This window comes from Salvia hispanica, chromosome 5, assembly GCF_023119035.1.
Source record: "Salvia hispanica cultivar TCC Black 2014 chromosome 5, UniMelb_Shisp_WGS_1.0, whole genome shotgun sequence".
In the NCBI taxonomy this organism is placed as follows: Eukaryota; Viridiplantae; Streptophyta; class Magnoliopsida; order Lamiales; family Lamiaceae; genus Salvia; species Salvia hispanica.
Genome location: NC_062969.1, coordinates 25,931,353 through 26,061,740, shown reverse-complemented (window position 1 = coordinate 26,061,740; position 130,388 = coordinate 25,931,353). Strand labels below are relative to the sequence as shown.

Sequence of the window (130,388 nt, the reverse complement as noted above, 5' to 3'; positions counted from 1 at the left end):
TTAGACTTTGTTTACTTCTTTATGCAATTAAATGTTTGTAAAACATCTTGTCAAATGCACAAGCAAACACAATGCAATAATAGTGATTCTATTCATATGAAACTGTTCGAATAATACTTGAATCGAGTTTAATAGTGGATCTTTGAGAGTTTACGTATACAAACAAGATTCTATTCATGCGAAACTTTGCTCGAAACATGCTTTTCGGTATACCAAACCTAACACTTCTACCCAACATCACCACCAATCGGGCCCCTCTTGATGAGCTGCTTCAGGCTCCCCTGTGCAGGGTGTCCAAGTCTTAGATGCCATAGGCTCAATTGTGGCAAATTCACCACATTTGCTTCCCCAACAATGACAGTAGCATCAAGATAATAAAGGCTTCTGACCCTCTTAGCAATCATCTTCTCTTCAGAGCCCTTGAGAACTACCATCTTTCCATTTGAAGAAGTAAATGAGTATCCCTTAAGCTCCAATGTCCCAAGTGAAATGAGATTTCTCTTGACTTGAGGAATTAACCTCACATCACTGAGGATTTTGACAGATCCATCATGCATCCTCATCTTTATTCTGCCAATACCTCTTATTTGGCAGACTTGGTCATTTCCAAGAAGAACAGATCCAGAGGTCTCCACCAAATCTTGAAACCACTCCAGATTAGCACTCATGTGAAAAGAACAGCCCGAGTCCATAATCCATGAACTCTTATCATTTATCTCTATCACATTCATAACCTTAGCCGTGTCACCCCATCACTACTCACCACATTGCTATTCCCTTGATTTTTAGTGGCTTGCTTGCTTTTCCAAGCATAGCAATCTTTCTTAAGATGGCCAGGCTTTTTACATCAATGGCATGAACGAGTTTCCTTGGCTCCATTGGTCTTAGATTTCGGCTCCTCAAACTTCTTCTTGAATTTCTTCTTACTGAACTTCTTGATGTTGAGAGACTCTGCTTGAGGTTCTGATCGCCTTGTTGCTCCTTTCTGAAATTCTTTGGCCATGAGAGCCGCATGAACCTCTGATAGCGTGATCGGTTTGTCCCTTCCATATAGGATAGCATCCCTCATTTGATCATAGGAATTTGGTAGAGCGTTGAGGACAATAATTGCTTTATCTTCGTCACTAATTTTGACATCCACGGCTTCAAGATCATTGATCGATTTGGTGAAGTCCTCCAATTGTTCAATAATGGACTTCTCTTCTATAAAACTGTATGAGTAAAGCCTTCTCTTCATATAAAGTCGATTGGCCAGAGATTTAGCCAAATAAACTTCATCAAGCTTGGCCAAGATTGCAGCCGTCGTCTTCTCTGACTGGACTTCCCTTGGTACCTTATCACCAAGACACAAAATCACAGTGCTGTGCGCCTTGAGCTGCTTTTGCTTTTTCTTCGGAATCTATCGGAGCTAAAGCCGCCGCGAGCCCTTGCTGGATAAGAATGGCACGCATCTTAATTTTCCATAGACCGTAGTCATTCTTTCCAGTAAATTTCTCCGCATCAAGTCGCGTCGCCGTCTTCAACTCTTGATCGTGGATTCGATTCCCACCGGACGGTGCCAATTGTTAGAGAATGGAGCTGAATTTGTGTGTTGAAGAAGGAGTGTAAACTTGAGGGAGAAGAAGAGATGTTTGACAGAAAGTGAGACTCTATTATTGAACTCAATTACAACTCTAGATACAAGCAATGCTCTTATATGAATGAGCACAAAACAAGAAGCAAGAAACTTCTCCGCCTAATCCAAAAGAAACTAACTCAAACCCTTACTATTCCAATGGCTAGTTTCTAACAACTTTCTAACTTTCCAACTAACTCCATTTGCAAGCCTAAGCTGAATATTAATCCACCTCACAACAAAAACCGTCCTATACATTACATATATAGTAAAATTTTATTTTCAAAAAGAAAAATATCCCTATAATTTAGCTCTCGGAAGTCGGAACCACCTACAACATTATATAAGCAGCCCTTCTCTTATTTCTCTTTATTATTCTTTGTTAGTGAAAATCTTTGACTCTCTTTCTAGTTTGTCCGCCCGATATATTACACAAACACAAACCCTTAGGAATATCTTCCGTTCGGTAGAGGATTTGTGTGGTTAAGAAGCTCACTCTTCGCGTTCGAAAGATCTTTCTTAAGATACGACCCTCTCCAATGGCGGATCCAGGATCCGGAAACGGAGGGGGCGGAATATATAGTATTAGCTTGATTTAGTGCGGACATGGCTATTTTTTTCGTTGTTCGGGGTGACGGCGGAGGCAAACGGAGGGGGCGAACATGGTAATTTTACGTCCCGATAAAGGAAAAATAGTTGCGCGGAGGGGGCGACCCCCCCCTAGATCTGCCACTGACCCCCTCTCTTGCAAGAACTCGAGCAACTGGAACATCAGACGCCTATCCATGAAAAATAAAGTAGTGAGTGAATGAATTTTTGGATACCAAATATCAATATATATAGTTCCTACGAAATGGAGAGTTTCTATTCATACAAACCTATGTGAGACATGGTGAGTGAGTGAATTTCATTGTTCCAGATGGTCATTTTTATAGAAATTTAGTAGTTCTTTGGCATTCTTCTCGGTTGGAATGACTCTTTGAATACAATATCATTTTTATAAATTAAATGAATAGTAAATATTTTGTGGAGTAAATCTTCAACCTTTCAGATTAGGGTCTATTAATGAAAAACAGTTTTAGAGATATTTAAATAAATAATAAACGTTATGCACAGTAATTCTGTGACCGTTCAAATTATGGTCTATTAAATCAGGTCATTTACAACAATGATTTTTATTAATAAATAATTTTTTATTAAAAATGGCATTTTTGTAAAAATCTTCAAAACTCCCATTCTATATATGTATAGATAGATAGATAGATAACCTCGGCCCTCTCCTTACCCTCTATTCTCTTCTACTCCTATGTAAAAAAACATAAAATCACATTTGGCTTTTGAGTTTTTCACGACGAAACAGGCCGGGAGCGCCGGAGCTGCCATGGTGAGTATTGGGTCCGGCACCGGCCAAGCCCTTATTGGAGCGACGGCTTGGCCCATGCCTAGGTCCGTCCCTGTGCAGCGCTGAAAACGCGGCATTTGTTATCGTTTTTTATGACTAGAAATGTGGAAGGATACCATATGAACAACAACTTTAGACAGATGTATTTATCTATATCTATCTATATATGTTTACATGAATGTTATTTTAATTAAAAAATTACTACTATTTATTAGTTAAAATTATTTTTGATTAATTAACCGTTACAGTTTATTATTGTTATTTAGCAATATGATTTGAAAGTTTTAAAAATTGTAAGTCATTTATTCTTGATTTAATTTATAATTAATGGTATTGAGGACGTTCAACAAAAATATATATGAGCTCATTCTTTGTATCACATACTTTATCATTTCACAATCATTTGCGATTTATTAATGACCTTATTTTTATAGCTAAACTCTCTGACGCTCAACATATATCAGTAGAACATATATCGGTATGAATTCTCGTGAAAATGATCAATACAAAAATGCATCTCAATATAAAATCCAGACCAAATCCTGACCATGAGATTTTTCAATCTAATGGTCAATAATTAAAGAAAAACACGGTGGGTCATCATAAAGAAGCTTTAGGTCATATTATAAAATTCGGGTTTTAGGTCATGTTAAGATCATTTTATGTCATCCTTATTAAAATGACGTAAAAATAAGCTTACGATGACCTAAAAATGACCTCTGTATGCTTGGTTCTGTATTTTTGTATTAAGAATGGGTTTTACATAGATCAAAACTCTGAATTCTCATTTTTAACTCTCAACATATATCGGTATGAATTCTCATTTTTAAAATTTTCATGAAACTAAAATTGGTAACTAGTGTCTATTCTAAAAAAAGTTACTAAAAGTTATTTCTGTTGGAATATAAGATACTATATGTTGAAGAAGTATTTTAGTTTGGAGAAAATACTATTGAAGAGGACAATGAATGGAATATACGGGAAATGCTAACATGGAAACCAACAAATCTTTATTCCCAAGCTTCTCTCTACCACATTCGACCCGTTTTTGCTCATCGACAAAGGCACAAAGCTCCTACGAAGCTGTGCGATGATGTCCGTTGTCGCCTGCAGTATTTTCAGCCCCAGTATGTACTGAACCACGTAGTTGCTGCATGGAATTATTTAATTAATTAGTTATAGTTAGAGAGAGATAAGATAGAAGTTAATGAGTGAGATTAAGGTTGAGATTAACATGAACTAACCGTAGAGATGTTCAGAGAGTATGATGGCGTTATTGTTGATTTCACTAATTAGGCGGTCGCGTGTGTCGCCAGCAGAGTGCTCCACGAGGTGGAGAACGCATCAACCGTTCTTGTGCTATCTCCATTGATCGGCTACCACGTTCAATATATGCTGCACGAATGTGTTCAATTAATCATATAGTATATTAATTCACACATCTTCTATGTATTCAATACCCATTCCTACTTTTCACTTGCTTTAATGAATGTGTAATGTCTAGAATAAGTATGTGAGTTGAAACTCCACTTAGTTTCATCATTTTGACTTGTAACATGAGTGAGATTAAGTACGTGAGTGAACAAGCTAATAGAGTATGAGGTCCATTAGTAACATCAATAATAAAAGTAAAACTTAGTAAGTTGGAATAAAGTGGTGAGAATTGCAATATAATCTCTCATTTCTAAATCATTTGTGATTTATTAATGACTTTATTTTTATAGCTATATCGGTATGAATTCTCATTTTTTAACTCTCAACATATATTGGTATGAATTCTCATTTTTTAAATCTGCATGAAGCTAAAATTTGTGACCTCTTAACATATATTGGTATGAATTCTCATTTTCTAAATTTGCATGAAGCTAAAATTTGTGACCTCTCAACATATATTAGTATGAATTCTCATTTTTTTAAATCTGCATGAAGCTAAAATTTGTGACCTCTCAACATATATTGGTATGAATTCTCATTTTTTTAAAGAACTAGGAATTGTATTTCATTGTTTTGTATTAATTATTTTAGAGTACAAAATACACTCCTATATATAGGAGAAGACTACTTAAATGTACCTAGGAAATAGATACTTGGAAACATACTCTACTAATGACATATTCCCTAGAGAAGATAAAAGTATCCTTCCAATGTCTTGGAACGTATAAACTACTAATTCCAACACTCCCTCTCAAGTTAAGTGACGGGATTCCCGATACTTAACTTGCGGAGCACATTCGCAAAATTCTTCGCTCCAACTGCCTTGGTAAGAATATCTGCAAGTTGATCTCCAGATCGGACGAAGGGAAAAGCAATAATCCCAGCTTCAATGTTTTCTTTGATGAAATGTCGGTCGACTTCGACATGCTTGGTCCTGTCATGTTGGACTGGATTCTCAGAAATGCTAATTGCAGCCTTGTTGTCACAAAAAAGTTGGCAAGTTTTAGGGGATAACAAGCCTAATTCGTTCATAACAATCCTTAGCCACAATATTTCCATGAGACCACTTCTGATTCCCCTGAACTCCGCTTCTGCACTTGACAATGCTACGACTTTCTGTTTCTTACTCCTCCAAGATACAAGGTTTCCTCCAACAAACGTGAAATATCCTGCAGTTGATCTTCTGTCGACTGGATTCCCTGCCCAATCTGCATCTGTGTAACCATGGATCTCCAAGTGGTCGTTTCTTTTGAATAGGACTCCATGATCAAAGGTACCCTTTAGATACCTAACAATTCTAACCGCTGCTTCCATGTGATCGATCTGAGGGTGGTGCATAAATTGGCTAACAACACTCACTGCATAGGCTATATCTGGCCTTGTATGAGATAAGTAGATTAGCTTCCCTACCAGTCGTTGATACCTCCCACGATCTGCCAATGCTGATTCTTCATTTATTTTCAAGTTGTGATTTGTAGCCATAGGTGTTTCGGCCGGCTTGCAGTCCACCATTCCAGTTTCTGCCAAGAGATCCAAAATGTACTTCTTCTGGTTAATGAAAATCCCTTGCGGTGACCTCATTACTTCAACTCCCAAGAAATACTTTAGATACCCCAAATCTTTCATTTCAAATTCAGATCCCAAGTTTTTCTTCAACACCTCTATCTCTTCTGAATCATTTCCGGTGATGATCATATCATCCACATAAATCAACAAGCATGTGATCTTTTCTCCTTTTCTTTTGATGAACAGAGTATGATCCGCATTACTCTGAGAATAGTCATATTTCTTCATTGCTTCAGTGAACCTCCCAAACCAGGCTTTCGGGGATTGCTTCAACCCATATAGAGTTCTTTTCAGTTTGCATACTTCTCCATTTTCAAATTCTTCGCCAAATCCAGGAGGGACTTCCATATATACTTCCTTCGTCAGTTCTCCATGGAGGAAGGCATTGGTTACATCCAGTTGATGCAGAGGCCAGTCTTTGTTTGCTGCGATTGACAGTAACACCCGAACAGTGTTCATCTTGGCTACTGGTGAGAAAGTTTCTGAATAATCAACACCGTAGGTCTGTGTGTACCCCTTGGCCACCAGGCGAGCTTTATATCGTTCAATCGTCCCATCCGGTCTCCTTTTGATTGTAAACACCCATCTACATCCCACGGGCCTTTTTCCTTCAGGAAGCGTACACTTTTCCCATGTATTATTTCGTGCAAGTGCACCCATTTCCAGCTTCATGGCTTCTCTCCAGTTCTTGCTTTTCCATGCTTCCTCAATTGTTTGGGGAATCTCTTCTTCTTCGTATAGAGCGTCTTCAAATGCCCGGGCCATTTTGGAAAGATTGGCCTTGGCAAAATTTCCAATTGCATATCTTGCCCTGGACCTGTCCTTCTCGGGGGAGTATCGTTTTGGTGGTACTCCCCTGTTGATCCGATCCGGCAAGATGTACCTCCCGGTATCCCCATCTATAGCGTTCGTCTCTGTATCATCATTGTTAGAAGAAGAAGAACTTTCTTGATTACTAGGAATGTTTACCTCAGATTTCGGAGGGATAGTGGGTGTGTCACTGAGCCCCACGGTTTGCATTGGAGTGTGCGAGGCCTGCTCGGCAGCAGGAACAGTTGACTCGGGTGGAGCTGCAGTAGGAATGTTGACATTTGGCATAGGCAACCAACTTAGCGGGTCACTAGATTTCTCCCCCTGACTGGTAAGTTGGGTATGGTAAAAAAATTCGGATTCCAAAAAATCACAATTCATTGTAGTAAAAATCTGTCTTTTCTTTGGATCGAAGCATCTATAGCCTTTTTGATTTATCCCATATCCTATGAAGACACATTTAACTGCACAAGGAGAAAGTTTGGATCGTTCATGTTTTGGAATGTGGACAAAGACAGAGCTCCCAAAAATACGAGGTGGAAGGGATAAGGGTGCGGGCACAGTGGTAAGTTTGGATAACTCAAAGATCGGGGTTTGGAGCTTCAGGATTTTTGTGGGAAGTCTATTAAGAAGATAGACTGAAGTGGCAACAGCTTCTGGCCAAAAAAACTTTGGTACTTTAGAATCAAGCATAATTGATCGCGTCATTTCTAGAATGATCCTATTTTTCCTTTCAGCGACACCATTTTGTTCTGGGGTATATGCACAGGAAGTTTGGTGAATGAGACCTTTTTCGGCAAAAAACTGTTTCATTTGAGTGTTGACAAATTCCCCCCCATTGTCAGATCTAAGAATCTTAATGTTCTTTTGAAACTGAGTTTGGATCATTTTGTAAAATTCTGTGAATTTTGAGAAAACATCAGACTTCTTTTTCAGGAAATAAACCCATGTCATCCTTGTGCAATCATCAATAAATAAGACAAAGTATTTTAACCCATTTCCCCCAATAACAGGTGAAGGTCCCCAAACATCAGAGTGAATCAAGGAAAAAACAGAGTCAACCCTCGTATTTCTGGATTGAAAAGAATGTCTATGACTTTTTGCCAACACACATGTTTCACAATTAAGATGCTCAAGTTTAGAAAATGAGGGAAATAAAGTGTGCAGATAGCTAAATGACGGGTGTCCTAACCGCCTATGCCACAGCCATGCATCCCGTTCTGTAGCTCCGTGAGTCAACATCACCCTGCCAGTTTGAGCTTCCTCGTCCACGTAGTACAACCCGTGACGTTCAGTGCCACGCCCAATAATCGTCCCGGTCCGAATATCCTGAAGAACACAAAATTTAGACTGGATTAGGAGAGCACAGTTTAGTTCTTTCGTAACTTGACTGACAGACATTAGTTTTTGAGTCAAAGATGGAACATATAAGCAATTTGAGATTTTCAAATTTGGGGATATTTGGACCGTGCCAGCTCCTTCGACTGGTGAGATTTCTCCATTAGCTGTTTCAACATGTGTCCTTCGGGATTTATGAAAAGACTCAAAATCGGACTTGTCAAATGTCATAGTGTCAGTAGCTCCACAATCAAAAATCCATCTCCTATCTTTATGTCTACTGATTTCTCTTACTTGACACGAAATCGCAATGGTAGGGTCATTTTCAAGTACAGATCCTTTCGCTGTTTGATGTTGGGCGAATTGCATCACTAATTTTGGCTCCATATTTTGAATAAGCCAAGAGTATACTGTGTAATCGTCGGTCTGCCATTGCTTGAATTTCAGGTCGTCGGGAGGCGGCTGTGAGTCCCCCTCGATGTGTTCCAGCTTCTCCCGGCTTCCTATGGCTGCTTTCATAAGCCGAGACCAAACTGGGAAGTTTCTCCCATCGAGTTTGATCCCTATGTTTACTGTTTCGATTGTTTTGGACATTTTTTGATGCTCACTTGATTTTGGCTGACTGTTTTTGGCTGTAGGAGAGGCTGAATTTGATCGGACTTTTGCCGGATTTTGGTTGAAAGGTTTGAGAAGGGTAGAACGATGATGATTTCAAAAATCTGAGTTCAAAAGAAAATTTTGGATTGTTTGGATCGAAAAGCTGCTCTGATACCATGTTGAACTAGGAATTGTATTTCATTGTTTTGTATTAATTATTTTAGAGTACAAAATACACTCCTATATATAGGAGAAGACTACTTAAATGTACCTAGGAAATAGATACTTGGAAACATACTCTACTAATGACATATTCCCTAGAGAAGATAAAAGTATCCTTCCAATGTCTTGGAACGTATAAACTACTAATTCCAACATATGATTTTATCATAATCGATAAACATAGGAGTATATTATAAATAAAATATTATTCTTAATTAATTACATAAAATAGGGATTTTATTCTCTCGTATCATAATAATACGAATATACAGGCATTAAAATAGATTGGAGTTAATCTGAATCCTAGTTCTGGGTAGTATATATGGTAAAATTCTAATTAGCACTGCATATCCATCTCCAAAAGGTAATTAGAAGCCATACATGGTAAACATTGATAGCCTCCTCTCCTCTATATATATCGATAACTCTTTTGATTAATTCCAAGCCTAAACAAACATCAAAACAAGAGAATCATCGATCCACATTGATACAATTACTCGAATCGAATGGATTCCTCGATCGCCGACGAAACGCCCCGCCCCTGCGCCGGCGGTTGCGGTTTTTTCGGCACCGCCGAGAACAAAGGCCTCTGCTCGCTGTGCTACAAACGCCACCTCCTCAAAGCCGCAACTGCGCATAAAGAGACGATAACTGAAATTGGCGGTTCTCTGACATCGCTAAAGATTGATGAAAGCGAACCAGCAGCAGCAGCAGCCTCGACGACGACGCAGCGGAGTAGATGCAGTGTGTGCAAGAAGAGACTTGGAGTGTTAGGGTTTACGTGCCGGTGTGGGGCCGGTTTCTGCGGCGTGCATCGGCTGCCGGAGGCGCATGGCTGCGGCGTTGATTTCAAGGAAGAAGGAAAGATTGCTATCCAGAAACAAAACCCTCTTTGCAAATCGGACAAGATGATAAATAGGATTTGATTTGATTTTAACACTTTACAATTGATTATAGCGCTCTACATATTTTGTGATTTTATAAAACTATTTGTTTCTGATATTATTTGTTAATGGATCGGTGTTTATATTTCATCTCTTCTGAAATCAATTCCAAATTTAATCCATGGATTTAATAACCCTAGTTTCGTTGCAGTACTGTATCCCAAATCATCCCTACACATGAATGATTAGTAAAAATTAATACTCCATATTTTTCTTGAAAGCAATAAATAAATAGATCAAGTAATTTTATATAAATTCTTCGGGGACATTCAAAACGCTTTTGCGTTAATTAATTAAAGAGTAAACATCAATTTTGGTCATAAATATATAAACAAAATACGAATTTGAATTACTGTATGAAAAACGGGTCCATAACAAATAAAAATGTCTACGAAGTAGTCCTTTTTATGATGGTTCCGTCAAACACTAACGGTCAACACTAATTGCATAGTGGCATTGCCGTTAGTTTTTTGACGGACGGATACATCAAAGAAGGACCGTTCCGACAAGAATTTTGTTTGTTATAGACATGTCTTTCAAAAAGTGACTGTTTTGGATTAAATTCGTATTTTGTTCATATGTTTAGATCAAAATTGATATTTACTCTTAATAAAATAAAGGTGAAAGGGCTATAAATAAATCACCTTTTCCATACACGAAATCTAACTAGATCTATATAAAACGAGAAAAGATGATTATGGTGTATGGAGTATGGTGTTGTGCACACGAACAAAAACAAAGGAAATTGACATTTATATCTTATTTTTCATGTTCTTTTTATTTTATCATTTTTTAAATATTGGTGCACATCACCGTACAGTGCCAAATTACGGGATCCTTTTTCATAAAAAAAAGGTGATAAAGTAAATTGGGGATGGTTGAGGGGCAAATCATAAGGAATATTCATACGAAATTAAATTAGCAAATGGACTAGTACTATAATTGAGTTATCCGTGTGAAAAAGGTATAATTGAATACGCAGGATCGGGCAAAACAGAAAAGAAAAGGTGTTGACCTTTTTCAGTTTCTACGATTAATCCTTTCATATCTAAACTGACAAATTATGAAGGCCCATTGCCCTCATATCACGAGAGTCCAATTTCGCCCCTTCCATCAGTTGCACCATGAATCAAGCCCAACAAGACCAGCCCATGCTCGACAAGGCACAGCGATGGAGCGCCCTAAACGGACGAGAACCAAACCTTCCATACATAATCAAAATCATTAGCCTAAAAATTTAGTATTTTCATATATTTAAAACTGGGCCAAAAATTACCATAAATTTAAATTTTTAGTAGTAAATTTTCTACGAATTTAGTTTTTTCTAAAATTGAAATTGAATTTGTAGGAAATTAACTACAAACTCATAATTTTTGCAATTTGAATCCGTGAAAATACCAAAATTTTGACATTTTTTTGATATAACGGATCAATAGCTCAGTAATTAAACATAAATTTAAATAAATTTGGTCATATCGAGATTATGTTAATTAATGTAACGGGACGGGATTATAATATTACACGTATATCATGTGTAGTGTTTGAAAATGAAAAACGTGACAGTGAGACAGTGACAACTCCTCATTAATACACTATTATTGTTGCTTTGTTAAAAATATGATAGTACTACTAGTATTTAAATTGTAGGTGAGGAGGCAACATATTCCGGAAGAAGGTTAGAAAGATGAGACAGGCGGCTTCTATTCCTCAATTTGTGGTGGGTGTTTTTGCAACTTTACTTATTCTCATCTTGCTCATTGTTTACGCTTTCAACGGATTCTTGACCACCTCTGATATTCTCTTCCTCATTTTCTTAGGTAATTCCTCTCTCTACTGCGTTTTTCTCTTCAATTTTATGTTGAACTGGAATTCATCCTTCATCTTTGAAATTTGTTGATTAATTTAATCTGTTTTGTGCAGTGGGTGGGTTTTCGTTTACGACAGTGGAAATTGGATTATCGTTATGTTGGAAAGGGGAAGAGAGCAGCCCTTTATTAGGTGAGGTACCACCATCTTATGCCGTGGACATCCCTATTGGATCACAAGATTCACACACCCAATCATTACCGTAGATCTTATCATTAAATCTCCCTTGTAATTATTGCTCAAATTCTCCCGTTAGAGGATGTCTCATTTTCACAAATTTAATTGTTAAAACTCTAATTTTTCCATCTCAATTTAGTTGAGTTTATTCTGTTCTACAAAGTTAAATGACCATTTCCTTTTGACAAAAATACTCCCCCCTTCTTCTATAAAATATAGTCTTATTTGTGGACGAGACGGATTTTAATGTGAAATTAGTGAAGTAAGAGAGAATGAGAAAAAATAGGTAAAGTAAAATAAAGAAAAAGTGGATAAACATGATAAAGCTAGGGAGTAAAAGTAGGTAAAATAAGAAAGATAAACATTTTGGACATTGAAACTATTTTTTATAGCAAAATGAGAATTTTTTATGAAAGTATTAACGTTTATTTTTCTATAGTACATTATTCTCTTATATTTCATTCTTTCTTATCTCATTACTTTATTTTATCTTAATCTCTACATTTTATTCTTTTTCAACTTTATTCTCTCTTATCTATACTTTATGATCATCCCATTTAATTCACTAAATAACTTTTATTTATTTATTTTCTTGTGCCAAATAAAACATTTTGATTAAGATGGGACAAAAGGAGTAATGGATTTAGAAAATTATCAAAGCTAGAATACGGAGAACACTCAAACAGTCTACGTTCATTCAGTTCGAAAGCAAGCATCATCCAAGCAATAGCCATTAGTATATTTCAAAAACAAGAAACTAAGAGATCATATAGCTATTTGGCAACTAACAAATTAATTCACATGCACCATTGTGAAGGGTAATGAATGTCATTCTCATCTAATTTTCATGTATACAATGGGGAAGAAAGGTTACAAGACACTTAAACTAGCAACAAACAGTTGATGAATGAATTGAACGATGCCTTCATTTATACCTGAATAAAATGTTAATCTTTTCAGCTTCCTATAGCAAAATACACCCACCAAAGCGAAAACATGACTATCCGTCATACAGCTACAGATACAAATTCATATTGCAGACGGGTCTATCAATGGTGACATCTAATGTTTGCAAGTGTCTATTGGGAAAATCAAAATTCATAAGCACTATTCCTGTTTAAATTAGCCGATAAATCGATGTCATTCAGCTAAGAACCATATCCCTTTCAAATTTACCTGAATGAATGTTTCAAGATTCTCAGACGAATTAAAGAGGTCACTTGGAGCTCGAAATTGTATCCTTATCCATCTGCATGCATGTAAATGAGATCAGCTTTAGTGAACGAAACTGAAGTGACGGGGAGTTATTTTGTGATATTCAAATATTACTCTTAGCCTACATTTTTAGCTAGTTCTGCAGCCTTCGTATCATCAAAACCAAATCCAGCCAATATCTTATAGCCTGCAGACTCTTTTTGTGACCAAATTCCCAGAAGTATATGTGTCACTGTTATTTCACCGCTTTCGCCTGCATATTCAACTAATTTTAGTTATAACCAATGAATATAGCAAAAGTGAAAGTTAACTATACCGCATTGCCTTCTCATAGCATTTGCACGAACTATTCAAGATTGAGATTGGGTTTTAATCAATACTTGGCATAATTGATACACATAAGAGCAAGGTTGGAATCAGCATAACCTTAGAGGCCATTTTTTTGAGTAATATGATAGATTATGTAACAAATGATTGAGTATTGAAGGATAAGATGGCCAAACAAGTTCAAAATTAATCAATCTATAAAAGTAAATGGTACATTAGCATGGATTATTTTTATCCATCCATATTATAACCCAAAGTAAACATGTTTGCTTTGAATGATAGGATAGATTGATAAAATATAGGATTAAGTATTCAAATGATATAATAGTCAAACAAGCTTAAGACTAATCAATCCATCAAAGTAAACAGTGGATTGGAATGGATGAGTTTTATCAATTGATCTTGTCACTAAAAGTAAATGCGCCCTTAGTGTCTAACATTAATATTATCAAGACAACAAATTATTAAACCAAGCCAATTTCAATTATACAAACATGTGTTTATGTAGTAAACATTGAACAGAGAAAACATGGGAGGGGGGAGAGAGAGAGAGAGAAACAAGTTTCTCACCCCTAAGTGTGAAAGAGTTGTATATATTTTCAAACCAGGAAATGCAGCTAAACTCGAAAAATACTGGATTGCAAATTACTCCACTATGTCTTTAAAACAAAATCCATAAATCAACAGTAGTACATTTCAACTACTGACTCCAAGTCTACACGAGGCTTCTATGACATCTAAACAACCCCTATTTAATTCCATGTGTAACCCAAACTTAGTACCTGAGGGATGAATATGGGTCAGGATTGATAAATCAGCAGCTCTGGATCGAGAGAATTGGGTGATATTATTTTATAATGAATATGAAAAAGAGCTAAGCTAGTTGGGTATCTGCATCCTGATGGAATAAATTTCTAATGAGTCTATCCTGTAGAGGTACTCTAATTAGACAACTAATAACCTTTTCTAGGTTTTGTTGTAAATCTAACTAGAAGTAAAAGAGAAATCATTATATAATATAAATAGTGCCTTTTGAGCCAAGTAGCACCCACATAAATTGCTTCCACAAATATTTAATGAGATGGCCTTGTTCTTCTAGATCAATGGGGAGGAGGAGTTTTTATAGTCAGTGGATTACAGCACTCCAATTCAAGCTGGACCAATGCTGTGTTGAAGGCCCAAATTCATCAGTTTCCATATCACCTTCCTCTTACTTGGCATGTGATTGAAAAAATGCAGCCATTTTCAGGCTCTCTTTTAGTTCCACAAAATGAGGGGAAACGATTAGTTCCAGTTTTGGTTTCAATGAATTCAGGATATGTACTAATCAAATGACAGAATATCAAAATTTGCCAAAACATTCTCTCAAAGTTTCTGTCTAAAAACTATCCCCAATCCAAGCTCCAATTCATCAACCTTTCTTCTTCTGTGATTCTCCATCGTAAGGAGATGCCTAACTTGTGCTTTATATTTATTTTTTACCTCAGGTAGAAGTTTCTTCTTTCTTCTTGTGCGAGTCAGTTTCATGTGTGACATAAACAGATATCAGGTTTTTAGGGTTCATTTAGCCGATTCTGGGTTACATCCAAATCCAAATTCTTCATCAAATTTGCAGACCTAAGAGCAATTTGGATATCAGGTCATCTGCTCCTTTTGGAATTGTGAGAGGATTTACTCAGAAAATTTCAAAGGTTATTATATTCATTTCATTTGCTAATGTTTTCCTCTTCTAGTGCTGTGGGAGGATTTCTCTCTTCGTAAAAGAAAACTCTATGCACTAAGATATACTTACAGTTCGATGCATTTTTTTTTGGTTTTTGCAATTTCTTCTTTTCAACAAAAAAAAGTTACTTTTTCTTTCTCTTTTTGGTTTTTATAGGAAGACAAAAAACCAAAACCCTGTAGGCCTTGGCTTCTCAAAGGACAACAAAATATAAAATTATACTAGTATACAGTATTTCCTTTTATTTAAAGAGAAGAAAATAAATTCAGACAATAATACACAGCAGAGAAATGGTAGTATATATGAATTTCTACAATGATGTGATAAAAAAAGAAAGCATGAATACGACAGCATTATGAACGAAGACTATGCATTGCATAACACGTATGACATTATTTTGACAAGCACATACAATTAAATACAGATTCAATGTTGATTAGTTGGTAGGAATACTAGGAACCATTTTTAGTGATCAAATAAAGACTCAAATGAACTATTGGTTGTTGTTGTCAACAGTACTTCAAGTTAGAGGATGCTCTTTTAACATTCAACTTGGTATAGTTCACTAACATTTCATCTAATTGATGATCAAAGTGAGCTTGCACCACAAACCCTTTCCCATGCCTCAAGATATTCACTAATAAGAGGCCAAATACTCCATTGCAGCACTACGTTACAAAATGAGCCAAATGTGGAAACGATAAATTATTATGTAAGCCACCATGCAGAGTTTTTCCACTTAAACACATTAAGGGGTGATTGGTTGATGGGTTTGGGACCGAACTGGGATTCAATCACATATAGATGCTTGGTAAACCTGACAAGTACTTTGAATCATTACTATCAGGTACAGTATTTGTTTATTCCCCTAAAAAAACTCCAAATTTCGAGCACTAGTATTCAAAAAGTACATCAATAAGAAAGATAAGAAGATCAATATATAATATCTTCTACTCAAGTTTCTGTGGAAAAATAGCCCTACATAAATGTGGTGAAGAACAAATCAGGAATGAAATTGAAAAAACATAGATATTTGACTGCGACGATGAGATAAGGATATGAAAGAAGTCCACTATTCAAAGACAAACTTATAAATGATACAGTCCATGAAGAAAATTGGTACTAGTACCTGACTTCAGCTTCTCCTCAACTGCCCAGTCAAGAGCCTTTTGGGCTGGTTCAGGCAACGGGGGATGCTCAGGACTGAAAAAATACATGTCTGATTTCCCTATCAATCGTACAATTTCGTCTCGCACCTTAAAGAGTGTAATACCATTCTCCCTCAAAAACTTTGCTGCCAAACTGGTCCCTGCAGGATCAAACTTGAGCATCATGATCTACATTCAGCACATATGTTAATTTGGCTCTAAACTAATAAAAGGCTTTGTTGAGTGAGCAGTTCTCAAGGATTCAAACAGTTACCAGCTTTATAAACAAAATAAGATTCTTTTCCATATCCGCATTCCTGAGAAAATTTATAGTATTTGGTATGAATATGAAACAACCTAAGAGCAAAGCATATTTTAGCAACAAAAATTCAGATTTGAACACAAATATAAGCTTTAAAGAACTGGAATAGAGCTGCAATATGTTTATTTCATTTCATCCTAAACAATAGCAGGCAGACCTTCAACCAGAATGCCCATGAGTAGAGCCTCCGTCCCAGTATTCGGATATTTAAGTTTCCGCGCCTCCAATTCCCCCATAGCAAACGATTTAATCGACCTTGCTGACCATCTGCAATCACCATTGTTGGGGGAGGGCAACAGAATCACAAGAATGCCCACAGCCACATTAAAATATACTAATTCGCACAAGTTATTTTATTGCAACAAGAAAAGGGGAATCTAACAAAAAAGAAACATAAAAAAAATCTTACTTGGCCTTCTTATCAGTATTAAGCCCCTCTGTCTTTCTGCAAAAACCAAAATAACACATCAAATTTGCTTTTAATACGGAACAGAATAATGGTTTTTCATACGATAAACTGAGTATTACGTGTTGGGCAAACTGAAGGAGATGGTGGCGACAGCGTAACTACGTCGTTTCGAAGCAACGAGACTTAAATTTGACAGCTGAGTCGATAGCTTGGCGCCCAAAAAGGTATTCGGTGGATTGAAATTCAACCCCTGTTCTTCAAAGTGTTTTGCAGCTGAAGAAATGGGCGTGATCAACAACACTGAAAGCCCTTGAATAGCCATTAATTAACTTGGAGATTATTCTTCAGAATTATGGTAATGGAAATTTATGCGGAATTTCACTTGAAATACGATAAACCGAGGGATTTTTAAATTTTGTGTTTCTGCTGGAGAAGATTGATTGTTGGGCTGAATTGGGCTGGGCGGACCAGCTCAATACGGTCCAAGACTCGATAGTCCACGCGCTAATCCACTATTATAGATGCTCTAAGGACGGTGTATAAAGTTGACCCATTAGCTCATTTTCAGGTGTTTTGGCTTCCTCTTAAATTTTTAACATTACTCGACGAGTAAGTTTACAATTTAATAAATTTTAATAAATATATTAAAAAAATTTAGGGCAAAATGTCAGTTTACAATTTAATATATCAAATAATCTAATATACCAAATCATTCATTGTTTTTATTTTATTTAATTTTTTTTATGCACCAAACAGTAATGTACAAATTAATCATCTTTTTATCTATTGGCCTCATAGCCCCATACTAATTAGCTAATCTTGAAGTATTGGTTCTAATCCATTAGGGCAACCTATTGAGTCCTATATTTTGAAAGAAAAAAAATGTAAACCCTATTGGGGTATATCCCTAAAAACATCATATCGAAATAAAATTGAGCGGGAATAAAAAGTGAGACGAAGAATTCGAAATATTCTAGATTAGCTTTGGAGTATACATTATCAAAGACAAAACAGGGAAAGGTCTTAAGTTTGGAATTCATTAACTATTTTTATCTTGATTATATATATTGCGACTAACTATTCAATTGTGTTTTGTCTATTCGATATGGTTTTGACTTTTGAAGCTATTACAAATTACAATAAACAAAATTTACGTTGGATGTTTCTCTTGTCTTACATTTAATGAGAGCGAATGTAACAAAAAAATAGAGCATATAATTTCAGAATAAAAAAGAGAATTTGTGATACCCCAACACATTGCATCTTCTCAAGTTAAAGACGTGGTCCCCTCACAGAATAATTAATAAATCCACTTCAACCCCCTTGACCTTACACTTAATATTTATTAAATCAATAAACAAACATTCCTTCACATTATAACACGAGAGCACCACTTCCCCTTTAAAAAATGGTGCCTCGCACGTAATATAACTCTCCGCGTTCTTCAATGCCAAAATTGTTCAAGTGAAGTGTATATATAATAAACATTGGCTTCAACCATTCATTCATTCCCATAAAAACAAAAAAAAAAAGAAAAAAGAAAAACAAAGCATGGCCAGCCTCAACCCCTACGGCAAGCTGAACGAGGCCGAGCAAGAAAGGCTGGTGGCGCGTCGCAAAACGCGGCGACGCATCACCATCATCGCCCTATCCAGCATGGTCCTCGTGGCCGTCGTGGTGGCCACCGCCGTCAGCGTCACTCAAACCCGAGACAACGGAAGCAAGAAGTCCCCCACCGTGTCCACCTCCCTCAAGGCCTCCTGCGCCACCACACTCTACCCAGACTCCTGCTACACCAGCCTCTCCCCTCTCGTGAAATCCCGCAACGTCACCCCTCAAGACCTCTACAAACTCTCCCTCCAAGTCTCCATCGACGAGCTCTCCAAAGCCTCCACCGCCTTCCTCGACGACGCGGTGAAGTCCCTCAACATCACCGACAAAAAAACCCTCGCCGCCGTCGACTGCTGCCACGAGCTCTTCGTCCTGGCGCTCGACCACCTCAACGACTCCATCTCCGCCGCCGCCGGGCTCCACGACCTCCGCACGTGGCTGAGCTCCGCGGGGACGTATCAGCAGACGTGCATAGACGAGCTCAGCGCCTCCTCCGATGTGCTCAGCTCCCTCGCGGAGAAGCATCTCAGGAACTCCACGGAGTTCACCAGCAACACCCTGGCCTTCCTCACCGCCGCCGAGGAATCCATCGACGCGCTCGGCGGCATAGGGAGGCGCCGCCTCATGAGCGCCTCCCCCGGGGAGTGGCTGTCTTTTAGGGACCGGAGGCTGCTTCAGACGCCAAGCGCGAAATTGAAGTTCGACGCGGTGGTGGCTAAAGACGGGAGCGGGGACCACAAGACGATCGCGGCGGCGCTGAAGAAGGTGCCGGAGAAGAGTAAGAAGAGGTTTGTTATATACGTGAAGAAGGGTGTTTATGTTGAGAATGTGAAGATCGAGAAGAAGATGTGGAATGTTATGATGGTTGGTGATGGCAAGGATGCTACTATTGTCTCCGGCGGCCTCAATTTTATCGATGGAACTCCTACTTTTCAGACGGCCACCTTTGGTACTGCACACGCACGGCTTTTAAATTTATATTCATTCATCTATTAAAAATAGGTCTGGTTCGTTTTAAACTAATTAATTAATATTTTTTATATAGCTGTGACCGGGAAAGGATTCATCGCACGAGACATGGGGTTCGTGAACACGGCCGGGGCAAACAAGCATCAAGCCGTGGCCCTGATGTCGACGGCCGACCAATCGGTCTTCTATCGCTGCAAAATGGATGCGTTCCAAGACACGCTCTACCCGCACTCGAACCGCCAATTCTACCGCGAATGCGACATCTACGGCACTGTGGACTTCATATTCGGAAACTCCGCGGTTGTGATTCAAAACTGCAACATTATGCCAAAGTTACCCATGCAAGGCCAACAAAACACCATCACCGCGCAGGGCAAGATCGACCCCAACCAAAACACGGGCATATCCATCCAAAACTGCATCATTAGGCCCGCGGCCAACCTCTCTGGGGTCAACAACTTCTTAGGCCGGCCGTGGAAAAATTATTCCACGACCGTTTTCTTGCAGAATAAGATGGAAGGCTTCATCGACCCGAAAGGGTGGCTCCCGTGGGTTGGCACCTCGGCCCCCGATACCATCTTCTATGCCGAGTACGGAAACTGGGGGCCGGGAGCCGTCACCAAGAAGAGGGTTAATTGGAAGGGTTTGAAGCTCAACCTTGATGCAAAACAAGTGAACAAGTTTACGGTTGATAAATTTGTCAATAAGGACAAATGGATTAAAGACACAGGTGTTACCTACAAATCGGGACTTTGAGTTTACTAATAATTCATTCTCAACTACATCTTTCTTTGCTCATCATTCTTACACGTGGATTTCTTTTCTTTAATTTCCTGTTAACATCTACTCCATATGTTTTTTGTTTTTCTCTCCTTTTTGATCATTGTACGTTTTTCTATCATCGTCAATATACAGAAACTAAAGTGGAAATATTTCTTCTTCTTTAGTTTGAGAAAAGTTCACTAAATAACCCATATTATATGGGCCATATATTTCTATTGCCATTTGCTTTTCACTACTACTCGTATATATAATGAATTATTTGGTTGAATGCATTAACGTTTTCTATGAAATTGTAATGCCTAATACTCCTATACATATCTTTTAATTTTATTCGTTCGCTACTCTCTTGAGAAAGTTAACTATTCTATTTTGTATATGCGGATTAAAATATATATTAGTACTTAGCGTAGGGTTAAAATAATCCTAATTAGATTAAATTAATGATAATTATGAATCCTTAGATAAAAAAATGGATTGTGGAGCTCTAGAGTTTTCGCTTGGCCGTAATACAATGTAAATAGGGCATTAAGTGGTAAAATAGTTCAATTGATAATTGTAATAAAAATTCGCAAATTTTATTGGCATTGCATACAATGTACTTAGGTCATTACATGTACTGGACTTAGGATATTAAAATAAAACTGCTTGCAAATTCAAAAAACACACTTAAACATTGCAATTTTTCGCCATTAAAACATTGACTAAGGGCATCAAAGTAATGCAACGAAGAAAATTATTGAAGTCGATATATAAATATTGAAAATATATTTTTGGGCCATTTTTTCATCAAAACGTTTGCAATTGAGATTTTTTAGAATCCACGTAAAATTTTCTTTAATTTGCTATATGATTGTAAAAAAATCATTTAAATTGAGAAAATTATATAAAATTTAAGTTGTAGGATTTTATTTTTTATTTTTAAGGGCTTTCATTGATTTCCTAATTTAACCTTACTTACTATATATATACAATAAATTCTATAAATATGAGACATAATGTAGGCTCCCAATCTAATTATATTACTCTAGTTTAGCCTTAGTTTTTATATAATAAAAGTTTTAATATGTAATTAATTTTAACCATATTTGGTCAAGAGAAGTTTGGCTGATTCAAACGTACGTGCTGCATCATAATTTTGAGAAAGAAAACTTAAATTTGTGTAGCCGAATTCGACTAGAGGGATATAATCAATTTGAAAAGCCACTCATATTACAGAAAACGAGATTTTTTGGAATGATGAAGATGAAAAAGTGCAAGATTAAGAATTGTGAGTTTAGAGAAATGATTGTGATTAAAATGACAAAAGTGAAAATTGAGAGTTAGATTTCGAAACTAATTTTTGTGGAAAAATGGCCACAAATAGTAACATTTGATAAAAGAAAATTGAATAACGGTAATAAATTAGTACTAGTAGACATGAAAATTAAAAAGGGAAAAGAAAATACAAAGGATAGAAATAAAAGAAAGAGAAAAAAGGAATTTGGTGAATGGGGTTAGACTTAGTGTGTCCCCAGTCTATTGGGAATTTGATGTAGTTTTTTGCCCGAATATGTTATTCAAACCAATTTAATTTAAACAATTTTGGCCAATTATTCCAATTTTAGGAAAATCATAAATTTGATCTAAACTAGGTAACTTATTTAAAATTAAATATTAGTACAAAATTTACCAATTACTTAAGTTAAATTCTACTACTACTATATTTTGTTTAGAAATAACCTCTACCTAAAATACTCTTCACTCAATATGTATTATTCATGTTTCGTCGAATAAATTGACCAAATACTAAAAACATAATTTAGTTTATAAATGACTAAGTTTGCTTGGAGATTGATTTCACAAGGGCTAAGACAATCTGATCGAGTTAACTACACAGTAGTATTGAAATTATAAAATAAATTATATCGAAATATATAACAACACAATGATTAATCATTGGGGTAAAAAATTCATGGAATCAACATGCAATAACATTAGGCAGCCTAAATGTCGGATCACAAGCAGGGGTCAACACGTGTCCCATGATGAACCCGCCTGTCACTTACTCTTGGTCACAGTCAGTGGCTCAATACCCGAACTATTTAACTCACATAATCTTTATTAATTTCGAAATTTGAAAAAATGTGCTCTGTCATCGTTCATATCATTTCCTCTCACACATTCAACGGTCGAAATTTTCAATACCCAATTCCCCATCTTTTATTTTTCTCTGGCTTTCACTCTTCACTCCCTGAATTTTAAATACATCACCATCTTCTCAGGATTAAGTCCTAGATCTTCACCACTGCAACAGAATTGTTGCGATTGGAAGTATTCTCATCGATTTTGGGTTATTTTTCCTGGTACGCTCTCAGATTTAACTTAAACCTCCTTCCATCTCCTTTGTGTGCTTTCTTCTGTTGATTGATTCACTAAAATTCGGTGCTGGAATTTGTTTTTTTCTTCGTATGAAATGAGTTTCTGGGGAGTTATGATGAACTGAGCTTCTCAATTCATTTCGGAAATCTGTTGCTTGGTTAATTAGGATAATTCTATGTTACTTCGTTATCACTCGTAATGAACGTCGATACTGGTGGCATGAGAATTGTAGGTTGGTAGCTCAATCGATTCATAGACATTGACATAATTTGATTTGGCATTAGGTATTAGTAGAAGTTTGTTTGTAGTTTGTTGGAACCGCTGTGTATCCTTTTTTTGAATTATTCTCTTTCCTTTTGACCTATGTAAGCTGGGCTGGCGTTGGAGGTTCGACAACTACTCAAAATGTGATAGTTAGATAGAATGATTTCATTTTGCCAGTGTTTTACTGGTTGGCTACTATCTGCAGGTGCAGTTTGATTCAAATGTCAGAAGGTGAAAACAAGATGCTTACCCTAACGGAAACAACATGTGGTACTCTTCTGAATGAATTGCAGGTAGATAAACTTATGGTACTTTACCGATTACATTTTCGACAATCTTCTTTTTTCCATCTATTCTTTGCCATATTATTTTCTTGTTCATATAATAGAAATCAATTGTTACTATTGTTCATGTGCCAACTTCCTTATTTCTGTCAGATAATATGGGAGGAGGTTGGGGAATCTAATACTGAAAAAGACAGAATGTTGCTTGAGATAGAACGAGAATGTTTAGAGGTGTACAGGAGAAAAGTAGATCAGGCAAACAAGTGTAGGGCTCAACTGAGGCAAGCAATTGCTGATGCTGAGGCCGAGCTTGCTGCCATCTGCTCTTCCATAGGTGAGCCTCCCGTACACATAAGACAGGTAAGCTTATAGATGTGTTTGTTTTCTTATTAAATAGTGATGTGTTTCTTATTTAGTGTACCAACTCAAAATTGATTTCGTATACAAGTGACGAGACTAATCATTGTTCAGTGATGATAATTTCTTAATCCATATGAAAGTTTTAAAAAGTTGGAAGGCGTTTATATAAGTTGTTGTGGTATACAAACACATTGTTCAGTGACGAGACTAATCATTGATTTCATATACAAACGCACATCGCATTTGAAGCAAAGTTGTTGTGGTAGGGAGGTCATATAATGCTGAAAACTCATAAGGACAATGGGGTCAAATATGATTTGACAAATTAGCTGCTAAAGAAAGATCTTTAATTCATCAAAAGAGTTCAATTTTCTTTTTTTACCTTAATGGATGATCTTTCTTCATATAGTCTGATAAAAGCACTGGAAGCTTGAAAGCTGAGCTGAGAGCAATACTTCCACAAATAGAAGAGATGAGAAAGAGGAAATCTGATAGGAAAAACCAATTTATAGAGGTGAATGGTGAGATACAGAGTATCAAGAATGAAATATATGGTGGAGGTTATGCTTCGAAGGATGTGGCAGTGAATGAAACTGATTTATCATTGAGAAAGCTTGAAGAGTTGCATATTGAACTGCAGGAACTCCAAAATGAAAAGGTAGACTCATGAAACTAATTTTAAAAGATTTTTTCATGTTTCCTGACATTCTCCCTAGATGCAATGAGAATATCTGAAGCAGGTTCTAGAGCACCTAAATTTTATTTACACTGGTTGCACGGTGCTTGGTTTGGATTTTCTCAAGATATCATATCCTTATCTTGCCATTGTTTTGTGACGCCCTGGATTGCTTGCAGTGTGAACGTCTGAAGCATGTTCATGAACGCCTGAATTATTTGTACCTGGGCTGCTCAGTGCTTGGTTTGGATTTTAAGCAAACTGTCAGTGAGATTCATCCAAGTCTAGGGGAACCTGAAGGTTCAAAAGACATCAGCAATGGTACCATTGAACAATTGAGGACTGCTATGCAAAGAATGCAGGAGGTTAAAATACAGAGAATGCAGCAGGTATATCATGATCTATTAGGATTTTCTTTAGTACTATAATTTCCCTGTAAGTTAGCGAGTTGTTAACTGCAAAATGCTATTCAGTTACGAGATCTAGCATCTTCGTTACTCGAGCTTTGGAACTTGATGGATACACCAATTGAAGAGCAACAGATTTTTCAGAAAGTTACCTGTAATATTGCTGCTTCAGAAGATGAAATAACAGAGCCTGGCATGCTTTCTGCCGACTTTATCAACTATGTGAGTTAAAGATTTTTGTTTGTGAGATATGTTCTTTCATACTATGTGTTACATCTTGCTTGAATTTGGAAGTTGAAGTTTCCAACATGCAAACTGGTTTTAAAATCTCCACAAAAATCTATCATTCAGGTCAAGGCTGAAGTTTCACGACTGGAGGAGCTAAAAGTAAGCAAAATGAAGGAGCTTGTTTTTAAAAAGAGGGGAGAGCTTGAAGATATTTGTAGGAAAACACATTTAATTCCAGACTCAGATAATCCAGTAGATTTGGCTATAGAAGCTGTTGAATCTGGTACTATGTCTTAAACTTAACAATCATTTTTTTCCTTCAGTTCTTCTTTCTCATTAGGAGGAGCTGTTGAATCTATCTTTTCTGATCAATAACAGGAGCCATTGATGCCTCTTGTGTTCTGGAACAAATTGAGCTCCAAATATCTAAAGTTAGAGAAGAGGCTCTAAACAGGAAAGACATTCTTGAAAGGGTTGAGAAGTGGATGGCTGCATGTGATGAGGAGAGCTGGCTTGAGGAGTATAATAGGGTTAGACTCCTGTAGAACATCCTACTGATTACTTCTTGAGTTCTAATGCTTGATTGCTTATAATGCCACCCCTTATTTTTTGTAGGATGACAATCGCTATAGTGCTGTGAGAGGTGCCCATCTTATTCTGAAACGTGCTGAAAAAGCTCGTGTTCTAGTCAACAAACTACCTGGTATGGTGGGAATTTTGTTGGGGACTATTATAGTTGATTGGTGAATCACTTTGAAATATATTCATGTATGAGACTTTGACATTTCTTTGATCGTTTATATAGCAATGGTGGAGACATTGGCTTCAAAGATTACTGCATGGGAAAAAGAGAACGGAGTCTATTTTACCTATGATGGTGTAAGTGCTAGCATAGCAAACATTATTTTCATTAATACTTTGAGATTAAGCATACATTATTTTCATTCATCTCTTCTATGTCTAGGTTCGCCTGCTTTCTATGCTTGAAGATTACATGACTTTGCGGCAAGAAAAAGAATTAGAGCGCAAAAGGCAGAGGGTATAGAGCTTTTCTATTGATAATAACTAAAACTGTGATTGTGGTTATGATTCGTTCTCTTTCTCTAGCCCTTGTTACATCTCTGTATATGTATTATTTGCTATAACAACAGGAACAGAAGAAACTTCACGGGCAGTTACTTACTGAGCAGGAGGCTCTTTATGGTTCCAAACCAAGTCCTATGAAGAACCAGAGTGCAAAGAAAGGCGCTAGATTGTCATGTGGTGGTGCTGCGACGAGCAGAAGACTTTCTCTTGGTGGAAATATGCTGCAGACTCCTAGGCATGATATGCCTCCTCCAGCAAAGGCTACTCCTGTTACTCGCAATGCCAAAAAGAGTGAACGTGTAACTAATGACTCTCTTAAGGAGGACGGATTTCAAACTCTCTCTACTGGTAAATTTTTTTCCGATATCCTGGTTATTTGTTTCTCTGCTATTCAAGTGTTTAGCCACAAGTTGCCATGGTTTGGTATAGTCACAGAAAAGATTTTATTTGACTCTTGTTACTACTACTGAATACAGAATAGCAAAATTTATATTTAGTTTGAGACAATTTGAGACAATTTGAGACATGGTGTCAGAATATACTAGTTTGAGACATCTCTGTCTATGTATTATTTGCTTATAACCACATGTTTTGCTTCAAATTTCTTATTGAGTTTACCGTGTCTTGATTTCAGGGAGGAGAGGTTTGGACTTGGCTGGTCTTCCTGCAAGCCAGCACTCTCTCAACTTGCTAAATGGTCGAGAAATAGAGTCATCCATGACTCGAAAGCCTTTCTCTCCCATTTCTTCCACAGACTCATCAAGGTCGAATGCCACAAATATTTTAGGTGACCTGAACCAGAAACACAATGACATGAGGCCAAAGATGCTCACAAGTAACAACAGCACACCATTCAGCACTCCTTCTAAGATGATTTCAGCAGCCGAAGTAGAGAACAGAATGCCTCAAGCGATGGCAACCCCAGTACCCTCGACACCCTCAACATTGTCCATCCCAATGCATCTGGCTATGACGCCAATGCAGAAGCCCCTACCATCGGCAACACTGCAAATGGCCATCACACCGGCTAAGTCAGTCAATGAGGAGATAGAGTACTCGTTTGAGGAGAAGAGAGCCGGATTTGTGCTGCCTAGATCACATCTAGTGAACTTGATGCAAGTATTGTAAGTTTGAGCTTTTGCAAAGTGCTACCATTCTGTATTCATTTTTTTTATATCTTACTATGATAACATTCAATTCCATCTCTGTTCTCTTGTACATAGTCTGCGAACAAGTAGACATGAACTAAGATCCTTAAATGCTCTTCCCCTCGGAGCGATCCAACGTTCTAAACTTCTATGGTAAATGGTTTGTTGAATCTCATTATGCTTTTTCCATCCTATAAGGCTGCATGAATCATTCCTAATTCATTTCTTTAGTAACTTTTTTGTTTTGACAGTTTCCAGTTTCCAGTTTCCTATATCTTTTAATATTATCTTCAAACATGTGAGAGATTTGCATTTGACTAAGCAGATGAGAGATACTTTTGGTGTATAATAGTGTATCTATGGACTATGATACTATTGTAAGTAGTATCTTGTCTGGTAAAAAACAAGCCGCAGATATTATAGTGATTTGTGGAACTATGCATATCACCTTTTTAGGTGGGTATAATTAATATAAATCATATTTATAGCATGCTCTATATAGGATACACTTTTGAAAAAGATTTTTAAAGTACTCCTAACAAACAAGCAAGTTTGGCACAATTCTAAATTTGTGATTGGGTTCGGTATAATTGGATAATAAGTAGTTAAATTCATATGAAGTTATACTTGTAATCGAGAAAGTCAAACTGGGTGTCTGGTAATTTCATGAAAATATGAACACTGATCTACTTTGTTTTCCTGTTATTTTTGTATTAGTTCAGAAGGAGTGATTTTGGTGAAAAATACACTAAACATGAGCTGGGAACTAATATGGCGTAATAAAGCAAAAAATACAGTGACATTAAAAGTTAATTATCCCTAAAATCAAGGGTAGGAATTTCGTAATAAGTTGGTCGACTTTTATTTACCTAAAAAGACAAAGAACAGGTCAGAGTTGAAAGTTGAATGGCTCCAACGTTAACTTTACAGCTTTAAATAATTAAACACTCATTTTTAAATTCAAAATAATTATCATTTTCCCAAAATTACCTTTATTATTATATTCAAATTCATTAACTTTGTTATTTTTTTAAATGTCACTTATTAAATTTCCAAGACGGACCTGAAACCATTTTCTCAACCATAATTAATACTTTGAATTTTGCAATTTAAATATTGCTTCCTACCTAATTAATTTTTCAATATATTAAAATTGATTCCCTTTTATTTCTTAATTTTCTCCAACTTTATTTTCTTCATCTACTTTTTCTTGCAAAAACCCTAATTTTTTTCAGTCACAATTTTCCTTTTTTCTGACATCAAAATTTAATTTTTCCATTTCATCTCTGTAACTCTGTTCTAGCTCTGCAATGGCTTGTATTATGCATACGTAATTTTACAAAAAAACGCACAGTAAAACAGATTCTTCTTGCAGTAGAGTTCTGCTGTACTGTGTTGATCTCTGAATTTTAAGACAACCTAATTTTTGTTTCTAGACTCACAGAGTGTCTCAGCAGACTGCGTCATGTTTGTGTTTGTACAATTCTTCACTCTTCAAAGAATTTTGTGTTTGAATGTGATTTTCTCTGTTGGTACATGTGTTTGAGGTGAAAAAGATTTGATCTTTATTAGTCTTGTGATTAGGGGCTAAGCATTTTGGAATTGTTTTTCAAGGGTTTAAGTTTGTTAGTATATGAATGGAGGAAAAAGAAGGGATGAATGGTTCAGGCATCACAGTAAGAGGTGATGAAGCTCCTCAAAGCTACAGTGTTGAGCCAAGAGTTGAAAATTCCAGCAACTTTGTTGGATCAGCGCCAACTGCGGCTGCATCCACTGGGGATGGGAAGAAGAAGAGAGGGAGGCCAAGGAAGTACGCGCCAGATGGCTCTATTGTGGCATTGTCTCCTATGCCGATATCGGCCTCGATTCCGCTCACCGGAGATTATCCGGGTTGGAAGCAGAGCGGAGGCCGGCCGGTTGACTCTTTCAAGAAGAAGCATAAGCTGGATTTTGCAAATGCAGGTACTTTTTTCTATTGGTGACTGAGATTGTTGTTGGTTAAAGTGTTGAGTAGTTAGATCTAGTGGTGTTTGCTTTTTCCATATGTTTTCTTTGGGGGGATTAAAGTTGAAGAGCATATTTAAAGAATCCAAATTTAGAATTGGGACCCCTTTCAGGATGTGGATTGCGGCAGTTTTGGTTGATGCTCTGGGCAAATTGGAATGGAATATTGTTGAGAATCATCCTTGTTACTGGTGTTGTCTTTTTATATCTGATGTGACATGACAGAGGTTGTGTCTTTTACTCAATAATTGCTGTGTGCACAAATGGAAAGAAATAATAAATGATAATGATGAGGAGATGATGTAACATATGTGGATCTAAACTGAGATTCTGATCTGTATATACTGTCTAAGAAGAGTTAGGATTTTTGCAAGCGGAGAAGTCTAACTACAAAACACATCTCAATATGATTCATTCCCATCGTTTCTTGTTTATTTTCTAAGTTGGTCCCTACTGCAAAATGAGCTAATATTGAACAAGGCTGCATTATATAACTCCAAAATTTGTTCTTACTTGTTCTTGAATAAAAATATGGATACTACTGCTTTCATGCCATCTACACTTTTCAGATTCAATTGGAAGGAGACAGTGTTTGGGACATCCCTTGAGCTAATAAATATGATGCATGATCAGCAGTTTCTTGGGATTCTGTGATATTTCCGAAATTGGGCTCATAAACTATTGAACCATATTGATCACCAATAATTTTTGTGCATTTTACTCAAGTAAATTCTTTTTTATTTATTGTAGGTAGTACTATGGCATACCCTGTTGGTGGATGTTTTACTCCCCACATGATAACTGTAAACTCTGGCGAGGTACTTCTAATTGTTTCTGTATTTTCTTTTGAATGGTTGCTGTACTAATTGTTGTTATTGAACATATACTTCTGCTAAATTGGCAAATTTCTGTTACTTAGAGTTCCATATAATATCCATGTAAATTAAAACTAAATGGCATTGTCACTTCTGATGCACAGAATTAGCTATCTGTGGTATTTAGAACTGGAGAAAGGGTATTCTAGCAATTAAATTTAGTTTTGAGAAATCAGGTGAAGATTCTAAGGAATTTACTGATATTTATGTTCGGATGTTATATGTTTCTCTTAACTTACTCAAAGCACATATCTTCTTTTGATATGTGTCTATTTCCATTTTAGGTCAACATTAGCCATCTAAATATGTTTTTGGACAGTAGGTATATCCTGTTATATTGTCATGTTTTTTTGTGCTTAACAGCTGTGCCCCTCTAAGAGAAGCATATGACACTATAAATGTTTGATCTCGTCTATTGTTTCATTATTTAAATGCTGTATTTGAAACATTTTTTAATGGAACGAGTGTATTCTACATACTCCAAATAAGCAAAAACCACAGATACATTTGAGTGTGAATTTGTACTCACCCCTTTATTAGATGTTTTGAGAGTTGAGGTATCCTTTATCAAACGTCTTTTCAGCAACTGTCCTGTGCCTATGAAGAAACACGTTAAACATTGATATTAAGCTATTAGCACTATTTTGGTTGATAGAGTAGAGTAACTGTATCATCTACCAAAAGATATTTGAAGCAGCTGTACAACAATCTTCAATTATGTATGTGATTGAAAGATTCTACCTCTGATATATTGCTGTGTTGAAAGATTCTAACTTTTAGTTTTTCATATCGTTTCAGGATATCATGATGAAGATAATATCCTTTTCCCAACAAGTATCCCGAGCCATTTGCCTTCTGGCTGCAAATGGTGCGATCTCAAATGTCACCCTACGTCAACCAAATTCTTCTGGTGGTACTTTAACTTATGAGGTGAGAGCCTTCTGAGCAGTTGTACATTTTGCCTTCGATTAAACTTCATAAAAACACGTGAAGTGATACAGTTTGAAGGACGGCCTAAATTCATTTGGTTACTTACATCTGAGTTGTGAGGATTACTGAATTATAGTTTCGTACTTTCTACAGGGTCGTTTTGAAATCCTCTCTTTGACGGGATCATTTATACCTAGTGATAACGGAGTGACAAAAAGCAGATCAGGTGGATTGAGCGTCTCTCTGGCAGGCCCTGATGGGCGCGTATTGGGTGGAGGACTAGCTGGCATGCTCGTCGCAGCCAGCCCAGTTCAGGTAAGTTAACGAGCTACAATTGAGTGCGAAGACACATCCTTTTTCTTACAATTTGGATGCAAGTCCAGAACTGGCATTGTTTTCTAAAGCTATCAATGTTCCAAACAGATTGTGATTGGCAGCTTTGTTCCTGGTGGATCCCACGCGCAGCCAGAGCAAAAGCCTAAGAAACCGAAATACGAGCAAACAATATCATTTGGGGCTATCCCCGCTAACCCTATTTCTGAAGCCTCCTACGGTGGGCCAAAGGCGAATCTGACTACGTCCGTTTCCTTCCATGGCGACAACCTGTCGTCAGTGAACTCCATACATGGTTCGAAGATCGCTGACCCTGGTAATAATGTATCTTTTACCGGTGACGAATCTAGAGAGCAGAACCATGACTTAACGTGCTGATGGCGTATGCGTTTTTACTGTATTTGAATCTTTGGCTTTTGAATATGGTGTAGAAGTTTTATAGGCTCACCTGTCCTGACCCCCGTTACAAAGTAGAGCATGATTTGTCTGTTAAATTTTTCATAGGAAGTTAGGATTAGAAGGGTTCTGTTGTAGGGTTGATCACCTTTGTTGTGTGTAACTTTGATCAGTTGATGTATTATTATTATTATTATTATTAAACTGGAATCATCACTTGTAGTCAAGACTTGAATTATCTTGTCACATTTATTATTATTACTGTTAAATGCAATATAAGCTTAAATTTGTTGAGAATTGAAACATTGGCAAGAAAAGTAGTAGAATATTGTGTGGTCATTGCATTGCACATGCTTAAGTGTAAAAAATGAGTTGCTTTGCTTTATTATGCACGCGCAACACTTATGATTAAAAATTGTGTGGGTAAATTTACTATTTTTATTTTATTTTTTTAAATAATTTTCACCAAGAATAAGAGCTAAATGAAAAATATGGCATTATCTTCGTAGAAGTTGAAATATACAATTGTCAAAAACTAATTATTTAAACAGAACACTACTTCTAATTGGAAAGAGCAGAACTAATAACTAAGTTTAGAGAAGAAGATAAGATTTGGGATAGAAAAGCAGAACTAGTGGTGAGGTGGAGTAGGATAAACAATATTTGCAAGAGATTACTTTAAAGATTTGATATGAGACTCATTAATAAATATGTGTGCAACTGCAACTTTTTTGTGTGGTCCATGTTAATCCAATCCCCAAATTGATTAAAGCTAATCCTTCGACTATGCATTCTTACTAATAATCTCTAATTCTTTCCTCCTATGAAACTAATCCTGTTTTAGATTGCTTCAAATTTGTGTTCGTTTTCTTAATTGAGATCGTGATAATTTAGGTGAAATTATATGAAATGTGACATCCGAAAAATTGTATGATGACAAGGCCATTCTTAAAATCATTTGATTTGTTGATGCAAAAACAGAGGAATAGAAGAATTGTTGATGTCATTGAATCAAAGAAGTTGTATATCTCATCATCTTTTCTGCCTCCCAACCTCTGTTGGTTTTCTCGATGAACTCTTCCACTCTTTTTCTCAACTCATCTTCTGCTTCCTCTTCTTCCGCTTCTTCATCCATGTCAATGCTCACAGACGATTCTTTCGCATCTGAGCTTTGGTTGTGGCAAACAATGGCAGGGCTTGGCCTCGCAATTTCATCAGACTCGGAGCTTGTTTTCGAGGCGCCAACAACAAGAATCGCGATTAACACATTGCAAAAACAGAAAACAGCAAGGGAATTCGATGCAGCTAGGCTTATCAACTCAATCATCCAAACCACCATCTTTTTATTCTAAATGGAAAAATCAAGAATGATTTAATAATTGGTGTATTTGAATAGAGAAGGTGACTGTGATGTTTTGGTGGGAGAGAGGGGGGATGGTTTTGGGGTTTATAAAGGCTTTTGGTTTGAACAAAAATGTGTTGAGGAAGCTGCTTTTTTTGCAAAGGTTTAGATGAATAGATGAGGTGTAGTGTGAAAGCTATCCAATTTTATTAATTATTGACCAATTTGGAGCTTCCCCTCTAACTATATTTGATTGATTATGTAATAGATTAATCAAAGTGTGCTTAACAACCCACATGCTCATTTTCTCGATGCCTATGCAGAATTTCAAATTCTTACTAGTAAAGTTAGTTTTTGACTTAGTCAAGTAAATCTATCAAAGTACGTGGAGTCTTAGATCTATATATGAACACCGTTGATGCAACATTCATTAATCATTATTGAAACATGGTAATGTGGGAAGAAATCACAAAATTGCTAGCCCAAGTTCAATCAAAACTTTAGATGGACACTAAAGTTTATGGATTAATTTGAATTATAATGTTAGGTACTTAGGTTATCTGATTATTGGTTCAAGTGATTTTTCAATATTTGGATAGTACAGTTGACATTTGGGAGTCAATGAGATAATAAAAATAAAGAAAAAATCATAAGGAAACAACTCATCGTTAGGTGGCGCAAAAATTGAATGGATGCGTGATGGCCATAAAACATAAAAATTGGCATAAATTAGCAGTAGGTGATGGTTTAGCTAATGAAAAGAATATCTATTATTGCCTGACAAAAAAATTGAAGTTTTCCGAAAATTCTTGCAACTTTAAGTTAAAAGAATGGATAGCTGTATAACTTCTTAATAATGCACGAGATATGAATGCGAAATAAATGCAAGTGACACTGAAGATCTACTCATGATTCCCTTCCAATGCAAGTGACACCATTTTTGTCCGTCCATAAAAAATAGAGCATATTTATTTATAAAAAATTTTCAATAAATAATAACCCTACACATCATTTCACTAACACTATTTCTCACTTACTTTTTCTCCTCTCTCTTACTTTTTCTCTCATCTCTTACTTTACTAATTTTACATTAAAATCCATGTCATACACCAATTGCCGAAAGGAGTATTATTCAAAATTAATCTCTTCGTTCATTGAAATAGAGGAGCAGAATTCAATATTTTCAGTCTTTTTCATTACTCCATCATAGGCTAATAATGTGATTATATTTCTCATCTTTTCTTTTGCCATCCGTGTAATCTTTTCTTAGTAGGAGTATATTTTCTAGCCATCTAATTCCTTATTACTGATTTACTGGTGACATGAAATGCATTAAATTTAAACCCTAAATTCAAAATATCATTCGCAAACTTGGGATACACCATAAATACAAGACATAGGTGAAAGAACAAAATTTAATGATACAAGGTAGAGTTGCTTAGTTGGCATCTACCAGCTCCACATCAAACACCAGCCATGAGTTGGGAGGTATTGCTGGAGGACATCCTTTGGGACCATAGCTGCATATTACAACAAATATTAATTAAAGATTCTATTGTTATGCAACAAATAACCTCCTAATTCTATAACTGTGCATCACTCAGACTTCTTTCTTATACTATTTCATTATCTAGATGTTCAAGTTTGGTGGCACTATGAATACAAGCACATTCACGCATTCATCCTGTTTCTATTCTCATAAATTTAATTTTGCACTTTTAGGCCACCTTACAGTGGTGGGGAAGGGCTAAAGTTTGGGTTTTCAGTCACCAAACCTTCCATTTTTAGTACTACATCATTCAATATAAATATGGAAGAAGATATCATACCCCATAGCTGGAGGGATTGTAAGTCTTCTTTTGTCCCCAACGCGCATGCCTGCTCATTCAAATAAATTTAATTCATTACATAATAGAAACAGGTAAATATTTCCAACATCGTGCATTCATTAACTTAGCAATAGTTACCATTTACACCAACATCCCATCCCTTAATAACTTGGCCAATACCTGCACCATGATGAACATACTTAAAATGGAAAAGGTAAATATCAAAATGTTGTATAGATAACAAATTTTCTTAAGAGATGGTGTACCTAGGCGAAACTTAAAGGGTGCTTTTCTGATGTTTGAGTCAAAGATTTTTCCATTTTTCTGCAGCTTCCCAATGTAATGGACACTAACCTGCACACAACAACAGATCAGAGTGTCGTGAAACACAGAACAATTGGCACTCCCAACGAACAGCATTTGCATATTTAGGTGCAAACTCATTTTCAAAAAGATCAGAAAAAAAGTTGTCAATTCACCTTTTTCCCTGGAGAAGCTCTTTTTCCATCAGGCCTACCCATTGCCAACTCCTCAATTACCAGACCATTCGGGAATGTCCTCACTTGTAGTGATTTCGATGCTCCTCCATTCACTTGTTTCTCCAAGTCAGTTTCATTTTTATCCACTACTTTTCCTGCACTCGGAGTCTGTGCATTTTCTTGGACTTTGTTTTGTTTGTTCTTTTTCTTTTCTTTTTTCCTGTGACATTAATATCGGAGATACCATCAGGATTTAAGACCAAGTAAATGCATCAAACCAAAAACTGGCCAGTGATGAAAGATGAATTGCCCAGTAAAAAGCACAAAGTCTTTCATCTCCGAAACTCAAAACACAAGTACAGGCTTTCAGCAGCTAAAGTTGGAAACTATGTGTCTAGTGATGCATGTTTCTGTTGTATAGTATTAATCCATGAATCGAATACAGAAAGCAATTTTGATAAACTTCAAAAGTACTTTAGACAAATAATCTGTCATCTGCACATGTATCACAAACAATCAATGCAACTTGCTATGGAACATTATGAGTTAATGAGGAGAATCTCACTTTTCAGAAGATGGTTTGAGATCACTTCCCAATTCAGGTACTGGAGACTTTGCCATAACTTCAGAATCTGATTTTCTATTTTCCATGGAACTGTCTAATTTCTCTACTACCTTTTTCTTCTTGTTCTTGTTTAGTTTTTTAGTTTTGGTGGTGTCAGGTTCGGCAGAAGAACTGTGTGGTTCAATTTCGCTGCAAATAGCAAAAGCAGATAAACTTATAAAAATAACTTTTAAAAATGTCCTCAAATGAAAACCTTCTGAATCCTAATCAGCAGTAGATTCACAAGTTCAGCTAATGCAGTCGCTTGAAGTATACCCTACCTTGCAGGTTGTTCATCTTGATCTACAGCACCACTCTTTCTTTTCAAGTTCCTCTCAGAAGCAGCATCTGCTTTATCACTCTTGTTCTGGGATTTTTTAGGAATACTTTCATGTGCAGTTTTATCTAGGCTTGCTTCAGATTTTTTATCACATGCATGTACAGGAAAACCATCTTCATCTTCACTTTCAAGGACGGAAACACTAGTTCCAGCCTTAGGAACAATCTGGCTGTTGACGTTTTCATTTATACCAGTTTTCTTCTTCTTCGCTTTTTTAGATATGCCATTATCCTCACTCGGCTTTCCTTCATCCACTATCTCTTCAATTTTCACTGTCAAGATTAACGGAAAACAGAAGAAAAATCAGTAAAGCGTAAACTGAGGTAATCTTACATAGAAAACTAAGATCAGCATTATCTATGAAACAAGATCAGGACTTCCAGACTTAAGTAGCAATTTCAAAACATATGCATTTGGCTGTCAAAGGCAAAACTTCTTCCCTTAAAAGTTAAACCCCTAGGGTGAACTTTTAAGATCAAACAGTATGAAAAACTCAGTTGTGTATGGAGCACCTTCAACATGAAAATGTTAAATGACCCTTGAAATTCTCATGCAAATAATAAAAGCCGCCTTTAACATTTCTCTTAATATATCAACCATCTTGTTTCACAAGGGGGAATCAATTAACTTGGTCCAACATCCCCACCCCCCACGTGCACTTGACTCTACAACTAGGTAGGGAGCTGGGGCGAGCTCAAGCAGCCATCCTAGCACAAAATTCTTTTGTATTACCAACCTTATAGTTACGGTCGAATTTTTTCAACTTTAACTCATTCGAGCTATATACAACAGCTCGAGACTGCAACATCATTAAACTCTAAGCAGTTTGACGACCTATCTAAAATACTATTGCTATGTAAACATCCTTGCTCAGAAACGCAATTCAGCCGCTAGGTGCAAACGTGCAGGTGTATGTCTGATTATTAAGAACAAATAACCCATCTTAATTGTCAAACTAAATATAATCTGACCAAGAGCATATTAAGTTGAATATTCTATAAAAAAAATACCTCCACTGTTGCGAACAGGTGAATGGGGGTACTCGCAGCAGAGGTCATCCTCAGAATAGTCCTCATCTTCTTCATCTTCAGAATCATAGTCAAAACCTTCCTCATCTTCAGAACCAATCCCCACTGCATCATCCTCATAGAGATTGCTTCACAAGTTAAAGAAAACAGGAAAAAAAAAACACACACAAAAACAAAAAAGAATGCAAAAGTAGACCAAATAATGCTACTTCCTTTTCTTCGGACAACCCATCTAGCTTGTTTCATTGCAAAGCAAGAAAGGGGCCAAATACAATATTATAGTCATACCACCAAATATATGGAGTCCAATTAATTTAGCTACAACACTAAAAGGATACCATCCATAACCATCTTCATCAGATTCATCCTCGTCATCAGATTCATCACCATAAAAGAAACCAGAGAGATGCACACTCTGAGGACCAATGATCGAGAAGGTAACTTCTTCGTCTTCCTCAAACTCGAGGTTCAACGGGCATGTCTCGAGTTTATCGGGCAACAAGGAGCACAGGTAAATTGGCTTTTTATCTCCCACTTCACACTGTAAAATGCTCTTCTTAGTCGATGCCCCTGATCCTAATGTGGCCTGGAAACAAATCAAACAATGATTAAACTCACAGTTTTAAACTGAATACTCTTCAATTTGAACATATGAAACTAAACAGTAAAATAATAAACACGTTTTCTGCAAAAACAAATACAGTAGATAGGTAAAAGTAATGCCAAATTCAAACTCGACAAACCTGAGTCACATGAAGCCTTCCTCTCTCCTCATCAGACAAAACGTACGGTTCTCCTGGTTTTACTTCAATCCCTGATTGTCCAAAAAAGACAAATCTGTCAAGTGTGAAGAATAGTAGATTGTCTATAACGCTCTAATTAAACGATGAAACTAAAAAGATAAAGAATTGATTGAGTGTATACCCCAAAAAGCCATTGTTGTGGCGCAATTCAAATGCCGACTGCGGTTTTGCGTAAGACCTCAGGGATGGCAACAAGGTAGTGTTAAACCCTACCACGGAATTTCTTTTTTTTTATTATTATTATTATTTGTCTTTTTTTTTTTACTCCGTATATATTAAGTGGGCCGCTCCTGCTCTGGGTTGAGCTTGCCGCAGATCCATTTGGACTTTTTTTGTACTTCATCTAATTTATTTTGATTACTCCATTTAAATTAGTCTCATTTTATTTATGAAAATTTAATTTTTCATTCCAATTTTGTTTATTTATTTTTATTTTTCTCTCATACTTAAAACATGTGGAGTATCATCTACAAATAAAATTATTTTTCATAAATGAATATGAGTATATATTTAAGCTCAGCTTAGCCGGACCTACTTGGTAAACAGGTTGGCTAGGTTAGAATATAAATGCCGTTATATAATTTGATCAAAAATTATAGGCTCATTGGTTATTTGAAGATCAGAAGTTCATTCACAAATTGAATCATCTTGAAGGTTATAAGTTTACAAAATGATGGTAGTGGTGATTAGGGATGTCAATCGGGCTAATCCGTTCGGGTTAGGGCCAGCCTACACAGGTCGTCGGGTTATTTGGGTGTGGGCCATTCGGGTTATAGATTTTTCGGGTCATGAATTTTCAACCCTAACCCTAACCCGTCGGGTTTTGGGCTAACCCATCGGGCTATTCGGGCCTAAAAGCTTTCGAAAATAATCTCTTGTATCAAAATTTTCTTCTATAAATTATTTTAATTTTAGATACTTTTTTCCTTTTAGTTTAAAATCATATAAAATCTTCAAATTTTCATAGTTTTCTTCAATAATACTCCCTCCGTCCCCCATTAAGAGTCACACCTTTCCATTTCGGTCCGTCCCCAATTAAGAGTCACGCATCATTTTTACCATAAATAGTAAATAGGTCTCACATTCCACTAACTTAATTCACTCACATTTTATTATAAAACCAATATAAAAAAATGGGTCTCACATTCCACTAACTTTTTCAACCAACTTTTCTTTACATTTCTTAAAATCCGTGTCCGGTCAAAGAGTGACTCCTAATAGGGGACGGAGGGAGTACTTGAAAAGAAGTCTTTCATCTTGATCAACTACAATATAAATTAAAGCTTGTGTTCGTGTCATTATTATGGCATTGTTCGTAACTAATTCTTTACGAAAATTAAAAATCATATCTTACATGAATCATTATTAAAATGATAAATATATTAAGATTTTAATGGGTTAGTTCTTAATTTTATCTTGGCTTTGGTAGTGGTAAGACACTAGTGGCGGATGATAGAACGGTGCAATAATGAGTTGAGATGGAACTTGAAAGTTGATATTGTGGGATCGGTGCAATAATGAGTTGAAATGAAACTTGAAAGCTGATATTGTGGGATCGAGTGAAAAAACTAATGATTGTGTAGAATGAAAATTGAGGATTCAAAAATATAAAAAAACCCCTAAAACTTAATATTTTATAATTAAAACTCACAACCCATTGGGCCGACTCGTTTAACCCGTCAACCCATTCGGGCCAACCAGTTTAGCCCGTTTTGTATTCGGGTAATAAAATTATGGCCCTAACCCACTCATATTACCGGGTTGTTCGGGCCGGCCCACGGGTTTTGAGTTGAATTGACATCCCTAGTGGTGATTATCAATACACTTTATATTTATGGAATATTTCATCCGTCTGCCATTATAATTCTAATTTCACTTTTACTAGTTTTAGCAATTGAACCATATATTCCACTAACCCACACTGCATTCACATTTTATTATAAAATCAATATAAAAGTAGGAATCCATCTTCCATTAATTATTTCTACCACTTTATTTTATTAAGTCAGACAATTTTTTAAAACTCGAGGAGGTAAAAGATGTTACATTTATTTACGTGGGAGTAAATTTTAATTGAATACTTTTATTATTTATAGTATTATACTCATATAATTCCATAAGTACCATTTTCGCTATTTGAGTTGTCTTATAATAAGAGCAACTTCTAATTTCTCAACTAGTATATTTTAATCACTTTTTAATCTATTTCTTTTTTATTTTATTAATTATGTATTAAAATCCATGCAAAACAGTGGTTTATTTGTATGGAACATAGGAGTATAATTTTTTAAAATGGATGATAATTAAAAAATAAAATAAAAAACTAAAATAAAATTTAGTATAGGTTTATAAAGTTATAGATACAAATTAAAGGAATCAGTGATGAGTGATGTAATAATATTAGAAACATGAAAAATTTGAAGCCATTGTAAAATAGATGACATGTCAGTAAACGAGTGCTAGAGTTGACTAGTAAGTGAATCTAATTGGCTTGTTGTATTGGGCCCCCACCTTTTTGACAAATCTTAAAGCTCTGATTCGTGGATTCCTCACACGCGCCTTTATCAGCAAATAAAATACCCACCTTCTATAAACATTAATTAAATACTCTAATTTACATTCACAGACACCCACTCCTCCATCATCATCTCCCATTTCTCCAATCTCTCTCTCTACATGATTCTGCACACCGTATCTTCTCCTTCCTTCCTTCCTTCCCCTTGTCCCATTTTCCCGTACACTTGTTCCCTTCTCTCTCTGCGGCTAAAATGACGGCCGCCGCCCCCCCCAATCCCACGTCAATGATGAACTCATCCCACTAAAGCCTGCTTCAAAATGTCTAATGCTTCAAATTCAATCCCAATCGAAGACGCGGCGGCGAAGGCGGTTTTCAAGCGCTATGAAGGCCTCGCAGCCGTCCGTACAAAGGCGGTGAAGGGCAAAGGCGCTTGGTACTGGGCCCATCTCGAGCCAATTCTCATACGGGAGAGTGATATGAAACCGCCCAAAGCCGTGAAGCTGAAATGCACTCTCTGCAACGCCGCCTTCTCCGCATCAAACCCGTCAAGAACTGCCACCGAGCATCTCAAGAAGGGGACTTGTCCCAATTTCAACTCAATGCTGCAGCTTCCCCCTCTGGCCTCGCCCACCGCTCGCAAGAGTAGTAATCGCAAGCGATGCTTGCAGTCTCAAGAATCCGTTGATGCTTCCCTAGATGTGTGCCCGCTTAACATGGTTGATCCCTCGCGTTTCCTTACCAATGAGGTGAGCTTTCTCCCTGCTCCGCCTCTCTATCTGAAGCCGCTCCAGTTGTCCGGCGGGAAGGAGGATTACGGGCCGTTGGCGCGGCTGGAGAGCAGTGTGAAGAAGCTCAAGAGCCCCGGGGGCTCCTCGCCTAGCCCGGCCTTGAGCACGAGTCAAGTGAAGAGATCGTTTGATGCTTTGGGAGACTGGTTTTACGACTCATGTGGGGTGGTCTCCTTTTCAAGCCTTGAACATCCCAAGTTCAGGGCTTTCCTTAACCAGCTTGGGTTTCCTGCGGCCTTGAACATGGACTTCTTGAGCTCGAGGCTCGAATCCAAGTTTGACCATGCTAGGATGGACTCAGAAGCTAGGATTTCTGATGCAGCATTCTTTCAGCTTGCTTGTGATGGGTGGAAGGCCGGTGTTGGGAGCCAGCGTTTGGTTAAGTTCACGGTGAACCTTCCCAACAGGACAGCCATTTTCCGGAAGGCCATGAGCGTTGATGGTGCAGCCGTGCCATCACAGTATGCGGAGGAGGTTCTGTGGGAGACTATCCAAGGGGTTTGTGGTGGCAATGTGCAGAGATGTGTTGGGGTCGTTTCAGATAAGTATAAAGCTAAAGCATTGAGGAATTTAGAACTCCAGAATCATTGGATGATCAATTTATCTTGTCAGGTTCAAGGATTCTTTAGTTTGATAAAGGACTTGTATAGAGAGCTTCCATTGTTTAAGACTGTAAGTGATAATTGTACAAAAATTGCTAGCCTCATCAATTCCACTCCGCAGATTAGGAATAGTTTCCACAGGTTTAGGCTGCAAGGGTATGACATTGCTGGATTTATTAGAGTGCCTCATCCTAAATGTGAAATCTCAAAGATTTGGTCTCCTTTTATTGCAATGCTGGATGATTTATTGAGCTGCTCTAGAATTCTGAACCTAATTGTATCGGATGATTCGTGTAAAGTTGCCTTATTGGATGTTTGTGGTGGGGAGGTTGCAGCTGTGATTCAGGATGTTGGATTCTGGAGACACGTTGAGGCTGCTCATTCGCTAGTGAAAATGATCGTGGCGATGGCTGAAGAAATTGAGGCTGAGAGGCCGTCAGTTGGGCAGTGTCTCCCTCTTTGGGAGGAACTGAGGGCTAAAATAAAGGAGTGGTGCACAAAAAATGACATTGCTGAAGGACCTGTGGAGAAGATTCTCGAAAGGCGATTCAGAAAGGTGTATCATCCAGCGTGGTCGGCTGCATTTATTCTTGATCCTTTGTATTTGGTCAGAGATGCTAGTGGGAAGTATCTTCCGCCTTTTAAGTGCTTGACACACGAGCAAGAGAAGGACGTTGACAAGCTTGTGACGCGGCTGGTTTCAAGGGAGGAAGCTCATATTGCTTTAATGGAACTAATGAAGTGGAGATCAGATGGTTTGGACCCACTATATGCTCAGGCAGTTCAGGTAAGACAGCATGATGCTGTGACGGGGAAACTGAAAGTTGCCAATCCCCAGGGCAGTAGGCTTGTCTGGGAAACATACCTCAAAGATTTTAAGATATTGAGTAAAGTTGCAGTCAGGCTTCTTTTCCTTCAAGCGACCTCGTGTGGAATCAAACATGATTCATCGTTCACAAGGTGGTTTTGTAGACAAGGAAATTCGAGATCGGGTTCGGATAGGGCTCAGAAGCTAATATTTGTCGCAGCTCATGCAAAGCTCGAGAGACAGGACTACTCCAGTCCTGAAGAAAAGGATGCAGAGCTTTTTGGCTCCATATATGGCGATGACGTCATGCTGAACGAGGTTCTAGCAGATACACCTTCTACCTAGTGTCTCTGTTGGTTAACTTTGTAGAATTGTTGTTGTAGGATTTAATTGATATTTATTGTTTCCTTTCTTTCAGTTTTCTTTGGTTTGTTGAATCTGGAGTTAGGTCCATATGAAGGATATATAGGTTTGGGAGGGAGGAGGGTTATCATTTATGGTATTATTGTTGTGTAGATAGCAAATGCATTCTTGTTTGTAGTTACTAATATGAATTTTAAAACATGATATTGTTGAATGTTAGAGGCTTTGCTATGTTAATAAGATGAGTGTTTTCATATAGTTGATGAAGCCATGCACACTGTTATGGTCCACTGATATCTCAAAATTAAGCTTTCACAACTTTCTTAAGCTCACTGTGATGTAAAATATTATTGTAAAAGATGAAGAAACAGAAATTCAGTTGTAAAGAAGCATTTTCATTCTTGTCTAAGTCATAGCCCCACCAAAGATGGTGGAGGTCTATCACAAAAGTATAGCTTTAAGCTGTCAATGGTGAAAGAGAAGGTTTGAGCTACTCTCTTCTTTGTGGTCAAGGTAAGGTGCACACTTTTTCTTGATCAATTACTTGTACATGATTGCAACACAAGTTTTTTGAAGCAATAGTGAGATGCAAAATCACCCCATTTTATGCTTTGAAATGGATGCAGCAACGAACTCGAAAGCTGTTCTACTCAGACATGGAGGAGATGTGGTCGGGCTGGGGTTGTGCAGGCATCACGGCACCAGTCACGTAAAAGGTTGCAATCAAGTAAAAGTAAGTGTATGATTATTCCTTTCCATGATGGAAAATAGTAGTAGCAAAAGTTGGGAAAATACAAGTAAGAGCTCATAGTCATAGTGATATGGGGATGGGGTCATAATAGCTATGGGGATGGGGTCATAATAGCTACACTTTGTGTGTTTCTTCTTTTGGTGCTCTTTATTCTACCACCACCTGCAATGTCTGGTTAGGACAGGGGGTGTTTTCATTTGGCCTTGTTTTGGCGTATCCAACTGTTTTTGAGTGTCAAAATTAATGAGGTTTTTTACTCCAAATTTGCTTTCACTGTGCACAACAGATGATTGCAGCATGAACCTTAATGATGGTTGTATCCTTCTCTACCTACGGCAGTTGCTAACTAATGTGTCGGCAAGCGATGACTGCTCACCAAACAAGAGAGAGAAGAATAGAATGATGGTGCAAAAAGAACTATTTTAGATGCTATTGGTTTAGTAGGCTAATACCAGCGTTGCTCAACTTCTTTTGTTAAAGTGAAACTAGCTTCAATCATTTTGCATTCTACTACTCCCTACATAATATCTCATATCCCACTTGTGTGTGAATTATAGTACTAGACTTCATGCTTTCTGTGATTCAAATTAGTGAAATCTCAAATCAATCATTAAGTCCAGTGTTTTTCGTCTCTCAACACTGTCAATAAACGCGTATTCTACGTTTCTTCTTAACAGAAACACTGCTATTAAATCGTGCATATAAATTTTCACTATTTTATATTTTATTCTAGTATTATAGTAGTAGTTGGTAATTAAAAATATATAGAGCACCGTCAATTAAGGTGAAGCAATCATTATTCTAAAAGAATAGTTGATTTGCAGTAAATAGAGTATTTGTTAGGTGAATGAGTATTTGGATTTATTGAAATAGAGCAGACCGGAGAAGCAGTAAATTAAGTATTAATTGCAAATTGATTAACGACTTCTTAATCCAACAAATCAAATTTTAAAATAAAACTAAGATAAAGTTTGGCATTCTTAATTTAATAATTCTGATATCGTGTGATATAAAATACTTAACACTAAAATAAATTGAAGCTTATCATTCTACTATAGCATCTCAAAAAAAAAAAAAGTAAATGAAGAGGTAAAGAGAAATAACTATCATATTTATTTTTTCTTCATAAAATTTCATATTCCAATGAAAATAGTATTTCAGGAGTTCTTGCATCATATTTATTTTTTTTTTATAAAATTTCATGCTCCAATGAAAATAGTATTTCAGGAGTTCTTTCATTTTGAGAATGTATTAAAAAATCTACTAAACTGTTATTGCTAACCAAACATGTTATTGCTAACCAAACAAAAGAACAGATTAAATAACAAACTGACTAAATCTCACGAATCATTTTTGAGAGGATCGGACGTGTACTAATATTGTACAGTGATGGCAAATGTACTAATAGGAGGAGTCTTGTTTTTCTATTTTAATCCGTTTGCGAATAAGAGTCTCGGTTCATTTTTATAATAAATGATAATAGGGTCACGCTTTCCATTAGCTCATTCCACTTATATTTTATTCAACTTAATATATACAAGTGGGACCTCTATTCCATTAACTTTTTTTCCACCCACTTCTCTTAACGTTTCTTAAAACCCGTGCCGCTCACAAATAAGACTCCTAATGGCGGACGGAGAGAGTATTTCATATTTTAATATTGATCTTCAAATCCAATTAGGACATTCACAACGGTGTCTCTTATCCGTCTCTTAACCCCTCATCTCTTCACTATTCATGGGCCCCACTGTACTTTTTCACTCCATCTCTTAACTAAGAGACAGCACATACATCCATCCATCTCTTAACCATCTCATCTCTTAACTATCTATTCAATTTCATTTTTTATTTTTATTTTCAAAAAATCCAATTAATAAAAAACACACTTCATTAAATAAAATAAAATTACAATTTAAAATCCTAAAAATATAAAAAATACATAATTAAAACCCTAAAAAAATAAAAACACATGATTAAAATCATAAAAAAAAACAAAAAAAAACTCACCACTAAAAAAATTGAGTGAGAATAGAGAGTTTTTTTTATGGTGGATAATATGTGGGAATGATTTGGTATTTATAGAAGTGATTGAAGGCTTTAAAAAATTGAAAAAAAATTACAAATTTGAAAAAAAATGGCTAGTATAGTTTTTAGATTTTTTTTATATATATTTTTTAATTTTTGAATTTTTTCTGATTTAAAAAAAATAAAAAAAATCAATTTTAATGGATATAAACGACACCCACTCGCCGGCCGGCGAGTGGGCGTCACGCCTAGCGCCAGCGCGCCACGTGGTGCTGGCACGTGGCGAGACAGCTCGTCGCGATGCCCTTCCGCGCGCGACGCGGAACGGGATGGCTCATCCTGACGAGACGAGATGGTGTTTGCAACTGCGTCTCATCGCCGTCTCGTCTCTGCGGGACGAGATAGGAATGGCAACGAGACGCGTTGCTGATGCTCTTATATATCTAGCGAGACATTTACCATTGTACAGTGGTATCATAATAAACTCAAATTCAAAATTTATAAACATTAATTATTTTATTATTAGACCAATACACCCACAACATGAGTGAGACCTAGTACTTTTTTACACTATATGTAGCTTTAAGTATATTTTCATCATATTTGTATCATTGTATGACCACATACATTTTTTTTAATTTGCAGCATTTAAATATAGATAAAATTGTTTGTATCATTGTATGACTACATACTCTTTTTTTTTTAATTTGCAGCATTTAAATAAATACTACTATATTGTGTTTCTCAAAAATCACACATTATAGTTAGTACTTTCATTTTCTTGTCCGGTCTCGTTGTACAATAAATGTGTTTACAACCTAAACAAAAAGTACATAAACATAAATAAAAAGGAATAGAAAAAGTCTAAAAATTGCACGACTATCGGTATAATGTTTCCATAATTTCTTGGCCGATCACCATTAATTGTGTAATTTAATCTATTAGCGATATAGGTGCATCGAAATTAATAGAGCTAGTTATAAGGAGCTGATAAAGAAATGAGTAGAAAAAAAATCAAAGATTCTCCATTTCCTTGCAACACTAATGTACAATATAATTGCATAAAAGTAGTGGCATGATACTATACAGTCATACAGAAGTGGTAAGCATAATTGGATTCAATTGAATCATATCAAATCATTTTCTGATTTTATTTAATATAATATTTTAGTGATTATATTGAACTAATCTATGGTAATATATACTGCAAGTATGTTTTATTGTGATTGGAAGTTTTTCGTGAAAATTGAAAACTTTACAATTGGTGCTTAGTAGTTAGTAGGGCCTTTACTAATAATCGTGGTGCTTGGTATATATTATGCCTTGTCTAAAAATCAAATAACTTCGTGGGGCTATTAATGTCGAAAGATCCAAATTATCAGATATTAGAAATTTAACTTATATATTATTTTAATGTTTTGTCGTTTTATTTTTTCAATTTCGTTCTTCAATACATTTTATGTGTCGTTGAATCATATTCTTCACTAACAATACTTCAATCATTTTTTCTTTATACGTCTCTTTTACTATACCAATTGTACATTAAAACTTATTTGATCTCAAAAATTTCTATTTTTATGGGACGGAGGGAGTAATAAGTAGCAAATGACCATTTTCAATGGGATATTAGATTCTTATAACTTTAGCCCAATTTCAGTATTTTCCACGAATTTTAAAATTGACAAAAACAAATTTCATATTTTGTGTGTTATGTTTGAACTCGACCTAAATATGATATTTTCGGTGAAAACTTAGTTGAAGTTGGCAACCGTGAGATCGAGCGCCTTATCTCGACACAAATGAAATGAATTTTAGAGTAAAGGCCAAATGTGGTCCCTAACATAAGGTCGTTTTATCAATTTGGTCCATAACATTATCTTTTTGATTATTTGGTTCCTCACAAATAAACTCGGACCCGAATCGGTTCTCACTTAACAGAACCGTCAAAAAATAGACAATGACCGCAATTTGACTATATTAAATTACTAATGGTAATTAATTATACCTAATTGTAATTCTTTTCTTATTAGCAAAATTGGAAAAAAGATAGTATCAATTGCAAAATGAAATGAATAATTTGTAATTTAATAGGAATTAAGAATTATAATTAGATATAATTAATTACCATTAGTAATTTAATATAGTCAAATTGCAATAACCGTCTATTTTTTGACGGTTCTGTTAAGTGAGGACCGATTCGGATCCGAGTTTATTTGTGAGGGACCAAATAATCAAAAAGACAATGTTAAGGACCAAATTGATAAAACAGCCATATGTTAGGGACCACATTTGGCCTTTACTTTGAATTTTAATTGGACACAAATATATTCACTTCATTTAATAGGACACAAATATGAAGTGAATTAGAAAATGAACACAAATATATTGCAATAAGTTTTTATTCATTAGATTAGATATATACTAATAAACGAAGTGTTAAAAACAAATATATTCAATAGGACATCATAAATAATTCGATGTTTTACCATTTGGTATGTATACAGTTTTAAACCTAATGAAATTATAGATGCAATAATAGTAACCTAATAATAATAATATCTCCCAAATCCCAACTTTAAGACGGCGTATCCTCTCTTTTCGATTTCGGGAAGAGCCTTATGACACAATCTTACTCGAGATCGATCAAAGACTTGTGAGTTCTTCTTTAGACTTTCTGTGTGCTAATAATAATATGATGATTTCTTTATTCATCAATCCAATCATATCTTGTAAGTTGAATGAATAAGGCAATTTTATGAAGTATTTCGGCAGCTTAAAAGTGAAGTCTTTCTACAATGTCTAATCAACCGAGAAGCACTACGCTTATTTGAAATATGAGTAATTTATCAATGCTACATGACACACCAAGATTGATTTGTGGCGGCAATGATAATGACTCTCATAGTAGTATCTGAAAGTCTGAAACAATCTAATTGAAAAACAAAAGTAATGATTTGTTTGAAAATGGGTAAGGTAATTTTGATCATTCAGTTAACTATTTGATTGGGGTCAGTTTGGCCCCAAAATTTCTGGTCATTAACTTTCTTTTAGTTCGATGCGGGCCAATCCTGTTAATTTCGGGCGCATCCAACCTATTTTGATTAGGCCCAGTAAGTGATTTCAACTAGGAGTTTTTATTAAAGACCGTAGAATATTTTAAAATTCTAAGATAAGGTTTGATATTATAATTATGTACAAGGGAAGGGAGTACTGTCGTATTTCGTGGATCAATATTGAAGATTTTTTTTCTTTTTTTTTTAGTAAAGGATTGGAGGGGCAAAGCCAAGGCTTGAGCCATAAAACAGGTGAGAGAAATAACGAGCAAGACAAAATCAAAACAAAAAATCTCAAATAGTCTACTATGACCCAACTGAAAGATTTGGAAAGCACCACCAAGCACAACCAGGCAACAAATCAAAATAACATAAACAAAAGGCTAAACATCTCTGAAAAACTAGAATCAACTTGACTACCTCTTTGCAGCTCCTTGAAGTCTCCCATCCTCTGATGTCGCTAAAATTTTCCATTACTTGCGCCGAGGAGAATGGAAAGTTCGGGCACCATTCTTTTAAGTTTTACCCACATGCCTAAGCGCCAAAGTAGTCATCTATCCTTGAACTCCCAGTTAATTAGGCTTGAAAACTTGAAGATTTTGAATATCCCAAATAGATGATGTGATGACGTAGAACATGTGAAAAATGCATGAAATTATTCTACCCTATTTTGACTTCTGTAACTAAAATTCGCTCAATAAACAAAGCAAAAAATCAAAGCAATGGAAAAAATAAATGAGTATTAAAATTTTAATGTAAAATTATTCAATTTCACTGAGATCGAGCGACTTATCTTGACACAATGACAACTTTAATGTATCTCCTCCGTCCCAAGGAAAACGATCCATTTCTTGAGTTGCAAGAGAATTTATGCATCTTTATTTTGTGTATGGAGTGGAGAGAGTAAAACAAGAGAGAGAATAAAGTAGAAAGAAAAGTGTTTCCATTTTTAATAATCGGACATCTTGGTTGAAATAATCCAAAAAAAAGTAAGTCATCTTTCTCAAGAGACTAGCTCTCTCTAATTTATTTTTATATTTTTTTTTGCATAAAGAAGTATGCTCAAGCACACTAGCGAGCAAGAAATTCAAAATATGTAGAAAAAAAATAAGCCAAAAAACACCAACAAAACATCTAACCTAATCCAAAGGAAAAGCCAACAAAACTACTCTAACAGAAAAACTAACAAAGAGCAACCCCTACCCAAAATAGCAGACCACCAAGCCCGGAGTGTTTGATATAATTGTGTGTATATAGATTTAATTAATTAATTAATTATAGTGTCATCTAATAGGTAGAGGTATTATTATACGTGCCTACCTAACTAATCCTCAACCAAAACTAATGTGAAATCTTATAAGCAGCGAACATAGAGATACTAGTACATAATAGTGTATCAGCATACTTTGATATTTAGCCATAATAAATATCAAAGACCAACTAAATGAAGGACCTTCGATCTCTGCACAATTCGAAAAATAAAATAAAATCTTCGAATGAGACAATAAATTGTCACAAAATGATAAAGTAGGCTCACATGAACTTCCTAGCTAGGTAGAAGCGAAGGATATATACATGAACCATCACCCAAAATCGAAACGGATAGAAGTTTAAAAGCTCTATCCATAACCAAAAACATACTCAGCCCATGCTCCCATGTCTCTCACAAACTTTACCCTAATAATAATACTACTAATATTTTTTTTTTGTAAAGGGAAACTGAACCCTTAGGAAACATATTATATCCACACTGTAACTCCATACCTTGTCTTCAAACATGTTTGTTTTCTTACTATTTACTTACCATTACACAATTTCCGACACGACAAATAAACTATGTATAGCATATACAACTGCAGACAAGAATATTGCAGCTGGGGTATCTCTGTTACAAATCAAATCATCGATCGGGATATTTTAATCTTTGTTACAACATTTTTTCAAGAATATTATATTGTGTGTATCTATATACAATATTAATATATATAGATTCTTAGCAACATTATACAATTTATACTTGATAATTATTCAAATAATTGTACTTGCATGTACCAAAAATTTACTTGTCTTTAATTAAAAACAAATTTATCTAAAGTAGAAAGGAAAAAAAAACTTGTGTACGTCTTAATGTACGATGCATCTTCTTCAATAAAGATTCACCAACCCTAATTAAAATTCATTAATTTTAATAATCACAGTTATGATTTAATTAAGACGAGACGATAGAGTGTGCCTCAAGTACAAATGTGAGGAACAAAACTAATCTTTAATTACATTAATATATATGTAAGCACACGTGTAAATAATTACAGATTGGGATTTTCTCAAGGTGTTATTTTTCGTTGGACATAGACCAATGTTTTAGAGAAAGCTAATAACGTACTCCCTCCATTCCATGTTAATTGTGTAATTTTTTATTTTAGGAAGATCTAAAATAATTGAGTTGTTTCTATTTTCGGCAAAAAATAACGCTCTTTTTTACTTTTTTTTTCACTTTCATCTTTCTTATTTTATTCTCAATTACTTTATTCAACACCTACTTAATAGACTATTTGATACAGACTAAACAGGAGAACTTAGTCCAAAAGACTAGTTTGTTAGGAGAGAGAACCCAATTTTTAATCTATATACCCCACATCAATTGTTCTCACAATCTATATGGGAATGAAGTCCGTAACATTCGACCCTCCTTTAAGGGCCAACGTCCTCATTGGTCACGGCGGATTCTTTGCTAAGCCATCACTCTGAGTCGCCCCAAACATACTCATTGGTCACGGTGAGTTCGTTGTCTGGCTACCACTCCGAGTCGTTTGTGCTTTCAATGAAAGCACCAATTGATACAAACTAAACAAGAGAACTCAGCTCAAAAGACTAGTCTGTTAGGAGAGAGAGCTCATTTAATCCATATACCCACCAACACAAGTTGTTCTCACAACCGATTTGGAAATTGAGACCGTAACACTATTCTTAATCTTCGTGCCGAAAAGAAATGTCTCTATTAACAAGGAAGGGAAGAATCACTTAATTTGGCATTTGATGAGCTAAATTTATTGACAGACGGCCTCTTAAAATATTAGTACTATAATTGATAATTATAGGTGCGTAACTACGGAATCATGAATCCGGATTATTTAAATTAATATCGTGATTACGAAGAATACGCGTTGATCTACGTGTTGGCCAAATTAAGAAATATAGGTGAAAACAATAATGTCGCCTCTATTAATTAATTAATTTTCCTGGCTTTTCTTTTAATTTTTGAAGATATTCCGTCGACGTTGATACGGAGGTACAATTAATAATGTTTTAGCAAGTTGAATACATGGCTTCTCATCGATAATCTACATATTAACAAATAGATACCTCCAAAATTTTCTTCAAATTTCCACTTTAGTTGGGACAGGATAATGCATTTGTCTTTTTCTATCCTCCTCCACACTATATATAACACTGTGGTAGTAGTTTGTACTTGTATACCCCTCCAATATATTTATTATTCTACCATAAGTAGTATCAAATTAAAGGAAATGGCTGTCTGGTCTGCTGAAAATGCTACTAACGCTTATCTCAGAGCAATAAAAATGGTGAGCATAAACATTCCTACAATAAAAATCTATTAATTGTTTATTTGAAAATCCAATTTGTAATGAAAATGGTAATGCAGGGAGAGAGAAGCAAGGAGCCAGACACGGCGGAGTTTATCTCCGCCCTGGTGGCAGGCACCAGCGCTCGCCTCATGGTGGTTGCATGCTCGGGCGCCGCCGACTGCACCACCTTAGCCCTGGTGGCAGCGGCCTACCAAACAGGGGGCCAGGTGGTGTGCATCGTGGGCGGCGCCAGTGAGGTGCAGCAGTCGAGGCGAGCGCTGGGAGAGAGCGGCGCGGATGTGAAGTTCGTTGTGGGGAGTGCGGAGTTTCTACTGGCGGGGGAGTATAGAGAAGCGGACTGCGTGGTAGTGGATTGCAGGATCCGAAACTGCCAGAGGATTCTAGAAAGTGCGAGAAGCGAGGCGTTGGTTTTGGGGTACAATGCTTTGTGCGGAGGCTTGGAGTTTGGTAATGATGCGCATTTGCTACCAATAGGGGAAGGGCTGCTCGTGAGGAGGGCCACGCTGCCTCGTCGCCGGACGGAGAAGGGCGGCCGCTGGGTTGTGACCGTCGATAAGTTCACTGGTGAAGAGCATGTTTTTAGGGTTCGGAGTAAGCCCAAGTTTTGCAAGTGATCAAGTTTTCTCAATATGCCGTTGCTTCTATTCTAAATTGTGGTAGAGAAATATATGAGTTTTGTTTGTTTGATTATAAAGATCCTAATTGTAAATACTAGTACTAGATATCATGTATTGTGATTTATCTAGGATGTAATGTTGAATTTTGCTACTATTAATTTGAATTATTCGGTGTAAGAAACTGATTCTGCAAATTGAGAATCAATATTCATTTTGTTACTCAACCATCACTACCACTGATTATTTTCTAACGCAAGTCACATTAAATTAAAAAATTATATACCTTAATTAGTTACATTAAAGTCTTAATAATAAGGGCATGATTCAAATAGAACACAGAGTGAAATATAAAAACTGGACTATTAAATTTCAACGTACGGCATTTAGTGACCGATTAATGACCATCTATACAAAAAAATTAGTACTACTACTACTGCTACTAGTTTTAACCAAAATAAAATTTTTGTCGCTAGATGATCTGTGGGCCCGTGGTAAAACAAATTTCTTATTTTTTTCCAATTTTCAAAAAATAGAAACTCTTTTCCTTTTTTTAATTTGTATTCTGAAAATAGAAATTTCCATTTTAGGAAATTGGCTCCTACTATTTTTTCTCTTCATCTTTCTTATAATATCCATTTTTCTCTCTCTTTTTTACTTTAATTTTTTTTCTTATTCTCTGTTATTTTGCCAAATTTGTATTAAAATTTGTGCTGATTCCAGAATTCTTATTTTTAGGAAATAGAGATAGTATTATCTTTAGTGTTTCACTTATTTTATTTACAAACTAATCACAATTTGTAAGTATTTTCTTTATTATTTTACTTAACTATTTTAGTTTAAACTTAGAGCGTCTCCAATGGCGGACGTCCCGGTAGGACGTCGCCGACGTCCGACCGGACGTCCGCCGTAGTGAACGGGAAGGGCGCCCACACCCGTCCCATGTCCTCGCCCCTCAGCCCCACGTCCGACCGGACGTCCGCCGCTGTGGCGAAGGTCGGACGTCCGCGCTTTAATATATATATATATTTTTAAAGTCTATAAATAGGGCTCGTTGAACTTCATTTCATTCACACCACTTGTGTTGACAAGTTTCTCTCTCTAACCTCTTTTTTCAAGTATATCTAGAATGGCGAGTAGTCGTGCGGGTGGTAGTGGCGGATGCGCTAGTGATAGTGATAGTGATAATGAATTGGATCTCGCTGTGCAAGGGCGATTGATCGATTGCTCCGGCAGAGGCAGCAGGCGGCGGCGGCGATACCTCGGCCGATCCATCGCCGACGTCATGTACCCCGGGACCACATTGCTGCACATATTCGGTTGTATGAGGACTACTTTGCTCCGCAGCCGCGTTTTGGGGATGTCTTATTCCGGCGACGTTTTAGGATGCATCGTCCTCTGTTTATGCATATCGTGGGTGCTTTAGAGAGAAGATACGAGTTTTTCAGGATCGGGGAGGATGCGGCTGGCAAACCCGGACACACGACAATACTGAAGTGCACTGCCGCAATCGGACAAGCTGGCGTACGGAGGCCCGACCGACATGTTCGATGAGTACCTCCACATTGATGAGTCTTCAGCCGTCGAGTGTCTGCTGAATTTTTGCGCGGGCGTTAGATCGATATTCGGGGATCAGTATCTTCGGCGTCCGAGCCCCGAAGACTGCCAGCGGCTGATAAATATGCACGGGTCGGTGCACGGGTTCCCTGCGATGTTGGGCAACATAGATTGTATGCATTGGGAGTGGAGGAACTGCCCCGTCGCCTGGAAGGGGATACACACTTCCGGCTTCAAAGCCAAGCATCCCACGATGATCCTTGAAGATGTAGCTGACTACCGACTGTGGATATGGCATGCTTATTTTGGAGTCGCCGGGTCGAACAACGACCTCAACGTCCTCCAGTCGTCGCCCCTGTTCAACGATCAGTGCAATGGCGTTGGTCCCGCCATCGGTTTCGTCGCCAACGGCAACCAGCACAATATGGGATACTATTTGGCGGATGGGATATACCCAAACTGGCCCGTCTTTGTGAAGACGATCAAGCATGCGGTCGGACCAAAGAAGTCCTACTTTGCGACCCGTCAGGAGGCAGCGCGCAAGGATGTTGAGCGCACATTTGGTGTGCTCCAGAGTCGATGGGGGATGGTGAGGGGTCCGGCACGGCAGTGGTATATTCCCAACATCGGCGACATCATGTACGCATGTATCATTTTGCACAACATGATTGTCGAAAGTGAAGGGGACGAACTGACTCAGTGGACCAACGAAGATGATACGGGTGCCGGTCCAAGCCATGCCGTGGTCAGTGCGAATGTGAACATGGGGGTACCTCATGGAGAGGTTGAGCGGTTGCGCGCATTTGCCAACATGCGGCAAAGAGATGCCCATATTCGACTTCAGGAGGATATCATCGAAGAGGTTTGGACGCGGAGGGGTGCACGTTGACGTGGTTGTTTTTTTTTCTATCTACTATGTAAATTTTTTTTTTCGAATGATGTATGTTTTTTTTAATGAAATATTTGCATTTCCTCGTTCGTATTTGTGTCGAATTTTAATTCCGTAAATTTTAATTTTAATTGTGAATTTAATTTTATTGCGGGAAGTCCTAGTGGGAAGTCGTAGTGCAGTGGGAAGTCCTAGTGATGTGGAAGTGGAATGGGAAAGGTTAGTGATGACGTAGCAGATAGTTTTATGGGAAGTCCTAGTGGGAGGGGCGCCACCGGAGACGCTCTTGCGAAAACTTCCTACGCTAATATACATCTCATGTTTTTTTGGTAAAGAATATACATCTCATTTTATAATCACTGTTTCATTCACTTTATTATGGTAAATACATTACGTACGACTCCCATTAACACATTCAGGTCATATTTTATTTTAACATTATTAGAGTAATATATAAAATTGAGTATGGTCTTCATTTCAGTAACTTGATTCAATAACGTTTCTTAAAATCTAAGTCGATAAAAAAGTAAGACATCTATTGGCTATTGTGAAGGGGTTGGCAGTGGAAGCGCTCACATAAATCAATTACATAATAATTCAGATCTATTAAGCGGATTATTTAGACAAATTTTATTCGCGTAATTATCACATGTATCATGCTCATAACTCAAATAATAACATGTTTTAAATTAATTGAAACCTAAAACATGCTTTTCTAAGGTTCAGCCATTATACCTTGATGATTCTCCAAAGAATCGAAGATGGCTAGCGCCTTCTCCTCGTGAAGATCTTCAGTACAAAACCACGGATCTTCTGACTGGTTCCCGAACTGTGAACTCGATATCGGGGTGGGCTGATCTCACCAGCGCACTAGGACTTAAATAGAGAAGACAGAAATCCTTTCCCCCAGAGGAGAGAAATTCGACTACCACAATAAGTAGGGGCCGAAAATTTTGAGAAAAATTAAGTGTATTTTCTGTCTCCTTTATTCTCCTATTTATAATAAGTCACATATTGGGCCCAGTCAGGGATCTATGGAAGGCTTTGGATATGGGCTCCTCCAATTAGCTTTTTACTAATTAAATTAAACTCAATTTAATATAAGCTAAAATTGGAATATTACGAGCAGTACCACTACATAAGTAATACTGCACTCCCCATCCAAATCCGAAAATATAAGTACTTCGGGTTTCCAATACTTTATATTTATTTCCCGCACTTAAGATAGAAACATCCATTAATTAATTATTGTCTGCTATGGACTTAATTAATTAATATCTTATTTATTCCAAGAGAGGACTCAGCAAGAAAATCTTATTTATTATTCATAGAGTAATTAAACTCCAACTAGCTAGGTTCGAATAATAAAACCTTATTTCAAGCTTCTCTTGAGGATGTTATCAAACGAGACTCACCTTGCGCACGATTCAACATAATAGCAATCCTAGCACCGCTAGATACTAATCACCACTACCCAATATACCAGGCTTATTGGGTTGCGAAAAACCCGCACCATTTGGTAAGTCAAAGTAGTGCATGATCAATACCGTATGCTCAATGCTAACGTACATTGATTGAGAAATAATTTACGAGACCTCGTCTTTCAAGTAGATAGCATAAAGACTGTCTCGTTGTTAGATCCATTCAGTGCTATACCACACCAACGTCATCTTATTTCAGTAAGGCTTAGAAATAATCGGATTGACATTGCAACCTTTCACGATAGGTAGTCTAAGCCTATCTATGTTGTGAAATTATTCTTTTTCTTTGTTTAGAACTGACCGTGTTACCTTAAAGTGGACGAGCCCACAACCGGTCTACTAAAACAAAGACTTAGACTTTGTTAAGTTACTTATACATTTAAATATGCAATAAACATCCATTAAATGTAAAACATAACAACATTATGACAAAATAATCTGTTTATTCATTTGGAAAATAAAATAAGAGTTTTAACAGTATTCAATCACTCGAAAGGTGATTTCTAGTATACAAACTCTAACATATTGCTGTATTCAATCACTCGAAAGGTGATTTCTAGTATACAAACTCTAACATATTGCTGATGACGGATAGGATTGATTATATCCGACTGAAAATTTAAGATTCATATAGCATCTTATTTTTTGGTTTTATTAATAATTAATCATTAATTAGGAGTTATTCCATTACTTTATAGGAAAATATTTTAATTTTGTATAGTGTATATGGATAAAGTAATAAATTTAATAGTGATATACAAATGGGATGAATAATTGGGGCAGAGTATATTCTGAAATGTAACTGCATAAGTCAGAAGAATTACAGTTAAAATGAATTGTAAATTTGATAGGATAAAAGATATGGTGACCAAAACAAAAATAAACCCGATATAGCAGTCAAGGACGAATTATGCAAGCCGAGTGACCGAGTAAGGAATACGGATGAACGTTATGACTACTAAATCAAATTCATATATTTATACCTCCCCAATAACTCTTCAAATTAATTATAGTAGTAAATATGACTAATCCAACATCTATACAATATATAAAAGGAGAATTTTGGAGAAATTATAAGATTGTCATTTAATTTTAAAAATTATATTAAATTAAAATGTATAATTAAAGGCCATTTAAATGTTTGATTAAAAGCTAAAAACGTGTGATTAAATGGAGTGAGTGGGAGGTTACGTGGAGTAAGTGAGAGGTTTTACTATGTCATTTAAATTTGGAGAAATTTTACAAGATTAATTAAGTGGAGTGAGTGAGAGGTTTTACTATGTCATTTAAATTTGGAGAAATTTTTACAAGATTAATTATATAGATATTTTTGTTTGTCGACGTGCACTGTGACCTGAATGCAATGCTTGAGACAAAATCTTGCCATTGATTCTCCTCGCTTTTCATTCTTTTCAACTTTCATGCATTGACATAAGATTTTGAGTTTCCTGTTCTTATATATATATAGGTATGAGAAGAACTTGAGAGAGAAGAATTAGACTGAAAGTATGAAGGTTTTCTTAAAAGGTATGCAATTAAACTATTTAGTGACATAAAATGTGTGTTGTTATTGAAGGGAGATTTGCAACTCAAAAAAAATCTAAAAACTTGAAGCTTTATTGCGACAAGATAGCTAGGATCGATCTTATAGCTTAGGAACAAGGGCGCAGATCGAGCAGAAACGAAAACACGAAGAATCCATCATGAAAGATGCGAAGATTTATTCTTATTTCTTAATTTTTTTGTGATGTTGTTTCACTATTGAGCTATATATATTATTAATCATACATTGTTGATGTACGTTATGAATTTTTTGTATTACTAGATTTTTGTCAATATTTATGGACTAATTTTAATGAGCTATATTACAAGAGCACAAGTCGAGTAGAAACAAGAACACAAAGAATCCATTATGAAAGATGCAAAGTTTTAAAAAAAAAAAATTTTGGTGACGTTTCACTATTGAACTTAGGATTTACGATATCAAATAAATTTTCGACAATATTTATGGGCTAATTATAATGAATACTAGATGTCACACTTGGGAGATGGCACGAGATTTTAGGAGATGTTATTTTGTGTGTTAAGTGGTGAGAGAAAATATAATGGTGTGAGAGGGAACTTTTCCAAAAGAAGAAATGTGACATCCTTTGTGGTACAAACTAAAACAGAAAGTGTGACATCTATTATGGGACGTAGAGAATATATTAGTATATTACAGAGCACGGGTCGAAGAGATACGAAAATACGAAGAATCTATCATGAAAGATACAAACTTTTATTTTTATTTTTTAAATTTTGGTAACATTGTGTCATCAATATTTATGTACTAATTCTAAGAATGTATTTTTATAATTTTTACTTTTAATGCATAATAATTTTTTATTATACACATATTTTAAGGAAATACAATATGCCGTGCATATATAGCACGGATATCACGGATATGATACTAATTTTAATAAAATACTAGTTCTCTAGAGGACACGTCTGTAATTCTAAAATATTGATAATTAGGATTTTCTAATTATAATCATATTTATCAATTCATGATTAGACATTAACTAACTACTATACTTATTAAATAATTAGGATTTGGTTGGGTCCGCATGATGAGGCCGTCCACGAGAGCTGTTGTTTAGAGATAAATAATGAACGGATTAATATTTCCAACAAATATTTTCTTAATCTGAAGCTTCCGGCTCCTAATTAGGCTACCAATTTGAATAAAGACGAGGGGCGTCTTAATATCAACTTAGCTGGCAGAGTGTAATTACCAATTAACCTAAACCTTATCTTTTATGTCCTCAATTTGAATTTATTTTTAAAATAGACCCAATTTGGCAAATTATAAAACTATGGTTTATGTCAATAATCAAACTAACGTAACATGTAAAACATTTTTCTCGAATAAAACTAAAGAATTACAGAAGATCAATACAAACTTAATTATAATGGTTAATATATTTTAATTGTATATTTTTTTTACAATAATAGGAGTATTTACATAGTACTACATTTTTTCTTACTCTGCCATAGTTATACTACATAAAACTTTTACTTATTTAATTCATTCTTCTTTCTTAGTCAGAAGATATATTAAAATGAACCTCATTTTTAGTGCATGAAATATTGGTTTTGCACTTTTGGATCTGGATAAGAAATTTATAAAGTGGAAAATTGCACAATTAAAAACCTACAAAATACAACAATCAATTTAGAATACACAAATTTATCAAAATAAAAAAGATTAGGAAATGTCATGTGGGATGCAACCATTGAAGGCCTCGTCCGCATGCTTATGCACTCATAAGCGTGTAATCGGCCCGTGCTTATAGGCATTATAGTGCTTAATGCAGCCACTGACTGAGCACACGGTCTCTGATGCTCTAAGCAAATTCTTGATGAGTAGACACTTGCAATGCCCATATTTTGTAAGATTCTTTTGCTCAAACACTAGATCTGATTTGTCACCTACCTTCATGCATATTTCCATCGAAGCTGGCCCACAAGCAAGCAATCTAAAAAACTGAAATGAAGTCCAATTAATAGTGGCGTGGGCAGAGGCATGCCATTTCAAATCTCTGCATCTCTCAGCAAACTGCTCCCCCTTTGCCTTTGGATACAGCTCATACTTACTTCCCCCATTGTGATTTGATATCTTGTTTTTTTTTACGCTTTGATCGACAGATGTTTAGACAGCAACGAGGCATGCCTCTTTGTGCTTGTGTCTGAGGTTGGAAACAACTTGATCTCATCTACATCTCTGTATTCCTGTCCGGGGACAGTGGAAACCGCCATCCCTTCTCACCCTGACACACTTACAATCACTATTCAAATCAAACTCTTTAATTATATGTGGAAACAGCCTTTTTATTACTAGTGTTTAGCACATAGTTTTCCAGCAAACACTCTGTTAATTAAGTTGACTTCGTTATTGTCAAGGTTTCAGTTGTCCCTCTCACCTACAACATTACAGCTAATATGCATAATTTTCTTTGGATTAAGATAATGATCATACATATCCTCTCAAACATCACCACTAATTACGATAATTAACTTCCACGAAACTCACTCCTCCATACCATATGTTAACTGTTTAAATAGTTAGCCAATGCCTTAATTCAACTTGTACTATTAGGAAATCATATTTCATCTCCTACTTAGTAATCTATTCAACTTAAACTTGTAGTATTTGTATGGAGATGGTATAATTATAAGACCGGCTTCGACCAACATGGAGTACATTTTATCTTCTTGGAAACAAGTTGGTTTTTACATTATTGTTTATATAATATAATTACAAGCATGGCCAGTTGGATACACAGAGTCCCCACATGCTTCTCTCTCTTCATATATATATATTTCTCAACAAGACTTTTGGAAATTCACATTCACCAACACAATCCACTACTGCTCTTGAGATTCACCAAATTCCCAATATTTGCAAGAAATGGCTTGCTGGTCTGCTGAAAATGCCACCAAGGCCTATCTCAAAACCATGAGAATGGTGAGTTCATTAATACTATGTTCAAATCCCAATCCAAGAAACTAATGAATGATTATTAGCTTTTGCTTATTAGTACTTCTTTTATGTGTTTGTAGGGAAAGAATGCTAAAGAGCCAAATGGAGTGGAGTTCATCTCAGCCATGGCAGCAGGGAACAATGCTCAATTCATGGTGGTTGCCTGCAGTGGAGCGGCAGATTCCACCGCCCTCGCCCTCCTAGCAGCAGCACAGCAAACCGGAGGGCGCCTCATCTGCATTCTCCAAGGCCAGGACGAGCTCCTCTCCTCCACAGCCGCCCTCGGCCCCAATTCAGGCAACATTGACTTCGTCATAGGGGACGCCAAGGTGCTCATCCCAGGCTGCTACAAGGACTCGGACTTCATTGCCATTGACTGCAACCTTGAGAACCACGAGGAGATCATAGGGGCAGCCGTTCAAGAGAATGCCAGGGCTCATCATGGAAACACAATTGTGCTCGGATACAACGCCTTCTGCAGGGAGACGTGGAGGAACAGCCCTCTGCGCACACAGCTGCTGCCCATCGGAGAAGGACTGCTGCTCACCAGAGTGGCACCGCCTGCTGCCAAGAGGAGTAAGAGCAACTGGATTGTGAAGGTGGATAAGTGCACCGGTGAAGAACATGTCTTCAGAGTCAGATCCTCTGTGGGGAGATTCGTCAGAGCCTGAAATCTTGATCAATCTTTCTTTCTTTCTTTGGTTTAGATTTTAGCTTCATTGAAAGAGATTCTCGATTAGGATTAATATTTGTCAATTGTATATAGTGTATCACAATCAGTAGAGGTAGATAAGTATCAATTTTGTTTACTTTTTTGCCAAACCAACTCAAAAGCAAAGGCACAAAAAGGTGATTATATGCTGAATCTTGTTCAATCCAAAATCCTATCTTTAGCAAGACTATATTCAGATGTGATTGGCATGTACGCAAAAATAAAGTAGAATTGATCGAAAGAGAAGTCAAAACTGATGAAGCAGTGAGGGAAAAACAGCCTTCTCAATTACAGTACAAATCTTGATAAATTCAAGAAGGTGGAGTTAGAGAATCTCCCAATATGCATTAACTAAGGGCTATGCTCTACAGACTACAACAAATTCAACATGTAAAAGGATTCAAGTGGTTAGTACAAGTCTACTACACATAGTAAACCTAACGCATTCAATGGCTAAGAAATGCCACGGCTTCTGATATAGTGACCTTAATTTAGTAGTGGCAGAGTTCGTGGGTGCACACGGCAGCAAGATTTGCAAGCATTGCAGCTTCGGATTCTTTGAACGCCCCATGGAGATTAGGATCTATGATGTCAAGGCTGCAAGACTCAGTAGAAGATCTCATAGAAGCAACATATTTCTTCTTTCCAGACAGGATCTGCAAGAGAAGCACCCCAAAAGCATACACATCACTTTTCTCAGTGAAACGGCCAGTGTTTGTGTACTCAGAGCAAGATACCCCATAGCAGCACTAGCTTTGAGTGCCGAGAAGACTGTGTCATCAGTGAGAAGTTTGTGCAGGAACGAGTCAGATAGCAAGGGCTTCGACCACTGGTTGATGAGCACATTCTTACCAGAAATGTTTTGATGAACCATAGACGGCTTGTTCACCTTGCACCCATGCAAATACTCTACACCTGTTCAAGTAAAAGAAAAACCTCAGATTCTTAATTTGTTTAGCTATAGAATGCACAACAACTGTTGCTAACAATGTACCTTTAGCAATCCCATTGATTATAGAAACTCTAGTAGACCATATAAGAACATGGCTGTCGCCCTCCTTGAGATCAAGATACCAGAACAAACTCCCATTAGGTATATAATCATAAACGGTCACCGCGGCCTCTAGAACAGCAGAACCCTCTAAGCATGACCAAATTTTCATGCCTCAACGAGGTGAGGATGCTCAACCCCTTTAAGAATTCTGCTTCCTCCGATTTGCAGCTACTCTTCATAATCCTCTGACCAGCAACAATGGATCCATCTCTCAAAGTTCCTCTATATGTCACTGCGTAGTTACTCTTTCCCAGTAAATTCTTATCAGCAAAGTACTGAGTAGCTGTCTCGATCTCCTGCAGGTTTAGCCTAAAGCTCTGCATAACTTCTTGCAAGCCACCATAGCGACGATCCTCAGCCAATGGATCCCATCCATTTGAGTACTCAAGGCTGACAAGTGGAGATCCAGATCCATTCTTTCTGTAACCCTTCTTGACACGGTCAGTACTGAGTCGGCTCTCGGACATTTCAAATGCACTACCAAGCTTCTGCTTACGCCTATGGTAGAGTACAAACGACAGAATGCCAACAGCTGATACAATAACAGAAACAACCACTACGCCAACAGCCAACGAGACACCCGGAGTCTTTGATTTCTTGGAGCAAGAACTCTGGCTGCAGTTTAAATTGAGATCAGCAGTCTCTGGTATATTCTTGGTTGAGAGACCATCCCCTCCTCCTGCATAAGGCTCTGGCCCCTCAGAGCTGGGATGATCCGAATCAATACAGCTCCTCAGAGAAGAGAAACCAGAACCACACAGCCCAGGATTGTTATCATACTGAAACCCATACACCAGCCTCTTCAGAGCTTCAACCATCAAACACCATACAAAATCAACATCCATTCATTTAAAGCTCATACAATGATGTAAAGGAGAAAATTTATGTAATTACCAAGAGGCACATTGCCAGAGAGGGTGTAGTCGAACATCCAAGACTTGGAGCAACGGTGCATCAGCCAGTTTGGTAGGGATTGATCAAGAGGCGGTTGAAACTGAGGTCTAGCTTCATTAAGACTCCCAAATTGCCCAACATGGCAGTGATTGCACCACTCAAAAAGATTGGATTGCAGAGCTAGAACGTTCAACTTCTTCAGAGAACTCAGCTGTGTGGGTATACACCCACTCAGCTGGTTATAAGTTATAACACAGCTGCAAAACTACATGGATACCAAAATTTGACTTCAAAAAAGTGATTAAAACTTCAACAAACGAGCAAGATTCTTAAAATGAGAAAGATAGAGATAATGACGCAAACCAACTAAGGAAGCAAATATCCAAACAAAACACATAAACAACGATGCTAACAAAATCAAAGTTGTTAAATTACAATTAACATTGGGCATCACATAAACTCTGTTCTTCCTTTTTTATTATTAAACGCCCCTCAAACTTTGCCTTAATTGACATTCCAACCCCTCCATTTCAAAACTCATAATTTAGTCGTTGGAGGTCGCAGACATTCTCTTCTGTAACCGAAAGAGAAAAATAAAACACCCCAAAAATTCACGAAAAATTCCAGTAAGAATCTGCAGATTATGGGGAAAGATCTGAGCGACGATCAGGTTTCATCAATGAAGGAGGCTTTCACCCTGTTCGACACCGACGGCGACGGCAAGATCGCGCCGTCGGAACTCGGAATCCTCATGCGCTCGCTCGGCGGAAACCCTACGCAGGCGCAGCTAAAGTCGATCATCGCCGAGGAGAAGCTCACCGCGCCGTTCGACTTCCCTCGCTTCCTTGACCTCATGTCCAAGCATTTGAAGCCGGAGCCCTTCGATCGCCAGCTACGCGACGCCTTTAAGGTGCTCGACAAGGACTGTACTGGATACGTCGTCGTTTCAGATCTCAGACACATTCTCACCAGCATCGGAGAGAAATTGGAGCCTGCGGAGTTCGATGAGTGGATCCGCGAGGTGGATATCGGATCCGATGGCAAGATCCGGTATGAGGACTTCATCGCGCGCATGGTAGCTAAGTGAGGACGCGTTTTTCCAGGCCATTGAGGTTTTATTTTCACCATTTATGCTGCTATTTGCAATGTGTTTTGATATTATTTCCTTCTTATCTATGATATGTGGAAATCGAATTCAGCGCTTGATAATACAGGAAATTGTATTGGGTTTTTTAGGGTTTAGATGTTTATTGATGTTGAAGAGTGCAGACCATCATAAGTCGTAATTAGTCAGAATCTAAATAGTCATCTATACTAAACAAGTACTATAATTTTTAGGGAAAACAGAATTTCTAGACCCAATTTTCTTTGATTTTCAGTCTCCGCTGTGGCAGTTGAAGAGACTTTATCTGATTTATTTAATGAACTTGCTGAAAGGTGATTTCTGTGGTTTTACTCCAAAAAAAAAGGCGAAAGACTCTGCGTGTCATTTCCTAAATGAAATACTAGCTTCAGACTGACCGTAAGATTGTGAAAGTAGTCAAAACAAAGACACACCCAAGCCAACTAACTTTTTTGTGCTGTCCAACCATCTAGAACCCTCACTGACTTGTTCAAGAAACGAAGTAATATTCACCTATTTGCATCCCTTGTCATGGGCATGATTTGTACATATTGCTTAATCAACCATTCATGTCCATATCCTTTATAGTATTTCTATAAGGTGGATATTTAGTTCTCATATTCAATAAGCATTTGTTAAATTAGTAATGTTATTTAAATTGTGTCCATGTGTGTATCACATTATTCAGTATGTAACAGTCTTGGAGAATCATGTCTTGATGTTTCTGAAGTGCATGTTCTTGTCAAGAACGATGTCATTAAAAAGATATAATTATTGTGGAGGTGTGTGCTTATGCATTGCTCGACCTAAAAGGACTAAATAAACAAAAATCAGGGTAATTTTGTTACATTCATGGGTTTGAAAATGATACTCCCAAGCTACCTATAGGAGCATTGCAAACATCTTTCATCTTCAAAACAACTTCCCTAGAAATATCAAATAGTGATCTGGATTAGTAATAGTAATCACTAAAATCCCTCTTGGAAACTAATATTATCACTTGTGTCCCTCTTTTTATTTTCCCTCATTTCACTCCCATTTATGATAATGTTTTCCACCCTAGAGAACACGAGGTAAAAAAGGTGGGGGCACTTAATTGTGATAAAATTCACCAATATTTTCTTATCCCTTATTTACATATGATAAATTTGCAATTAGAGAGCACACACCCTAAAAGTAGGAAATGTGATGTGTTGTCAAAAAATGTAAACACCCATCAAGAAAACTAATGCAACCTAAGAGAAAGTTTGCACTTAGAAGTCAGTGGAGTACGATATTTTTCCTCTTATTATCTGATTATCAAGAAAACTAATGTAAACCACTGATTATCTGTGCTTGGAATTCTCTTCTCAGTGTTCACTAGATGAGTTACCCCAATGATAAGTATATCTAGTTTGGCGATATACTCTTTGCACTAGGATAGGAAACAACCTTTACATCTTAAGTTAAGTGTTAATAGTATTTTCTAGATATTTTGGCGATATACTCGTATATCTTGATAATATTGCTGTCATATGTATTAACCAAAATGAACTCAGTCATTCTTCATCTGGAAAATAAAATACAAAATGGAAGCCAGTTTGATTGCTTGATCAAAGTGGGGTCTGTATTTGTTGTGATGTTCTCTGGTTCTGCACTTCCACTAATGTGAACTTAGAAGCAATATGTATTTGATATGCGCCATATTTGAGCGGGGCTGATGCCATACTTGTCATTGTATTTATGTATGTTTTGGTTGCAGGTGAATGACATTGTGGTTGTGCTGTGCGTTTGACTTGAAGCAAGAAGCTGTGTGTTTTATTCAGCGTAGACTAGTGTTTTGATGTGCTGTTTGTTGTACATCTTTATAACTTAATTAAGGTATTTGTGTAAGTTGACTTAAACAGGTGTTAAAACCCATGACATTCAGTAATACTCTGTAGCTCTTCTTGGCTGCGGCAGTATCTAGTGTTTGCTGAATCTGTGAATAGCGGATTAGCATCTGAATCATGGCATCAGTGCTTGTTTTATTTTATTTTCATTTTCTTCGTTTCTCGTTTTTATACTACATGTTGAGTAAAGGTTAAAAAATCATTGGTGACACTAAATAACTAGTACTACTACTATTTATTAAGATCTACTAGAACAGATTGGTACTCTTGGTTAAACCTTATTAAGATCTATTTATTGAATTCTCATATTTGTATCTCTTAATAGATACTTACAATCAAATCCTTTTCTTATCCGACTAACCTAAATCACATAGTTTTATTTAAAATTAAAAATAAATACTCCATACTCCTTTTGTCCCATTAAAATTAGGACTTTGAGGGCAATACGGGTATTGCAACGAAATTGGTAAAGTATTAAAGAGATTTGAGTATTGTTAGTGAAAAAAAAGACCATCTAGGGTTGACAATCATGCAGGTTGGGTTGCTATCGGGTTAACCTGATATATATCTATCTATCCTAATAAGGCCAAGCCTAATCCAACCCGAAATCACCGGGTTATTATTGGATCACAACCCATTAACTTCATTTTGTACATGTCTGTGTCATGTAGAAAATCATGTATACATGTCTTAACGTAGACATACATGTAATAAATCAATTCATTTTGATTTAAGAAATTTTAAAATAAATCGAATATAATCATTAAAAAAAATCTAATTCTCCATTTTTCGTATTCAATAGTATGATTTCATTCACGTCAGACCGGACGTGAAACAATTGTAAATCTTATAACTTGTCAGTAATTTCTCAAAATTTAAGCATAAGCTAAAATTTATTTTTCAAAGAATCTGCCTTTCAGTAGATATTTTGAAATTCCATGCTTTGTACCACTCGACAAATAATACTAATTTCTTACTGACATACAACTAGATAGATACTATAATTCATTATTTAGTAAAGTACTACTCCTGGTAGGTGTATTATTTGTGTTGTGATATGAAAAAGTAAACGTGAGAGAGAGAGAGAGAGAGAGAGAGAGAGGAAGAGTCAAGCGAGAGAGAAATGGCGGATGCAGCAGTGGAGTTCCTGCTGAACAATCTCAAGGAGCTACTGCTGTACCACTCTCATCTCATCACTGATACTAAGAAGCAGATCGAGAGTTTGGACACAGATCTCCGCCTATTCAACGCTTTTCTCAAGGATTCGATGAGAAAGCGGAGAAAGGATGACCGGACAAAGGAGCTCGTTAGAAGCATTCGAGATGTTGTATATGAAGTGGAAGATGTGATCGACGCTTTCGTTACTCAGGCCATGGAGAAAAAATCAACCTCTGCTTTCCTCAAATTTTGGAAGCCTTCCGTTAAGCTCCACGACATTGGCAAAAAGGTCGAGGAGGTCAGAGAAAAGGTCGACAAGGCCAGGGTCGACTTCGCTAACCTCTCCGTCCACGATCAACACGACTATGAAAAACCTGAGGTCACTTTCCCTCTTTTACTATTTCCATTCTTCTTCCTTATCCTGCATATTTTATTTGCGTATATAAACTCAAATCTGACATTGTAAAGCAACATTTAGGGGTAAATATAAGAACATAACCTAGCAAATTTGAGTCAAACAAGACCTATTTGAGTGTTATAACTAAGCGGTGAAATTTTATTTAGTAGACGAGAGAGTAGAGTTTCTTGTATTTTAATTGAAATGAAACTTTTGAAATAGGCTCGGCCGCCAAGGCAAAAAGACGTTGTGGGATTCGTAGACGTGACAGAGGAACTAATAGGGCGTCTGACGAGAGATACAGACTATTTTGATGTGGTTTCTCTGATTGGTATGTTTGGACTAGGCAAGACAACGTTGGCATGGAAGATTTTCAACGATCCGGAGATACTCTACAAGTTCCCTGTTCGGATATGGCTTCCGATTTCTCAGGAGTTCTCAGATAAGGATATCTTTCTAGCCATTCTCAAAGAGTTCACTACTATAGATGATGAACTTCGTCAGAAAGACAGCATGCTATTAGCCCCTATAGTTGCCGACTATCTTTCGAGAGCAAGTTTCTTGATCGTCTTTGATGATGTCTGGAGTCGGTCTGATTGGGAGAGACTCAAGGTTGCAATGCCTCAGAACAATAATAAGGGTAAAGTACTTATCACTAGTCGTATGGAGGATGTTGGCGTGTCTGCTAGTTGTCCCCAACACCCTACCAAGTTGCGTTTCTTTAATCAAGATGAAAGTTGGGAGCTGCTCCGATTGGAAGCCCTCCACAAGCTGGACTGCCCTCCCGAATTGGAAAATACCGGCCAACTAATTGCAAGAGATTGTGAGGGACTTCCTCTTGCAATAGTCGTCATTGGAGGCATCCTCTCCGCTAAGTTCTCAGCCAAGGATTTAACTGAAACGAGGAAAGCTTGGGATAAAGTATCCACACGGGTGAATACATACCTTAGTGAGAAAGATCCTGCAAATCGCATGAAGAATTTTATATCTCTAAGTTATGATAGATTGCCTTACCACTTACGTGCATGCTTTCTTTATTTGGGAGTGTTTCCTGAAGATTATGAGATCACAGTTTCAAGACTGATCCGCATGTGGATTGGAGAAGGATTCATACAACAAAACAATGACTACAGCTTGGAAGAGGCTGGAGAGATGTATCTGGAGGATCTTATCAATAGAAACTTGGTCACAATCGAAAAGCTTAAACCTAATGGTAAGGTTAAAACATGTCGGATTCATGATGCCTTACGCGATTTCTGCAGAACTGAAGCTGGGAAAGAAAATGAAAATTTCTTTCAAGAAATCAAGTGTAACAGTGGGACTTGGGCACCTCCAGTTTCTGACTTGCATAACTGTCGACGTCTCTCTGTTCATTCTAACTGCTTGGACTTCATTGCTTTAAAACCTTCTGGTCATCGTGTCCGCTCATTTGTCTGTTTTTGCAAAGATGAACTGATCTTATCAGCAGATCACATTCCGCACCTCTTGGGAGCTTTCAAACTTCTCAGAGTCTTGGATGTTAAACCCATCAAACTCATCAAAATTACCAATGACATGTACCAGTTGGTTCATGTGAGGTATATTGCCTTGTCGACCGATATGTCCATCCTTCCTTCGAAATTCAGCCAGCTTTGGAATTTACAGACTCTTATAGTCGACACAACATCTCGCACTCTTGAAGTTAAAGCAGATATATGGAGATTAACTCAGCTAAGGCATTTCAAGACAAATGCGTCTGCTAGCTTACCCGAGCCGAGTAAGAATAGTAAACATGGCGCAGAGCTTCAAACACTCAGCACAATCTCAGTGGAGAGCTGCACGGCAAAGCTTCTTGAGCATGCTTCCAATCTGAAGAAATTAGGCATTCGTGGGCGACTAGCTTTGCTTCTTGAAGGAAAGATTGGTTCCTTTGATAGCGTGGGGAAAATGAAATATCTTGAACAGCTGAAACTAGTGAATGATGTGCATCCTAAGCCACCTATAGATGGTCAACTACGTTGCCTTCCTCAGCCTTATCAATTCCCTTCTAAACTAAAGAGCCTCACACTAGTTGGGACTTTCCTCACTTGGAATTTTATGTCTGTCCTTGGGTTGCTGGAAACTTTGGAGGTGTTGAAGCTAAAAAATAAGGCATTTATGGGGAATACCTGGAGTGCAACTGATGGAGGTTTCCGACGTCTTGAATTCTTGCACATTGAGCAGACGGACTTAGCTGTTTGGGAAGCTTCATCACATCATTTCCCTAGACTCAGAGGCCTTGTGCTTAAGAACTGTGAGAAGCTTATTGCCATTCCGATTGGGCTGGCTGATGTAGCAAGCTTCCAGATGTTGGAGTTGTTCGTTTGTAAACCTGCAGCTGCGTCTGCCAATAAAATTCACGAGGCCAAGAAGAAGAAGGCAGGCTCTGTATTCAAGCTCTCAATTTTCCCACCTACTGATTGATTAAACTTAACAGGTAACTTATCTTTTCAACTCTTGAGACCAACCGAATCTTTTGATATTAACTTTGAGTTCTAATGCTAATTGCATTTTACATTTTAATCTTCTTATCAGCTGGCACACTAATGTAATTAAATATTCATTCATAATTTCTTGTCACCTCTGAGAATTTTGAGTTTGCAGGGGTGCCGTGCTATGCTACAGGCTGGATTGCTTGAAGAATTTAGTGTTGACTTTTATCTGTTTCAAGTCCAAAATGTTGCACTATCTTGTTCATTTGAATTTGATTATTTGTGTTGAACTTGGTTGTGCTGGATGAAATCTCTTTTAATTTTTGTGTCAGCAGATGATTGCTGTTCCTCATTTCTCATCATACTTTAGTTAAGCATCATAAGAATGAAAAATCTGTGATTTAGTATATGAGGGCTTGCAAGCATGATCCGTATCTAATAACTAGTGTCTCTTCACATATATAAACTTGTCAAAATGGAATTTTCTGCTTGATAACTAACACAAAAATCATAGCATGTGCATATCCAACTCATCTTTACAGTTTTCCAAGAAAGCTAACACAAATTAAAAGACAGTTTAAAAAACAAGCTACTTTAAAGTTTCAAACAAGAACAATGGGAGGATCATAAAATGCAGATTGATGAAACATCCTAACCCGGGTGGCCCTTCAACCACATCTCAAGGAATTGAAAGTTTAAACTAAATCATTTTAGTTGAAAATCAAAATTATGTAGGGTAGTAGGCATGCTGAACAAAACATGATTCTAACATTCTAAGAGATTCATTAAAGCTGAACAAAATGAGAAAGTGATTGTTAGTTCTAGACAAATAAACTTAAGCAGTTATGAAATGAAAGAAATACTATTTCCAGACGGGTGGCAGCTTCTTAGTCTTCTTGTAGCTCCACCAAAATCAACCAGTCCTTCCGGATAGCCACTGCTTTCTTGATCAAGTGGATTTAAGGAACCCGTATTTCATTTTCCCCCCTTTTTATCTATACTTTTCTTATCACTACCCCTTCCGGCTCATGTATCACAGATGCCTTCTTTTTATAATGGATTGTCGCACCAAATCATATACTACTTGTTTGGTTTTATTCATGTTAATTTGTTTATGTAATGCTTTTTTATGATTTGAATGCCAATTGCACCAACCAAACCTCGAATATCCAGACTACACATATTTCGCAAGAGGTAGAATGATCAAAATATGAATATTTTATATGGACACGTAAACCCATCAGATTAAAAGATGATAAGTGAAACAGGCGTTCTGTTGAATTTACAAAACAGAAGCCCATCATAATAAGAGATAAATTAATAAAAAAATAAAATAAAATAGAAGCCCATTATATCAAACCCTAGATTTATAAACACACCCAACACTTAATCTCGCCTCAGTTTGGAGCAGTCGACACTTTCCTCCGCCTCCCGCCGTCGCGCTCCATTCCTCAGGTACGGATCTCATCGGCCGTGTTAATTGAATGTGATGCTATCTCCAAAGGTTTAATTTTCTCCTTCTGCCAGAACAAAGAAGCCCCGAGTGAATTATGGCGTTTGCAGCGATGAAACCAACAAAGCTAGGGCTAGAGGAGCCCCAGGAGCAGGTTCACAAGATCCGGATTACTCTTTCTTCCAAGAACGTGAAGAATTTGGAGAAAGGTACACTTATTTTGTTGCAATTCTTAATTTTTGTGTATACTGCTCTGTTTCAACGATGATGGCATATTCAATTTGTTACTTTTCGTATGTATTCACTAATGTAGAGATCATTTGTTTAATTATATGCGTTACTAGTGCTTGCTTTAGATAGGAATTCGCTTGGATAAAGGTTTGATTTTTTATTTATTTATGCATTATAGATGGTCAGAATTGAAACCATGAACTCGGTCTCTTTTCTAGAGGTGAAGTCCACTGATTTACTAAAAGTTTGTCTATTGTGTTATTTTTGGTGTGCTATGTATTTGTAATTTACTATGGAAACTGAACTCTTAGTTGCATAAATCTTATTAGTGTGTCTATGAGTTTATATATCTTGTTTCATCAGTGAAGACTTTTTGCTCTAATAATTGATACTCCTACAATTCCATTGATGATGAGTGGTGCTTACAGTGTGTGCCGACCTAGTACGTGGTGCCAAGGACAAGAGGCTCAGAGTCAAGGGACCAGTGAGGATGCCCACTAAGGTTCTCAAGATTACTACTAGGAAGTCTCCCTGTGGTGAAGGTAAAAACTTTGTTCCCGTTGTCTTGAATTTCTGTTGAATGCATAATTTCACTTGGAATTTGAGTGTTTATTTTGGCCCTTTAGGAATATCCTTTGACGTTCTCATTTTTTTGGGGTTTTAGGCTTTGTATAATGTGGACAGCTCTCCATTTTCTCATTTTAATCCTCTAAAATTAGATCATAACCTTGAGTGAATCTTTTCATGAAATCAAATTTTGTTAGTCCTGTAATTCTTATTCTAGCAATGTGACTTTCTTCACTTTGTAATGATTACACAATCTATACTTTACTTTTCAATAGTGCAAATCGGATGATTTTACTTTCCATTGGAATATTTGAATCACTTTCCTGTGAGGTCCTTGTGAACTGTGGTTAGTGATTGAAATATAGTATATATCTTGATATGATGGGCTAACTCTTAATTTTGTTTATTTAGGTACCAACACCTTTGATAGGTTTGAGCTTAGGGTTCACAAGCGAGTGATCGACCTTTTCAGCTCCCCTGATGTCGTGAAGCAGATTACCTCAATTACCATTGAACCTGGTGTAGAGGTTGAGGTTACAATAGCAGATTCTTAGATATTTTGTTTGCCTATTTCTGCTTTTTGTCATTATTTTTCGAACCAGAAATTCTTGAGGAGATATAATGGGGCAAGTTTGTCATACGTGTTCTTTTAGCTGTTTGCAATTTTGAATTACCAAGACTGCTTTATTATTTTGAGTACTTTTCAATTGTTGAGATATTGACTTCAGTTAATGTGACAGCACTGGAAACTAGTTGATTTTGGGACCTGTTTCATGTCCTTGTTGAAATCTTGTCTAGTAATCTTGTACTGCCTCTGTCGCATGAGACTACACTCTTTTCTTTCTAGTCTGACTCACAAGAGTTCAGGTTTGGAAAATCTACTCTTTTCTTTTATGTCTGTCTCACAAGAGTTTAGTTTTGGAAAATCTAGAGTTTAGTTTTGAAAAATCTTTTCTTTCTAATGAGGTGTGACTCATTCTCCACCCTCCAATAACAATACTTTGATATTATTTTCTTTTTATTTCTCTTAGTTTATCAATTGTGCATTAAAACGTGTGTTCAACTAAAATTGCATTATCTAATGGTCCAAAAAGTGTGAAATGAAGTTTGAATTCTGAAATATTTAGCGTGCATATGTTTTATACTTAATCTACATTCAGGTTGATGAGTTTATGTCGATTGGAAATCTGAATGGATCATATAATTAAAATCGTCAACCAAGGATCATATCATATCTTCTTCTGTGTCTGGGGGCATTGATGTTTCATTCTTTGTTGATGTATCAGTACCTATGCTACTCATTGTCTTTAACTGCTTAACATGACGTCCAGGGTAAATATTCGGTCACAAAGGAATTCCTAAACTTTTAACATCAAAGTTTGATTAAAAAAACAAAGAATTTTTCTAGCTATATCTGTTGAAAACTCGAAAGTGCCCTCACACGTTTAAATTTGGTTTGTAGACAACATATTCCAGTGTTATATGAATAATTTTGATAAAAGAATTAGTCTGTTATTTCTTGCAACTTGCCAAAATCTACTATCAATAAAATTATACCGCGGATCCCTCTTCTTGCAGTGAATGGGCTGCAAGGTCTAGGAACTCGATAACCAGGAAAGATCACGGTCTTTGGACTCAACTTCAGTCCACTATCAAAGAAAATAATACCTCAACCCACTACACTGTAACTAGCATAGAGAAGTAAGGGTCGAACCGACAGAGACAGACGGACGCGAGTGAGAGTTAAAAGGACCTTGGACTGGTTTGGCTGCTGCCACACGATTTTGGGTTGAGAACCTAACTACTAGACTCGGAAATGCAATTGATCTATTCTAACAGCTAGACCTAGGAAAAGGAAAACATAACGAAGGCATGCATGACGAAAACAGAGATGTAAACAAATCAACACTTCGGCAACGAAATTTACCAAACCTAGTGAATAACTTCCCTAAAATGCCTAGATAGATGAAGAACAGACCGTGGGGACCATTTCCTAAAACAACAAATGTACAGATGAAAAGCTACAAATAAGTAACAATGCATTTAACTAACATCCATCTTCATATCTTGAACTGATTAAATGCATAAATACAAAGAGAACAAAGCAACAACCCATATTAAAACAGAACATGACGATTCGGTCATCGGAAAAACACAGATCACCGGAAAATACTCAGATCTACAGTAGCTAGACGAGGTAAACTAAAAACAGTAACTAAAACTCATAACCATGCAGAATTCAACAGATCTAGCACCGGATGCTTCATCCGCTCCGGATCCAAGCCATCCACAACAAACCACAACAAATTCCATCTCCGATCACTCCGATCTAACCAAATTCAACCGATCAACTACTATTCCAACACGATCATGTTAGAGTTTGTATACTAAAAATCACCTTTCGAGTGATTGAATACTGTTAAAACTCTTATTTTATTTTCTAAATGAATAAACAGATTATTTTGTCATAATGTTGTTATGTTTTACATTTAATGGATATTTATTACTCCATCCGTCCCGGCTAAGATGACACATTGCTTAGCCGGCATGGGATTTTAGGAGTTATTAGTTAAAGTGTTTAATTGGAGAGAGAGAAGGTGGGTGGAAGTATTAAAGTATAGAGATAAAGAAAGATGAATATTTTAATAGGAGTGAGAAAAAGTGGTTGAGTGTATTAATTGAAGAGAGAAAGTTACCAAAAAAGGAAATGTGTCATCTTAGTTGGGACAGACTAAAAAGGAAAACGTGTCATTTTAAGCGGGACGGGGGGAGTACATGTTTAAATGTATAAGTAACTTAACAAAGTCTAAGTCTTTGTTTTAGTAGACCGGTTGTGGGCGTAGTTCAATTTAAGGTAACACGGTCAGTTATGAACAAAGAAAAAGAAGAATTTCACAACCTAGATAGGCTTAGATTACCTATCGTGAAAGGTTGCAATGTCAGTCCGATTATTTCTAAGCCTTACTGAAATAAGATGACGATGGTGTGGTATAGCACTGAATTGGATCTAATAGCGAGACATGTCTTTATGCTATCTACTAAAAGACGAGGTCTCGTAAATTATTGTTTCTTAATCAATGTACGTTAGCATTGAGTAAACAGTATTGATTATGCACTACTTTGACTTACCAAATGGTGCGGGTTTGTCGCAACCCAATAAGCCTGGTATATTGGGTATTGGTGATTAATATCTAGCGGTGCTAGGATTGCTATTATGTTGAATCGTGCGCGAGGTGAGTCTCGTTTGATAACATCCTCAAGAGGAGCTTGAAATAAGGTTTTATTATTCGGAACCTATCTAGTTGGAGTTTGATTACTCTATGAATAATAAATAAGAATTTGTTGTTGAGTCCACTCTTGGAATTAATAAGATATTAATTAATTAAGTCCATAGCAGACGATAATTAATTAATGGATGTTTCTATCTTAAGTGCGGGAAAGAAATATCAAGCAATGGAAACCCGGATTACTTATAATTTCGGATTTGGATGGGGAGTGCAATATTATTTTTGTAGTGGCTACTCGTAATATTCTAATTATAAGCTTATATTAAATTGTGGTTCAATTTAATTAGTAAAAAGCTAATTGGAGGAGCCCATATCCAAAACCTTCCATAGATCCATGTCTGGACCCAATATGTGACTTAATATAAATAGGAGAATAAAGGAGACAGAAAATACACTTATTTTCTTCCAAAATTTTTCGCCCCTCTCTCTTCTCTGTAGAGGAACGATTTTTCCTCTCCTCCGTGGGGAAGGTGAGATCAGACCACCCTGATATCAGTTTACAGTTCGGGAACCAGACAGAAGATCCGTGGTTTAGTACTGAAGATCTTCACGTGGAGAAGGAGGCGCTAGCTATCTTCGATTCTTTGGAGAATCATCAAGGTAAAATAGCTAAACCGTAGAAAAACATGTTTTAGGTTTTAATTAATTTAAAGCATGATTTATTTGAGTTATGAGCATGATACATGTGATAATTGCGCGAATAGAATTTGTCTAAATAATCTGCTAAATAGATCAGGATTATTATGTAATCGATTTATGAGAACGCTTCCGCTGCCAACACCTTCAGATCCAACTTCAACAAAACAAAATCAAGTGCGAAAAGCATCCAAGGTATGGTAAAGCAACAATCGAAGCAAACATAGAACGAAAACAGAGAATAAACTTCCATAGCTAAACGATTAAGAATTCAACAACGATTCGACCAACGAAGACTCGGGGAATTCCAAAGCAGAAATTAAAACTTAAAGCAGTAAATTGTTTCTTCGCCTCACGTGGAGATGGTGGTACACAACAGCAGATCAAAACACGAACCCCGACCCCATGAATTTCCGGTATCCCTCCAAGTGTGTGTAGAAGTGTACGAAAATGAGCTAAGAGCAAAAGTGAGATGATGATGATCCATGTATGTTGCGTGCTCTTATTTATAGACGTGGAGGTGATTTTCTAGAATCTTCTTGAATTCCCCTATTTGCCCTTCATCTAGTAATCCCCTATGTCTGGGAATTTCTTCCTTTTCTGCTCATTTTCTCGCCAAACTCCTTCACCTGGTGACTCCCTTCATTTCTTCCCGGATCTGGCGATTTCCTCTACACACCTGGCTTAAAAGCTTTGTTAGACTCAGAAATTCAACGAATTTAATCCCATAACCAATGCATGAAATTAGCCTTATCATTTACATTAAATTCAAATTTATAAGAATAAATATTATCTAATATAGAGTACTTTTTTTTACTACAAAAATTTGAAATTGAGTTTGTTTTAGTGTAAACTCAAATAGGGAGTATATTTTATTTAAAAATAAAAAATAAAATTAATTTTGAAGTATATTGAAAGTAATTACCTACTCCATTTTGGATTTTAGAGTATCTCGGAGACGGTCTTAGTACTCACTGTCCTTAATAAAAATACTCCACTGTCTTACCTAAGTTTTTCAATTTTATGGAACGAGGAAATGTTAATTATTGGAGAGAAGAGACGCCACCCCTTACTATGGATAGGCCCCATTTTTTCAGTCTTTTTGCAGTTGTAATTATAGAGTTCACCGCCTATCACTCCAATATTCCACAACACAATATCATTTTCTTCTGTAATGTACTACTACTATCATATACTCACTCGGTCACTCCCCATTCTCCTGTGTTTCCCCTAATACGTTTATATTTTTCTTCATTTTCTCATATTTCCAAATTCTAATGAACATGAGATAAAAAAGAATGTGAGAACTACTAAAAAGTAATATGCCCTCCGATCCGATCCTAAAATAGTTGAGCCATTTCTTTTAGGCGCGAGATTTAGGAAATTAATTTGTTAAAATTTAAAGTGGAGAGATGAAAGTAAGAGAGAGTAAACTAAGAGATGAAAGAAAATTTTTATAAAAAAAGAAATGACTGAATTAAAAAAAAAAATACGACTTATTTAACTAACTTGGGAAGAAGGGAGCACTGCCAATCAAATACTATTATTTTAAGAAGATATATATTAATTTATAAATATCTATATGGAATGCTTAATAGTAGTAGTAAATATTATTCTGTCCTATTGATATAGGGCGCGAGAATGTTAAGTAATGATTACTCTTTTAGTCCCACAATAAAAGTTATATTATGTCATTTTGGTCCATCTCATAAAAAAAGTCACACTCCATTTTTACTATGATAAATAGGTTTCACATTTCACTGACTCACTTCACTCATATTTTATTATAAAACCAATATAAAAAAGTGGTCTTATTTTCTATTAATTTTTCTAATCTATAGTAGTATTCTCTACAATTCTTAAAACTCATGCCCACAATAAAAGGGACTCCTATTTTGGGGCGGAGAGACTAGTTTATATCAAAATTTAATCAATAAAATATGAGAAAGTGAAAATGAGATCTTTAATCATATTATGTAATACTAATAGATTTGTTAATTTGATTTGATTTTGAAAACTTGCTATTATTTCAACAAGAAGAGATCTTTTCTTATATAACTGCACTCATGCTCCCCTGCGTGATATGTGCGACCGGGCTCGAATCAAACTTGACGTGACTTAGTCTGATTCTTTACAGTAATTATTTTATTAAAACAATCATTTTTGAACAACTTTTACTTTTACAATGGTCCCTTTTAATCATCAGATGAATTATCACTTTTCACTTTTGACATACTAGCAGCTAGCTAGTAGTACTACTTTTATAATAGTATTATTAATCATGACAATACTTACTTACACATCAATATTTTTATCAATAGATCAATTATTTTAATGTATGCATACAATATTTTTTCTTAAAGCTAATAGTTAGTGAGAGATAGCTAGCACAAATTATTGTCTTTTTAAACCCTTCGTTTCTAATGGTATAGTTGTAACTAAAGAGAACACAAGTTAAGTGAAATAGGTGTATCGCATAGTAAATACCATGCTTAACTTATTATAGTATTGAAATGAAATGATAAAATTTGATTCAAATTAAATAGCGTCTATTCTTGAAATTTCAATTTGGGATGAATGAATAATAAAGTTAGGCAATTTAATTGGAAATGCAAATACCCCATATTGAAAAAGTGAAGAAAAAAAATCCACTAATAAATACATCCACACAACTGTTGAAAACCAACTCTGCCCCCACCATGGGGCACCCTGTTTGTTTTTAGTAAGTCAATATTTTTGATAGATATATAAAATACTCTAATCCAAAAAGTTATGAACAATAAATTTCATTGTAAAGACCAACAACGCAACAAGAAAACAAACTTCAAGGTTCACAAAATCATGGGCATCCACAATATTTCAACCAAACAACAGACACAACAAACACACAAAGAGACAGAAGGGGAAGAAAAAAATTAGAAACAAGCCAACAAAAATTATTTTTCCTTGAACTCTTAGTTGGGTTTGAAATATTACAACTTTATTTCTTATATTCTAAAATAAACATAATTAATTAGTCAATTTATAGCACCGAAGTGCTCACAAGGATGAGGTTAAAGCCATCCACATCCTTATCTCTTATTCATCTCTTAACCATCTCATCTCTTCACTATTTATGAACTCCACTGTACTTTTCACCTCATCTCTTAACTAAGAGACAACACATGCATCCCTTCATCTCTTAACCATCTCATCCCTTAACTATTCAGTCAATTTCATTTTTTATAGTAAAACACACTTTATTAAATAAAAGAAAGTTACAATTTAAAATCATAAAAAAATAAAAAATACATAATTTAAAATACTAGAAATTAAAAATTGCACACTTAAATTCAAAATCTCAAAACTCAAATCATAAAAAAATGGAGGCAAAGAAGCAGAAGAAGGAGTTCTCTAGTGAAGATCATTTGTAGGAATGATTTGGTATTTATAGAAGTGATTGGAGGCTTCAAAAAAATTGAAAAAAAAATTAAAAATTTGAAAAAAAACGGCTATAAACAGCTAGTATAATTTTTGGGATTTTTTTAATTTTTATTTTAATTTTTGAATTTTTTTTTGAAAAAAACCAAAAAAAAAATAATTTTAATGGATATAAACGACGCCCACTCGCGGGCGTCACGGACGAATGGGAGAGCACCACGTCGCCACGAGACAGCTCACGAACCTCCTCTTCCGGAAGAGATAAGAGGCGAGATAGAGATGAGATAGGGACGAGACGGAGCTTGCATCACTGTCTCAATGTCGTCTCGTCTCGGAGAGACGAGATTGAGACAGCGACGAGATGCGCTGCGGATGCCCTAAGACATCCACATCTCAATGAATATGAAACACTTAGAGCATCCACATCCACGCTCTTACCAAGAGCACGGATGTGGGCCCGAACCCACCTTTATTTATTTTTATTTCCATGCTCTTCCGCAAGAGCACAACACCCACATCCATGTTCTTCCGTAAAATCATGCTCTTGCACTATTCGAGGATTCCACCATTCTATTATTCAATTTAAATACTTCAATTATTAAAAATATTATAAAAGTTGTTGCATAATTGATTAATCTTGTTGCTTCCTAATTGAAGACACAAAAACATGCTTGTATATATAGGCTACAAAATTAGGAATTGTAACCACAAACTTAACCCTATCTATCTTAAGTAAAAATTGACATTTGATGAGAAAGATTGACTGATATCACTACTATTTGATGTAAAAAAAATCAAATTTTTTTTTAAATAAAGTTCGAAAAACAGCTATATTTTTGGGAATCCGATTTTTTTTTTTCCAAATTATTTTCAATTTTTTATGAATTTTAAAAAAAATTAACAGAATAAAAACACGTACGTATTCTTGCTGACGGCAAGAGGACCGTTGGAGATGCTCTTAGCTTAGAACAAATATTATAAGAAAGCTAGCAAAGTTAGCCTCGATTTCATAGGGAAATAGATGAATTATTTAAATTGGGTATAAAGTTGACATTAAATTTAAATCTGTTGCATGTGTGTGGTCCAGACTGAAAATAGGAGTTTAATGGATAAAAAGATATGGGCTGCTCATAAAGTAGTTCAGTATTGAATGGGTATGTGATACTGATACCAATCTCCCGATAAATAAATAAGGGATTGCCGTTCATTCAACTATACAATTCAACTTTAAATATGGTCGCATAAATTAGTATTCGAATGCATGCCGAGAATATAGGTAAGTGGAGACTGTGATTTTATAGATTTTTACTAGAATAGAAAGAGAGTCCATTTTAGAAAGTTTAACAAATTTATGAACATGGCTACACTTTATTTATAAGTTGTTTATAAACTTTTTTTTATGAAAATTTAACAAATTGATGTAGATGGCTAAACACCACCAAAGTGCATGTGTACATGCAGTGTACTAACTAACGATAAAATAAGGTGTCTCGCAATAATAGTTTTTGTGTATATTTCACACATGTGACTAATAATAGTACTGTACGTATTTCATATTGCGAATCTCATCTAATTTATCGTGCATAAAATTATACAGTACAAAATTTGTATAATACTACTACTACTACTACATATTAAAAAGTTAAGGAAAGTGTGAATTTCCTTTTGTTTTTTCATGCACGAATTCATGTCTAGTCCGTTGAGTAAAATTTACTAATACTATACTAGTAATAAATAACAAAAATTAAAATAAATAAAGTTTAAATTCTCTCTTAAATAATGGAAGAATGCATGAGAAAGAGAAAACAAATCCTAACTATTTTGGTATTCATCGAAGTCACACTCTAAATATATAATCAGTGAACTACAAAAATGGTACAAAAATGGTCCTTGGACTATAAATCTCGCTCATAGTCCCTAGATTTTAACAATATCGCTAGACATCTCTGGACTAAGGGTTTATCTCGAAAATAGTCCATTTCATTGTTTTCGGTAAAAAATACTCTTTTGGGGGTTTTGGGGGGTTTGGTCTTTTTACACTTTTAACATTTTAAATCTGATATTATTTCAGTTATATACTAAATATGATATTATTTCAAAATTATCATTCGTCTTCCCTTTTGTCACCCTTCACTTTATTTCTTTATTTCAATATTAGATTTAATTTTATAAAATTAAATTTTAAATTTTAATTTTTAAATATCAATAAATTTTTTAATTAAAACTATTAACTCATGGACACTATAAATATTGATTAAAACTAAATTTTTGTTATTTAATATAATATTCAGCTGAATTGAAGAAGTACAGAAAATAACATTAAACATGATGAAAAAATAAGAGCTATTCTATTTAGCCTTCGTTCGGTTATTATAATTGTTTGTGATTGAATATTGTGAAGTTAGACTAAAAATTTGATCTTACTAAAATTTTTTATATAGGATTGTTTTTGTTGAATTTTTTTAGTAAATTTTGATTGTTTTCAAATTAATAAACGAAAATTATATTAGTCTTACATTAGATGAATATTTATTTCAGAATAAATCGTGTTATATGATCTAAATATTGATTAAAACTAAGGCGTTGTCATCAGGGGCGAATCCACATGTATTTGTAGTGGGGCAACTGCCCATGTTAAAAAATGTTCATCTATACTAATTTTTCTTTAAATTTGAATATTTGTTTGAGTTCCTTCTTAAATGCCCCTTCTCAATTATTCAATTATTTGCTTAGGTATATTTTTGCCCCTCTTGAGTTTAATTCCTGGTTCCGCCCCTGGTTGTCATACCTTATTGATTAAATATTAGACACCACCAAATATTGATTATGACTATTAATTTTTGTTATTTAATAATTTTTATAATTAAAATTTTTTATTGATATTTAAAAATTGAAATTTAAAATTTAATTTTATAAAATTAAATCTAATTTTGAAATAAAGAAACAAAGTGAATGATGACGAAAGGGAAGAAGAATGATAATTTTGAAATAATATCAGATTTAGTGAAGTACATAACTGAAATAATATCAGATTTTAAATCTTAAAAGTGTAAAAAGATCAAATTGCCCAAATCCCCCAAAACCCCCCAAAAGGGTATTTTTGACCGAAAACATTGAAAAAGAACCATTTTCGAGATAAATCCTTAGTCCAGAGATGTCTGGCGATATTTTTAAAGTCCAAAGACTATACGCGAGATAAACCCATAGTCCATGGACCATTTTTGCAGTTTACTCTATGAATAAACATCTTTATGTATTGGCTAACTAATGTCAAGCGTGAAGGCAATAAACTGAAGTAAAAGACATAACTTAGAGCATCTCTATCCGTGCTTTTATTTTAAGAGTATGGAGATGGGTCCAGACCCACTTTTTCTCCTTGTTCTTAGCTAAGAGCACAACACCCACATCCGTGCTCTTAGCTAAGGACAAGCTCAAGGGTCCTACTATTCTATTATTCAATTTAACTACTTCAATTACTAAAAACATTTCTACAATATAAAACTACATTAAAAATATAAAAATTACATAATTAAATCCTAAAAAATAAAAATTACATAATTAAAATCCTAAAAAATAAAAATACATAATTAAAATCTTACAAATTAAAAATTACATAATTAAAGACTAAAAAATACTCCCGTGGAAGTCTAGTCTTCTATCCATTGTTCTCTTGAGACCCCGGATCATTCCCACATGTGTTGCAAGTTGGTCGGGAGTCATGTTAGACGTATCGTTCATATAGAGTTGACCCAAGAGGGCCCACAGCGAGTTGTACGGGGGTGGAGGAGGCACAAAGGGAGCTGGAGCTGGGGCGGGGCGGATGGAGTCGGGGCGCGACGGCGGGTGGCCGTCGCCTTCTTCCTTCCTTGCGGCCGGCGGGAACCTGCCGGGCCAGCGTCGGGGCTACCCAAGTTAGTTCCGACAAGTTGGGTAGCCACATCATCGGATGCGCCGTTGGATAGGGCTACCGACCTCGACCGTTTGCTAAAGGAGCTGGAGGAGGATGCTACTACGCCGCCCCTATACTTCGGATGTTGGTGCCCCTCCTGCCAACGATTGAGGTACTTGAACGGTTTCAACTCCATGCGTTGGTAGGTCGCCAAGGCGGCACTGATGATGTCGAGCTCGCTCGTGCCGCTACCCGCCGACCGTTCTTCCTGGAGGTAATACCCCTGGAACTTACCGATTGCGTCGTTGCATCTGAAGATGCAATTGCGCACCATACTATCATTGCGATAGATGGTTCCCCCCGGACGGGTTTCATTGTAAAGACGAGTGATGCGCCACCAATACGTTTCCCCGGTTTGGTTCGTGCCAACTTCCGGATCTTCAAAGACTGCCAAGTAGGCTTTGAACATCGCCATCATCTCACCCGGTGTGTACGGGGTGCAGGTGCCACGATTAGGAGGAGTAGGAGTAGGAGTAGGAATAGAAGTAGGAGTAGGAGGGCGGTAGCCACCCGGAACTTGCGAACCTTGGGTTTGAGGAGGGGCCGAAAATTGTGTTTTCGGACTAGGGAATGAGTCGGAGTCGAACCAATCGTGGTTCCAACCATGATTGACGGAGGGGTGATCGCCGGAGCCGGATATTGTGTAGTGTGGTGGAAATTTAGATGAGAGAATATGAGAAAAAAGATGAGAGAATCTAGATGATAGAATAGATGAGAATGTGATTTTTTTTGTGTTGAAGTGGGGATATTTATAGATGAAAATGTGAATTTTGGGAAAAAAAAAATTGAAAAAAAAATTAAAAGTGGGTAGAAAACGGATATAATTTTTTGGAAAGTGGGAAAATATTTTTTTTATTTAAAAACATTTTTTTTAAATTAATTTCGAATATAAAAAAAAATAAAAATTTTGAATATGCCAACGGCTAAGCCGTTGGCCAATCAGACAGCGCCACGTAAGGGTGCTCAGCGGCACGGATATGCTCTTATTTAAGAGCAGTGCCGAGCCGCTGGCACGGACGGACGGCTTGCAGCGGCGGACGAGCTCGTCCTTACCGCTGGCACGCACGGACGGGCGGCGTTTTTGCAGGGGGTACCCCTCGATGAAGCCCGACTCAAGGAATTTGCCGAGTATGCGCCAAGTGGATGCTCATATTCAACTCCAAAAGGATATAATTGAAGAGTTGTGGGCACGGAGGACTGCACGACGATAGTTTTTTTTCTTTATTATGCATGTATTTTTTTTTTTAATCTATGTAACTTTTTTAAATGCAATTAATGAATTTTCCCGTACACGTGTCTAAATTTAATTCCGTATTTTAATCGTAATTTTAATTCCGTAAATGTAGTATATTTTGAATTGTTTTTATTGCGGCTGGCCTATGGCTGGCCTAAATCTGACGTGGCAGGTGGTTTTTTTAGTGTTGCTGACGTGACAGAGGAGAGAATGACTGGCGTATGGCTGGCCTATGCACCATTGCGGATGCTCTTACTACCTCCAGAAAAAGGCATCAAAAATTTAAAATGCACCTTGCGACGCTGAAGTTCAGCACTGGATTTGTGTTTAGCATTAAAAATGCATATTTCACAAATAAAACCAATTCAGTGGAACATGAAAAACAATCTCATACCCATTATTTCAATTCAATTTATAGAAATCTAATTCCAGTTCAATTTCAATTTCAATTTCATATATCAAATGGATTCTAATTTCTAAGTGTTGATCCACAATCACAGTAGAATTTCAATTGCATATACCAAATCTACCATTCTTATACGAGTGTGTATTCCCACGAAAATTAAAGCAAATAAAATTAGTAAAATTAAGAATTTGATGAAGGGGCATGGACAAATTAAAGAGTGACAAGTGTAGGTGCATAGCATGAGTATATGGTATGCTCCCCATACTTAGAAGGGTACTTTTGTTTTGGAGTTCAAAAGATAAACACCCTTGGTCCACTTAACAAAAGAATATTTATTCGCCCAAAATAATCCTTCATTTATACCCCCCTTCCAAATTTCATCTTACCTTTTCTTCTTTATTTTTTTTTGAAGGGGACCCCTCCACCTCCATTCCTCAATACATAAACATTTTGATTTATCAAACAGTTGATTATGTCTTATGCATGCTCATATACAAATTCTTTTTTAGATATACAATATTGGGTTGGCAAAAAGTTGGCTCGGATTGATCCGAGGCGTGAATAAAAACCACCAGACTTGTTTTTGTCGACTCAAATAAAATCATACAAATTGAATTGCATTTCCAATACTAGTTCATACTTAGGTATCAAGGGGGACATAATCGAGAAGGAAAGTGACTTATGTTTCGATCAAAAACTTTAATTTTTTATTGTTCAATCTAAAATAAATGATATAATAATTAACTAAAAATCATCTTTCGCCCTTACCAAGTTGATCATCTGAGCACCGAAAGCTGGAAATCGGAGAATGCATATGGGTAAAATTGCAAAGAAAAAGGAACATGAATGATTGTCGGAAAATAATGATTGCATAAATAGTATAGGTAGAAAAAAAAATTGAATAAGAACACCTAAAAGTAAAATAGATCTTAACTAGTTGAATTTAAAGTGACAGTTACAAATTTATTTTTGGAATGCATCACTCGAAAGCGTCATGTTTCTTAAAATTAAAACACAACTATTTCTAATTTATTAAACATCTCATAAAATTTAATATTGAAAAATAAATGCTCTACTTTATATTTGTATGTAAAAAATATAAGTGGGGATTTGGATTTTGTGCCAGGGGATGTGTCACACAAAATTTAATATAGTATTATATAGAAAAAATTAATATTTTAATATTATAATTTAAAAATAAATTATTTGAATACGTGTAACAGCACAGTAAAGGCTCTACCAACATTTTATCTGCTACTATACATGAGAAAATATTTAGTGGTCTAAGCATATCACATGGCAATATAAGAGCATCTCTAATGTCGGCTAGCCAACCGGCTAGCCGATTCGCGTCGCTAGCCGATCGGCTAGCCAAATCATTGCAGCAGGCCAGCCCGAAATCGGCGAAAAAAGCGGCGTGGGCTAGCTGATCGCCTAGCGCTGGCCGCCATTGTGGCGTGCCGATCGGCCAGCGCCTTTTTTCGACTTTTTTTTTTTTTTTTTTTTTTTTGAAAACCTATATAAACGCGGTTTTAGTTTCATTTTCATTTGCACCACTTGTTTTAACGAGTTTTCTCTCTCTCTAAATTTTTGTACAAGAGCATCATCGAGCGATGAGTAACGCGGGTGGTAGTAGTGGTGGTAGTGGTGGGGATGCCGAGGAGTACGAACGGAGGATGAACGAGGCTATGGAGGCCTACATGAACCGCGAGATGAAGCGGTACATGCGTAGGGTGGAACAACAGGCGATACCTCGCCCTCCACGGGTTGTCCACCGCCGAGCAGTGATTGATCGGGATCACGTAGCTGCACATCAGCGGCTATATGACGACTACTTTTCAGAGAACCCGCGGTTTCCCGCAAACATGTTCGGGCGGCGTTTTAGAATGCGCAGGAAGTTGTTTATGCGTATCGTCGACGCTTTGGAGCGTCGATATCCGTATTTCCGCTTCAGGCACGATGCGGTTGGCGGACCCGGCCACACCCCTATTCAAAAGTGCACGGCGGCAATCGGGCAGTTGGCCTACGAGAGACGCGGCGGACATGTGGGATGAGTACCTCCACATCGGTGAGACGACTGCTCTGGAATGTCTGAAGTTTTTCTGTCAGGGCGTGATAAACATTTTCGGTGAGGAGTACCTTCGAAGCCCTATTCCCCAAGATTGTCGAATTTGATGCAGATGCACGGGGAGCGAGCATGGGTTCCCCGGGATGTTAGGCAAGCATAGATTGTATGCATTGGGAGTGGAAGAACTGTCCGACTGCCTCGGAAGGGGGCCTACACGACCGGCTACAAGGGAAAGAATCCCACGATGATCCTCGAGGCCGTAGCCGATTACCGGCTGTGGATCCGGCATGCGTATTTTGGGGTAGCCGGGTCGAACAACGACCTCAACGTCTTCAACTCGTCACCCCTCTTCAACGAGAAGTGTCGGGGTATCGGTCCAGCTCGTCTCATTTGTGGCCAACGGCAACCGGCATGATATGGGCTACTACTTGGCGGATGGGATATACCCTAGGTGGCCTGTCTTTGTGAAGACGATCAGACACGCAAGTGATGAAAGGAAGGCCTACTTTGCGGACGGCAGGAGTCGGCGCGCAAGGACGTGGAGCGCGCATTTGGTGTGCTCCGGTCTCGATGGGCGGCAATTAAGGGTCCAACGCGTTTGTGGGATGCCGAATGCGTTTCCCAAATAATGTACGCCCGCATTATCATGCACAACATGATCGTCGAAGACGAAGTCGTACAACCGACTAGTTGGGCCAATGACGATGAAGCCGGTCCAAGCCACGGAACGGCCACCCCTAGCGTACGACGTGGGGTACCTCTCTATGAAGTCGGCCGCCTCAAGGAATATGCCGACATGCGCCAAGTGGATGCTCATATTCAACTCCAAAAGGATATAATTGAAGAGTTGTGGGCACGGAGGACTGCACGCCGATAGTTTTTTTTCTTTATTATGTAATTTTTTTTATCTATGTACCTTTTTTTAAATGCAATTAATGAATTTTCCCGTACATGTCTCGTAAATTTAATTCCGTAATTTAATCATAATTTTAATTCCGTAAGTGTAGTATTTCTTGAATTATTTTTATTGCGGCTGGCCTATGGCTGACCTAAATCTGATGTGGCAGGTGAATTTTTAGTGCTGCTGACGTGGCAGGGAGAGAGAGTGATTGGCCTATGGCTGGCCTATTTGCATTGGAGATGCTCTAACATGGTCCTGTCCATGGCTCCATGCGAACCTCTCAACTCCTCAATAAGCTCACTACTTAGCTCGAACTTCGTTTTTTTCATATATTCATGAGACACAACGTAGCGTACTAAAATGAGTTCATAAAACCGTAAAACACTTTAAAATTACATAAAACCAAAGAAAAATAATAAATTACTTCATAAATACTATTCCATCCATTCCATATTAATTGAGTAATTTTTTTTTGAAAAGTTTTAATATAATTGAGTCATTTCCATTTTTAGCAAAAATTAACCCTCTCTATTATTTTATTTTCTCTTATTACTTTATTCAGTGTCTATGTAACACACTATTCTTAATCACCATACTAAAATAAAATGTCTCAATTAATAAGGAACGGAGCCACGGAGAGAATATCAAGAACTCAGATTCATTAATAAAGAGGCTCTCACGTTATCGTCTCGTACGATTAATAAAAGGATGTGTCTGCTAATCGTACTTTCTTCTTAGAATAGTTGCATGCAAAATTAAACTGCTATAATAACATTTCATCTACTTGAACCTAAAATCAGGCAGTACAGTACGATAGGCTAAAGATATTTAATTATACACCCTTTTTTTTATTATAAAAAGAAAAAATAAATTAAAAATTTTAGTATAGAATAAATAACCTGTTTTTACGACAAAAATCAAAACAAAATTGATTCCTTGAGTGTGCGCCCCACAACCTCACCTACACTTTTAAAAATCCATCTGGCTTCCATTACATTTCAACACAATTCCAATTTCCATCTTCAAAAAAATATCCTCACTCACTCACTCACTCACTCACTCACTCATTCACCAATGGCGGCGGCGGTGCTAATGCTACCCTTGTTTTTCATCCTCTGTTTCTTCACCGCCCCCGTCATCTCGTGGCGGCCGTGGCCCGATTCCCCGCGCAACGCCACCGCGGCTGTGTTCGAGGGGTCGAAGAAATACGAGGGGTCGTCGGAATTGGTGAAGATGAAGTACCACATGGGCCCCGTGCTCAGCGGCAACATCACCGTCTACCCCATCTGGTACGGCAGCTGGCGCACCCCCCAGAAGCGCATCATCCGCGAGTTCATCTCGTCCATCTCCGCCCCCGCGTCCCGCCCCCCCTCCGTGGCCTCGTGGTGGCGCACCGTCCAGCAGTACACCGACCAGACCGGGTCCAACATCTCCCGCTCCGTCCGCATCGGCGGCGAGAAGAGCGACCGCTTCTACGGCCACGGCAAGTCCCTCACGCGCCTCTCCGTGCAGTCCCTCATCAAGTCCGCCGTCTCCGCCTCCACGCGCCCCCTCCCCATCAACCCCCGCGGCGGCCTCTACCTCCTGCTGACGTCAGATGACGTCTACGTCCAGGACTTCTGCAACAACGTCTGCGGCTTCCACTACTTCACCTTCCCCTCCATCGTCGGCTACACGCTCCCCTACGCCTGGGTCGGAAACTCCGCCAAGCTCTGCCCCGGCATCTGCGCCTACCCCTTCTCCGTCCCCAAATACATTCCCAATCTCAAGCCCGTCAAGTCCCCCAACGGCGACGTCGGAGTTGACGGAATGATTAGCGTCATTGCGCACGAGATAGCCGAGGTCGCCACCAACCCCTTAGTTAACGCCTGGTACGCGGGTGGCGACCCCGTCTTCCCGGTGGAGATTGCGGATTTGTGCGAGGGCATTTACGGAACTGGGGGCGGCGGCTCCTACACGGGCCAGATGATGAACGACGGACAGGGCGCCACGTATAATATGAACGGCATCCGACGCCGCTTTTTGGTCCAGTGGGTTTGGAACCATCTCCTTAGTTACTGCACTGGCCCTAATGCCCTTGATCACTAAATTAATCACATCTCATTTCTCTCTATGGGAGGGCACGTGTACTATTTTTCTTTTTCTTTAAATTACATTGCTATATTTTGGATGCTTGATTATTAATCACAAATTACTTGTGACTTCTCTACTTCTATATTCAAGGCCGACATAATTAAATATACATGTGTGTATAGGTATATCAACAAATTTAGCAAATAAATGCAAATTTTTTGGAAGTAGATAAACAATATTTTGTGGAGGCATTAACTCCCACGTCGACTAGTGTTTATTTTAGGTGTGTTGGGAAACAATTCACTGAGTGAGTGGTTAATTTCAATCAATATAGTGGAGTATAGTAGGAATATATTATAGTAGTACTAGTTTGATGTGTATATGGTTATAAGAAATTTGAAATTTTGAAATGAGGAAAAAGGGCAAAGGGAAAGCGACATAATTTCTAATGAAAATGCTTTAATTATGTGAAAGTGAAACATGTTGCGGACTTGGATGGAGGTGGAAATCCACGTCATTAGCATTGATTGGTTGGCAGAGTAGCTATGCATAATAATGTTGATTGTTGAGTGGCTGAATTGCCGTTTCCGCTCATCCGGCCGTGATAGCCGGACCGGACGGTGGGTGATGAACCGCGTTCTTATTCTCTGTTTCGGCTATATGCACCATTCTTTATTTTCTTAAATAACTGCATTCAATGTATATAGAAAAATTTCAAATCCACTCAAGTTTGAAATGTAGCACCCTCTTAAATTTAATTTTCGTGTTTTTTCATTTTCGACCCTTTTTCTGTCTTTTGTATCAATCCACGCGGAGGAAAACTCATTTAATTGCTAGACAAAAGATTTTTAAAGAGGGTTGATTTTTTAGGATCTAAATCTACAACACTCAAACAAATTGGACTTCATTAGAGCATCTCTCCAAGTGGAGAATACTTGAAAGAAGGTATATAAAAAAGTATATCATTTATATACCTCCTCAAAAAATTAAATATATCCTTTTAAAAAGAAATATACTTAAAAAAAATATATATAAAAAGGTACATGATTTTTTAAACATAAAATAATAGTACAAAATGCATTAAAAAAACATAAAGTGTGATACCTTCTTAAATATCTTCTCCCTTGGAGAAGGGGTTTTCATGAAAAGATGACAAATATGGTAGTTATAAGATTTTACCTATCCATTGATGGGGAGGTAAAGATACCTCTTCAAAATGAGAAAAGGTATAATACCTTCTCAAATAATTCTCCCATTGGAGAATGATTTTTCATGAAAAAAGGTAAATATGGTAGTTATATTAGTTTATCTCTTCCATTGGAGATGCGCTAAGAGCGCATCTCCAAGGGGAGAAGGTATGTAGAAAAAGTATATCATCTATATACCTCATCAAAAAGTGAAATATACCCTTCCAAAAAGAAATATACTCCAAAGGAAAAAGGTATATAGAAAGGTAAATGATTTTTAAACATAAAATAATAATATAAAATGCATTAAAAAATATAAAGTGTGATACCTTCTCAAATATCTTCTCCCTTGGAGAAGGGGTTTTCATGAAAAGATGGCAAATATGGTAGTTATAAGATTTTACCTCTCCATTGATGAGGAGGTAAAGATACCTCTTCAAAATGGGAAAAAGTATAATACATTCTCAAATATCTCTCCCTAGGAGAATGATTTTTTATGAAAAAAGGTAAATATGGTAGTTATATTAGTTTACCTCTCCATTTACCTCTTCCCTTGGAGATGCTCTTAGAAGATGAAAATATAGGAAACAAGCATTGCTTTCTAGTACTAGTAGTTTCTCCTAGAGGTGCCCACGGTTCTGGAACAGGCAGTTACGGTTCGGAACTGCCGGTTCCGGTTTTGGAAATTGCCGAACCAGAACCGAACCGCGAAGGTGTTTTGCGGTTACGGTCGGTTCCGAACCGACGATTTTTTTACGGTTTTTCACGGTTCCGAATTGCCGATTTTTTGCAGTTCTGGCTTGGTTTCACAGTTTTCCGGCGATTTTTTGCGGTTCCGGTTTGGAACCGTCCGCAACCAGCGGTTTCGGCTCGAAATCTTTTGAACTTGAACCGAACTACGATTCAAAAATCGACGGTTTCGGTTCGAGTAAATTCTCACGGTTTCGATTCGTAACCGTAATAGACGATTACAGTTTCGATGTTAACTGCCGGTTTGATAAACCTTGGATAGGTCTAGTTTCTCCTCCGATTCATGAATAGAGAAATGTGGTTTATTAACTCGGTTTAATCCTAGCTGTGATGCAGCTTTGAAATTATACTATAGTACTATATGCATTGAAACGCATCCATTCCTACTCTTTATGCCATGTTTATGGGGTCTATCCCACCTTGGGATTTGAGCCATTCACCCTATATATGCGTTGCTTTTTATATCGTCTTTAAAGAGACTTTTACAAAAGTGGCTCGCTTAGTTATGCAGTGGATATTTTCTTTGATCCATTTTTTCACGGTTTTCCACTGCAGATGCTTTAAAATTCAAAATGTTCACATTGCAGGACGTCCTAAACAAATACTCCTATCTGTAAATTCACGTCACATGAGTACATCAACACATATGGTGATATTACTACTCCCTCCGTCCCAAGATAAGCGAATCACATTTCTTTCTGGGACGTTCCAAGATAAGCGAGTCATTTCCTTTTTTTAGAATTCTCTCTCTTACTTTTTCTCTATAGTTTATTAACTTTCTTATTTTAATCATTTTCCACTTTACTAACAAAACCTCATTTCCTTAAATCTCGTGTTGAAAAGTTTTTGCTACTTATCTTGAGATGGAAGGAATATTACAGTATATTACTGTATGAGATTAGTTATTCATTTTTAATTTCACAAATCCATGGTATTGACATGACTTTTGTAAATGGAATATAATTATAAGCAAACAGAAGCAAGGAAGATAAAATCCGACAGCACAAAGACCAAGGATACCTAAAATCCCTGGAATCACAAAGGCAGACTCAGGAATCGGGCAGTTAAAACTAGTAGATAAAACAATACAAGAAACAAAATGCATGCACATACCAATTGAAGGTCTAGCTTCAACCCTAAATTCCAAACTTTGTCGCAATTGTTTAAGATGTACTACGAAGTATGAAGAACCAAGGATTGGGTAAAAGCTACTACTACATCAATTCCACACATATGACAATGTCAAATCTATCCACCCCTTGGCCCTTGGTTCAAATGATGTAGTAGAAAATACGATCAATGCACTGTTACACCTCAAACACAAAATCACTGTCATTGTTCACATTTTCTCACTGAGTTTCTTTCCTCAAAACGAAATGATAAAAGAGTAGTTACTCTTAAAAATCAGAGACAATCACTATTACTTACTTGCTGATAAAATGAGGTAAATCGAATTTGAAATACTTTTAGTTGATCTCCAACTTGGATATCAATATGAGATAATTAGGAATGTTAATCGGGTCAATCCAGCGGATTCCGAGCCAATATTCTACTCGGGTTGTAGGTTAATCGGGTGGGGCTAATTGGATTGTATTTTAATCGGTCATAAATATTCTATCCTAACCCTCAAAGCTTGGGTTTCGCACTAATTGGGCTACTACCGATAAAATTAATATGTGATTAATCCAACGCATAATGATGAAAAGTAGTTATAATTATGAATATATAAAACATTTAATTATACTAATTTTGAGATTTATATTTCAACTCAAATATGATTGAATGCTAATTTAAGATTTATAAATATATTTTGAGAATTTGAATTTAAAGTAGTACTCCGTGTTTAGAAATTAAAATATACTACTCCCTTTGTTTCCTATAACTAAAAACTTTGGAAATGGAAGGAGGAAGAGAAAAAAATGGATAAAATAAGAGAGGTGAAGCGAAAAATTAGTGAAATTAGTGTTAATGAATTGTGAGATCCATTTCATAAAATGAAAATTTTCTATTTTTAGGAAACAGACGAAAAAGAAAAGAATTTCTATTTTAAGAACATGGAGGGAATGGAATTTTAAAGTGAACTTGAATTTCCTAATTTATCGATCTATTATTGTACTCCTTCCGTTCCCTCATAGTTGAGGCAGAATTTTCGGCACGGAATTTGAAGATGGATGTTTAATGTGTTAAGTAAATAGATAAAAAAGTAATATAGAAAAAAGTAGAGAAAATAGAGTAGAAAGTAAATAAAGTAGAAAGAATAAAATAAGAGAGAGTAAAGTAAGAGTGAGAAAAAATGTTCATTATTACTCAACTTCCCAAAAATAAAAAAATGACTCAACTATTAGGAAAAGAGAGAGTATTAATAAAATTTTAATATATATATATATATATATATATATATATTTATTTTTAAATTATAATTTTTTTAGTTATTTATATTATAAAAATTATAAATAAAGTGTGGAATTAGATGTCAATAATAAACCGTAGTAGTTGTACCTAGGTCTAATCCACCGGGTTAGCCCATTAGATTTTGAGTCAGCTTTACTCATATTGCAAGCTATCGGGCTAAAAATTTCCAATTATATTTTCTAAATTTAGTTGTAATGACATTTCTAGAGACAGTCTCTATTAAGTTGCAAAAAATAAATGCAAGCTTGGGAGAAGATCACAATAACAAAAAACCGCAATACATAACAAGATTAGAGCTATTAAGTTGAAGATAAACTGCTATTTAGAGAAATTAAGCTGAAGATAAACCCAAATTAAACAGAAGGGGTATTAAATACACAAATATATTGGAATTCCAAAAATATAAACCTGAAGCAGCAAGAGCAAAAGAATAGAGTTAACCTTCACAAGCCAATTGAATTAGACAACTAGTACTTGTAGTACCGGAAGAGTGGAGTCTTTGTTAAACCTGAACATGAGATTTCAAATGAATTAGTACTTAATTCTGTAAATTGAAATTGATTTGGATTTCGGATTTCGGATTTCATACATACCGAAAATATGACCGGGGATCTCTCACACACACTACACCCAATCAAAAATGAAAAAATCTAAGCTTCATTTCTCCACCACAATCTCCTTCACACATCAAACAAATGTAGTTTGCACACCGCGCTTCTCTATCACACAACTGCACACTATATGCCCTCAACAAATCCTTTGATGGATTTCGCCTCCAAAACTACCTCCACTTTTTCTCCCCCATCTCATGGTGCTTCTCTTTCACCCCCCTCTTTTCTCACTTTCACTACCCCCAAAACGAGCTTTTTGGGGACCCAAACCTCCGCTCCGATGCTCTGTGAGGGTGCAATCCGCCATCAACGGTGCCGCCATCCTTTGGTACAAGCACGACCTTCGCATCGAAGACCACCCTGGCCTCATCGCCGCTTCCAAGCATCCAACTCTTGTTCCACTTTACGTATTTGATCCCCGTATTCTCTCACGTAAGCTACTGCTCGACTAAACACGCTTCAAACTTCTGTTCATTTATTTCTTAATTTTATTGGACCTTCTGTATTCGTTTCCAATTTTATTTTGAAGCATATAGTGCAATTAGTTGCTTGCTTTTCTCATTTATTTTGAAGCATATAGTCGCTTTACATGGCTAAAATGTTGAGTGCTTTGGATCCCAATAATGTGGCTCTATTTACTTGAATAATATGGTTAAGGTGTGTGATTGGTTTGTAGCTTGTTACAACTTCAACTCAATCTGCAAAAACTTCATATGCAGGATTCTCTGATGAAATGCTAGAACTTCTCCTCTTTGCTTTGGAGGACTTGAGGAGATTGCTAAAGGATAGGGGGTCCAATCTGATGATCAGGTTTGGAACTGCCGAAGATGTCATAACAAAATTGGTCAATGAGGTTGTTAAATTCGTTTAGTTTGCTCGTTCTAGTATGATAACATGTAGCTGTCGAGGACTGATGAGAGAATTTCGAGAGCAATTCTACTTAGTAGGAGTATATGTTATGTTCACACTGAGATTATAACAGGTCCAGGCTAGCGGTATTTTTGTAGAAGAAGAGGTGGAGTATGAGCTACGTGTAATGGTAGAAAATGTGAAGGAATCACTATCTACTTTATCTATCAAGGGAGGTAATCCTACGATTGTGATGTGGAGAACTCCATTTTATGATGTTCAGGTTAGCGGTATTTTTTAATTCAATTTAGATTTTGAATTCACTATTTTTGTAACTACTATATTTACTCGTCATCGTACTATAGTATCCTCCGTTGACACAGTGTTTATGTATCCCCTAGAATAGCACACACTAATATGACTCTGAATGGCCAATATTATTGTCATTGTGGTTGCATCATTATGTGGATAATCACATATATATATCTGTGATGTTTTTTTTAGAGTTCAAACGACCTGCCATCATCGTTTCATGACTTCCAAAAGCATAGGATATCTGTTTTACCTGGTCTTGAGCCCCCAATTTTGCCTGCTACTTTGACAGATTTGTCCTGGGGTGAGAGATTCATGTATTGTTCCTTTGTCCCCTTTCGTAATTGTTTATAAATTTTACTATCTGTTGAGATGTGGAGCACAATGTCTATGAATGGTTTAGGTATTTTTCCCACCATGATCGATCTGAAAGAATATCAATCAAAAAATGAATGGACTTCAATCAAAAAATTATCTGCTGAAAATATGCTGCAAAGAAAGAAGCAAAGAGGAAAAGTTGACTTGAAGTCAGCAGATAGGGAAGAAAAAGATGATAAACAATCTGTTAGTGAGACTTTCCAAAGAAAGAAACCAGAAAGATCGGCATTTGTAACAAGCCAAGGGAACTTTGCTGGAGGTGGTTCTGATCTTGTATTGAATGCTTTGGCCGCATATTTGAGATACCTGGAAGGAACTTCCCGAGATGAATATCAGGAGTAGGTCTCATAAATCGCTACGTTCATATTTCTTTGTGGCCTTCTCTTTCTTTAAACTCCCTCATTGCTATGTTTATATTTCTTTGAGCTTCTTTGTCAAAGCTAATATTTGAAGAACCATTGTTGCTTGATAACATCACATATTTCTTCATTGTTTTTGTGTAATCCATTCATTTGGTTCATGATATTGTCATCTAGTAAGCTGGAGAGAGACAATACCTTTTCAGACAGACCCAGAATACCTTTTTAGTAGGACGTCAAAGGTTTACAAATATTAAGGTTTTCTTCACTTGCAAGATATATAAATCCAATTTTCTTTAGTAATCCAGCATATTCAGCAATTTCGAATGATGTGCTATGGTGTTCTTTTGGTCTGATCAATGATATAGCTGACTTAGTAAGCTAAGTTATTGTTGCATACATCCTTGAGTTGAATGGGTTAAAATTGTTGTGAGCTGTTTCATGATGATCCAGTTTATAACTGGGCACAGTTTTGTACACAGAATATATTGCTGCATAACTCCATGCATTGGGCTTTCCTAAAACCAACTATTGTAGAATCCAGAAAGTTCACTACTAAGTTAGACCATGACAGCTTATGCGTTCCGCCATTTTTTTTTGCAGGGTACATGCAAAGCTACGTTTAGCTGAAAAACGTGAAGGAGCTTCATTTCAAGCCCTTTTTGGTTCTTCCCTTCTTCTTGGAACTGTTTCCAGAAGAAGAGTGTATTTTGAAGCTATCAAGTATGAGAAAGAACGGAATGGTGGATTTTTGTCACCATTTGGTTACTCCACAGCTACAGTGGCTGCAGCAATAAATACAGTGTCTTCCACAGAGGTAATAATGCTCAAAATTCATTTTGAGAAGTGAGATTGATTTATTTTTCCATTGATTGTGAGCTCAAGGCCTCAAGCACTTATTTTAAATAATAGTAGAAGACTATAAGCTAAAAAGATTTTTTATGTTATTTTCATCCACTTCTATTACATTGTAAAAGCTGTAGATAATTTAACCTTGAAAGGTTGAATCATCAATGGTTTCCTGACGACAGAGGAACTATAATAGTTAGGTTAACTGAGTTTCTCCTTACAAAATACGTATATAATTCTTGTTACCTTAAATAGCATGTTGATTATTGACCCTGATTTTTCTTCTATATCTTTCAACCTGGTGTTTTGGGTACAACTATTGGGCTCTAACCAAGAAAGATTAGAATTGTAGATATATTGCTGTCCATGATTACAAGGATATATCTTACATAAACTATTTGATTAAATCCTACTCCCTCCGTCCACCATTGAATGTCCCATATTGCCATTTTGGGATGTCCACCATTAAATATCCTATTTTACATTTACTATTTTTGATAAATGGACCCCGTCCACTATCTCATTCCACTCACATTTTATTATAAAACTAGGAATATGTATATAAGTAGGATCCACATTCCACAAACTTCTTCCACACACTTTACTTTACATTTCTAAAAGCTCGTGCGAGTCAAAGTGAGAACTTTAATCCCGGACAGGAGTATTAATTATAGTTAGATTGTACTGTCATAAAATATTGACCCAATCTTCCTTGGTATGAAATCTGGTAGTCATGCAAACATTCTGACATGAACTGTTCCTTTGGTAGTGGTATTGGCTTTTGACTCTGAAAGGCTACAAAAATGATGCAGACATTTTCCCAATTCGGATATGGAGATGGAATAACTATCTAATCCAAGTAAGTATCTGTGTATCCAGAATTTATGTTGAACTAGTGTATGCTTTTCATTAACGTTATCATTTACCAATAAGAATTGACTGCACTTTTTCAGTATACTGTTGCTGGTTGTGAAGGTCCGGCCGTTCTTCTTGTTCATGGTTTTGGTGCTTTTATGGAGCATTACAGGGATAATTTGTATCCCATAGCTGAAGATGGAAACAGGGTTTGGGCAATCACACTACTGGGATTTGGTAAATCAGAAAAACCGAACATCATTTACACTGAACTCATGTGGGCTGAACTGCTTCGGGACTTCATAATTGAGGTTGTTAGAGAGCCAGTGCATCTTGTTGGGAATTCAATTGGTGGTATGTCCTCCAACAGCTGCCTTTTTAAGCTGGCTGATCATACCAGTGGAAATGATCAAAAGAAAGATTAAGAAAAAAAAGAAGAGGGGGAAAGTCACACACTTGATACACTAATTGTAAAAAGTAACAAGAGTGAAATCAACAAAATGGCAGCTGCAGCACCAATAAATTTTTAAAGAAATAAAATGAAATTTAAAACAAGGATAAAGAAAATTCATGTTAATGCTCCCTGTCAATGAAGTGATGGAGAAGTGCAAGCCTTTCAATTTAGTCCATGTAGGAGTAATTGTTAACTGACAGTCACTTTATTTCAGGATATGCTGTTTCTGTAGTCGCTGGTCTTTGGCCTTTGTTAGCCAAGTCTGTTGTCCTTATGAATACTGCTGGGAATATTATCCCTGGGTATCTCCCTTTGGGTTATTCAGCTGTAAGCAACTCTGGAACTTGTGAATACTTGTTATTTCCCTGCAGTAGATAATTTCTCTGCATGTAGAATATATGTTATGATTGTAGATATTGCTTGTTAAGGAGCCTAATATAAAAATATTATGCTTCTATACATGCCCCATTATGAATTTATGTTTTCGATCTTAGTTGCTGAGAGGCAAATAAACTATGAAGGGGAGTTAATTAAGTGATAAAATATAGGATTGGGTATTTGAAGGATAAGATGGTCAAGCAAGCCCAAAACTAATCAATGCATCAAAGTATATAGTGGATTAGGTTGGACTATTATATCAATTCATTCTCTCACTCGAGGCGTGTTTACTTTTAGACTTTTAGTGATAGGATAGATCGAGTAAACATAGAATTGACTATTTGAAGAATAAGATGGTCAAACAAGCTCAAACTTCATCAATATATCAGAGTAAACAGTCATTTAACTTGAATTATTTAATCAATCCATCATATAATGCCTCCTTAATAGATAACTTCTAGGCTACTTTCTATCTTTCTTTCGTATTATTATGCCTATCTTCTTCTACCCGTGTAATTGAGAAGTATTACAGGATAGGCGAACTTCAGGAGCAGCGTGGTTGGGTGCTAGGCTCCTTTTGTTGTACTTGAGGTTTAATATCAAGAACATACTACGAAGCTTCTATCCAACAGTAAGGGCTGCCTTAGTTTGCTCCCTCCCTGTTTTATTGTCCTAGTATTGATTGCTAAAATCATGTCATGCAGGAAGCGAGAAGGGCTGATGATTGGCTTATAAACGAGATGACTAGAGCTGTATCCTATAGAAAACCTCTTCAGATTCCTCTTTTCTTTTCTTGTTAACAATGCTATTAGTTATATACATGCAAGACCTTAACATTATTTTGCAGTCACATGATCCCGGTGTGATATATGTCCTAGAAAGCATCTTCAGCTTCGATCTTTCACTTCCTCTGAATTATCTGTTGGAGGGATTCGAGAATAGGACACTTATAGTACAGGTGCTGATCTTATTTGAAATCTCCAAGGGACCTCTAATTTTGTAATTACTGTTCTCATTCTGAAAACAAGTGATTCCTCGTTTTGTTAGGGAATGAAGGATCCACTATCTGATTCAAGGTCGATGTTAGCCATGGTTAGAGAGCACTGCAAAGGGGTTGCCATTAAAGAAATAGATGCTGGTAATTTTACAGCGTTGCGTTTTTATGTTTTGCATCGTTCGACATTTTATAGGATGTTTATTCATTTTAGTGGTTCTAAATTGCCAGGACACTGCCCTCACGATGAGCTGCCAAGTGAAGTGAACTCGATCATCACTGAATGGGTGGCGGCGCTTGAACATCAAGTGTCTCCTGTTGCCTCAAAACAGTAGAATTAAAAGATCATTTACAGATTCATCTTAGTACACGGAAAATTGTTTTGAAAAAATTAATTAAAAGAAGTAAAACTGACATTGTTTTGAGAAATTGAATAAACCACAACTTTAATAGTAGTATTAAATAAAATCGTTGTTTCACGCGTAAAAAGAAGAATAATACTATGTAACACAGAAAAGCATTTTATTATGCTTTAAAGCATGAATACAGAAAACATAACATCTCTCAATCAAGATCTACATAACCAAAAATAACACAGGAAAAAGAAAGTGCGATGCTAATCAGCTTTGACATATTGAAAACATGTGAACCTTAACGTGGTGAGATCACGCTGTCATCACCGGAGATCGAAGAATTTAAGTCAACAAAGAAGGTGAGGCACAAAGAGCGTGACCATCTTTTGACGGACTATTGAGGGCGCCATCGAGGACATTGGTCAAGATGTTAGATGACAACATGAATATTACACCGGGTGATGGTGTGATGGATAGGTTCAGCCTGTTTCTGATGATAAGTCTCTTGTGGAAAACATGAAGTTCTCGATTGTTGTTGATTTGCTGGTAGAAGTATTGAGTATACGGTCCTATGTGCGAAGCTACGTCAGATGTGAGATCTAGGGGGTGAAAGTAGTCGACATGGGGGAGGCTTTTCGTGGCTAAGGTGGCTTTGGAAGAGGCATATCAGTATGCGGTTCTTCAGGGGCAATGGACTCTTGTTGGATGTAATTTGCATGTACGGACGTGGTCACATGGACAACGACCTTCCGAGTACATGACTCATCACCACTATCTGGGACGGCGTGGATACGTATTTCAGACCTCCCTCTTCACCTCTATCCATCGATCGGACATTATTACTATTATTGGTGTTCATTCGCATCGATTATAACATGGGTCGAATGCAAGCTGCAAGTATCCTAGTTGGACGCAGGCTGCTATCGCCATCTCTACTACCAACTGTCCGCTACCACCACCGCGTGGTGCCAACGCTTTGAATTTATGCACAAGGCCGTTGGAATCAAGCTGTGGTTCAGTTAATTTGGCAATTTGGATGAACTGTTACACGATTTGTGAGTAAGTAGGAATTTTGACATATCGTAAGTACTAGTAGTACCAAATATACAATTTCTTTATACTGCCTAGTTTACGTGACTCATAGTTGAGATTATAAATTTCCGGATTATAGTCTAGACTTTGGACTACATTGTAACCATAATAAAATTTAGGCGTTACTATCAAAATTCCAAAAATTATTTTAAACCGAAATTTGTGGATGAGTAGTCATGCAGCATCTTGTGGGAGTATTATTTGTTTATTAACGTGAAATCTGAAGAAGAGATATTGTACGCGTAGCTTTTTATAGAAATATAACTGATTTGAACGCACGTAGATGTCTTCCCCTCTTTCCCGCGAAAATCCCGAGCTCCCAATCCGCCATTATCCCAACCCATAACTCCTTCTCTCTAATATACCGATGCAATCCACATCCTAATCTGTGCACATGTCGACGCCCCCCAGCGACTCCGACAATCCGCCCCCGCCGTTGCGGACGCCGTCCATTTCCAAGCTGAGGAAAATCCCTCCGATTCCCTCCAGGCAGAAAACCTTTGGCGATGGAGACGAGGGTTTTGATTTTGGGGCCGTTAACGACGCGGATGCCGCCGATTCCAACCTAATTGGCCCCTCCATGCTAGGCCTCAATCAGATCAGGACACGCTCCGCGCCTCTGCCTCTCGATCAGGTTATTGCCCTCGGCGCGCCTCAGAATTTCGAGGATTTGGAGGGCCCAGGGAATGATGTCGACGACCCCAGGCCAAATCTATCCGGTGACGCTCAACAATCGGCCGCTACTTCTATGGAGCGAGGTCAGTTTTTTGGATTCCCCTGCATCTGTATATGTAATTGTGAGAAATGTGCATAATTTTAGCTTTAGGATTGAAAATAGAGGTGAACAGATATTGGTAACATTTTGATCCACGCCATTAGAAATTAGAATTGAACATTGAGGCTCATGTTTATGAATTGTGAACTTTACTTTATAGTTCCTTCACTATGTGCTGTTTAAGTTCGAATTTATGTTGAAATATAACAGGTTGAGTGTTATCATTCCTAATGTAGCTTCCCATTGTAGGCAAAAGGGTTCATTGGAGTCATTCAAAATCACTAAAAGTCCTATCCCCTAGAAGATCCGGGCTAGAGGTATCGGTTTCCACATTTTTTTTGGCTTTAGTTCAATTCTTGTTCATATTATTTAAAGTATTTATTGATTTTTTGATTGTAGGGTTATCATGCAGCTTTTTCCAAGGAGATGCAGTCTCCACGTTTCCAGGCGATTCTGCGATTAACTAGCGGCCGTAAGAAAAGAGCACCAGACATTAAGAGCTTCTCACATGAGCTTGACTCCAAAGGTGTCCGACCACTTCCATTTTGGAAATCTCGCACCATCGGTCGCATGGAAGTATGTTAAGTTCACATGTAGCCTCATCTTTCTGCTTGTGAGAACATAGTTTCATCTCTTTCATCCTCACTGGCTCATTTTGAATAATTCATCTGACTTGGATGGATTAACTTAACTTGTACCAGGAAATCATGGTAATGATACGAGTAAAATTTGACAAATTGAAAGTTGAAGTTGATGCTGACTTGGGCATTTTTGCTGGAGATTTGGTTGGTGTACTTGAGAAGACTTCACGATCTCATCCGGATTGCAAATGTTTCGAAGATTTGCTTGTTATAGCCAGGCAATGTTCAAAGATGTCGCCTGATGAGTTTTGGATAAAGTGCGAGGGCATTGTACAGATTTTGGATGATCGGCGTCAAGAGTTACCTACAGGTACACTGAAGCAAGTGCATACACGCCTCTTATTTATCCTTTCTCGTTGCACTCGGCTTGTTCATTTCCAAAAAGAAATTGGTTATGATGACGATTATGTAACCACACACCAGCTCAGTGACCTTGGTGTATACCCCGAGCGCCTTCGTGCGTCATCAACGGGTATCAAGGGAAGTCTAGAGAAGCAATGTTATAAGGTGATAGGACAGAAACAACCCAATCTAAACAATGCAACTGAAGAAGTTAGCACTGCAAAGAGTGTTGTTTCATCTCCAGGAAGCTTTAGGATGGCATCCTGGAAAAAACTTCCATCTATTGCTGAAAAGAATAGGAGAGGACGCGGTGAGTCTCCTAGCAAGGATAACCCAGAAGTATTGCAACCTATAAAGGAAACAAACGATCTTAAAACTACAGAAACTGCAGTAGTCCCTCAGGTAGAACAAGCTGCAGAAACCTTGAAATCACAAGGAGTGGGTTGGGGAGTTTGGGACCAACACCAGATGGCATATGAGGATTCTCTGATCTGTCGAATATGTGAAGTTGAAATACCTACTGTCCATGTTGAGCAGCACTCAAGAATTTGCACTATTGCTGATAGATGTGACTTAAAGGGTTTAACAGCAAATGAACGTCTTGAAAGAGTTTCTGAAACTCTTGAAAAAGTTCTCGAGTCGTGGACTCCAAAAGGATTTGGAAGTCCTGAAATTTTGAGAGAGTCTGCATCATGTTCACAAGAAGACTTGGATGGTTTGTCACCAAAAGTGAACAGAGTGTCTTGCCACTGTCCTGATGACATGATGGATTACCTTAATGTGGCTGAAAGCTCTTTTACTGTGGATGATCTTAACATTTCACCAAACATGTCATGTGATGCACGACCACTAACACCAGATCAAAGCAAGAAAGCATTATCCGCTGGGAGCTTAACCCCTCGTTCACCTTTAGTAACTCCCAGAATGACTCAGATTGAGGTTCTTCTCAGTGGGCGTAGAACAATATCTGAACTAGAGAGTTATCAGCAGGTGAAATTTATGATACTTTATGCATTCTCTGCAACATGCTAGAAAAATTCTGCTACATATCCCCATCATATTCTTGATGTATATGGTACTGCTTTATAACATACTCACTCTATGCGACCATGGAGATCCATCACTAGAATCTCCTAAATGAAGTCGTTACTTTTCGGCTTTTTATCTAAACTTAGCCTGCAGAGTTAGTTTTTGTCGATGAGAATGTAAGAGTTCCTCTTCATAATTGTCTGCGATACCCAATTTTTTCTTGAACTATGCTCATTGTTGAGCTTTGCCCGAGAATATTAGAAGAATAACATTTAATAATAGAGCTTTAACTAACAGACATTTTATTTTTGAAACTCAATCTTATTGCATTCTCACAGCGCCCTTGCTCAACCAAAGCATTTAAGAATGCATGCCACATTGCCACTGTTTTCACCCACTTTCTATGAGACTTTGGTTTTTAATTTAATTATCTAATCCAATTATGAAGCCTCTCGCCAGGAACAGATTAGAGAAGAACTTATGCATGCAATAGATTTTCAGGATTCATATTTTTGGAATAACTTATTGCACCATCAACTTGTATGACAGATACGTAAGCTGCTGGATCTTGCTAGATCTGTAGTAAATGTTAACAAGACTGACTACAGTACATTGGAGTTCATGCTTGACAAATTGGATGACCTCAAATATGTCATCCATGATAGGAAAGTGGATGCACTTATTGTTGAGACATTTGGGAGGCGCATTGAGAAACTAATACAGTGAGTTACTATTTCTAATCATGGAGCTTATTCATGTCTTATCGTATATGCATGAATCTGAAAATTTTTTGGTCTAACACTCTAAATTCTAAGAGCTTTGCTATTCATGTGGCATAGATCCCATCTTGTCTAGCATGTTTAGGACCATTAACTATAAGCGCCTTGACACGCGGTTATATAGAAATAACTTTTAACTTTAGTAATCTGCATTCTGGCTATGAAATGTAGCTTGGTCAAACTTGGAGCTAGAAAGAAAGAAGTCATCTACTTTATAAAAGTTAATACTAAGTTATAATCAAGTGTAGCATATGAACCTTCCACACCAACTATCAAGGTTGCTGATTACTTAAAAACATGTAAACCTATCTTCATTTAAAAGAACATATGAAAAAAACGAAGACACCTTTCCATGCATAGGTATATACTGAAAATGCTTGCATATAATCTTTATGTTTTACTACTAGCAGAGGGGCTTAAGGCTATAGCATTCAAAAGAAATCTAACTCTAAGAAGAGTAAATGAAAACTTAGATATGTGCACGCCAGATTTATTTAATTTTTTCAGATCTTTTAATTATTTCAATGATGCCTCCATTTGGCTGATTGTGAACTCTTCAGGGAGAAATATGTATCCCTATGTGGGCAGATTGATGATGAAAAGGCATTCCTACAAAATACTATGGCAGATGAGGATAGCTCAACAGAAGAAGAGACATCACGTAGTTTACGTGCAAGCCCAATTAATCCATGCACCAAGGATCGAACATCCATTGAGGATTTTGAAATAATTAAACCTATAAGCAGAGGTGCTTTTGGAAGAGTTTTTCTGGCAAGAAAAAGGGCAACTGGTGACTTATTTGCAATAAAGGTCAGATTCCATGCAAGAAAATGTCAAATGGCCAGGGTTGTAGTCTTGTAGAACAGTTTCTTAAATTTTCCTATCTAGTTTCCTTCTGAAAAACTCTAGTTTTAAGTTTTAACATTATCTTACAGGTTTTGAAGAAGGCTGACATGATCCGCAAAAATGCAGTGGAAAGTATATTAGCTGAAAGGGATATTTTAATATCCGTTCGCAATCCTTTTGTGGTGAGCAGTTTGAAGTTTCAAGATTGTGCCTTATTTCTTAGATTAATAGTATTCTGAAAAACTTACTAATATAGTATAATCTAACAATGAACAGGTCCGATTTTTCTATTCTTTCACATGTAGGGAAAATCTTTATCTTGTGATGGAGTACTTAAATGGAGGAGATCTTTTCTCCTTGCTAAGAAATCTAGGTTGCTTGGAGGAAGATATTGCACGAGTATATATAGCAGAAGTAGTAAGAATCTCAGTTACTTCTATCTTATCTCATGGATTCATGTATGACTGATGTTAACTTAATAAATTGACATCTCTGCAATTGAAACTTTCAGGTGCTTGCTTTGGAGTATCTGCACTCCTTAAATGTTATTCATAGAGATTTGAAGCCAGATAACCTCTTGATAGGTCCCGATGGTCACATCAAGGTCAATATTTAAGTGTATTTGCACACATAGTACGCATGAGATGCTGATCTCTGAAGTTCGATGTCAGGTTTTTGGGTGAAAATTGATACTCTCAAAAAGAAAATAGCAAAGGAGAAGATATGATGGATATAAATGACTCGTCTTTCTTTTGACATAAGCATAGATTTGAGGAATGCCTTTCTAATGTGTGCATATTTAATTTCCACAAGCTTCTCTCAATGATGAGGGTTGTTTCTGTTGAGTGTTTTCACTTCATGCAACGAAACCATCACCTTTTGTTTGCATGAGCTGTGTAAAAGAAATAGATTGAAACTATAGAGAAGAATAGTTTTATTCTTTTTCTTAAAGATGCTAAGTGGGGAAGTTCAGCATAACAAACTATAATCTGTGTTCTTTGCAGTCATGCATAACTGGATATGGAGATGTAACAGTTAATTTACCCATAATTCATGAAGTACTTTTGTTATTAAAAATAATATTTTAGGTTTTGGCTCATGATGGTGAAAACATTTGTTGGGTGGATTAAGGTGACTTAGCATGAGAGTAATCTATGTAGATGAGCAAACTTGTTCATAATCCTATTATTCCTGAAGCATTCATGAAGTTGAGTTTGCATTTCAATGGATATACCTATGTTATGCATTTGTAGCATGCCATTCTTAAATTTGTTTCCTACTATCACAGTTGACAGATTTTGGGCTATCCAAAGTTGGTCTCATTAATAGCACTGAGGACTTATCTGGACCTTCTGCTTTTCTTGGAGATGATAAACCCAAAAATGCAGCACACTCATCACAGAAAAGAGAACAGAGGAAAAAACATTCAGTTGTTGGCACTCCTGACTATTTGGCACCAGAGATACTTCTGGGCATGGGACATGGTTTGAGTTCTAAACATTTTTTATAATGACCTCATTCCTAACTACATTCTTGTATTTCATTTTTCTGTCATGCACCTTTCAGGTGCAACAGCTGATTGGTGGTCTGTGGGAGTCATCCTCTTTGAGCTCCTAGTAGGTCTTCCACCTTTTAATGCAGAACATCCACAGGTATGCTATCTGTCTGTTATATTTGGAACTGCTGATCATCTGTAGTTAATTCAGGCACACATATATTTTACATCTCTTCTTGCTGATGCCTAAGCTTTTGCATCTATAATCTCGGCAAGCTTGATGAATGCTCTCTAGCTGCAAGCTCGACATCGTGAGAATAAAATATCATTCATTTACCTTTTGGTTCTCAACAATTTGTCCGCACTGCGCATGCATATCAAACTGGGGATTGACTGGCATAGTGTATTAAGTTGTACTACCTTATTTGATTTTGTTGAAACCTACTTTTATACTATTATGTCTACGACTTATCATGATCATTTTCCAACTATCAAACTAGAACTCAATGGTATTTTTCATATTGAGTAGATGGTCATGCCATGTTGCCAACTTGCCATTGAAATATTTGATAGGCGAGTTCACTTTAACTTATTGAGGACTTGTAGATCAGTGGCATTATTGATAGGTCTTCCATCTGATGCAGCAAATTTTCAACAATATCATAAATAGGGACATCACGTGGCCTAAGGTGCCAGAAGAGTTGAGTTTTGAAGCTTATGATCTTCTTAACAAGTAAGTTCTATTTCGACATTTGATACATGGAGTACTTCATTTTTGTGTGTTCAGTTTCATTAAAATAATAGATACATTGATTGTAGTTTGGCCTTTTACTTGTAAATTATGTAGTCTTTTATGCTCCTTTTCAGATTGTTGATAGAAAACCCTGTTCAGAGACTAGGTTCAACTGGAGCTGCAGAGGTATTTAGTAAGTTAATCGGTTGAAATTTATCATAATGAAGATGGAAATTTGATGTGTTACTCTTTCATTGTCAGGTTAAGCGGCATTCCTTTTTTAAGGATATTAATTGGGGCACTCTTGCAAGGCAGAAGGTATTGCTTTCTTAACCCCCTTCCCCACAGCACTAGCACTACTTAAGACCATTTTCCGATTTTTCTTGACTTGAATCGTGATGCAGGCTGCATTTATACCTTCGGCTGATTTACACGACACAAGTTATTTTATGAGTCGTTATATATGGAATCTGGAAGAGGAAAATGCGGCTAATGGAGGTAGTGATTGTGATGACATGACAGACACGGGCAGTGGATCCCGCAGCAGCAGCTCATATCTACAGGATGAAGATGTTAGTTTTTACTGAAATGATTTAAGGGATCACCTCTGACTTCAATGACGCTTTAACATTGTCTTGTTCAGGGAGATGAATGTGGAAATTTAGCTGATTTTGGTGCTCCGGCTCTTGAAATGAAGTACTCTTTCAGCAATTTTTCGTTTAAGGTGGGACTCATCTTAGCAATTACAACATGATAGATCAACTTTATCCTGTGTTTCTGTTGCATGCATTAGGTTTCCTTGTGCCCTCATATAACTTTGTGTCTTCTTCATCAGAACTTGTCGCAGCTAGCCTCGATTAACTATGATTTGGTAACAAAGAACAAAGAGTCAGGCTGAGCAGCAACCATTCATTCCAAGAGATTGGTATGGGCAGAGTCGCCTGCTGTTGTTGCAGTGAGGATGAAAAGTTGCTAAAACAGACTTGGTTGCCAGGTGACATGTAAGACTTACTCAAGCACACTGTTAGCAAGCTGGACATAATAGAATGCGGATGAAGAATTGTAGGGACAGCTTACCTCTTAGTTGAACTAAATTTCGATCTGTATATATACATACACATATTAGTTTAGGGGTAGAGAATGTTCTTAATGATTCTAACTCCATGTGTTCATTGAAGATCTTTTTAAATTTATATATTTGGAGCAGTTGAATTTCCTTTGGTGTACATACTCATAAGAGTATAAGACACAAGCCAATACTGTGCTTAAATTAAGTAAAAGTGTTGATATCTTTTACTACATTTGGCAAAATTGGGAATGACCTTTAAAAGGGCTTCTAGTTGAAAGAAAATAGTGGAAGACATGAAATCTGCTGAAGAAGTGCAGACAGTGCAGTGATGTTTCATTATGCAGGAAACATATCTTCATTTATTTTTCTTTCTCGTACTTTATTCATTTTATCTTTTTTTTTCTACTTTATAAATTTTCCACTAAAACACGTGTCGTCACCAATGAAACGAGTATTTTTTATGGACGGAAGGAATATGACGCAGTATGATCCAATGTGGCTTGAACTTGCTTCGTGCTCTCATTCTTCACATTATAAAATCTTAATGTGCGTTGAAATATCTCAAAAATATCAGATTGCAACGTGTAGCCCACTCGCAAAGAGTGAGAGTGGTAGCAATATAGCTGTTTTTTCATAAACAATTTGAAATATTTGATTTTTTAGAAACAATTTCCCGCTTCGAACTATACTATGTCACTTAACTAATTTTTAACCTTTTTGTTTTATTTTCTTAGCACAACTAAATCCCTATTTTCACCTATTAATATTCTCTACTCTCAATTTTTTCACACCAAAACATCTTTCTCACATACTCTCATATTCTTGCATAATGACTTGCGCAAATTACAGCAAAGAGGAGGAAATAATAGGCTAGTGGCACAAGCAAGGCAGATATTTTAAAGATGTCAAGATAACAAGAAATTCAAGTATGTCTTAACCTGGGAGATGATCTGTAACATTGACAAGTATGTCTAATTGTGTTCTAGATTAGATTTAATTTCGTGAATTAACTAATGAATTTTTGAGAATATCCTATGAGATCTCCGAGAACTAGATCTTCTATATATCCACATCATCTGGATTTATCATGCATTATTTGGCAGAGCACCGATGATACAATTCACTAATAATGGCCGTGAATATAATATGGGCTATTACTTTGTAGATTGGATCTATCCACGGTGGTTGGCCTTGGTGAAATCTATTTTTTGTCCGATAAAGTCGAAGAAGATGTTGTTTGCTCAAAGGCAGGAGGTGGCAATGACAGGTGTGGTACGTGCCTTCAGATGTTGGACAGTAGTCAAATATTCGACATGTTCGCAATATCGGTTGTGCATCTTTGATGCCATGTACGCATGCATTATATTGTCTAACATGATAATTGAAGAAAAAAGAAATAATGCGGCTGATTGGCAAGACAAAATAGGTGGTTCTAGCTCGGGAGTCGCAAGTGAGTCCACAACTCGCCCACCTTTAGAATTTCGGGAGGTCACAAGTCAATGGGCTTATGTGTGAAGAACAAGTCCATGGTCGTCTTCGAGCCGATCTCATTGAAGAAATTTGGATACGTACCAAAAGATTCTACAATGGAAGTAATCTTTAAATTTTAAATTTCAGAACTTGTAAATTTTATGATTTTTAATGAATAATTTATCGTTTGTATGTGTTGTATAATTTTTGTAAAATGAATGATAATTAAAAAAATGTGCTAATAAAATTTAATATGTTAGAGTAGAGCTGTAGAGGTATAAGGAGATGTATGAAATTGTAAGAGTTGTGATCTGATACAAAAATAGTGATAGCAGATATATGAGTAGAGGTATAAAAGCAACTTCAACAATTTTTACTAAATTTAAATCTCCAATAAATTATACTAAATTTAAACTTATTTTAATATAAATATCATGTCAAATGGTAATTTTACTCTAACAATTTACACTAAACTCAAATTTAAATGAATATTATCTATAATTTTGATTTGTTCAATAAATTATACTAAATTTAAACTTATTTTAATATAAATATCATGTCAAATGGTAATTTTACTCTAACAATTTACACTAAACTCAAATTTAAATGAATATTATCTATAATTTTGATTTGTTCAAAAACATATATGTACATTTTGCTCAAAAATTAAAAATGAGAAAACTATGAGATTAATTTTAGAGTACTATACGGCGAATTGTCTACTAAGATATTTTAGGTTTTAGAATATTATTGAAGATGGTCTAAGGAAAAGTATGGATTATACTGTAGATGACTTTATTGCATACTCTTTTTGTATCGGAGTAATTTTCATACTTAGTGATACACAAGATTTTAGTAAACAGTACCCCCTCTGTCCCATTTGAAGAGTCTCATTTGAGTTCAGCATGAATTTTAAGAAATGTAAAAGAAAGTAGGTGAAAGAGACAGTAAAATGTAGGGGTGGCAAATCGTGCGTGTTGTGTCGTTATCGTATCGACACGATAACGACACGACACGATAACAACAAACACGAACACGACCCGTTAAGAAAACTCCAAACACGAACACGAACACGACCCGCTACCCTCAGACATGAACACGACACGAACTCATTAACGACACGAACCACTTCGGGTCAACAACACGATAACAACACATATATGACACAACACGATAACAACACATATATGACACAACACGATAACAACACTATAATAATAATATTATAATATATTAATATTATTTCTAATATGAAAATTTTAATTTTAATTTTAAATTTTTAAAATAAATAAAAATAAAATTAATAAGTATTATATATACTTAACGTGTAACACGAACACGACACAAACACGACACGAAATAATATTATAGTATACTTAAGGTGTAACACGAACACGACACGAAATTTTCGTGTCGTTATCGTGTCGACACGATAAGGACACGAACCCAATAAGCTTTGACACATACCCATTAATTTCGTGCGGGTTCGTGTAGTGTTATCGTGTCGTGCTAAAAATTGTCAGCCCTAGTAAAATATGGTCCTATTTTTTCATATTAATTATTTTTATAATAAAATGTGATTGGAAAAAAGTTAGTAGAATATGTAGTCTATGAAGTAGTATCATTTATGGAATATTTCAACCGGGACTCCTGAGATGAGAAATCTAAAAATAGTCAACCAAAACTCGTAAAGTGAGACGGATGAAGTAGTAATTCAGTGTATTATTCTAGAATTTCTAGAACTCCTACTATAGAAATTGCATCTTGATCTGCGTTTATATTTTCAATAAAAAAATTGATCCATTTTGTTATAGACAAATAAAAATGTGAAACGGAAGGAATAGTTATCTAATCGACCTTTCTATTGACATAGAGAGAGGTGCCCCACGATCTGTTTAACAAATGATTCTCCTCTAAACACACAACCTCTTTTAAAACTGCCACTCGCTCGCATCTCCCTCTCTCACTATCTCTCTCTCTCTGCGAACAATCACTAATGTGGAGGCGCGGTGTTTCTCTCTCGTCGATGCTTTCTTCGTCTAAATCGCGCCTCCTAAATCAGGTATTTCAACATTCGCCTTTTTCTACTACTTCGATTCTTGTTGTTCTATCAAATTCAAGCGCGATTGAGCAACGCTCTCCTCTCCTCAGATGCAGGTGGCCTATGGATTCAATGCTTCCCAAGTTTTCTCTACTCGCGTTCTGAATCCGGTACTGCGTTGATTCACATCTTCCATTTTATCGAGTTTTTGGAAAAATTGATCATGATTTTTGAGCTCGCTTTTCTCTTATTCCTCATCTTACTGCGAGTACTTCGATAAACAATGTCGCCATTCAACTATGATTGAAAGTCTGGGGGGAATTCATGTTCCTTTTCTACGTTATTTCTCGAACATTTAGATATGCGAGGAGCTTAATTCTGAACACGACTAGTTATCCGTAAATTATTTTCTTAGATTAGGTTGATTTTATCTGATTTTGGTCCGTCCTTTAGTTATATGGTTATTAGCTTTAAATTCTGAGAGTGATGCGTAATTAATTATCGTCAGGCATTTCATTATGTTTCTATCCCTACATGCTCTTTGTTTAGGGTGCCTTAGATATAAGTTACTTTCTTTCACATTTTTTTACCTGTTTATTAGTTGTATAACATCTTGAGAGGGCGGGTTGTGTTGGCAGAGGAGTTGCAGCTCGAGGGTCCTTTATCTAGGCTGGACGTTTGAATTTTTCTTTGGTTTTTTGTTTTTATGATCTTACAAGCTTATGATGTCTATTGACCCAAATTGTTGTAAGTTGCAACTGTTTTTTATGTTCTCTCATGGAAGGCTGTTTAGTAAATTAAAAGTCCTGTATTTTTACTACTACTATTAAATATCAATAAGATATTTTGATGATTTATTTGTTGAGCCTTTTCTTTAATTGACACAGGCAGAAGATGGAGTCTCTGGTGCAAGAAGGAAACCATTTGTAACTTTCGTCTTGGGTAGTAAAGAATATATTAGCTGCTTATGTGTATAATCATTACTGATCTTCTGTTTGATAATCCAAATTGATGGTCTTGTGTTACTTGCCAGTATTAATTAACTGTAGCACATGACCTCATTTTTCGTAGATAATGTCAAGTTGGTGCTTTTATTTAGCTTGTTATGCTTATGCAATCGAAGGTTTTACTGGATAAGATTGTATTCAGTATATAAAGTAATGTTTGGTTGTCTCCCTGAGACAGACTTGGTTTCCAGTTTCTTTTACTAAAATGCATTCAAACATGTATATATTTTCGTTGTGCATTTTATTATTGATATATCACACTGCCTAACACAGTTACCATAAGAAACTTCCAACAAAATCTGCATGCACCAAGCATTCCCTAACTGCTGTAGTGATCATGGATCATGGGTTTTTCTGGTTTTCCTAATACTTTAATTTAGAAAAATGAACCACTTGAACCTGGATAAGCAAATCTCCCTTTTTCTTCTCATTTATTGAAATTTAGTTGGCGAATTAATATAACAAGACTTCATTACATAGAAATATCATGATACTCATCAAGATCCAGAGGGGGGGTGGTTCTGATATTATATTTGTATTTGCAGGTGGTCCAGGGAGTGGAAAAGGTACTCAGTGTACAAGGATTGTTAACACCTTTGGATTTACCCACTTGAGTGTTGGGGATCTGTTGAGGAAAGAAATATATTCTGATAGTGAAAATGGGTAAGAACTAAAACTATACATATTTTATAATGTGGATATCTTAGTTGATGCAACTTTATATAATGTATGTCATGTCCTATCCTATTGCAGTTCCATGATTCTTGATACAATCAAGGAAGGGAAAATTGTTCCCTCAGAAGTGACTGTTAAACTGATAAAAAAAGCCATTGAAGCCAGTGAAAACAATAGAATTCTTGTTGATGGCTTTCCAAGAAGTGAAGAGAATCGTATAGCATATGAGCGAGTTGTAAGTAGTCAGTTTTGAGTCTCTTTATTCTTTTCAATTTCTGTTAGCATTTATACTCATCTCCTTCCACACTATCTGCGCCCATATGATTGCTATGTGGCATATTACAAGGGTATCTGGCTGCATATAATGCCTGCTATCACTGTGCCATTGGCATGAGTTGAATTGTGAATTATATTTGTAGGGTGGGGTTGAACCAGACATTGTGCTTTTCTTTGATTGTCCTAAAGAAGAAATGGTGAAACGAGTGCTAAACCGTAATCAGGTGCTTTCCACATATGCATATTTTCTCCTGTCATTTACTTATTAACAAAGAAAGTTTAATGCGCAGGGGCGAATTGACGATAATATTGATACAGTCAAGGAAAGGTTGAGCGTATTTGAAGAACTCAACCTTCCTGTGATCAAGTATTACTCCGAGAAAGGAATACTTCACAAGGTATCAACTTGGTTTATTGGTGACAGCTAAATTACTGTAGTTTCACTGCATTTGTTACTTTTTCTGCTGTGGACACCCTACACCAGCTAATTAGCTGCAGGTGCTGTTTATCCTGAGATGGAAGGAAGATGAAATACACACTGTCACACTCACATAAAAAACAATCTGCTTATGCACCTTATTTTATCTGTGGTTGTAAAATTTGTTCCATTCAAGAGCCTCTAGTTGATATTCAGTTTTAACAAATTTCAAGCACTTGCAGATCGATGGTACTGGAACAGAAGATGAAATATATGAAAGGGTTCTTCCAATATTTGCTGCATTGAGGTATCCAGTTTTCTGTAGTTTTTGATTGAAAAATGTTACTTAAATGGCTCTTTGATAGTTTAGAAAATGCTATATATCATCTTTAATTAAAAACTTCTAATTAGCTGCTCTAGGACCAGTTGTTCTATATCTAATGAGATTAGCTCCAGCCTATGATTACCTTGTTTCTCTGATGAATCATATAACTCATCTGAAAAACTATAAATGTAAAATTGAACATGTGTGGTAATGTCAAAGTTGAATGGATGTAGGGGAATGTAAAGCTTTTCTTGAGCTTACTATTAGTTACTAGTACTTCCGTTTTATCTTGGTGCCAAAATCAATGCATATTTCACCTCTGGAACACAAGATAATGTCATAATTTTTTAACCTTTTCCAGTTATGTCCTGCTTTTCAATTTGTCTAATTGGTTCACAAAGTTTCACCATATTCTTCAATAAAGTCACAAGGCCAATTTTCCAACATCGAAATTTATGTATCGTCGTCTGAAAGTGACGTGGGACATATTGGTCTCATCCTCATGTAAAAATGTTGTTTTTCATAAAGCATGTGTGGCTGCATTCGTCGTTATAGTTTAACAAAAATGCTGAAAATGTACCAATGATGAAAACTAGAAGGCATGACATTGATGAAAAAAATGTTTTAACATTTTTCTGATATTTTCTCTTTACTATTTACATTTTTTCTGGATACACCGTTTTTTTGTATCAGTTGGTCAGTTGGTGCACTCAAGATGTCTAGTCAAATATCAATTTGTCCAATATGCAAGTAAATCTTTTCATACAACAGAAATTAATTGGCTGTGCTATCAGTGTTCATTTCTTGTAAAATCATAATGTTCTGTCTCACATTGGTTATTCATAAATGATTAGATGGTGACCGAATCGCACATGCCTTTACATTTATTTGTTTTGTATTTGTTGAACTTGTTAACTTATAATATGCTTTTAAATGCCAGGTGATCCCATGATTTCTGAAACCACAAAAACACTGAGAAGATGACAACTTTATTGATCTATTAAACACAATAATTTGTTTTACCAAAAATCTGGTGGCAGAGTAAACTTTACAAGTCTAGAGGAATGATTTAGCTTTGTTTGTCCTACTTACCAGATATACTACATATAGATGTACTTGTACATATAATAGTATGGTGTTTAATCAGCTACTTCTGCATTCAAATTGTCACACAAGCTTGTCTCATGACAGGTGTATTCTAATTTGGGCCAAATTCTTAAAAATTAGTTTAGTATTTTTAATCAAGAAAATAAATTGAGTTAAAAATAATATTTAGATATTGTATGTGTATTTATAGGCAATTAACCTTTATTCTTTCTGTCAAATTCTTCTTATGAATTGCAGACGAATATGGGTCTCAGTAAATACTATTTCTACAACGATTGATGGATTTCTTAGGTGTTGATAACTATGCTTAATTAAACCAATAGTAATGTAATTTATGTTTTAAATATATACAGTTAAAAAGTATAGAAATGTTCAAGCCTTTAGTAAGAACGTACATGTGTGGGTGAGTGTTTTTAGTTATGAACGCACCGGAAGCTATATCAACATATCAATTGGATTGCCCATTCAGTAGGAAATGTAGCTGAAGATTACCATCGAGACAATATTATGAAGTGAATATCTGTGCTGAATGATGACAGATGGAAGTCAATCAATATGTAATTTATAATATTGAAGTATAGAACACAAATTATTTTATGTGATTTTGCAAGTATTGCTAGGGATGAGTCGGTATGATATTCAGTATTAAAACTGTCAATCTGTCATAGTATACCACACTCAAAACTTCATTTATCTTGTCAATCTGTCATAGTATACCACACTCAAAACTTCATTTATCTTATCAAAATCTTCGGTATACTTCTAACCCCGAATTCTGGTATATTTTATACCCCCTCAAGTTATTTTCATGCATTTTGCCTTGTCAAATGACTCAAATATAAGCGGCCGCCTGATATTCATCAAATATCAAGGGAGCCCACATTTGGTCCAAGATGATGGCGATCAATCTCGTCCAATTGCGAAATTATAGTCCTACTTGTTTGATTAATGTCACCAATAACTAAATAATTGGGTTCATATTTCCGACGGCTAAAAAGATTATCAATATATAGTCTCTTTAAAAGTTTACTATTACATTTTTTGTATGAGAGATTGTATATAATGGGGTACCCTTCACGTCATCCTTAATAGTTTCAAAGCAACAATAAATTTTCCATGTCCTATAGGCCCAACCCGGTCTTCAAAATCATACTACTATCATAGAGCCACTCAGCCACTTGCTTCAATGCATGTATTTTTATTTTATTATATTTATTTTTCATTAAAATATCTAGTAATTTTATTTATCAGTTGACGAAAATGCTCGTAAACATTGACTTATTTCTAGCAATTGAAACAGTGACTTGGAAGTTGATGCAATGGAATTAGCGCTCGATTTGAAATTCCGGAAAGGGTGCGATAAATTTAACAATGAGGACAAATCAAGATACTGATTTACGAAATCCATAATTAAATTTGAGATGAACTTATATTGAATCTCATGCAAAAGGATTAGAAGGAATGAATTTACTATAACTAGTTCTAAAAGTTGAGTACGATTTACGACAAGGTCCAAATGATTGTAAATTTAAATTAAACCTCCTTTTACTACTATTATTATTATATGAAAAAAAATAAACAAGCATATTAAATGTGTATGTATGGTATGGCATAATGGCAATAGTCCTGTCAATAGAGGAATGCTGGTAACTTTCCACATTACATGGGTTGCATTGCATTGATATCTATATTTATCTATGAGATCACTATAGATTGTGTTTCTAATTTTTTTTGTTTTCTTAAAAATATCAGTTATATGTTCATTTTTTAAAACTCCTCAGCTTAAAATAACTTATGGCCTGAAAATTTTAGAATCCACGATAGAATGATTATAGAACGCCCACATGAACTTTGGTTTTGCATTTTTTGAAAAATGTCAATCAACTCACTTTTATAATTTAAAAATCTAAAACCTTTATAACAATATGGGCCGTGATCGAGAGTCCCACCTCGTCACATTATTGCCCAAATTAGTAATTTTTATTAATTTCAAATTAATAGACATTTTTCCTAACTAATGAGATTTCAAAGTTTCTGTATAAATAGACTCTTTCTCTACCAATACTCCCACAACCAAAAAATAGCACACATTAATCCGAAAAATGATGAGGTGGAGAGCCATATCAACCGTTGTAATAGTGATGGCCGCAGTCATGGTTTCCGGCTGCGAAAGCAGAGGCGTAGGCGGGGGAAGAGGAGCACGGAATTCATCCGTACATCCTGCTCCGCCACCGCCTACCCCACGCTCTGCTACTCCTCCCTTTCCGTCCAGCAAAACCCCAAGCTCCTAGCCACCGCCGACATGGTCAGGCTGTCCCGCGAGGTCGGCGCCATGCAGGACTGCGTGGAGGAGCTGGCCGACTCGGTCGAGCTCATCAGAAAAACATTGGCGGAGGTGAAGCAGATCGAGGCCGTGACCGGCGATGCTCAGCGCCGCCCTGACGGATGAGGAGACCTGCATGGACGGCTTCGCCGGGAAGATTATGGGCGGTGAGAGGGAAGATTGTGAATGTGGCGCATATGACTAGCAACGCCTTGTCTCTCCTCAATACCTATGCTACTACTCTTCATCATTGATCCATGCTTTTTTAGTTTATAAATATTGCTACATTACTTTATTAAGCATGTGCCTTTTTTAGTGTAGTACAATTGCAAGTGTATAAGTTGGTCATGTATGTACGATTTGAACGCTTAGTTCATGGATTCTATGGAATCAATGAAATTTAAAGTTGAGAGTTTGGTAGTATATAATTGGAGTGTTTATACTATTGATGCACATGCGATATATCCAAGTGTCACTACTCGACCGACATGAGCAAGTGTTGAGGATAAGAGATGGACCCGTGATTGGTGATACTATGTATAAAGGGAATGATATCATTGATATTTTATCTAAGGGAAAATTATGAATTTAGTTAAATTTTGGTCAATTTCACAATTTAAACAATGGCTAATTATATTATAATTTTAATATTTTTCTCAATTATCACATAGCAAAAATACTACTCCTCATACTATGTTTCTAAATTTATCAACATAATTGACTAAGTTATATTAATGACTTAGTTTAGTTAACCGAACGTTTTGTTCGCATGGTTTGTTTGTCAAATTATTTATATTTTCCAAAATTTTAGACTATGAAACAATTGAGAAAAATGTTAAAATTATGATGTAATAGGTCATTTTAAATAATTGCAGGATAGAAAATTTGACTAAACTTCATATTTTTTTTTAACAATTTACTCTTTATTTTATGTTTCTCGAAATAAAAACTGAATCCTCCAATTAATATATGGAAACTTGTTGTGGAATAGAACTAGTACCTCATTAATAAACAGAATAGACCCGTGTTTGAAGTAAAGATAATGGAGTTGTGTGCTGATTTAGTAGATTGGTGGAGGATTTGCAAGATTAATTATACAATTGTAACGCCATCTCCAACCATTTATACCAAATTCAAACACATTTTTGAGTATGGGACACACCAAAAAATAATTTTACTCGGATCATTTATTCCAAATTCAAACTCAAAAGAATATTCCATATTTATATACTTTTTATACCTTTTCAATTATACCTACATATTTCTTTTAAATTACATTTAGTTCCACATTATTTTATCAATAATTTATGTAAATTAAATTAGTATACAAAATTTCTTATTAATATATTTATGTATTAAATATACTCTATGTTCAAAAAAATTACACTACTTTTAAAATTAAAATACACTAAACTGCTATAATAAAATTCAAATATAAATTCAAACATTTCACGATAAACATAAAATAGCTAAAATTTATTAGTTATTATTTAAAAAAAAAAACATAAGTTATGATCAGCTTGCTAATTCCAATTTAATTATTTGCAAATTCCATGAAAAAATTGTGTGTAACCAAATTTCCTAGACCCTAGTACAACAAGCTAACATGTCTCTACTCAATATCTGCAAATAATGCCAACTGATTCAACTATCTACGCTGACTACGCAACGCAGTACACAAATTATGGCCGTATAATTGTTTAATTATAAGGACTAGTATGCAATATATAAAATAATTTTGCAGTAGATATTCAATTTTGGTGTTTACCTTAAATTTGGTGTTGTTTCATTAAAAAACTCAAAAATGGGTTCGGGTATAGAGTATGGTTGGAGAACATTTTTACACTAAATGAAGACCGAAGAGAGAATAAGTTAGAAGAGAAAAAATTATAAAGGAATGAAAAATAAATAGGAAAGATTAATGTGTTATTTTTTTAATTGTCAAAAGTAGAAATTGATTACTTATAGAATAAAAAAATATCAATCACTTTTAATAGGACTAGGATTACAAAACTAAAAGTGCCTAACAATTCAAAATAACTTAAGCTTATCCACGAATTAAAAATGGTTGATTGCCAAATCCTTCAAAATGATTGATTTATTAGGAGTGTTATATTGCTAACTCAATGCTTAATTGCTAACTACAACTCAATAATAGCCATTAGATATTCAAACTAAAGACCTAGATCATTAACAACAAAATGTCAATACGATAAAAAAAAAACGTCAATAAGGCTATAGGATTAATTTCAATAAAAATCAATAGGGGTATTAATGTCAAGTTAGTTATAACTAACTTTTAAAAGAAATCTCAAAACTTTAAATTCATATAACATATATCAAATTAAAGATAATTTTATAAGGATTCCAACGATATACTACATGCATATGTTCCGACGTCAAAATTTGAAAAAAAAATCTAGAATTTTCGTATTTTTCGTACACAGCGCTAATGTCAATACAAAGCTAAGATAATATGTCAATATAAAGCATATACAATGTCAATCCTAAATTTGTGTTGACATTCTCAAAGATTGTGTTGATATTTTCGAAACACTATATTGACATTTTCATCCAAAACCCTAATTTTGTGTTTTTTTTTTAATTTTTTTCGATTTAATTAATAAAAACTAAAATTACGCGTGGCAAATTGTAGACCACACATTTTTTAAAATTATGTGACCTTAAATTAGTTATAGTTAGCAATTAAATGATGAATTAGGAATTAATCACTCCCTGGACTACTACTCCTGTATTGCTGGTTGATTGTGAATGCCTTGGGAATGTTGCTAGAGTCTTTATTATACGGAAAATGATTATGTGAATAGTAGTACTCCTATTTGATTTGTAATGAAACATGGAGTATATTTCAGTAGCAAAATCAAATCAATTATTCAAATCCTCAGAAAATAAGCATTAATTATAAAATAAAATAACTATAAAGATGGCGTTGCATTCACAGAATATTTTTCTAAATCCTTACCAAACTCTTCACTTACGTAAAGTGGCTTTAGAAGGTGCAATAAATTCACGTAAACTAAATCACATATTCACATTAAAAATCTTAGAACCACAATAACCTGCATCACCTTTTGAAAATAACCGCATTTCTATAACAAAGTTAACAGCATCGGTCAACTATTTATTAACGTTGTTGCTGTTGGACTCAAACCAAAGAAATACGAACTATTTGTAAGATATCGTAAACTAAACTCATCTTATGACGGCTGACTTGCCAAAATAAACGCCTGAATTCAGACATCTCTCAAATAATCCTATATTATACACATATTGGCTCCATATTTCAACATTACTCCATATCCTCTCTAATTATTAATTGATTTACTACCTCTTCCATTCGTGTTGCTTCACCTCCAAAACTAAAATCACACGGTTGTATGATCAAATTCCATGTATTCAACTGCCCACAAAATCACTACTTCCTACGGCCGGCTTGATTGCAATAGCAGTGATCCATGAAACAAGGATATGTAGTATCTCTTTCTTCTTAAGATAAAGTTAGCACACTAATTCTATTTGATCCCATTTAGTACTATTTAACTGCACAAATCATCCTTGTTTCCCACCATTTCAAACCAACTTGGCAACATCTCTAAATCCAAGCAAACTATCATAACTCCGCATTGCAATATTATAGGATGGCTACTACCATAATACTACCAATATTCTTCCTTTATCTCACATCTTGGCATGAAGCAGCAGCACAAGTTCCTGATAATGCTACAAACATCGAATGGTGGTGCAGCACCACCCCCCACCCCCACCCCTGCAACCACCACATGAACCAACTCCACCCCAAATCCCACCACGATTTCCTGACCATGACCGTTGCGGCCGCGCTGGAGAGGGCCGCCGCGGCCAAAACCCTAGCCATAGAGCTCAGCTCCACGGCCGACACCGCGAGCAAGAAGATGCTGCAGCGAGAGTGCAAAGATCTCATAGACAACACTATCCTCCAACTAAACACTACACTACAAAGCATCATCATGAAAGCGAGCGCGGCTCACGACGCGCAGACGTGGCTCAGCGCAGCGCTGACTAGCATCGAGACCTGCGTGTCCGGATCCCGCCAGCTCAGCCTCCCCAATTTCACCTCTCCGATCCTCACCGGAAACGTTTCCGAGATGATAAGGAACAGCCTCGCAGCGAACGCGCCTCTGTTGGAGAAGTCCAGTGATCGCAGAATGCTTGGGGGTGAGCGGAAACTGCTGCAGGATTACGTGTGGGCGTCGAGAGCGAACGTGACGGTGTCCAAGGACGGGTCGGGTCAGTTCATGTCCATCCAGGAGGCCATAAACTACGCGACGGCTAACCGGCTAGGGAAGAAGAGGGTGATCGTGTATGTGAAGAAGGGAGTCTACGAGGAGAACATTCTCATCAACAGAACCATGACTAAGGTGATGTTGGTCGGAGATGGAGTCAGAAACACCATCATCACTTCCAACCGGAGCTCCTCCGCTGGCTTCACAACATACAGCACTGCCACATTTGGTACCTAAAAACATTTCAACTAATCCATATGTGATAGAAATCCATTCATGGTTATATAGTTGATATATTGCTGGTTTAGTTAAATTTGGTCCACAAATATACAGTGGTTTCACTTCTTTCTTACTGTAGTTATTTTTATTTCATATAGTAGTACTATATGTTAAGTAATTGGAATTTGGATGTGCAGGTGTGGATGGGAATGGATTCATAGCGCGTGGCATCACCTTCCGCAACACGGCCGGGGCAGAGAACGGGCAGGCGGTGGCGCTCAGGTCAGCCTCGGACCTCTCGGTGTTCTACGCGTGCAGCTTCGAAGGCTACCAAGACACGCTCTTCGCACAAGCACAGCGCCAGCTCTACAAATCCTGCTACATATACGGCACCGTCGACGTCATCTTCGGCAACGCCGCCGTCGTCATCCAGAACTCCATCATCTACGCCCGGAAGCCCCTGGTCGGGCAGGCCAACATAATCACGGCGCAGGGGCGGGGCGATCCGTATCAGAACACCGGCATATCGATCCACAACTGCCGGATCCTAGCGGCGCCGGACCTCAAACCGGTGGTGGAATCGGTGAAGACGTATCTGGGGAGGCCATGGCAGGAGTACTCGAGGACGGTGGTGATGAAGAGCTATCTGGACGATCTGGTGGACCCGGAAGGGTGGTCCAAGTGGGGCGATTCGGACTTTGCATTGGATACTTTGTATTACGGGGAGTATCGGAATTTCGGGCCGGGGGCTCTTACCGAGAATCGGGTTAATTGGACGGGTTACCACGATATAAACGACACGGACGAGGCAGCCCAGTTCACGGTCGCGAACCTTATATTTGGTCGACAGTGGCTGCCTGCTACCGGTGTTCCGTTTACTGTTGGCTTGTGAATGTAACTATTAATTTATGTGATTCTTTTATTTGTTTCATTGTTTCTCTGTGTAATGCTTATTGAATGAATGTTGAATAAGACAATAGCAACCAACTAGCAGTGTTGCTGCTTCAGATTTAATAGGAAATGAGCAAGGACATGAATAAATTGTTTAAACCCCCTTGTTAATTACGCATATTTGTTATACTGATCTTCATAGGTATGCAAATGCATGCACAATTAGAGATTAAATCCAATGTTGGTTAATTATAATTAGATATTAAAAATTCTAACACTGAATTTAATTATGAGTATTAGTGATCGGTGAATGCAATTGATACGAGCATTAGCATTATTTAGTTAGTTAAATTAGAGATTTCCGTATCTTTTCCATATCTTTGTTTTCTTGTTCATTAAGTTAGTTATTAGCATTATAAATAGAAGTCATTGTAATCATTTGAAATCATTCAAGAATATCAATATTATTTTATCATTCATTGGCTTCTCCAAAGTCAGAAAAGTCTTGCTTGACGAGCGCGACAGATATTTATCGATCGCCGATCTACAAACGCCAATCAGCCCGATAGGAGGTTTATCCTATAAGCAATGCATGACGGTTTTGGATGTAGACAAGTTTTCGCACCATATGTTCTGTTGTGACGAAGCAGGTTTTTGGGAGCTTCTCCACTCTAGACCTACACTCCTATTTCTTTCAAAGTAAGGTATAATTGATAATAGTTACTTTGGGATTTAAGAGAATGGTGACTAGAGAGTTAAGTGGGGATATAATAAAGTAGAGGAATAAAGACAAAATAAATTATAAGAAAAAAATTAGGTAAAGAGCAATTATTTTATATTTTATTCAAAAAAATGTTGACTCATTTTAAATGGAACATTGAAAAAGGATACGTCCCAAAAGAAATTGACTTAGACTTATTTTACTTGGGCCAATCAAAGGTTTCTGGCCCCATTAAAAATTTGTTTATGTGGACTTCAATTTATTGGGCTTATATAATAAGAATAGACTCTAACTTTGTAACCTTGTTGGGTATTAGCTTTCTATTTTTTATAGCTAAATACTAGTATAATTTAATTTACGCTGTAAACGGAAGGCGCATATTCTTAATTGACATATCCGATGTACATAGATTATATGTGTAGATACCCGGATTTGGGTGCTACTATAGAAATTTATTTAAATCATAGCATAAAAACATTTAGACGTATCAGATCTTACACAAAATTCGTGTTGATACTTTTGTTACCGTTTGTTATCTCAAGACAACCATAAATCATACTACAACGAATTCAATAGCCATATATACTGATTTAGTGATTTGTACTTAATATAATAAGACTATTTTATGTATATATTTTACAGCTTACACTATGATCTTCTCTAAACTAGTAATGATAAGATTGAGTTATTATAAGAATCAGATTTATAGCAAGTCCTGAAAATAGTTTTAATAGAATCCACTGCTCCAGCTATTATCGATCTTCGATCATATGTATCCTGTAGCTTAATTAGTAGTACTATATGTATAATTGTAAGGATTATATTTATTTATTCCCTTGTTAAAATACTCATCATGACTCATGAGACATTGTCATTCTCATTTTTATTTTATTTAATTCAGTGGCTGATGTACCTGATTAATTATTAGGAGGAACTAAGGAAGCTGTAATCCATTAATTAAAATTATCTGTAATAAACAATAAATAGAATGTTTTCAATAAAGTTGGGGTATTTGACCAATCATAATTTATAGTACAACATGATCCCAAGTTATGAGCATAATCTAATACAACCTGACGTAAGTTCTTTGGTCATATTTGTTCCAAAATATGAACAGGGTTTCTCATAAATTAAAAATAAATCTCAATAAAGTATACTTTGGATTTATATTTATACTCAAAATTTCAAATTTGTAAGATACAGAGAATATATAAAGAGGTAATTAATTATTTGAACACATGACATTAGCCTGATGCCGAATGATGATTAAATAAGTAAAAAAATTTGTACTTGTATGATTCTAATTAGAGGTGGTTCAGTGTACCAGTACAGTATACTGTACTGTGAGTGTTATACTGTATACCGTACCGAAAGTTACAGTATGACAAAACACCATATCAATACTGTACCGAAATTTTCGGTATACCAAAAATTCGGTAAGGTAGTTTCTTCTAAGATAAACATATTGCAATATTATCTAATGTTGAGGAGTAGTATAAATTAAATATTGTGATCTGATGCATATTCTTGTATTTCTATTTAACTGGAAGAAGCTAGATCAAAATATCCATATGACAAAAAGAATTATAGTATCAGAATTTCCTGTGTTTCATTATTAATTCTTTGATGCAATGACTAACATGTACTACTATATCAAGTTTGAGGTTTCCTATCATTTTAGACATAAACTAATAGTATTTGACAAAGTTGTAATCTTGATTCACTCTTCTTCAAACTGTTGCTGCTTCTACAAATTGATTTTCTTTGTGAAGGTGGTGGCAGAATTCAGAATTTCCAAAGTGATCGACTCTGATAATCTGAAATTCAAGCTGGGAGACATATATAGTTTCATGCTTCACCTTGCTTCGCAAAACAGAGAAGTTCAACTAGATGACATACCTATTTCGTATCACATAGGCCTCCTAAGTCTGTGCATAACCCCCTTTTTCATCATTTTGTTGTATTTTGAAGTAGTATAAATATTGTGATCAGATGCATATTCCTCTATCTATATTTAACTGGAAAAAGATAGATCAGAAAATCCATATGATGATAGAGAAGTAAATAATTATATCATGTGCTACATATGCCACTTAGTTATGCATCTTCTTGGTATAATCACTAGCAGGTACTTATATAAAATTTGAGGATAATAAAGATGGATCAATAGAAGCAGAAAATCCAATGATGATAGAATAGTAACTAACAAAAACAATGCAAATATTAGAATATGCTAGGTTTCACATAGAACAATAACTATCAAAAACAATTACTCCAGATGTCTATATCAGATTATGTTGTGTTTCATATGCTACTCAGCTATGCACATATATGCGAATTCAATTAATCAATCTTAGAATCAACTCTCATCTTCATGAAGACATTACGGAGTGAGCATTGCATTTGCTACCGGTGATGTAATCCAAGAAGAGAACTACCACTGAGATGTCGTCATGGGTCGTTGTCCTCTTTGTATCATCGAGTTCCTTCGACCCTTAGATTTCAAAGCGGATTTCAGTAGTTTCATCGCAATTCCCTGCATGAAACGGTTTGAGTTCATCCTGAACAAGTGTTGAGGCATACAAAATGTCTACTCTTCAGCACGTCACAGAATGATATTGCAGTCTGAGTTTAACAAATATATACACATGACACGAACGTGATCTAGGGGAAAGTAGTAACTAAATTTTGAGTTTGTTTTTCTCACCGAAAGGAGGCTCTTGGAACTGTTGGAGTAATCTTTATGGTGAAAGGCACTGTGGACCCTCAGATTAAGTGGTTCTAACTCATGCGTTTTGAATTGAAGAATTGGGACTTCTGTTGGTAATTTGATGGCTTGTTGTCCAGCTCCAGCCCATCGCCTCGGGAGCAATGGAATCTGTCATTTGGGACCAAGCACTCTACCCACCACTGCCCTACAATCTCATGCATTTGCGATGTATGCATTTCCTTTGATTATGACTCCCACCAAACAACTTAGCTCTTCTTGCGGTTCCCATTCCTTAACCAACTCAAGGTATCGTTTATTAAATTCCGAAAAGGCTACATGTAGAACATTAGCCGATATGTCAGGAGTATCAGACATCGACTCTGCATCAAATGATTAATAGGATTAGCAACATAGATTGTGTAGTATTGAATCTCAATCACAATAATCTACTAAAGTGTAACTAATGTGAATCTTCTAGATTGAAGACTCATGAATTTGCCCCGGACTTATTCTTGTAAATAAACCCAACAATAAATAAGATAAACCAAGAAATGGAACAAGAAAAATGGATAAAAGGATAGAGGATGGATTAGTGTTATGATTTAGGTGAAGAACAAGAAAGAAATCCCAAAGGCACTTTCACATACAAACACCTAATGGCT

The 130,388-nt window shown here is 36.5% G+C and overlaps 17 protein-coding genes, 1 long non-coding RNA gene and 2 pseudogenes across 21 annotated transcripts; 17 read left to right on the top strand and 3 right to left on the bottom strand.

The window, feature by feature from the left end:
- The first annotated feature begins 9,358 nt into the window (after positions 1–9,358).
- On the top strand, positions 9,359–10,018 carry LOC125185998 (zinc finger A20 and AN1 domain-containing stress-associated protein 10-like). Its single transcript, XM_048082296.1, has one exon. The coding sequence runs from the start codon at positions 9,491–9,493 to the stop codon at positions 9,908–9,910; it is 420 nt and encodes a 139-aa protein (XP_047938253.1). The 5' UTR covers positions 9,359–9,490; the 3' UTR covers positions 9,911–10,018.
- A 1,540-nt stretch (positions 10,019–11,558) lies between these two features.
- On the top strand, positions 11,559–12,105 carry LOC125186007. Its single transcript, XR_007170346.1, has 2 exons — positions 11,559–11,745; positions 11,849–12,105. It is a non-coding gene; the product is annotated as an uncharacterized LOC125186007 (long non-coding RNA).
- Positions 12,106–12,875: 770 nt separating this feature from the next.
- Positions 12,876–17,503, bottom strand: LOC125187036 (ATP-dependent Clp protease ATP-binding subunit CLPT1, chloroplastic-like). Of its 3 annotated transcripts, XM_048083543.1 has the most exons (7): positions 17,235–17,503; positions 17,116–17,151; positions 16,864–16,973; positions 16,366–16,545; positions 13,312–13,451; positions 13,148–13,220; positions 12,876–12,906 (listed from the first exon to the last, which is right to left on the bottom strand). In XM_048083543.1, the coding sequence occupies exons 1-6, from the start codon at positions 17,435–17,437 to the stop codon at positions 13,188–13,190; spliced, it is 702 nt and encodes a 233-aa protein (XP_047939500.1). In that variant the 5' UTR covers positions 17,438–17,503; the 3' UTR covers positions 12,876–12,906; positions 13,148–13,187. The 3 variants fall into 3 exon arrangements, with proteins under 3 accessions (XP_047939500.1, XP_047939499.1, XP_047939501.1); XM_048083542.1 differs by having other exon boundaries at positions 12,876–13,220; XM_048083544.1 differs by having other exon boundaries at positions 12,876–13,220; positions 13,312–13,439; positions 17,235–17,501.
- Positions 17,504–18,624: 1,121 nt separating this feature from the next.
- On the top strand, positions 18,625–20,693 carry LOC125187708 (probable pectinesterase/pectinesterase inhibitor 46). The gene is made up of 2 exons (XM_048084336.1): positions 18,625–19,675; positions 19,772–20,693. The coding sequence occupies exons 1-2, from the start codon at positions 18,667–18,669 to the stop codon at positions 20,449–20,451; spliced, it is 1,689 nt and encodes a 562-aa protein (XP_047940293.1). The 5' UTR covers positions 18,625–18,666; the 3' UTR covers positions 20,452–20,693.
- A 1,956-nt stretch (positions 20,694–22,649) lies between these two features.
- LOC125187323 (65-kDa microtubule-associated protein 3-like) lies at positions 22,650–27,464 on the top strand. The gene is made up of 13 exons (XM_048083887.1): positions 22,650–22,820; positions 23,306–23,393; positions 23,538–23,744; positions 24,154–24,402; positions 24,600–24,809; positions 24,894–25,049; positions 25,179–25,338; positions 25,434–25,585; positions 25,671–25,758; positions 25,861–25,934; positions 26,020–26,094; positions 26,207–26,489; positions 26,776–27,464. The coding sequence occupies exons 2-13, from the start codon at positions 23,322–23,324 to the stop codon at positions 27,267–27,269; spliced, it is 2,220 nt and encodes a 739-aa protein (XP_047939844.1). The 5' UTR covers positions 22,650–22,820; positions 23,306–23,321; the 3' UTR covers positions 27,270–27,464.
- Positions 27,465–28,476: 1,012 nt separating this feature from the next.
- Positions 28,477–32,054, top strand: LOC125186529 (AT-hook motif nuclear-localized protein 1-like). Its single transcript, XM_048082905.1, has 5 exons — positions 28,477–29,251; positions 30,044–30,111; positions 30,967–31,098; positions 31,252–31,413; positions 31,522–32,054. The coding sequence occupies exons 1-5, from the start codon at positions 28,927–28,929 to the stop codon at positions 31,807–31,809; spliced, it is 975 nt and encodes a 324-aa protein (XP_047938862.1). The 5' UTR covers positions 28,477–28,926; the 3' UTR covers positions 31,810–32,054.
- Positions 32,055–34,497: 2,443 nt separating this feature from the next.
- Positions 34,498–38,488, bottom strand: LOC125189236 (peptidyl-prolyl cis-trans isomerase FKBP53-like). The gene is made up of 11 exons (XM_048086533.1): positions 38,374–38,488; positions 38,193–38,263; positions 37,788–38,035; positions 37,432–37,577; positions 36,363–36,693; positions 36,043–36,231; positions 35,478–35,697; positions 35,265–35,352; positions 35,137–35,178; positions 34,999–35,047; positions 34,498–34,689 (listed from the first exon to the last, which is right to left on the bottom strand). Exons 1-11 carry the CDS (start codon positions 38,384–38,386, stop codon positions 34,608–34,610), a joined length of 1,479 nt encoding a protein of 492 aa, XP_047942490.1. The 5' UTR covers positions 38,387–38,488; the 3' UTR covers positions 34,498–34,607.
- A 2,381-nt stretch (positions 38,489–40,869) lies between these two features.
- On the top strand, positions 40,870–43,589 carry LOC125191065. The gene has a single exon (XM_048088526.1). It carries the CDS (start codon positions 41,088–41,090, stop codon positions 43,311–43,313), a length of 2,226 nt encoding a protein of 741 aa, XP_047944483.1. The 5' UTR covers positions 40,870–41,087; the 3' UTR covers positions 43,314–43,589.
- Positions 43,590–52,650: 9,061 nt separating this feature from the next.
- Positions 52,651–53,546, top strand: LOC125186607. The gene is made up of 2 exons (XM_048083006.1): positions 52,651–52,744; positions 52,825–53,546. Exons 1-2 carry the CDS (start codon positions 52,688–52,690, stop codon positions 53,380–53,382), a joined length of 615 nt encoding a protein of 204 aa, XP_047938963.1. The 5' UTR covers positions 52,651–52,687; the 3' UTR covers positions 53,383–53,546.
- Positions 53,547–61,470: 7,924 nt separating this feature from the next.
- Positions 61,471–62,716, top strand: LOC125190487. Its single transcript, XM_048087810.1, has 2 exons — positions 61,471–61,819; positions 61,915–62,716. The coding sequence occupies exons 1-2, from the start codon at positions 61,763–61,765 to the stop codon at positions 62,503–62,505; spliced, it is 648 nt and encodes a 215-aa protein (XP_047943767.1). The 5' UTR covers positions 61,471–61,762; the 3' UTR covers positions 62,506–62,716.
- A 95-nt stretch (positions 62,717–62,811) lies between these two features.
- LOC125189716 lies at positions 62,812–64,945 on the bottom strand (annotated as a pseudogene).
- Positions 64,946–64,960: 15 nt separating this feature from the next.
- Positions 64,961–67,631, top strand: LOC125190488 (probable calcium-binding protein CML13). Its single transcript, XM_048087811.1, has 2 exons — positions 64,961–65,606; positions 67,359–67,631. Exon 1 carries the CDS (start codon positions 65,138–65,140, stop codon positions 65,579–65,581), a length of 444 nt encoding a protein of 147 aa, XP_047943768.1. The 5' UTR covers positions 64,961–65,137; the 3' UTR covers positions 65,582–65,606; positions 67,359–67,631.
- Positions 67,632–68,548: 917 nt separating this feature from the next.
- LOC125190486 (putative late blight resistance protein homolog R1A-10) lies at positions 68,549–71,824 on the top strand. Its single transcript, XM_048087809.1, has 3 exons — positions 68,549–69,025; positions 69,266–71,498; positions 71,666–71,824. The coding sequence occupies exons 1-2, from the start codon at positions 68,612–68,614 to the stop codon at positions 71,483–71,485; spliced, it is 2,634 nt and encodes an 877-aa protein (XP_047943766.1). The 5' UTR covers positions 68,549–68,611; the 3' UTR covers positions 71,486–71,498; positions 71,666–71,824.
- A 973-nt stretch (positions 71,825–72,797) lies between these two features.
- Positions 72,798–74,382, top strand: LOC125186725 (40S ribosomal protein S20-2-like). Its single transcript, XM_048083161.1, has 4 exons — positions 72,798–72,948; positions 73,021–73,155; positions 73,606–73,719; positions 74,156–74,382. Exons 2-4 carry the CDS (start codon positions 73,044–73,046, stop codon positions 74,296–74,298), a joined length of 369 nt encoding a protein of 122 aa, XP_047939118.1. The 5' UTR covers positions 72,798–72,948; positions 73,021–73,043; the 3' UTR covers positions 74,299–74,382.
- Positions 74,383–90,622: 16,240 nt separating this feature from the next.
- On the top strand, positions 90,623–91,854 carry LOC125186445 (protein EXORDIUM-like 3). The gene has a single exon (XM_048082812.1). The coding sequence runs from the start codon at positions 90,720–90,722 to the stop codon at positions 91,731–91,733; it is 1,014 nt and encodes a 337-aa protein (XP_047938769.1). The 5' UTR covers positions 90,623–90,719; the 3' UTR covers positions 91,734–91,854.
- A 4,849-nt stretch (positions 91,855–96,703) lies between these two features.
- Positions 96,704–102,561, top strand: LOC125190209. The gene is made up of 14 exons (XM_048087433.1): positions 96,704–97,110; positions 97,398–97,531; positions 97,661–97,810; positions 98,032–98,143; positions 98,243–98,555; positions 99,180–99,393; positions 100,195–100,284; positions 100,379–100,634; positions 100,949–101,061; positions 101,645–101,743; positions 101,817–101,864; positions 101,960–102,070; positions 102,160–102,250; positions 102,338–102,561. Exons 1-14 carry the CDS (start codon positions 96,876–96,878, stop codon positions 102,439–102,441), a joined length of 2,070 nt encoding a protein of 689 aa, XP_047943390.1. The 5' UTR covers positions 96,704–96,875; the 3' UTR covers positions 102,442–102,561.
- A 1,354-nt stretch (positions 102,562–103,915) lies between these two features.
- LOC125187662 (probable serine/threonine protein kinase IRE) lies at positions 103,916–111,386 on the top strand. Its single transcript, XM_048084288.1, has 17 exons — positions 103,916–104,309; positions 104,576–104,643; positions 104,726–104,902; positions 105,028–106,299; positions 106,888–107,060; positions 107,678–107,927; positions 108,053–108,145; positions 108,240–108,380; positions 108,475–108,567; positions 109,252–109,447; positions 109,530–109,615; positions 110,103–110,191; positions 110,326–110,377; positions 110,453–110,509; positions 110,596–110,763; positions 110,835–110,915; positions 111,027–111,386. Exons 1-17 carry the CDS (start codon positions 103,946–103,948, stop codon positions 111,087–111,089), a joined length of 3,423 nt encoding a protein of 1,140 aa, XP_047940245.1. The 5' UTR covers positions 103,916–103,945; the 3' UTR covers positions 111,090–111,386.
- Positions 111,387–114,624: 3,238 nt separating this feature from the next.
- Positions 114,625–118,630, top strand: LOC125186989 (UMP-CMP kinase). Of its 2 annotated transcripts, none has more exons than XM_048083484.1 (9): positions 114,625–114,792; positions 114,882–114,941; positions 115,659–115,713; positions 116,324–116,441; positions 116,532–116,688; positions 116,873–116,953; positions 117,020–117,127; positions 117,390–117,454; positions 118,166–118,495. In XM_048083484.1, the coding sequence occupies exons 1-9, from the start codon at positions 114,727–114,729 to the stop codon at positions 118,224–118,226; spliced, it is 771 nt and encodes a 256-aa protein (XP_047939441.1). In that variant the 5' UTR covers positions 114,625–114,726; the 3' UTR covers positions 118,227–118,495. The 2 variants fall into 2 exon arrangements, with proteins under 2 accessions (XP_047939441.1, XP_047939442.1); XM_048083485.1 differs by having other exon boundaries at positions 114,627–114,792; positions 118,413–118,630.
- Positions 118,631–120,596: 1,966 nt separating this feature from the next.
- Positions 120,597–121,325, top strand: LOC125189715 (annotated as a pseudogene).
- A 3,199-nt stretch (positions 121,326–124,524) lies between these two features.
- LOC125190724 (pectinesterase-like) lies at positions 124,525–126,418 on the top strand. Its single transcript, XM_048088101.1, has 2 exons — positions 124,525–125,414; positions 125,602–126,418. The coding sequence occupies exons 1-2, from the start codon at positions 124,562–124,564 to the stop codon at positions 126,294–126,296; spliced, it is 1,548 nt and encodes a 515-aa protein (XP_047944058.1). The 5' UTR covers positions 124,525–124,561; the 3' UTR covers positions 126,297–126,418.
- The last annotated feature ends 3,970 nt before the right edge of the window (positions 126,419–130,388 follow it).

What these genes read in the sequence shown, in the direction of transcription:
- LOC125190488 (XM_048087811.1), top strand. Translation starts at nt 65,138, where the DNA reads ATGGGGAAAGATCTGAGCGACGATCAGGTTTCATCAATGAAGGAGGCT.
- LOC125187708 (XM_048084336.1), top strand. Translation starts at nt 18,667, where the DNA reads ATGGCCAGCCTCAACCCCTACGGCAAGCTGAACGAGGCCGAGCAAGAA. An exon ending in TTTTCAGACGGCCACCTTTG is followed by an intron (nt 19,676 to 19,771) that starts GTACTGCACACG and finishes TTTTTTATATAG; the next exon opens with CTGTGACCGGGAAAGGATTC.
- LOC125186529 (XM_048082905.1), top strand. Translation starts at nt 28,927, where the DNA reads ATGGAGGAAAAAGAAGGGATGAATGGTTCAGGCATCACAGTAAGAGGT. An exon ending in GTGGTACTTTAACTTATGAG is followed by an intron (nt 31,099 to 31,251) that starts GTGAGAGCCTTC and finishes TACTTTCTACAG; the next exon opens with GGTCGTTTTGAAATCCTCTC. An exon ending in TCGCAGCCAGCCCAGTTCAG is followed by an intron (nt 31,414 to 31,521) that starts GTAAGTTAACGA and finishes TGTTCCAAACAG; the next exon opens with ATTGTGATTGGCAGCTTTGT.
- LOC125190486 (XM_048087809.1), top strand. Translation starts at nt 68,612, where the DNA reads ATGGCGGATGCAGCAGTGGAGTTCCTGCTGAACAATCTCAAGGAGCTA. An exon ending in ACGACTATGAAAAACCTGAG is followed by an intron (nt 69,026 to 69,265) that starts GTCACTTTCCCT and finishes CTTTTGAAATAG; the next exon opens with GCTCGGCCGCCAAGGCAAAA.
- LOC125190209 (XM_048087433.1), top strand. Translation starts at nt 96,876, where the DNA reads ATGGTGCTTCTCTTTCACCCCCCTCTTTTCTCACTTTCACTACCCCCA. An exon ending in TGATCCCCGTATTCTCTCAC is followed by an intron (nt 97,111 to 97,397) that starts GTAAGCTACTGC and finishes CTTCATATGCAG; the next exon opens with GATTCTCTGATGAAATGCTA. An exon ending in ATAGGACACTTATAGTACAG is followed by an intron (nt 102,071 to 102,159) that starts GTGCTGATCTTA and finishes TCGTTTTGTTAG; the next exon opens with GGAATGAAGGATCCACTATC.
- LOC125190487 (XM_048087810.1), top strand. Translation starts at nt 61,763, where the DNA reads ATGGCTTGCTGGTCTGCTGAAAATGCCACCAAGGCCTATCTCAAAACC. An exon ending in ATCTCAAAACCATGAGAATG is followed by an intron (nt 61,820 to 61,914) that starts GTGAGTTCATTA and finishes ATGTGTTTGTAG; the next exon opens with GGAAAGAATGCTAAAGAGCC.
- LOC125185998 (XM_048082296.1), top strand. Translation starts at nt 9,491, where the DNA reads ATGGATTCCTCGATCGCCGACGAAACGCCCCGCCCCTGCGCCGGCGGT.
- LOC125187662 (XM_048084288.1), top strand. Translation starts at nt 103,946, where the DNA reads ATGTCGACGCCCCCCAGCGACTCCGACAATCCGCCCCCGCCGTTGCGG. An exon ending in CCGTTCGCAATCCTTTTGTG is followed by an intron (nt 108,146 to 108,239) that starts GTGAGCAGTTTG and finishes AACAATGAACAG; the next exon opens with GTCCGATTTTTCTATTCTTT. An exon ending in GCACTCTTGCAAGGCAGAAG is followed by an intron (nt 110,510 to 110,595) that starts GTATTGCTTTCT and finishes ATCGTGATGCAG; the next exon opens with GCTGCATTTATACCTTCGGC.
- LOC125186725 (XM_048083161.1), top strand. Translation starts at nt 73,044, where the DNA reads ATGGCGTTTGCAGCGATGAAACCAACAAAGCTAGGGCTAGAGGAGCCC. An exon ending in CGTGAAGAATTTGGAGAAAG is followed by an intron (nt 73,156 to 73,605) that starts GTACACTTATTT and finishes TGGTGCTTACAG; the next exon opens with TGTGTGCCGACCTAGTACGT. An exon ending in GAAGTCTCCCTGTGGTGAAG is followed by an intron (nt 73,720 to 74,155) that starts GTAAAAACTTTG and finishes TTGTTTATTTAG; the next exon opens with GTACCAACACCTTTGATAGG.
- LOC125190724 (XM_048088101.1), top strand. Translation starts at nt 124,562, where the DNA reads ATGGCTACTACCATAATACTACCAATATTCTTCCTTTATCTCACATCT. An exon ending in ATACAGCACTGCCACATTTG is followed by an intron (nt 125,415 to 125,601) that starts GTACCTAAAAAC and finishes TTGGATGTGCAG; the next exon opens with GTGTGGATGGGAATGGATTC.
- LOC125187323 (XM_048083887.1), top strand. Translation starts at nt 23,322, where the DNA reads ATGTCAGAAGGTGAAAACAAGATGCTTACCCTAACGGAAACAACATGT. An exon ending in CTCTTCTGAATGAATTGCAG is followed by an intron (nt 23,394 to 23,537) that starts GTAGATAAACTT and finishes TATTTCTGTCAG; the next exon opens with ATAATATGGGAGGAGGTTGG. An exon ending in CTCCCGTACACATAAGACAG is followed by an intron (nt 23,745 to 24,153) that starts GTAAGCTTATAG and finishes TTCTTCATATAG; the next exon opens with TCTGATAAAAGCACTGGAAG.
- LOC125187036 (XM_048083542.1), bottom strand. Translation starts at nt 17,437, where the DNA reads ATGGCTATTCAAGGGCTTTCAGTGTTGTTGATCACGCCCATTTCTTCA. An exon ending in CATGGGCATTCTGGTTGAAG is followed by an intron (nt 16,546 to 16,863) that starts GTCTGCCTGCTA and finishes TTGATCCTGCAG; the next exon opens with GGACCAGTTTGGCAGCAAAG. An exon ending in CTGCAGAACTAGCTAAAAAT is followed by an intron (nt 13,221 to 13,311) that starts GTAGGCTAAGAG and finishes ACATGCATGCAG; the next exon opens with ATGGATAAGGATACAATTTC.
- LOC125191065 (XM_048088526.1), top strand. Translation starts at nt 41,088, where the DNA reads ATGTCTAATGCTTCAAATTCAATCCCAATCGAAGACGCGGCGGCGAAG.
- LOC125186607 (XM_048083006.1), top strand. Translation starts at nt 52,688, where the DNA reads ATGGCTGTCTGGTCTGCTGAAAATGCTACTAACGCTTATCTCAGAGCA. An exon ending in ATCTCAGAGCAATAAAAATG is followed by an intron (nt 52,745 to 52,824) that starts GTGAGCATAAAC and finishes ATGGTAATGCAG; the next exon opens with GGAGAGAGAAGCAAGGAGCC.
- LOC125189236 (XM_048086533.1), bottom strand. An exon ending in GAGCTTCTCCAGGGAAAAAG is followed by an intron (nt 35,353 to 35,477) that starts GTGAATTGACAA and finishes TGTTGTGTGCAG; the next exon opens with GTTAGTGTCCATTACATTGG. An exon ending in ATGGGATGTTGGTGTAAATG is followed by an intron (nt 35,048 to 35,136) that starts GTAACTATTGCT and finishes TTGAATGAGCAG; the next exon opens with GCATGCGCGTTGGGGACAAA.
- LOC125186989 (XM_048083484.1), top strand. Translation starts at nt 114,727, where the DNA reads ATGTGGAGGCGCGGTGTTTCTCTCTCGTCGATGCTTTCTTCGTCTAAA. An exon ending in GTATAGCATATGAGCGAGTT is followed by an intron (nt 116,689 to 116,872) that starts GTAAGTAGTCAG and finishes TTATATTTGTAG; the next exon opens with GGTGGGGTTGAACCAGACAT. An exon ending in GAGTGCTAAACCGTAATCAG is followed by an intron (nt 116,954 to 117,019) that starts GTGCTTTCCACA and finishes TTTAATGCGCAG; the next exon opens with GGGCGAATTGACGATAATAT.
- LOC125186445 (XM_048082812.1), top strand. Translation starts at nt 90,720, where the DNA reads ATGGCGGCGGCGGTGCTAATGCTACCCTTGTTTTTCATCCTCTGTTTC.